This window comes from Microcaecilia unicolor, chromosome 9 (assembly GCF_901765095.1).
Source record: "Microcaecilia unicolor chromosome 9, aMicUni1.1, whole genome shotgun sequence".
In the NCBI taxonomy this organism is placed as follows: domain Eukaryota; kingdom Metazoa; phylum Chordata; class Amphibia; order Gymnophiona; family Siphonopidae; genus Microcaecilia; species Microcaecilia unicolor.
The window spans coordinates 205,018,435-205,162,613 of NC_044039.1; the positions used below are offsets into that span (position 1 = coordinate 205,018,435).

At 45.9% G+C, this 144,179-nt stretch overlaps 1 protein-coding gene across 2 annotated transcripts; it reads left to right on the plus strand.

Annotated features, from left to right (window-relative positions):
• The first annotated feature begins 20,229 nt into the window (after positions 1–20,229).
• Positions 20,230–106,812, plus strand: PRIMA1 (proline rich membrane anchor 1). 2 transcript variants are annotated; one of them, XR_003943379.1, is made up of 6 exons: positions 20,230–21,048; positions 21,673–21,790; positions 39,596–39,734; positions 56,908–57,034; positions 98,834–100,030; positions 105,259–106,812. XR_003943379.1 is itself a non-coding variant. In XM_030214906.1 (5 exons), the coding sequence occupies exons 1-5, from the start codon at positions 21,041–21,043 to the stop codon at positions 105,284–105,286; spliced, it is 420 nt and encodes a 139-aa protein (XP_030070766.1). In that variant the 5' UTR covers positions 20,230–21,040; the 3' UTR covers positions 105,287–106,812. The 2 variants fall into 2 exon arrangements, 1 of the variants encoding a protein (XP_030070766.1); XM_030214906.1 differs by lacking the exon at positions 98,834–100,030.
• Positions 106,813–144,179: the final 37,367 nt, after the last annotated feature.

Here is a 144,179-nt window from a genome sequence, read left to right on the forward strand (position 1 = left end):
GTGGCCAAGCTAGGTCACAAGTGCCTGGCAGAAACCCAAATCATGGCAACATGCCATGTAGAACCCCAAAGAATAGCAAGGTTCCAGAATCCTAAAGAGTGACAAGATTCCATGCACAATCTCAAAGAGTAGCAACATTCCATGTAGAACCCCAAAGAATAGCAAGGTTCCAGAATCCTAAAGAGTGACAAGATTCCAGGCACAATCTCAAAGAGTAGCAACATTCCATACTACAAATCCCAGGGCAAGCAGTTGCTTCTCATGTCTGTCTCAATAGCAGACTATGGACTTTTTCTCCAGGAACTTGTCCAATCCCTTTTTAAACCCAGATATGCTAACCGCTGTTACCACATCCTCCGGCAAAGAGTTCCAGAGCTTAACTATTCATTGAGTTAAAAAATATTTCCTCCTATTTGTTTTAAAAGTATTTCCTTGTAACTTTCTCGAGTGTCCTCTAGTCTTTGTACTTTTGGAACATTTAAAAAATCGATTTACTTCTACTCGTTCTACATCACTCAGGGTTTTTTTTGCAACCACATTGGTCTGCTCCCTCCTTTGGTTTTGTTTCCACTCACCTCCACCCTCCATTTTAAGGGTATCTTCTTCAGAGGCAAATGTCTCCTATTAAGTTAGTTTTACATTTACTGGGCCATATATTATAAATGGCGCCACAAATATTGGAGCCAAAAACCCCACACTTAGCAGTAATCTATAAAACATTGCCTACAGAATACGTGGAGGGGCATTTTTGAATGGGGATGTCCATCTCAAAGGGCGCCCATCTCTGAGGACGTCCCCACGAAGGGGCGGGGCATCCCATATTATCAAAACAAGATGGGCGTCCATCTTTCGTTTCAATAATATGTTCGGGGACACCCAAATCTCAACATTTAGGTTGACCTAAGAGATGGTCGACCTTAGAGATGGATGACCTCGGTTTTCGCCGATAATGGAAACCGAGGACCCCCATCTCAAAAATGACCAAATACAAGCCCTTTGGTCGTGGGTGCAGCCAGCATTCATAGTGCACTGGTCTCCCTCACATGCCAGGACACCAACCGAGCACCCTAGGGGGCACTGCAGTGGACTTCACAAATTGCTCCCAGGTGCACAGCTCCCTTACCTTCAGTGCTGAGCCCCCCAAGTCCCCCCCAAAACCCACTCCCCATAAGGGGTGAAGGGGGCACCTACATGTGGGTACAGTGGGTTTCTGGTGGGTTTTGGAGGGCTCCCATTTACCACCACAAGTGTAAGGTAGGTGGGGATGGGCCTGGGTCCGCCTACCTGAAGTGCACTTCACCCACTAAAAACTGCTCCAGGGACCTGCATACTGCTGTGATGGAGCTGGGTATGACATTTGAGGCTGGCATAGAGGCTGGAAAAATATGTTTTTTAATTTTTTTGGGTGGGAGGGGGTTGATGACCACTGGGGGAATAAGGGGAGGTTATCCCCCATTCCCTCCGGTGGTCATCTGGTCAGTTCGGGCACCTTTTCGAGGCTTGGTCGTGAAATAAATTGGACCAAGTAAAGTCGGCCAAATGCTCATCAGGGACGCCCTTCTTTTTTCCATTATCGGCCGAGGAAGCCCATCTCTTAACCACGCCCCCGTCCTGCCTTTTGTACACTGCCGACACCCCCCCGTGAACTTTGGTCGTCCCCGCAACGGAAAGCAGTTGAGGACGCCCAAAATTGGCTTTCGATTATGCTGATTTGGGCGACCCTGAGAAAAGGACGCCCATCTCCCGATTTGTGTCAGAAGATGGGCATCCTTCTCTTTCGATTATGCCGCTGATAGTGGCTATTCTGCGACTAAAATTTAGGCACAGCCATATGTAACAACTAAAACCTGGTGTGAATGCCCACATCTTTTTTTAAAGGCGTGGATCAGGCATATTCTGTAACAGTACGAGTAATTGTTCAAGAATGCCCATGACCTGCCCATGCCCCTCCCATGGCCATGCCTCCTTTTCTGATCCACAAATTAGAATTTCCATGGACCACTTTACAGAATATGCTTAGAAAGTTGTTTGTTATTGATCAATATTCAGAATGCGAAGGACTCTCTTACTCCGATTGTGTGGAGTACGAAGAATTGCACTGTGCGGGGACAGATTTCCATTTTTGTGCATCAAGCTTTGTAGCTGTCTTTTCTACAGTCATATAGGACTAACCTTATTGAACCCTGACGCAGGCGCTGTGTGCCGAAACACGGCCCATGCTGGGTCATTAAAGAAAGATTGGTGTTCAAGTTATATGACTAAAGGATCTGTGTCCAAATTTTGAAGGCGCCTAGTGCTTTTTCTTGGCCACTTGGACTTTGTTCTGTACTTTGGACCCTCTCTGTGTTGAATTGCTTGTTATTGGACAATTATCGGCCAAGCTTGTTAACGTGGTAACATAGTAAGTGACGGCAGATAAGACCTGAAGAGTTCATCCAGTCTGCCCAACAGTCACACTCATTATCAATTCATGATTAAATCAACAATGAATGTGATATTGCGTACTTTATCATGAGTCTTTCTTTGGCTCTTCTGAGACACAGACTGTAGAAGTCCGCCCGGCTCTATCCTTATGTTAACCTACTGGAGTTTCCGTCAAAGCCCACTCCAGCCTATCCAAATCTGTCTTGTCATTTGCGGGACCCAGACCATAAAAGCACTGTCCTCAGTTCTAGCAAAGTTGCCATTGAAGCCCTTTCCAGCTTATTCTAAACTGGACTGCCATATACAGACCAGTGGCGTACCAAGGGGGTGGGGGTGGGGGCGGTCCGCCCCGGGTGCACGCCGCTGTGGGGGGGTGCCACATGTCTGTCGGCAACGCTCATTCCCTGCTCCCTCTGCCCTGGAACGGGTTACTTCCTGTTCCGGGGCAGAGGGAGCAGGGAATGAGCGTTGCCAACAGATGCGTGCCCCCCCCCCCCCAGCAAGTAAAGATGCACCCGGGGGGTGTCCGTTTTTTCTCCAGGGGGGGTCGCGCTGCACCCGGGGGGGGGGGGGTGCGCATCAGCGATCTGCCCCGGGTGTCAGTCACCCTAGGAACACCACTGATACAGACATAGACGTACAAAGTCTGCCTGGCACCGGCCTTAGCGGAGTAGCCTTCCAAGCATCACTCACACATCCACCCCTGCAACCATTTAAGGTTAGTTTTTTTTTGTTAAACAATTTGCACGAACAACTTTAGTTGTCGTTTATAGAATCTGGCGGACCATGACAATAATGAACTTCATGCCTGGGATTTGCGGAATAGGATCTCAATCTCTCAAATTTATTGGCAAAACTTGCCGTAATACTTGCATTGTGCCAATGAGAGCTTCCTTCTGGAGTTCATAAGATGTAACATGGATAGGCAACTTATCCAGCTGTGCTTGGAAATGGCTTTTAATCAGACAAGTGGCACCCCATGCAATGGGAAATACTTTGCATTTTTCCACCACATTTTCTTGGTCTCCAACTGTATTTCTTCATACTTGAGAATCTTTTCTCTCTCCACATGATTTACAGAATAATCACTTAAAACAGACACTTCTATTACCAGTGTCATTTTCATTTTTCTCTCATTCACCACTATGTCCAGTTTCCTCCCATCTCGCCTCTTAACAATCAGAATGGGAATATCCTCCTAGGTGGTCACAATCTTTTCATTCGCCACAGTTCTCTTATAGTAATGATCCTAGTGCTTTTATGCTACAGCAATATTGTAGTGTTGAGAGATATGTAACCTTCTTCTGCCTTTTAGTATTGATTTTTCTCCCAACAGAAAGTTACAGCAATCCCAGAGATGAGTAGCCATTTTCTGCTTTTCTCTAGAGAATCTACATTTGTCTGTTTTACCAGTTTTTTTTCCCCAAAACTTGCTGTAAACCATCTCATCCATAATCTATCATCCTGTGATTCAACTATCAATCTCTCATCCTTAGGTTTCAGTTTACCTCTCCTTAACAATTCATATGTCAGGTCTTGATTGATATATACTTAAATACATAAGTAATGCCACACTGGGAAAAGACCAAGGGTCCATCGAGCCCAGCATCCTGTCCATGACAGCAGCCAATCCAGGCCAAGGGCACCTGGCAAGCTTCCCAAACGTACAAACATTCTATACATGTTATTCCTGGAATTGTGGATTTTTCCCAAGTCCATTTAGTAGCGGTTTATGGACTTGTCCTTTAGGAAACCGTCTAACCCCCTTTTAAACTCTGCCAAGCTAACCGCCTTCACCACGTTCTCCGGCAACGAATTCCAGAGTTTAATTACGCGTTGGGTGAAGAAAAGTTTTCTCTGATTTGTTTTAAATTTACTACACTGTAGTTTCATCACATGCCCCCTAGTCCTAGTATTTTTGGAAAGCGTGAACAGACACTTCACATCCACCTGTTCCACTCCACTCAATATTTTATATACCTCTATCATGTCTCCCCTCAGCCGTCTCTTCTCCAAGCTGAAAAGCCCTAGAGTAGCATTTTGTATTTGTGCATTTGCTATTTGTTTTTCTTTACTTGCTGACTACATTCTTTCAAGAGTTTTATTTTCTCTTGTTTTGCAAATTCGGATCCTTCCTTCTCTATGTACTGATGGATTCTCACTCATTCCTTCTTTGGCTCTAGGAATTCACTGATTCTTATAGATTATCTCATGGGCATGCAGAAGTTTTCTTATTTGTGTATCCTATATTTTAAGATCTTTATGAGGACAATCTACAATGTCAAAGCAGTATACATGCTAATTAATGGTTTGCAGCTTATTCTGCATTGTTAAAGCATTTTTTAATATTGATTTTAATTTCTTATAATATTTACTGATCTTTTCAGTAATTTTATCCTGGATTGTTACCCCTTCTTCTAGGCCTAGATATTTATATATACTTTTTTGTTCAAAGTCATTTGTGCCACGGTCATCAGTTAAAGAAATATTTATAGTTTTGTTCAATTTTCCTCTGAGGAAGGTTGCCTTAGCACATTTGTCCAGGCCAAAATTTCCCTGATGTCGCCTGAAAACAGTTTTATTACATGAAGTTGTTCTGCTAAGTGTTCATCGCTGGAATTAAGAGCTTCGAGAAATTTGCAGACAGTAGATGTAATGCTACCTTGGGATCGTTATCATCTGTACCTTCCCGGCCTGTGTATAATTTTTCCAATATGCATTAGCCTGAATCTTGCGTGAGGATATGGTGAGAATTAACATTGCGGGTTTGTCTGATTTAGAAAGATTCATGATGGTGGAAGAGACTTGACAAATGCTAACAATTTAATATCCCATAGAACTGCAGCTGCTAAAGATATTTTTTCTATGTGTGGTTTGAAAACCGACAGGGTACGAGATGTGGCTTTTGATTATACAGTGACAAATGTCTTACAGACAGGTTCTTTCAATTGGTCTACTTCTGCCTGTGTGATATTGAAGAATGCAGACCTTTTTAACCTTCTCTCTGCCTTGTAGCGCCTGCCATTTCTGAGCTGTCACTGTTACTGCCAATAAGGTAGATATTCAGACACTTCATTTCAGGAATTAGGTGACTAACTCTTCATAAATGAAAATTTCCTCCTGCCCTGGCTAAAGGCCTAAATTTAGCTGTACAGAAAGTGAGCAACGGCAGAGCTGGGTTAGTTGGCAGTAAATAAGTCAAACTCTCAGCTTTGATTCCCAGGGCTAGGTGTCTAACTAAGGTCCCTAGATGAAGGTGAATAAATATCAGGCCATATTTAGGTGCCTTGATTTTAGGCACCTATTTTCAGCTCATGAATTTGGGGCTTAAATTTAGGTGCTTAGCTTCTGTTTTTAATGTTGGCCTTGTTGAAGTGAACATTAAGCTGTGCGGTAGGAGTATAGTTTGAAATATCTAACCTAGATGTTTTCAGATTATAGCTGTGTTCGGCAGTGCTATTCATTTCATTTTCTTGATTAGATATACTGTCAATCGCCTGAAGGCAGCTAGGCAATGGTGCCACCCAATATACTCATATCACTTAATTCGACATTTCAAATTATACCTGCTATGCTTTAATGAATTCTTTTTATTTTGGACATCATCTAGTTTGTCCCCCCCTTTTTTGTCATCTTCGCAGTGTGTATCAATGACATCTACCCCACCTGCCTGTCTTCAAACTTTTCACTGTGCGTAACCCTCAAGGGGTTGGCCATTTCCACATATATTCCCTTCATCTATTGAAAAATACTTTGAGGGGCATAATGGAACAGAAACGCCTATCTCCATGGGCGTTTATCTCCGAGAACGGGTCCGTGAAGGGGCGGGGCGGATCGTATTTTTTAAAAGAAAAAGACGCCCATGTTTTATTCGTCAAGGTGTGAGCTGGGCGTTTTTGCTTTTCAGCGATAATGGAATATGAAATCGCCCAGCTCAAAAACGAATAAATCCAAGGCATTTGTTCGTGGGAGGGGCCAGGATTCATAGTGCACTGGTCCCCCTCACATGGCAGGACACCAACCGGGCACCCTAGGGGGCACTTTTACAAAAACCAAATAAAAGGTAAAAGAGCTCCCAGGTGCATAGCACCCTTCCCTTGGGTGTTGAGCCCCCCAAATCCCCCTCAAAACCCACTGCCCACAAGTCTACATCATTACTATAGCCCTAAGAGGTGAAGGGGGGCACCTACATGTGGGTACAGTGGGTTTGGGGGGGTTGGACGACTAGTAGCATTAAGCAGCACAATTGTAACAGGTAGGGGGGGGGATGGGCCTGGGTCCACCTGCCTGACGTCCACTGCACCCCCTAACAACTGCTCCAGGGACCTGCATACTGCTGCTTGGGAGGAGGGTATGACATTTGAGGGTGAAAGTAAAAAGTTGTGAAACATCATTTGTTGTGGTGGGAGGGGGTTAGTGACCACTGGGGGAGTCAGGGGAGGTCATCCCCGACTCCCTCTGGGGGTCATCTGGTCATTTAGGGCACTTTTGGGGGCCTTATTCGTCAAAAAACAGGGTCCAGGAAAAGTGTCCTAAATTCTAGCTCAAAACTGTTCCATTATCGGCGAAGGGCGCCCATCTCTGTTCGCCCGATAACCACGCCCCAGTTCCGCCTTCGACACGCCTTCGATACGCCCCCGTCAACTTTGTCCGCATCCGCGACGGAGTGCAGTTGAAAGCGTCCAAAGTTCGGCTTTCGATTATACCGCTTTATTTGTTTTTGTGAGAAGAACGCCCATCTCCCGATTTAGGTCGGAACTTGGGCGTTATTCTCGTTCGATTATAAGCTGGTTTGTCTTTCAAGCATGTGGCTGTTCCTCACATCTGCTTCCCCCTTTCTGCCATGACCTTAGATAGAGAGGCAGAGCGTAACAGAACCCCTCTCCCCCCCCCACCCAGAATAACAATGGGTGCCGCCCTAGAGATCTCCAGGTCCCTGGGCCTTGCATTGAAGAACAGTACCCTGAAGCTTGGCATTCCAAAAAGCCAGCTGTGGATTACTTCCCCCCCCCCCCCCCCCCGAAGTATGCAATAGTCAGTCTGGCAGTATGAAGGCAGTGCGCTCTCCACCGCTTATGTGTATTGGTCACATTCTTGTCCTCCCACTTCCCCCCAAACACAAATGAGGAATAAGAACACATGAAACATTCAGAATTTCTTCCCGAAATATTTGCACCCTGTCACAGCCCCATCACACATGGGACTAGGGGGCATGCGATGAAACTACAGTGTAGTAAATTTAAAACAAATCGGAGAAACTTTTTCTTCACCCAACGCATAAACTCTGGAATTCGTTGCCGGAGAACGTGGTGAAGGCGATTAGCTTGGCAGAGTTTAAAAGGGGGTTAGACGGTTTCCTAAAGAACAAGTCCATAAACCGCTATTAAATGGACTTGGGAAAAATCCACAATTCCAGGAATAACATGTATAGAATGTTTGTATGTTTGGGAAGCTCGCCAGGTGCCCTTGGCCTGGATTGGCCGCTGTCGTGGACAGGATGCTGGGCTCAATGGACCCTTGGTCTTTTTTCCCAATGTGGCATTACTTATGTACTTATGTATATAATTGCCTCACTGCTGGCATTTTAAGTTCTCAAACTGTGTGCTTATTTTAAGACCTCTTGGAATGACTGGCGAGCATACCCAAGCCCCGCCAGCTGAAGCGATTCACTGCCCAAGCTCCGAGCTTCACGCCGCTTGAGGAAGTCAGCAGCATGCTTCAGCTAACAATGACACTCCCGCACTATACTGCATAAAACCACTGAGAAGGTGGCGACGTTCTTATCCATATTTGCTGGTGAAAAATGGATGAATTTACCCCCGAGAATCTGGCCAGAACAGTGGTTTCCAAACTGTTTGGGTTCATGGCACCCTTAGAGGCCCTTTTACAAAGCAGAGGTAGAGATACTGCTACATTGTCGCATGCCAATACGGCACTACTGCTGGCTCACTGCGGGAGCCGGTGGTATTACCACCACCACTGCATTCCATTTCCGACGTGCTGGAAATTATTTTTTATTTTTTCCACCGGGAGCTTATCTGGCAGTAATTGAGTTAGCGCAAAAGCCCCTACTGCCTCCTAAAGGTAAGGGCTCTCCCAGGAAATGTCCGCAAAGGCAAGCAGGGGCGTAGCCAGACCTTGACAAGAGGGGGGCCAGCGCCCAAGGTAGGGGGGCACATTTTGGCCTGCCTCCCTGCTGCCGCCCTCCCGCCACCACCTCTGCCTCCCCACTGTCACTGGAAGGTACCAACCCTGGCTCCCCGCCGCCGTTGAAAGGTACCTTGGCTGGCGGGGGTCCCCAACCCCCACCAGCTAAAGTGTCTGTCCCGCGCTGGTCTTACATTGCTGGCGCCCTGTCCTGCCTTCAGTGTTGTGCACGCGTGCTGAAAAACAGGACAGGGCGCCAGCAATGTAAGACCAACAGAATACAAAATCAACAATATCCTTGTATCTAGTAACATAAAATATTACTACAAGAACCAACTTGCAAAAATGACATATATATAATATTTTTTGAGAACCCTCAGATATAACCCACTATTCAATGCAGACAGTCAAGCGGCTAGTCGGTGGTATAGCACTTCTTTCATCGGGTTACTCTTAAAACTTTTTTTGGGAGGGTATTTTTTGTGTGTAATTCGCACACCATCACCCAAGTGCTATAAATGTCATTTAACCACTTTGCAATAATAAATAAATAAAAAATTATATATATGTAATTTTTGCAAGTTGTGACACTGTGAGATATTCAGTATATATTCTTGGTGGCTACAGTCCTGGTTCTTGTAGTAGCAATGTAAGACCAGCACGGGACAGATGCCTTAGCTGGTAGGGGCTGGGGACCCCCGCCAGCCAAACCGGACCCAGTTTGAGGGGGCCCAGGCCCCATGCCCCCCTCCGTGGCAACACCACTGATGGCAAGTATATATTTATCACACAGCCATTTCCTTTTCTCATAGCCAAATCCATGCACCGAGGACACTGCAGGGCCCCTTTTCCTGCCGCATAGTCAAAGGGCCCCTTAGTGTTAAGGAATTTTTTCACAGCACCCCAAGGCCACATTTTGGGACCCGCTGTCTCGGGTCCTCTCCCTCGGTTCCCTGTCCTCTGCAGGGCCGTGGAATCCTACCTTTGCTGGCGGGAATGCCCAAGCTCAGCCAGCTGAAGCGATTTTAAGCAGGTCAGAGGGAAGCCAGAGCCAAGAAAACGTTGCAAATGAATTCAGTGAACCCACAGATTTTTGGGGAGTTGCTTGAACTGATTTGTAACCTTCTTAATAAAAAAAAAAAAAGAGAGAGAAGTTTGCATTTTTCTAATCCTGCCTTAGCTGGGGAAAAAAAGCTAAAATAAAACTAATGAAATTACTCTTGAATTGAGTCCTTGACAATGTGCCCAAGAATGACATTAGAAATCCAGAGAATGTTAAATACTTGATTTCAAACTCTGATTTCCCAGAAAGTGGCAGCCTTTGTCTTCAGCTAAAAGCACATTTCAGTATTTCAGGCCAGAAGGTCCTCCGGAGCTCTTGAGTGCTCATCAGTGACAAGATAAATCTAATCTTGGACTTTAATGGTAATGGTATGCCTGGTGAAAATCTCATAATGGAAATAAAACTACCATTCCTATTATTAACCAACCTGCTCTTACACAGATACCTTTACCTTGAAATATATGGTTTTTTTGAGGACGACATTGCTTGTAATTCACCAGTTCAGTTGGAGAATTGAAAGAACAGAAAAAGTAATATTCCAATAATCCATTCCTTTCAAAAGTGTTAACTGGGTACTTTATTATAATATGGTTTGGGATGCTAATGGATGAAAATGGCAGTGTGATTCTTTAATTTTATTTATTATTTATTTGTTACATTTGTATTCCACATTTTCCCACCTATTTGCAGGCTCAATGTGGCTTACATCTTACCGTAAGGCGATTGCCTAGACCGGTATGAAAACAAATACAATTTGACGTTAGGGTTGAGTAAAGTTAGTATTTTCAGGTGCCTAGGGATTGAAGATAGGAAGTAATATGTGAAGGGGCATAATCGAACGGAAACGTCTATCTCCATGGGCGTTTATCTCCGACAACGGGTCTGTGAAGGGGCGGACCGAACTGTATTTTCGAAAAACATGGACGTTTATCTTTTTTTGAGCTGGGCGGTTTTGTTTTTCAGTGATAATGGAAAATGAAAGCGCCCAGCTCAAAAACAAATAAATCCAAGGCATTTGTTCGTGGGAGGGGCCAGGATTCGTAGTGCACTGGTCCCCCTCACATGCCAGGACACCAACCAGGCACCCTAGGGGGCACTTTTACAAAAACAAAAAAAAAAGGTAAAAGAGCTCCCAGGTGCATAGCACCCTTCCCTTGTGTGTTGAGCCCCCCAAATCCCCCTCAAAACCCACTGCCCACAAGTCTACACCATTACTATAGCCCTAAGGGGTGAAGGGGGGCACCAACATGTGGGTACAGTGGGTTTGGGGGGGGTTGGACGACTAAGCATTAAGCAGCACAATTGTAACAGGTAGGGGGGGATGGGCCTGGGTCCACCTGCCTGAAGTCCACTGCACCCCCTAATAACTGCTCCAGGGACCTGCATACTGCTGCCAGGGAGGTGGGTATGACATTTGAGGGTGAAAATAAAAAGTTGTGAAACATCATTTTTTGTGGTGGGAGGGGGTTAGTGACCACTGGGGGAGTCAGGGGAGGTCATCCCCGATTCCCTCTGGTGGTAATCTGGTCATTTAGGGCACTTTTTGGGGCCTTATTCGTGGAAAAACAGGGTCCAGGAAAAGTGCCCTAAATTCTCGCTACAAACGCATATTTTTTTTCCATTATCGGCGAAAGGTGCCCATCTCTGATCGGCCGATAACCACGCCCCAGTTCCACCTTCGACACGCCCCCATCAACTTTGTCCGCATCCGCGACGGAGTGCAGTTGAAAACGTCCAAATTCGGCTTTCGATTATACCGCTTTATTCGTTTTTGTGAGATAAACGTCTATCTCCCGATTTGGGTCACAATATAGGCGTTTTTCTATTTCGATTATAAGCAGGATAGTGTCCAATACAGTCTATGGTTTGCTGTGTTGCAGATTGGAGGCATCTAGGTTAGGTCGGTGGGGAATGCTTTTCTGAATAAGTAGGTCTTTAATGATCTCTTGACGTTTAGATGGTCGTAGATTGATTTCACAGTCTTTAGCAGTGCATTCCACAATTGTGTGCCTATGTAGGAGAAGTTGGATGCATAGGTTAATTTGTATCCGAGTCCTTTGCAGCTCGGGTAGTGGAGATTCAAGTAGGTACATGATGCTCTGGTTCTGTTCCTGGTTGGGAGATCAATCAGGTCGACCATATATCCTGGGACTTCACCATAGTTTCTATGTTCTATGATGTTTTTAATTCCCCACCCCCAGTCCCTTTCTTCACCTGATTTCCCTCCGTCTGTGTGATTGACTTTACTTTCCTATTAAACAATGGAGTTCCTTTCCTTTTCCTGAATGTTTTGTAGTGTGTACACCACTCTGCTTTCCACAGCCAAGTCAGAGCAGTATATCAAGAATAAATTAACTATAAGCTCCTCAGGAGGATACTCTGATGGCATATGCATGTGACAGGAGAAATCTTTAAGGAGATGAAGTTTAGGAATGATTTTATCACAAGAGATGTATGTGTGAAGGTCAAATTGGCAGCTATTTATTTTATATCTGAGGTCCTTTTCACCTTTTTCTCCATTTCTCATTTAAGCAGCGTACCTACTTGTAAACCCGCTTGTATTTTTGTTGTTGACTCTATTTTATATAGACATAGGACTAGATTCAGAAAACAGCACTCAAAATTCCACTCCCCAAAAATCAGCGCTAACTGGAATTAGATAACAAGAGCATAAGAACATCCATGAAGCCCAGCATCCTGTCTCCGACAGTGGCCAATCCAGGCCTCAAGAACCCGGCAACCCCCTCCCCCCTCAAAATTTTGTTTTTTAAAATAATGTTCAATGGATTTTTCCTTCAGGAATCTGTCCAAACCCCCCTTAAACTCCGTAAGGCCAGCCGCTGCCACCACATTCTCCGGCAACGAGTTCTAGAGTCCAACTACACACTGAGTAAAGAAAAACTTTCTCCTATTTGTTTTAAATCTACCATATTCTAGCTTCATCTTGTGTCCCCTGGTTTTGTTGTTGTTTGAAAGTGTAAACAAACGCTTCACATCTGTCCACTCTACTCCGCTCATTATCTTGTAGACTTCTATCATACCACCCCTCAGCCGCCTTTTCTCCAAGCTGAAGAGCCCTAACCTTCTCAGTCTTTCCATGCCTAACTGTTAGGCGTGAGAAATACGCCTGCTGAAAGCCGGTATAAATGCTGATGCCTAACTTAGGTGTGGATTGACCTAATTCTATAATTCCGCGTGCAACTTTTTCCCCCTGGCCACGCCTCCTTTTCAGATTACATGCTATAAAAGTTATAGATTCAAAATGTCGATGGTACTTGCTAACAACCTAAAGTTAAATTTTTAAATAAGCAAGTGAACCTCTCTTTTTCAATTCCTAATTTAAGTTTGGAGGGAAAAGACTTCAGATGCTCAACATGCTCTGTTGAATTCAAATTAACAGTGAATGGTTGATTGCTGTGTATCCACTATTACAGAAATTTCTTCCCGATGTGGATATTGCATGAACTCCTCATGAGTCAAAAAAACCTCCAGGGTTTATTAATCTTGAACATGTATGTATAATATTTATATTTTCTCTCTACTATGAAGAGGAAATGTATTAGTAACATAGTAGATGACGGCAGAAAAAGACCTACACGGTCCATCCAGTCTGCCCAACAAGATAAACTCATATGTGCTACTTTTTGTGTATACCTTACCTTGATTTGTATCTGCCATTTTCAGGGCACAGACCGTAGAAGTCTTGCCCAGCACTAGCCCCGCCTCCCAACCACCAGTCCCGCCTCCCACCACCGGCTCTGGCACAGACCGTATAAGTCTGCCCAGCACTAGCCCCGCCTCCCAACCACCAGCCCCGCCACCCAATCTCGGCTAATGTTGAGAATGTTGAGCATCTGAAGTCTTTTCCCTCCAAACTTAAATTAGGAATTGAAAAAGAGAGGTTCACTTGCTTATTTAAGAATTTAACTTTAGGTTGTTAGCAAGTACCATCGACATTTTGAATCTATAACTTTTATAGCATGTAATCTGAAAAGAGGGCGCGGCCAGGGGACATGTATTAATTCTTAATGCTGAGCCATGATATAACCGGCGGCACGTATCTGGGCTGTAGCGATGACTGCGGGTGGGAGCGCTCTACAGAATGCTTCTGTTTCGCTTCAAGCTTCTTCAGTTGCAAGCGGAGCTTTATAGAATAGCGTGCAGTAAGATGCACGCGCAACTACCAATCAAAGCCGACTAACTGCAAAAACTGAAGGGCCCTTTTGCGAAGTGGCAGTAAGCCCGACATGGGCTTATCGCATCGCTAATCTGCAGCTACCAGCCCCTGAATGTTAGTGTCCAATTATTGCCAGTTAAGGGCATGTTAATCAATGTGGCCCATCTTGGGCAGATGCTCGAAATTCAGCGTGGAACGTTCGGCACAATACAGAGAATCCAGGGGATATTGTACCGACAATGGACTGGATTCTATAAATCACGGCCAGAAAAATGAGCGCCAGAAAAGATTCATGCTTAGCGCCGATTGCTGTGCCCAGATTTTATGCTCCAGACTTACGCCTACTGGAACCTGGTCTAAATGCTGGCGCTGAACTTGGGCACGCCGACCCACTCTTCTGTAACTGCAGGTGCAACTTTTTGGAACACCCCTGACACTCCCATGCCCTTCCCATGGCCACACCCTCTTTTGAGATACACGCTATGGGATTTAGGCACACTGCCTTATAGAATAGCCAGATGTATGCTCAAATTCTAATGGGTGCCAATTAACTTCAATAATTGGTTGCTTGCACCCAGGGGCATAGCCAGATGGCCAATTTAGGGTGGACCTGAGCCCAAGGTGGGTGGGCATGGAATTTGCCCCCCCTCCCCCCGTTCCCCTCCAGTTTGCTCCTCTCTCCACCACTCCCTGCCCACAAACCCCAAATATTAACTACGTGAGCTGGCGGGGATCCCCAAACCCTGCCAGCTGAAGATTTCCTCCTCCTCCACGAGCAGCCAGCAACTTGCCTCAAACTGATGCTGTTGCCGGCAGCCTGTGCATGCTCAGTACTATTGCATGTGTGAAAACTGAGCATGTGCAGAAGGCCGGTCTCAGCTTCAGTTCAAGGCAAGTGCAGCTGGCTGACATTCGGAAGAGCGCTGGCTGCCCAAGGAGAGAAAATCTTCAGCTGGCAATGTTTGGGGATCCCCACCAGCCACAGCAAGAGTGTCATAATTTTGGGTGGGCCTGAGTCCAAAGTGGGTGGGCCCCGGCCCACCTGTGGCTAAGCCACTGCTTGCACCCAGTTATTGACAGTTCTGAGCTTGTTATTCAATTCATTTGCATGGGCAACTCAGGAGTTTGGGCAAGCAAATCTGGGTGCCATGTATGTATAAATCATGACTCCATACAACACCACTGAGGGTAACAGTGCACCAGATGTAGACTACTAATCTCAGCTAGTGTGGATCTACTGTAAATCATAGATATTTCACTTCAGTTGAATATAAGAGAGGAAAAAGGCCTCCGAAGTCTGTGTTTCCTGATAGCACCTGCAGACAGTCTTCAATCATTGGCCAAAAAAAACCTCATCCTCCCCACCTATGTCATGAATACATTTTTATTGATTATTCTTAATTTTTCAACCATTACAATTTCATAGCACACTTATCTCAACAGAATCCTGCTCTTCCATTCCCGATGGGGCCCTGTTTCACTTTAAAGCTTCGTCAGGGGTAGCGTATCTGTGAATTCTTTTTCTATATCCAAACTCTTTTCAGTTCATGCAGCGTACCGTGACTCCACCCAGATTCTGCCCCAAATCTGCCCCCAAATACATCTGCACATGGTCACATAAAAGCAATATACCTTCTTCACAACATCCCCTAATTCTAGAAACTCGTGCACCCAATTTTATGCTTAGCTTACAAATAAAAGTTATAGGATACTGTCAGTTGCATGATTATTCTATACATATAAAGCAGACACGTGTTTGTTTGTCCGTGTCCGAACTTCTCTGGCCCCCCCAAGGAGCTACAGTCAACAAATCCAGAATGCAGACTATACACACCGTCGCCGAGCTCATTGTGTAGTTTGAAGCGATTCGGTTCACGGGGGCACTCAGGGGAGGGGTAGCAACACCTCCATCCATTAAATGAATAGGCTGCAGGTCGGAAAGTTCTTTCTTGCTGTTGTTTGGGACAGGTGAGGGCTTAGAGACTTCTGGGGAGAAACACGGACAGCAGCTGTGCGGTTGCCCATCTCTCATTCTCTAATACCCTCTTCCCTAACAATTTCAGTACAAGGGAGGTTCAGAGACTGCTGGGAACAGGGTACAGCACTGCGTAACCCTAGTAGCGCTCTAGAAATGTTAAGTAGTAGTAGTAGTAGTAGAGAGAAAGTTCTGAAATCTCCACTCACAGGACAAATCCCTCTGCTCAGCACCTTCTCCACCACCGCCAACTCCAGGCTCCGCCCTTTCTGCCTCGCCTTACCCTATGCTTGGAATAAACTCCCTGAGCCCATACGTCAAGCCCCTTCCCTGCCCACCTTCAAATCCTTGCTCAAAGCCCACCTCTTCAATGTCGCCTTCGGCACCTAACCATCATACCTCTTCTCAGAAAATCTAGACTGCCCAGCTTGACATTTCGTCCTTTAGATTGTAAGCTCCTTCGAGCAGGGACTGTCCTTCTTTGTTAATTGTACAGCGCTGCGTAACCCTAGTAGCACTTTAGAAATGTTAAGTAGTAGTAGTAGTTAAGTATTGGGGTCAGACTGGGAAATGTGTGTGTGTGTGTGAATTCACTACTCCGCCAGGGGAACGCTCCTCAAAAAGGGCGGGAAACTGAATTTCAATATGCCCTTGAAAAGAGGTTGTGTTTTGACAGGAAAACTGTGAAAGCCAACCAGCAGGCATTTGCTAGAGTGCAAGAAACAACTAATCAAGAAATTCAGCCTAAACAAATTGACTGGAAAAAGAAAAGTGCTAGGTAGGGATCCAGTCTCCACATTTTCTGATTTAAGGGAGTATTAAACTCAATGTCAATGTCACCCTTTCTCACACACCCCTCAGCAAAACACCCCACTGACAGTCACCCATTCTCACATACCCTTCAGCAAGGCAACCCCAATCACACACCCCAGAATAGCACCCCCCCACTCACACTCACCCTCAGTACCACACCCCCACTCATACTCACCCTCAGTACCACACCCCCACTCACACCCATTCTCATACACCCCAGAGTAGCACACCTCCACGCACACTCACCCCTCAGCAGTACACCATCACTCACACACCACAGAATAGCAGCCCCCCCCCACTCACGTTCATCCGTTCTCATACACCACTCAGCAAAACACTCACACTCACCCATTCTCACACACCTCTCGGCAGAAACTCCCCCACTGAAACCCTCTTCACCAGTACAGCCCCATTCACACTCATTCATTCTCACACTCACCCCTCACACCTTGCTTGCTTTTCTCAGTTACAAAGTACTAACCTATCACTGAGCAACACCAGTGGGACAGCTAGTTCATTTAATAATCAGATGCTAATTGACATTAAAGAATTATTGGCCATAATCGGTATTAATTGGTGCTAATTGTCACAAATCAGCAGTTATATGCATGCATAACTGCCCTACATTGGTATCCTATAAACTGTGCATGAAATATTCAGAGCACATGGATTTGGGAGGGGAATGGGTGGGTTATGGGTATGCCCATAAGTTGCACACATACTGCCTGATATTCAGCATTATATATCTGGCCAGGAATGGGTCTTGGCCTGTTAAGTAGTGCTTAACAGGCTATCCTCAAATATTCAGCGAGAGATAGTCAGTTAATATTCGTGGACAGTGCTTAGCGGATAACCAGCTATATTGTGTGATATAGCCAGCTATCCACTAATATTCAGCACATTGCCAGCTAAGCTTGGTGGCCAAATTGGGCCTCCGAAATAGCAGGCCTGTCTTTGACTGGTTTCAACTTAACCAGCCAGCACTGAATATTGACGGCCGGTTCCACGTTAGGAGTCACGGACCAAGAAAGGGATCTAGGTGTCGTCGTTGATGATATGTTGAAACCTTCTGCTCAGTGTGCTGCTGTGGCTAAGAAAGCAAATAGAATGTTAGGTATTATTAGGAAAGGAATGGAAAACAAAAATGAGGATGTTATAATGCCTTTGTATCACTCTCCATAAGGCGACTGCACCTCGAATATTGTGTTCAATTCTGGTCGCCGCATCTCAAAAAAGATATAGTGGAATTAGAAAAGGTGCAGAGAAGGGCGACGAAAATGATAAAGGGGTTGGGACGACTTCCTTATGAGGAAAGGCTAAAGCGGCTAGGGCTCTTCAGCTTGGAGAAAAGGCGGCTGAGGGGAGATATGATAGAGGTCTATAAAATAATGAGTGGAGCTGAACAGGTAGATGTGAAGCGTCTGTTTCCAAAAATATTAGGACTAGGGGGCATGCGATGAAGCTACAATGTAGTAAATTTAAAATAAATCAGAGAAAATATTTCTTCACTCAACGTGTAATTAAACTCTGGAATTCGTTGCCAGAGAATGTGGTAAAGGCGGTTAGCTTAGCGGAGTTCAAAAAAAGGTTTGGACAGCTTCCGAAAGGAAAAGTCCATAGACCGTTATTAAATGGACTGGGGAAAATCCACTATTTCTGGGATAAACAGTATAAAATGTTATGTACATTTTTGGGATCTTGCCAGGTATTTGTGACCTGGATTGGCCACTGTTGGAAACAGGATGCTGGGCTCGATGGACCTTTGGTCTTTCCCAGTACGGCAATACTTATGTAAGATGCGCACCTAAGCACTCTTCGATAAAGTGTCTTCTAGAATTGCACTTAGCACTGAGTTTTTTGCGTGCCAGTTACTGAGTTCTGCCCTTAGCGTGTAAATGCAAGGGCCCGTGCACAGGGGGAGGTGCATGGATGGGGTATGGGTGGGTCCTACATTTATGCGTTAATTTACAGAACTGTAAGTTATGCACTAAAGTGCTGCATTTATGCATTTATACCTGCTATTGACATGTTGAAAGCGGCACACTTAAATGTTGCTATATAAATGCCAACTTACGTTCAAATCTGGGCTCCCACCCAGATGCTGTTACAGTATTATTGCTTAGTGCACTGCATTCTGGCACCTGCGTGCCCCGGTTCTGTACACTGTGCATTTATTTCACTTATTTTTTTGTAATGGCATTTTTACCCCACATTTTCCAGAGGCGTCTGGTTCAATGTGGCTTACAAAGAGGGACGGTAACAACATTAACATGCATTGCCGGTGTGTTTATTTTTATAAAGGCACATGTTACCTTGGCAAAATATCACCAACTAACTAGCTCTCTCAAAACAATATTGTTGTGCACGCACTGCCTTTGCAAAATAAGCATAAATAGACACATTTTTGATATTTTATTTAGGCACCCTGTTATTAAATTCCCTTTTAATAATTATAGTGACTTTATTGCATCTGCAGTTCAGTATCAATACCTAAGTTTATGCAAATAACATATTCCTGGTAAACATTTTAAAAGGCAAGGGAGACTTGATAATTGTTATCTTTCTTGCCCACATCTTGCATATAAGCCAGTTAGATACACGAACCACCTACATTTTTCAGTCTGCAAGGTGAATGCATTGAAATAAACACTGTTTCTGAAGACCTTTTGACTCCTGGAAGTGCCATCAGAAGTACATAAGTATTGACAGACCGAAGGTCCATCAAGCCCAGGATCCTGTTTCCAACAGTGGCCAATCCAGGTCACAAGTACCTGGCAGAAACCCAAATAATAGCAACATTCCATGTAGAACCCCAAAGAGTAGCAAGATTCTAGAATTCTAAAGAATAACAAGATTCCATACAGAGGTGTATAGGAACATTCCATTTAGAACCCTAAAGAGTAGCAAGATTCCATTCAGAATCCTAAGTACATAAGTATTGCCATACTGGGACAGACCAAAGGTCCATCAAGCCCAGCATCCTGTTTCCAACAGTGGCCAATCCAGGCCACAAATATCAGGCAACATCCCAAAAAAGTACAGTGCATTTTATGCTGCTTATCCTAGAAATACTGTCAAAAACCTGCAGCTCGGCTCTACTAACTCCGTAAAAATAGCAGTGGATTTTCCCCAAGTCCATTTTAATAATGGTCTATGGACTTTTCCTTTAGGTAGCAGTCCAGACCTTTTTTAAACCCCGCTAAGCTAACCGCTTTTGCAACGAATTCCATCTTCCTTACCCTACTCCACTAGACTGCTCCTGTTAGGTTGGTAGGGGCTGGTGTTTCTCCACTCCCCGTGGTTGACTCTTGCAGGTACATTTTAAAACAGGATTACACTAGAAACCGTTTTCATGCTTAAGTTATTATTGAGTGACAAATCTCAAGGCAAGGGTAAACAATCCCTGAAGTCAACTCCCGAAGAATAAACAAACGAGTGAAATGTTCCGGGGGGGGGGGGGGGGGGGGGGGGGGGGGGGGGGGGACCTGGTCACCCTCTTGTTTTTTTCGTTAGGGATTTTTCAACTATCGTATGCATTCGTGTGGGAGCTCAGGAGCTGTTTTCTGCAGAACCAATTGACCTCAGAGCTGGAGCAGCATCAAAGCCGGCTGCTGCAGAGGGAACCTGTGGCAGCCCGGGAGGGCCAGCGAGGCTGGGTGCCACCGAAGGACCTCGGGGCTGCCCACGAGCCTCGAGGGGGAAGGAGCCAGCGGCGAGAGTGGCGGTGCTCGGCTTCGATCTCGCGACTGTGTCGCGCCAGGGCACCTGTGGCGATCCGTTCGCTTGCTGGAGAGGGAAGCGGCCGGGGGGTGGCGCGGCGCATCCCCTCCACCCCCCGGGCACGGGAGGAAGGTTGAGGGCGCAGCGCTGGCACGTGATCCGGGGCGGCGGCGGCGGTGGCGGCTCCGGGGGCTGCTCTCTGCCAAGTTGGCGGAGCTCGGGATCAGCTCCAGTGGGAAGAGCACCGATCCCGCCTCACGATTCCGCCTTCACCGCTGGACCACTGACAGCTGGATTTGCTTTTCCTTACGTTTTGCAAGTAGATTGATTGTGACTTTGATCCCAGAATATTTTCTCTCTTTGGATTTTTTGTCCCCTTTTTCACTTGATTCTGAGCTGTTAAAATATATTTTTATTGGGTGTCTGGTTTTTCATCTCGCATGGTCTTTGGCTCAGAGTTATGCACTTTTTAAATTCGCTGTTTTCTCGATCACACGCTGATCGCTTCGGGTCGCAGCAGAATCCCTGAGGGCATTCAGATCAACTTGGCAGAGAGAGATTTGTTACACCAGAGACAAGAAGCTTTGGATCAGCAGCAGGAAAAGTTTTCCGTCTGAGGCAAGGTGAAAACTGGCAAATATTTGCTTCCTGGATCTAAAACTTCGAGATCTATACAACATGTGAGGAAAACCAGCAACTTCGCAAAACCAAAATTGATCCCATGAAAGGGTAAGAAATCCCACGTCTTCATTTGCTAAAACGGTGGCAAACAGGGGTCAGAGGAAGTTTTGGAGCCCTCTGAGTCACCTTTGGGGTGGGGATGGGGATGATCTAGATCACAGGCCTATAAGAATGGGACCCCAGAGACTTTTAAATGTGATTGTGGGGTGCTAAATCCAACACAAACAACTCCTACCTGGACACAAGGAAGAGGTTTGCACAGTGTCCAGGGTAAGAAATCCCATTTCCTCCTTTGCTAAACGGTGGGAAGCAGAGGTCAGAGGAAATTTTGGAGCCCTATAAGGCTCCTTTGCGGGTGGGGCTGGGGATGATCCAGATCACAGGGGAACCCAGATACTTTTCAATATAATTGGGGTGCAAAATCCAACACAAACAACTACCTGGACCCAAGGAAGAGGTTTACTCAGTATTGGGGGTGCTGAGCACCCACAGAGCTGGCTCCTATGTCGGACCCCCCCTCCCAAAGCCAGCGGCCCCGCTGCACTGCCCACACATTTGCTGAAGAGGGAGAGCTGGGCTCTCGTGTGCTGAAGTTGGTAGCACGTTGGGAAGGAGTGAATGTGAGTGTGAGTGCGTGCTGCTGCTGCTGTCACTTTCTCTTTCGTCGCACAGGTCTGCGAGAACAGCCCGAGGAGTAATGCTGATCAGGGCACTGCTGCTGCTCCCCCGCTCTCCCCGGCCTTCCCTTCTGCTTCACTGGGCACTGCTCCCCCTCTGGGCTCTTACTCAGGTAAGCGCTGCTTCTCTGAGTTTTGGATTACCCTCCCCTCCTCCCCCACCCTAGACAGAGAAAGGGGTGGTGGGGGGGAAGCCCTGGTACATGTGGCCCCAACAGTGCGATTTATTACATCCTCGCTCTCATACTGCACCTTAACAGAGGAAAGAGGTGGGAGGCGACAGGTGAGGCATCCCGGGCTTGGTGCGTTCAGGGACTGTAAGGGACATTCAGTAAGTGGGGCTTCTGTACACAGAAAAGGAAATACGGTACATCCAGAACCATGCTAAAGAGCGTATCAGCTTTCCCTACACTTGCCAACACCTATGAACTTAATATACTATCACAGGCGTTTGGAAGTCTAGTTGAGGTGATACACGTGTGTATATATATATATATACACATACACGCATGTATATAATATAATATAATATAATATAATATAATATAATATAATATAATATAATATAATATAATATAATATACCCTTACATTTGGAATAGCGATACCAGTTATTTTTCCAAGGAAAAAAATACTGATTTTTTTTTTGTCTAAGAAGGTAAGGGCTCAACATCATTTTTAGTCTCAAAGGTTTATCCAAGGCAGTTTATCACCGGTAGCACCCTCTGTGAAATGTTTCATGGGGCAACTTTATGCAAACAACTTGCAAATCGCAATCCATGCTGCGGTATTGAGAAAGGAAAGTGTTGCTACTGAGAGATTTCCAAATGTAATTACCCTAAGCGATGTTCTGCATAAACAAATCACTGAAACAGAACTCAGGTGAAGATATGATTTACCCTCTACCATACAGCAGCAGCAGGAAATGAGAATTCACACAGAAAAAAAGCTGAATCAGCTTAGCCCACAGATCAGACCCTAATATCTTGTGATTGGCGGATTTAATTATGGGGGGGGGGGGAGCTACCTTATATAATTAGATCAATGGCAGTAGCAGAGAAAGGCATGGACTGATACATTTTTCAAATATTTAGTTTTCTAGTAATAAAATGTACTTTGGAAATAATAAGCATGAATAGTCAAGATGCTGTTTCAGAAAATTTCAATTGCGATCAATTAGACTGCCCCAATTTGTCTGCCCCTACTTGACTGACTGTGCATTTGTCCTTTAGATTGTAAGCTCTTTGAGCAGGGACTGTCCTTCTATGTTAAATTGTACAGCGCTGCGTAACCCTAGTAGCGCTTTAGAAATGTTAAATAGTAGTAACTGTCCAACAGTAAGTTAGAAGGAAAAGGAATTCTTCTGCAAGGTTTGCTTCAGAAGTGAATTTTTATTCTAAGAATATCACTTTATATAAAAAAAAAATAATCGGAGTACTAATTGGGAGCTAGGGGAGTGTGAATGTGTTAATATTTCATCTCTCGGCAAAAGATTGATGAGTGGACGTCGATGGTTGCAATGACCTAGAATGTCAATCTTGAAATGAGGATCCACAATTAGAATCTCTTCATGCTTAAACAAAGGTAATTAATGTACATGCAAAGAAACAGACTCTTGTCAGATCAATTAAATTAGGCGTTGATTAACATATACAGGGGTGATAAATCTAGAAATTGGTGCCCACACTGGGTGCCTGGATGCAGTGTGGCTTATACAAATTCTATAACAGCATCTAGACACCCAGATTTGGTTATACAATTCTAAGCAAACAGGCACATAGTGGAATTGGAAAAGGTGCAGAGAAGGGCGACAAAGATGATACAGGGGATGGGACGGCTTCTCTATCAGGATAGGCTGAAGAGGCTGGGGCTCTTCAGCTTGGAGAAAAGGCGGCTGAGGGGAGATATGATAGAGGTCTATAAGATAACGAGTGGAATGGAACGGGTCGATGTGGAGCGTCTGTTTACGCGTTCCAAAAATACTAGGATAAGGGGGCATGCGATGAAGCTGCAGTGTGGTAAATTTAAAACGAATTGGAGGAAATCTTTCTTCACTCAACGCGTAGTTAAACTCTGGAATTCGCTGCCGGAAAAGGTGGTTAAGGCAGTTAACTTAGCGGACTTCAAAAAAGGGTTGGACGGCTTCCTGGAGGAAAAAGCCATAGAATGTTATTGAATGGACGAGGGGATAATACAGTATTTCTAGGATGGGCGGGACAAATTGCTTGTTCTTTTGGCCGCTGTCGGTGACAGGGTGCTGGGCTCGATGGACCCTTGGTCTGTCCCAGCATGGCGATGCTTATATGTACTTATAAGGTACGCATGCCCAGTTATGATAGGTTAGAGGCTGGTGTGAACAGGTGCGTGCAAATGCGATAAGTGAAATGTACATGTTAATTGGTTGCTCAGTTTTGTCAGAAACCAAAACTGAAACTGCCCCCCCCCCACTTGACCAAAATATCCTCCTGGTGGTGGCAGTGGCCCCCTCGCTCTCTGCCCCCCATCCCACCCAACCACCCATAGACCCACCCTCCCTCCCTGGGCCTATGTTGGGAAGCCCTAGTGGTCTAGTGGCTTCTTCAGGGGCAAGGATGATCCCCACTCATTCCCACCCCATGCTGCTGCTCCCCGTCGCAGTGGCTGCCAAGACTTCCAGACTGCTGCAGGTGGTTCCGGCAGCCATTGTGCGATTGGAACCAGCATGGGCAGGGATGAGAGGGGAACGTGTGCTGCCCCTGAAAAGGCCACTAGACCACCGGGGCTTCCTAAGGTAGGGGTGGTCGGGCAGGATGGGGGGAGGAGAGTGATTGTGGGGGTGAGGAAGTTTCGGTTTCGTTCTGCTTCCGGTGCTGAATCTGGTTGGCCTTTACTATAAGGTGCATGCATCAGTGTGAGGCGTGGTCATGTCGCAGCCAGGATCTGCCCACGTGTACACCACCTCCTTGCAGATGGGTATGATGCCACTTTTGTGCCCTTATAGATTATTGCTTAGGGCAAGTGTGTGCGTAAGTGGCAATTAAGATGCCGTGCATGTGGCACCTAACCTCTGGCACAATTATAAAATTGCCCTTAATGCCTGTATGTGTTTTATTTTTGTATACGTAACGGCTGAAAAATAAGCATTGAAATGTATAAACACCTAAGCTATATCTCTGTAGTTAATTAGGTGTTCTTCCAGGGTATAAAACATGTATTTACTAGCAGTTAAGCCCGTTAAAATGGGCGAGATTTCCAGCTACCCTCCTCGCCGCCGCTCCCTCCCCCCTCCGTGCCGGGCCACCCCCGCACTGACCCGACAGCACCTCTCACCTCCGTGTGAAAGCACTGCAGGCAGCAGCAGCTCACTCTGCTGCTGCCTGCAGCACTTCCACACGGAGGTGAGAGGCGCTGTCAGGTCAGTGCAGGGGGCCCGATACGGAGGAGGGTGGGAGTGGGGGATGGGGGGGAGGGTGGAGGTTGTTGCGCGCGATGTTCATTTCCAGGCGGCAGCGTCCGACAGTGACTCCGACTCCGTTTCCCTCTCTCTTCCTCCCTCTGACATCATCATGTCTTGACGCGAGGGTGGGACAGAGAGGGAAGTCTCTACTGCGCATTTGCAGGTGTGTTGGTCACTTGCCGTTTATATGTTTGATTTATTTATTCCAGTCTTAAACCATCAATGTTTATTGGTGGTTTTGCTGCACAGGCACTATTTCAACATGGGATAGGAGGCAACGTCCTTCTGTGGATTAGGAAGTAGTTATTGGATAGAAAACAGAGGGTAGGGTTAAATGGCTATTTTTCTCAATGGAGGAGGGTGAATAGTGGAGTGCCACAGGGATCTCTGTACCGGGACCGGTGCTATTTAACCTATTTAGAAATCATCTGGAAAACAGAATGACAAGTGAGGTGATTAAATTTGCAAGTGCCACAAAACCATTCAAAGTTGTCAAATCATGTGCAGACTGTGAAAAATTACAGGGAGACCTTAGGAAACTGGAAGACTGGGGCATCCGAATGGCAGATGAAATTTAATGTGGACAAATGCAAAGCGAAGCACATTGGGAAGAATAATCCGAATCATAGTTACCTGATGCTAAGGTCCACCTTAGGAGTCAGCGCTCAAGAAAAAGATCTAGGTATCATCGTGGACAGTATGCGGAAATCGGCGGCCAAAAAAGCAAACAGGATGTTAGGAATAATTAGGAAAGGGATGCAAAATAAGACTAAAAATATTGTAACACCTCTGTATCTCTCCATGGGGCGACCTCACTGTGTTCAATTCTGGTCGCCATGTCTCAGAAAAGATATAACGGAATTAGAAAAGGTTCAAAGAAGAGCAACCAAAACGGTAAAGGGGATGGAGTTCCTCTTGTATGAGGAATGAGGAAAGGCTAAAAGGTTAGGGCTCTTCAGCTTGGAAAAGAGACGGCTGAGAGGGGATATATGACTGAGGTCTATAAAATCCTGAGTAGTGTAGAACAGGTAGAAACCATTCAAAGTTGTCAAATCATGTGCAGATTGTGAAAAATTACAGGGAGACCTTAGGAAACTGGAAGACCGGGGCATCCGAATGGCAGATGAAATTTAATGTGGACCAATGCAAAGCGAAGCACATTGGGAAGAATAATCCGAATCATAGTTACCTGATGCTAAGGTCCACCTTAGCAGTCAGCGCTTAAGAAAAAGATCTAGGTATCATCGTGGACAGTATGTGGAAATCGGCGGCCAAAAAAGCAAACAGGATGTTATGAATAATTAGGAAAGGGATGCAAAATAAGACTAAAAATATTGTAACACCTCTGTATCTCTCCATGGTGCGACCTCACCTTGCATATTTTATACAATTCTGGCCGCCATATCTCAAAAAAGATATAGCGGAATTAGAAAAGGTTCAAAGAAGAGCAACCAAAATGGTAAAAGGGATGGAACTCCTCTCGTATGAGGAAAGGCTAAAGAGGTTAGGGCTCTTCAGCTTGGAAAAGAGTCGGCTGAGAGGGGATATATGACTGAGGTCTATAAAATCCTGAGTAGTGTAGAACAGGTAGAAGTGAATCGATTTTTGACTTTTTCAGAAAGTACAAAGACCAGGGGTCACTCAATGAAATGACATGGAAATACTTTTAAAACAAATAGGAGGAAATATTTGTTCACTTAAAGAATAGTTAAGCTCTGGAACTTGCTGCCAGAGGATGTAGTAACAGTGGTTAGAGTATCTGGATTTAAAAAAGGTTTGGACAAGTTCCTGGAGGAAAAGTCCATGGTCTGTTACTGAGATGGACATGGGGGAAGCCACTGCTTGCCTCGGGATTGGTAGCATGGAATGGTGCTACTGTTTGGGTTTCTGCCAGGTACTTGTGACCTGGATTGGCCACTATTGGAAGCATGATACTGGGCTAGATGGACCGTTGGTCTAACCCAGTATGGCTGTTCTTATGTTATGTTCTTAGTATGTACATTTGAGCCACTTACGAAAAAGACACAAACACTGAATGCGGGATACAAGATAAGCCAAAGGAAGGCTGACAGAGCACTAGGGGAATTGGTGTTTTCCTGGTGTTTATCCAACAGAAACCTATTTCAATTGTTTTTTGTACGCATAATAGTGTTTTATTGGAGTTTATTGATTAAAACCTAAAATCAGAAGACCACATTTTAAGTCAGAATTAAAACAAACACAAAATTCAACTACCTTGCAAATCCATACTGTAAATCAAGGGCGTCGCTGCTATGGGGCCACGGGGGCCTGGGCCCCCGTAGATTTGGCCCTGGACCCCCCTACTGATGACCCTTTCGACCGCCCGCCCGCCTGCCCGCTCGCTCGCCGTCGCTGTTGCCGTCGCCTACCTGTGCTGGCGGGGACCCCATCCCCCGCCAGCCGAAGTCTTCTTCTTTCCTTTCAGGTTTCTGAATCTGACGTTCTGCATGTACAACGTGCAGGACGTCAGACTCAGAAACAGAACGAAGCCTTGCGCCGGAAGAAGAGGACCTCGGCTGGCGGGGGTTGCGGTCCCCCACCAGCAAAGGTAGCCCACGGTGACGGCAGCGGCAGGGGAGGGTTGGCGGCGGGACAGGGGGTCGAGAGGGTCGTCGGCAGGGGGGGTCCATGGCCAAATCTACGGGGGCCCAGGCCCCCATGGCCCCACGTAGCTATGCTACTGCCGCACGCTAATTGATTAGTGCAGGATTGGCAAGAGCTCTTACGGCCTACAAAATAGGAACCAGTAAGTACTTGCGTGTGAATATTTTTAAATAGCCATTAATAGGGAAAAAGGAAAAAAATCAGCCATTTTCCAGCTGAAGTAAAAACCCGTGTAAGGGTGCAGCTTAGTTAAAGGACCCGTTCATTTCTAAGAAGTTGTAGCCTGTTGATTCTGTCTCATCTGCCTTGTGGCCTAGAGTCCCACATTTCTTTCATTGGCACCTCGTTTGTTCCTGATCTCCTTTCACCTTACCTCTGCTCTTGAGGAGCGAACTGTTTGCCTTTTAAATCTGGTTGTTCTCGGGAAGTGCGATAGAGAAGGTCAGTCTTTTGTAGGCTAGCGGGGTAGGTGTTGAACGGAAAGTTGATCTCGCTGTTAGGTAGAGGGAATGAAGAACTTTAATTGATTTTAATTTGTAATTCTCTGCCATCCTGGGTACATGGGCAGACACGGTTCCCTATTTAATTGAATGCTCAGCCCCTCTTAACCATATCTTGCCAACCAAAGTCTATAATACTCTAAACCGCTATCGATGGCCAATGGGAAGGATGGTAGAGAACCAGTGGATCAGACAGTTAGAGAAGGAGTGATAGCATAACATGCATGTAGTTAAGCATGCACTTTTCACAGTATGGACCAGAGTATCTGAATGGACCATAGGAATCGATATTCAATATAATGTAACAGGCCAGAAATGGCTCCTGGCTGATTAAATTGCCTGGAGCTAACCGGTCATTTTTAGCAGTACTTAACTGGTTAGTACCGCTGAAAATAACCGATTAGTTCCAGACTCAAAACCGGCTATTTGGGGGGGGGGGGTCAGGCTAAAGCGGCTAGGGCTCGTCAGCTTGGAGAAAAGGTGGCTGTGGAGAGCCACATTGAGCCTGCAAATAGGTGGGAAAATGTGGGGTACAAATGTAACAAATAAAATAAATAAGATAGAGGTCTATAAAATAATGAGTGGAGTGGAACAGGTAGACGTGAAGCGTCTGTTCACGCTTTCCAAAAATACTAGGACTAGGGGGCATGCGATGAAGCTACAATGTAGTAAATTTAAAACGAATCGGAGAAAATGTTTCTTCACTCAACGTGTAATTAAACTCTGGAATTCGTTGCCAGAGAATGTGGTAAAGGCGGTTACCTTAGCGGAGTTTTAAAAAAGGTTTGGACGGCTTCCTAAAGGAAAAGTCCATAGACCGTTATTAAATGGACTTGGGGAAAATCCACTTTTTCTGGGATAAGAAGTATAAAATGTTTTGTACTTTTTTGGGATCTTACCAGGTATTTGTGATCTGGATTGGCTACTGTTGGAAACAGGATGCTGGGCTTGATGGACCTTTGGCCTTTCCCAGTATGGCAATACTTATGCACTTATGTACTTGACTGGTTAAATGCTGATATTCAGAACTTAGCCGGCCAAGGTAATCACATAAATAGGACTGCATAAAAGTCAGTGCTATGTTTATGCAATGCTCATAGCCAGTTAAAAGCTCAATATTGCACAACCAGCTGTGCTGTAGCCGGTTCCGGAACCGCGGAAATTCAGTGCCGTTGCCTGACATGGGCCAGCATTGAATTTCTGGGCTTAGTGCCGGTGGTGGTTAGCAAAACGCTAATTGCCCCTGGCTGAATATCAGGTCCATATAGGCTTATTATTCTAAACGTTTACACGTTAGGCCCTGTTTTATAGAATTACCCCCAGATTCTATATAGCGTGATTTGCGTGCACAAATCCGGTCATATTCTGGATTTGCGTGTGCAACTTAATTGGTTAACGAGACAATCAGTTTTGATAATTGCCAATTAACAAGAAATTATTGGCACTAATTGGCTTTAATTAGAATTTTCGCGCACAACTGTCTAAGCATATTCTGTAATGTGATGAGTATAAATTCTAAGATGCAGAGTTGACAAGGGGGCATGGCCGTGGGTTTGGAATGGGTGGGTCATGGGTGTTTCTAAAATCTATGCACGCTGTTATAGAATACACCCGGTTCTCACCTAATGTAGGCATCAATATTTATACCAAGTTTTACTTGGCATAACTGCCCACGACTAAATTTAGTCGTGCGGATGGGTGCTCTGCATATTCTATAAACCATGCAGAAATTTAGGCATATTTTAAAAAGTATCCCTAAATTTAGGGATACTTTATAGAATACGCCTATGCATATTTTTTTTTCAGTGTCAATTTTGTAGGTGTGATATGTAGAATCTAGCCCATAGTGACTTCTACTGCTATAAGTTATCTGTATAAGTAGGGACAAAACCCACTTATGCAGTCAGCACCTGCCATAGACGTCATAAATACTTTTGAATATTGAACTTTATGGAAAGGCATGGTATTAAGAGAAATAGGAGGAACTGTGGACTTTAGATCTTTGCAAATAGAACCCTGTTGACCAAATAACACAGGTGATATTTACATCAGCTATGCAAATGTAAGTTTCTTCTGGTGAATCACTGACCACCTCATGTTGTTCCTGGTTATTGGTTAATGTATATTATTTCATCTATGTGTGTGCTTAGTAATGCTGTGGAGATTTTTTTGTAAAGTTAATTTTATTTTTAATCTCACTTGTGAGAAGAGCTTGGAAAGTTCCTGCTGTTAGGCCTATGTGTCTCTTATAAGAAATTACTAAGTGCCGTGATTTCTACAGTGAGCATGTGTTGTGTGGACTTGCCATGCAGGATTGGGGACGCTGAAGGTTTTTCATGCTGGTTTTCCACTTTCCCTCCTCCTTGTTCTGCTCCGATTAAGAGATGTTTGTTTGGATCACTGAATTGCTTTTCTGTGCCTTCACTCCCGATAGCTTTGGGCTCCAGAAAAGGGACTTCTTGGGAGGTCAGAGGTGTGGCCAGACTTCAAAGTTTGGGTGGGCCTACCACCAAAATGGGTGGGCACTGTCCTATTAGTACATAAGTAATACCATACTGGGAAAAGACCAAAGGTCCATCGAGCCCAGCATCCTGGCCCCGACAGCGGCCAATCCAGGTCAAGGGCACCTGGCAAGCTACCCTAACCATAGACCACCATTCCCCTTACTTCCCCTCCCTTCCCCTTCCCCCAAATATTAAATATCTGAGCTGGCGGGAATCCCCAAGCCTTATCAGTTGAAAACATCTGCAAAGGTCTACTGAACTCCCTCCAAAGTAACTCAGTCGGCATCAGCTGTAGCGAACCACCTCCGATGCCGGCACCTGGCGCATGCTCAGTTTTTGCAAATTCCCCAGAACTAGTGAGGTGCACTGGAGGAAGTTCAGGGCATCTTTGTAGATGTCTTTGGCTGGCGGGGCTTGAGGATCTGCTCCAGCCTCCAGCTGCAACAAAAGTGGGCAGACCTGAACTCAAAGTGAGTGGGCCCAGGCCTGCCTGCATCTACACCATGGGTGGGGTAGTCAAAATATAACAGGGTATGTATAAATAGGTACCCAGAGGACGCCTGGTAGGAGCCTGTTCTGTAAAAGAATGTAAATATCTAATTTCCTTCATAGAATACTGGCGTAACAGCAGAAATACATGGGGTAAATATGCAGCCGGCAGTGATCAGAGTTTTTATGTCCGCCGCTGGCTAATTTCGCAGATATTCTATGCTGGGCCATGTCCAACTGGTGTGGGGTGGCCCAAGGCAATCTGCCACTTAAGGCAGGGATGAAATGGCGCTCTGGCCCCCCAGCATTACACCTCACCCCACCAACTTCTTCCCGCCCCCCAGCTGCAGTCTAGCATCTCTCCCCCTCCCCAAGCCTACCTTCTTTTTTTTTGTTGTTGTTTTCAAAAGAATTGGACATTGGTTTGTATGATAAGTTTTATGGGGCAATGTCCTAGCTTTACTCTACACCCATTTTTAGGGGAGGGGAAGGGGATTTGTATTTTTGGATTTAATACCGTTTGAAGGAGCATATATATGTGTTAGGGGATGAGGAGGTGACTGTGGGTCAATGGGAACTGAAGGGAGCAACCTCTTCCACTTCCCTCCTTTTGATGTGGCCTGCTGGCACTGAATCCTTCACTACTGTACTCCAGTGGCGTAGCTAGGGGGGCTGCCACCTGGGGCGGGGCGGTTCGCCGTTGCACCCCCCCTCCCCCGGGTGCAGCCCGATGACATACCCCCCCCCTCGGCGCATCGACACCTCCCCCTGACCCAGTGCCCACCCTCTTCCGTCCAACCAGCTCCCTACCTTTAAAAAAATATCGGAATCCGAAGCGAGGCGCAGCGCCTCACGCCTGCACGTAAAAGAAATGTGCACCGTCTCATCGGGCCTTCTCTCGCTCTGTCTGTCCCGCCCTTGCGGACATAGGAAGTTGCGTCAGCGGAGGGCAGGACAGACGGAGCGAGGGAAGGCCCGATGAGACGGTGCACATTTCTTTTACGTGCAGGCGCAAGGCGCTGCGCCTCGCTTCAGATTCCGATATTTTTTTAAAGGTAGGGAGCTGGTTGGAGGGAGGAGTGTGGGCACTGGGTCGGGGGGGGGGTGTCGATGCGCCGAGGGGGGGAGCTGGCAGTGAGCACCCCCCCCCCCCGAGCTGACACCCGGGGTGGACCGCCCCCCCCCCCCCCCCCCCCTTGCTACGCCGGTGCTGTACTCACCACAGTTATTTATTGATGTGTCAGAGGCCTGAGCACCAGCAAATGATGAGGTTTTCTCCTCCCAAAAGTTGGCAACCCTGTTGCTCTGTGTGGAGTCCTGAAGGATAGGTCCTGCAGAAATAAAGCCCTCTACGTGTCAGGTAAATCTCATGCTGTTGTGCATCGATGTACTGAATGCTGTTGTGAGCACCCAGGTCACGAAAGCTTTGCAGGGGTTGACTATTTTGCATTGCCATCTCAGGAGCCAGTGCTACACTGTTCTGGATCAGTGATCTACTCATCAGTGGAAGAGAAGACAGAGTAGATACATGAAAAAGGTGATGGTGTGGGGGTGTCTTTGTATTGTTTTATTGTTACACATTTTATGTATTTTTATGTTGATGTTTGCATTTTTTTAGTGCGTTTCATACACTGCTTTGGGCAATTGTTTCAGTCAGGCGTGGAGAATAGCATCAAAGTTAATTTTAACAAATACATGTGTACTTTAGTCTAATGGTTGGAGCACCAAGTTTTAAATGCGGCTTTTCGCACTGATCTCCTTGCGACCTTGGGCAAGTCACTTAACCCTCCATTGCCTCAGAAACTCAAGACTGTTCCCTCTAAGCTGAGCAGGAGTCCTCCACGTACAGTCCTGCCAGCGGGTGGTGCTGTTTCACTATCACATTTTCAATAGTGAGGGAAAGGCAAGCTCTATAGGACTCCGGGGAACCTGCCTTTCTCTAGAGAGTGAAAATACAATAATGAAGCAGCACCCCCTACTGGCAGCAATGCAGTTGGAGGGCTCCCACTCAGCTAGTGTGCTTGTCTGACATTGCTGTCTGGATGTCTCAACGCCACCTGAAATTAAATATGACCAAAACCAAGCTTCTCATTTGCCCCCCAAAACCCACCTCCCCACTCCCCCCTTTTTCTATTTCTGTTCATGGCTCTCTCATTCTCCCTGTCTCCTCAGCTCGAAACCTTGGGGTCATCTTTGACTCTTCTCACTCCTTCTCTGCTCATATCCAGCAGATCGCCAAGACCTGTTGTTTCTTTCTTTACAACATCCGTAAAATCCGCCCCTTTCTTTCCGAGCACTCTACCAAAACCCTCATCCACACCCTTGTCACCTCTCGTTTAGACTACTGCAATCTGCTTCTTGCTGACCTCCCACTTAGTCACCTCTCCCCCCTCCAGTCGGTTCAAAACTCTGCTGCCCGTCTCGTTTTCCGCCAGGGTCGCTTTACTCATACTACCCCTCTCTTCAAGTCGCTTCACTGGCTCCCTATCTGTTTTCGCATCCTGTTCAAACTTCTTCTACTAACCTATAAATGTACTCACTCTGCTGCTCCCCAGTATCTCTCCACACTCGTCCTTCCCTACACCCCTTCCTGTGAACTCCGTTCCCTGGATAAATCCTTCTTATCTGTTCCCTTCTCCACTACTGCCAACTCCAGACTTCGCTCCTTCTGTCTTGCTGCGCCCTAAGCCTGGAATAGACTTCCTGAGCCCCTACGTCTTGCCCCATCCTTGACCATCTTTAAATCTAGATTGAAAGCCCACCTCTTTAACATTGCTTTCGACTCGTAACCACTTGTATCCACTCGCCTCCACCTACCCTCCTCTCCTCTTTCCTCTACACATTTATTGATTTGTTTGCTTTATTTTTTGTCTACTAGATTGTAAGCTCTTTGAGCAGGGACTGTTTTTCTTCTATGTTTGTGCAGCGCTGCGTACGCCTTGTAGCGCCATAGAAATGCTAAGTAGTAGTAGTAGTAGTAGCAGTTACAGGATAGCGCCTAAGTATATCTGCATGCAACTGCACAGGGGGCATTTCCATGGGAGGGGCAGGAGCATTCTGGAAAACTGCACGCAGTATTACAGAATACCGCGCGTGCAGGACGTCAGAAACAGAACGAAGCCTTGCGCGGGAAGAAGAGGACCTCGGCTGGCAGGAATTGGGGTCCCCCGCCAGCAAAGGTAGGCGACGATGATGGCAGTGGCAGGGGAGGGTTGACGGCGGGAAGGGGGGTCATCAAAGTTCACGGCGGCGGCACGCGGGGGGGGGGCTAAAATGTGCCTCCTCACCTCGGGCTCTGGACCCCCACTCCCGCCGAAGTCTGGCTACACCCCTGGTAGAGACATTAGAAATTTCCCTTTCTTCCGTCTTTAACAGTGCTTTCCTTTTTCTTGTAACGTATTGCTAGATGCAGAACAAATTGACCTTGCGATTGTGAGAGTAGCCAAAGCTGACCTTCCCTTGCACTATGTTATCAGACTACAGCAGTAGGGGAACTTGTTTTTGACATTGTTTCTGAGTAATAGGAAGCTCCAGATCTAATACTTTTCAAATTAATGAGCTGCCAGAGCCTTGGTAAGAGCTTTGGTATTTATTTACAGTTTAATTTCTGCCTTGTGTGTGGTTTTTTTATCCCCCGCTTCCCATCACCAGAGACACGGGTTTTACTGACAGTGTCGGGATGAGGATTCAAGAGCAGCTGCTGTTTTTCATCATTAAGAAGTCAGATTCCACAGCTTGTTTCTGCTCTGTTAGATCCCAGAAGTGGGGAAGTCTACAGAGGATATATTATGGGGTCAATATTCAAAGCGATGATTTAAATGGCCAGAAATGGCTCCTGGTCAGTTGAATTTGCTTATCTGGGGTAACTGGGCATTTTCTGTGGCCCTTACCTTACCTGCCTATCACCATTTGGACTGAAACTAACTATCTGCAGTTTTGGAAATCTCAATATTTTTGGTTCTTTTCTAGGTATTTATGAGTAAAATTCGTTATATGATTTGTTCCTGTATGTAGGATCAGTGGCGTAGCTACGTGGGGCCTGGGCCCCCGTAGATTTGGCCCTGCACCCCCCTGATGACAACCCTCTCGACCCCGCCTCCCGCCACCAACCCTCCATCGCCGTCGCCTGCCTTTGCTGGCGGGGGACCCCAACCCCAGCCACCCGAGGTCCTCTTCTTCCCACAAAAGGCTTCCTTCTGTTTCTGATGCCCTGCACATACAACATGCAGTACGTCAGAAACAGAAAGAAGCCTTTTGCGGGAAGAAGAGGACCTCAGCTGGCAGGGGTTGGGGTCCTCCGCCAGCAAAGGTAGGCGACGGGAGGGGGTTCGAGAGGGTCGTCTGCAGGGGGGAGCAAAGTTGTTTGTGGTGGCGGCAGCGGGGTTGGCAATGGCGGAGGGGGTGGGGCGGTGACGCCGGGGGGGGGGGGGGGGCTAAAATGTGCCCCCTCACCTCGGGCTGTGGACCCCCCTCCTGCCGAAGTCTGGCTACGCCCCTGTGTAGGATAGTTACATTTCTTAATGGGATTTTTTTTGGTTTTTTTTCTTGATGAAAACCATTCTGAGTCTTTCTGGACTGCTGTGGTGTATAAGAACTTATATGTTATGGTTAGTGCCTAAGCCAAAACTGGCATTCTGGGGGCAGAGTTGGTTATGTGCCAATATTCAGCCCTTGCCCGGCTAAGGGGCCCTTTAAATAGGCTGCGTAGGTGCCTACGCATGCCCAACACGTGCCAATTCGGAACTACCACCTGGCTATCGCGTGGCCTGGGCAGTTATTTCATTTTGTATGCGCATCCAGTAGGTGCGCCGGAAATTTTCCGGAGTGTGGCACTAACCGGGCAGTAACCAGCATTGTATGCGCACTGACTATTACCGCCAGGTTAATGCGTGGGACCTTACGGCTAAGTCAGTGGGTGGTGGAAAGGTCTCAGGGGCCAAAATGGACATGCGCCAATTTTCATTTGGCCGCATGCCCATTTTCAGCCAAAGAAATAAGGCCTTTTTTGCAGGTGCGCTGAAAACACGAACCTGCGCATGTCTAATACATGCATCTACACCAGCGCAGGCCACGTTTCCGTGCGCCTTAGTAAAAGGGCCCCTAAGATAACTTCATAAAGAGGACTGCATGACACCTAGCAGCAGCGCAATAAGGGCGGTGCGGTGGGGGCGGTCCACCCCGGATGCATGCCTCTGGAGGGGTGCAGAGAGCAGCCGCACGCCTGTCGGCTCTGCTGTTTCCCTGCTCCCTCTGCCCCGGAACAGAGGGAGCAGGGAGCCAGCGGAGCTGAGAGCCGCGTGGGGGGAGGGGGGTTGATGCGCTGGGAGGGGGTGTCATTGCACCGGGGGGGGGGGGGGGTTGTCGTGCGCATCGGCGATCCACCCCGGGTGGCAGCTGACCTAGGAACGTCACTGAGACCCAGTCCTATTTTTATGGGCAACAGCGTATTTAGGGTAGGTGAGTTATGGCGTATGCAACTCCTGTCAGACCCGCCCCCACCCCTACCCACCTCACCTTAAAACCCTCTCAGCTTTTGTCTTCACCCGGGCAGCGGTAGCGGCACTCATAAGCTGCCTGAGGCCTGATCCTGGACTTCCTCCCTGAATGACCCACCCTAGAGGAAGCCCCAGTGCAAGCTGCAGGCAGTCTGAGTGCCACTGCCTGGGTGAAGACTAAAGCTGAGAGGATTTTAAAGTGTCGTGGGGTGGGGGGAGGCGGGGGGGGGGGGGGGTCAAGGGAGACGCACCCCCTCTAAAACGTTCCTGGCTTCGCTACTGTTTATGGGGTTCATTGTAGTCGGGTGAGTGCTGAATATCATAGTTAACCGACTATGTACTGTACCCAGCGTATAAATCCATCTCTGTTCCTTAAAATTGAGTAACTGATTAACATTACCCCCTCACCTCCCAACTGAGCTTGCTCCAAGACACACCAACGAATATCACCAGGGGTGTTCCCTTTAGCTTTCCAATATGCTACCATCGGAGCTTACTTATTGCTGCAACTAAGGCGGGATTTATGCTCTGTCGGATAAGATCCCTGAAAGTAAAAATACTTCCCATTGAGTTTCTAATGCAATTGGCTAAACTAGTTATTAAGAAAAATTATTTTTACTTTCAGAGGTCTTATTTTGAACAACATCGTGGGTGGCCAAGGGTGCTTCTCTAGCTCCCCCGGTAGTGAATTTAGTAGTAGGAAAACATTGGTCTGGATATGTGTTGGAAGCGATTTCTTGATGGCATATTCTTCAACTGGGAGGGTGGAAATGATTTATTACGGGATTTTATGGGATGGTTGAATTCATTGACTTCTAGTTTGCAAGTTACTATAACGTTTAGCCATATTAGATTGGATTTTCTTGATGTCTGAATGTACAGAGCCCCAGATGCTTCAGGGTGTGGACCTAGAAGTAACAGAACCACTAATTAAAATGTATAATATATTACTTCAAAGTATTTCTTATATTTTATTGGTAGCAAAGTCTACCTGAACGCTGAATGGCATCCACTACCCAGACTTTGCTACCAATAAAATCTAAGAAACATTTTAATTAGTGGTTCTGTTACTTGTAGGTCCGCACCCTGAATCAGCTGGGGCTTAATACTTAGTGAAACATGGTCCATGTAGGCATCGGATCTGGATATCGTGTATAAGCTAACTTGATTTTAATATTTAATTTTAAAAAGTTGATACTAAAGAACTTAGCCAAAATGATAAAATATTCAGTTATAATTAAAAAAGAGTTGTAACCGATGAGGAGGCAGGCAAGTCTTGAGTAGATTGCTCATGCGAAAAGAGTCACTGCTGAGATCTTGGATACTGTGTGCTGTACGAGTGTTGATTAATTGGCACTAAGTTGAAGTTGGGTACACAACTGCCTATGTGCTACAACCCTTACTAGGCAGACTAGATCGGTTATTTTAGTCTGTATCTGCTTTACTGGTCTGTTAACCTAGAGGAAGAAAAGGAAACAAGAGTTCAAACTAATGGGGGCACCAAGAACACATGAACAGTGTCAGACGGGGGTCAAAGTGTTCAAACGTATCTGGCAGAAATATGAGTGACAATGGATGAAGGGTCATTGTTGGGGAGAGATTGTGTTTCCAGGGTAGATAGATGAGGGACACAGAGATTTTGTGGGAATAATTTAATAAAACCTTTACATATATATATAGATATAGATAGATAGATAAAAAAATATATATAATAGGCACACCATGTGTAGGTGCTCATTGGGGTGCACTTTGGGTGGAGTAGGGTTGTAATTGTAATGTACATTGCATATTTAAAGAATACATGTACACATTTACTTCCTGGGAGCAGGACTTAGATGTGTGCGTTGGGGCTGGATCTGGGAGCCCATTTCATAAAGGCACATAGAGTTGAGGAGTTGAGGGGTGGCCTAGTGGTTGATGCAGCGGGCTTTGATCTTAACAACCTGTATTCAAGTCCTGCTGCAGCTCCTTATGAATCTTGGACATGTCACTTAACACTCCATTGCTTCAGGTACAAAAACTCACACTGTGAGCTGTCTAGGGACAGAGAAAGTGCCTGAATATAATGTGTACAACACTGGGTACATCTAGTAGTACTATACAAATAATTAGTAGCAATGAAAAAGGCACCTTTTTGCACTTCTCAAATAGGAATAAAATCAGGTTCTATGAGGTCAATTTCCATGTAAGAATCTAGGATGAAAATGACGTTTTCCAAATTGTTCTTCTTCAACGTGTTTCAAAATCTCTGTTCTTCTGCATCCTGTGGTTCTGTTTCCCACACTGGGTCCTAAACTAGAGAACAAGGTTACAGGTTCTTGAGGTGCATTTGCTTCTCTTTTATGCCCACGCCGAATCCTGTCAGAAAGCAGCGTATGGAGCACGGAACAGACTAATGCACACCCACGGTTAACGTGTTTTCTGTACAGTGGCCTGCAGCGAACGCCCTCCTTTATGTATGGGCTATGTTTGAATTTGGACTCCGTTCAGATTTGCATTATCAGCCCTGCCGCCCCATTACGAGGATTCACACACTCGAAGAAGTAGTATTGGTCAACCAGATGAATTAGTCCTTGGCCTTCTCCGCCAATACATTCCCTACTACAGGGGACATCAAATCCAGTCCTCGAGGCTCACAACCCAGTATGAGATCTGTTTGCATTCAGTGCTTCCATTGCATGCAAATAGATCGCATACATATTCGTTATGGAACTCCTGAAAACCAGGCTGTGTTGTGGACCTCGAGGACTGGATTTGAGGATCTCCGCCCTACTGTATGGGAGAGTCATGCTGATGAAAATGGCTTGAATTGGGTCCATTCTGCTTAGTGAGTTGCAGGTTCTTGGCGAATAATTCATTGCTCTTTACAGATCACTCAGGGTGAGCTCCAGAATTCATGTTCCAGGTCCACAACGGAGAAAGGACGTGGCGGTTGCCAACAGGTGTGCTGTCGACCCCCTCCTCCGTTACCACCTCCTCCACCTCCTCCACTGCCCCCCAGACCCAAAGGTAAGCTTGATATTTCTAATGGGTTTTCTTGTGAATGTGTTGGAAAGTTAAGAGGTTTGCTGGAGCTTGGGAAAGTCAATGTTCTTTTTCATTGCAGCATGAGAAATACCATTAAATGTTCCCCATGGGAGTGTTCTCTCAGGTTAGAATGAACCATAAGCCACACAAACGTAATTATTTTTTCCATTTTCCCCGAATTCTGTAATAATCGCCAAACATTGCGTGTGCAAATTTGGGCACATGTAATTTAATTGAATAACGAGCTAATTAGCACTGTTAATTGGCTCCTTAACAATCAATTATTGGCACTTATTAGATTTAGTTAAAATATACATGCATAAATTTAAGCACGGGATCCGCCCCTAAACGTTACGCCAGTGGTTCCCAAACCCGGTCCTGGAGGCATCCCAGCCAGACAGGTTTTCAGGAGATCCACAATGAATATTCATGAGAGAGATTTGCATGCAGTGGGTATCCTGAAAACCTGACTGGCTGGGGTGCCTCCAGGACCGGATTTGGGAACCACTGCGTTACACGCAAGTTCAAAATGGGGGCATGGAAACGGGAGGGCCATGGGTGGAATGGGGGCGTTCCTAAAATTTACATGGGTAGTTATAGAATAATGGGGAGACGTGCAAAGATTTGCACCATGTTTCAGTTGGTGCAAATGACCGAATTCTCTGCCGTAAGCACTATTCTGTAAACTGTTCCTAATTTTAAACTCTGTTTGTAGGATAAGCCTTGGTTTGGCACCGATTTTTTTGGGGGGGTCATATATAGAATTCACCCCTTTATGTCTATGAAAAAATGATTGCACTTTGTCCATTTACAAAACTATTCCTGGGACAAGAAGTTTATTTACAAAACTGTACAACAGAGTAGGATCTAGTTTAACAAACCAAGCATAGGGCCCCATTTACAAAGCTGCGGTAAAAGGGGCCCCTGCGGTAATGTGGAGGGGCATAATTGAACAAAAACGTCTATCTCCATGGGCATTTATCTCCGAGAACGGGTCCGTGAAGGGGCGGACCGAACCGTATTTTCGAAAAAAAATAGACGTCCATGTTTTATTCGACAATTTGTGAGCTGGGCGTTTTGTTTTTCAGCGATAATGGAAAATGAAAGCGCCCAGCTCAAAAACGAATAAATCCAAGGCATTTGTTCGTGGGAGGGGCCAGGATTCGTAGTGCACTGGTCCCCCTCACATGCCAGGACACCAACCGGGCACCCTAGGGGGCACTTTTACAAAAACAAAAAAAAAGGTAAAAGAGCTCCCAGGTGCATAGCACCCTTCCCTTGTGTGTTGAGCCCCCCAAATCCCCCTCAAAACCCACTGCCCACAAGTCTACACCATTACTATAGCCCTAAGGGGTGAAGGGGGGCACCTACATGTGGGTACAGTGGGTTTGGGGGGGTTGGACGACTAAGCATTAAGCAGCACAATTGTAACAGGTAGGGGGGGGGATGGGCCTGGGTCCACCTGCCTGAAGTCCACTGCACCCCCTAACAACTGCTCCAGGGACCTGCATACTGCTGCCAGGGAGGTGGGTATGACATTTGATGGTGAAAATAAAAAGTTGTGAAACATCATGTTTTGTGGTGGGAGGGGGTTAGTGACCACTAGGGGAGGTTATCCCCGATTCCCTCTGGTGGTAATCTGGTCATTTAGGGCACTTTTTGGGGCCTTATTCGTGAAAAAACAGGGTCCAGGAAAAGTGCTCTAAATTCTAGCTACAAACGCATACTTTTTTTTTCATTATCGGCGAAAGGCGCCCATCTCTCCTCGGCCAATAACCACGCCCCAGTTCCACCTTCGCCACGCCTCCACCACGCCCCCGTCAACTTTGTATGCTTCCGCGATGGAGTGCAGTTGAAAACGTCCAAAATCGGCTTTCCATTATACCGATTTATTCGTTTTTGTGAGATAAACGCCTATCTCCCGATTTAGGTCGCAATATAGGCGTTTTTGTCTTTCGATTATAAGCTGGATAGTAACATAGTAGATGATGGCAGAAAAAGTCCTGCCCAACAAGATAAACTCATATGTGCTACTTTTTGTGTATACCTTACCTTGATTTGTATCTGCCATTTTCAGGGCACAGACCGTAGAAGTCTGCCCAGCACTAGCCCCGCCTCTCAACCACTAGCCCTGCCTCCCACCACCTGCTCTGCCACCCAATCTCGGCTAAGCTTCTGAGGATCCATTCCTTCCGAACAGGATCCCTTTGTGTTTATCCCACGCATTTTTGAATTCCGTTACCGTTTTCATCTCCACCACCTCCCGCGGGAGGACATTCCAAGCATCCACCACTCCCTGAAAAAATACTTCCTGAAGGTAGCATCAGAATGTGGATTTGTCACTCGCCGATGCCCCCTTTTACCACAACAGGTACATTTTTTAAAAAACAGGAAATGGATGTGCAGTAAGTGAGCCGCATGCTGTGCAGTCATTTTCCAGGGGAGCCCTTACTGCCACCTATCGTAAGCCCTCGGTGCTAAAAACATAAAAGTATCATATAGACACAAGATGGCGGTGCGAGCGGTTGTATGCGTCTGAGCTCCTGAATCCCTTGAGTGTGTTTGAGTTGGCAGTGTTTTCCCCCGGATTTTTTCATGTGGAAAAGGAAAGGGAAAACCAGGGTGAATACCTCCTCGAACCCTGGTGGAAGTCCCGCTGTCTGACAGACGACCCTCGAGATTTTTGGCGTTCAGATGCTAGAAGCATGGACGCCTGCTTCGATTGGATCATTGCAGGGATATCACAGCATAGAGGCGGCCTCACTTAGTCCGCCTGTGAGTACAGCGCCTCTGCGACCTGGAAGCAGTTTTGACATGGCAAGGGAGCAGCGACTTGAATCGCCCGATGTGGAATTGATTTCTGAAGCAGCTGGAGGAGGTCGACTCCAGGAGTGACAACATCATGGAGTTTGAGAGTGAATAACCCCATACTTTCTCTTAACCTGGGAGCTGCTTCAATTGGAAATGGAGGAATTAAGAAACCAGCTGTAGTAACATTGGAAGCCCTGTGGTCTGCCATTCAAGGTGTAAACTCTTCCCTTCTTAAGGTAATTAATGTATATAAGGAAGAAATATCAGATTTGAAACAATCTCAACAAGTTCTGACTGGGAAAATTCAAACACAAGAGGAAAAATTTGAATTATTAGAAGGAGAACTACAAAAATTTCAAAGTTTAACAGGTATTGTTGGTAAGGAGAGGAATGTTATGGCCAAGAAGCTGGAATACCTAGATAACCAGGGGAGGAGGAATAATTTAAGATTTCTAAACTTTCCAAAATCACCTTTGATTCCTGCTATTGATATGTTGAAAAAATACTTTGGAGAAGTGTTAAGAATTCCGAGTGATGGATTTCCACCTATTGTTAGAGCCTATTATATATTTGGAATTAGAAACCCAACCTTGGAACCTCATCCTGATTTAAACTTAACCGAGTTCCTGGAAAGTTCTTTGGAGGTAATAACAGAACAAACAACTCTCTTGATTACGTTTGCATTGGAACCGGACAGAAACAATATTTTCCGACTGTATTTTAAACATATGAATGCAACTTTCCTTGGAGACGAGATTCAAATATTTCCTGACTTAAATAAAGATACACAAAAACGAAGACGCGAGTTCATGGGTTTAAAACCAAGAATACTCGCTCTAGGGGGTCTATACAGGGCTGTGCCAACACGGTAAGTGAGGTAAGCATGGCAGGAGAGGATGGTGCCCTGCCGCACCATGCTTACCTCGCCCTTTTCTCCCCAGATCCTTTTCCTTTTTTTTTTGTTTAAATTTACCTCTGTCCGGCGGCAGCGTAGCGTTAGTGAGGAGGCGGCACTCCCCCGCCCCGACGTCTCAGTCTTCCCTTCGCTCAGTTCCGCCTTCTTCTGACATCAGAAATGACATCAGAAGAAGGCGGGACACTGAGCGAAAGGAAGACTGACATGTCGGGGCGGGGGAGTGCCGCCTCCTCACTAACGCTACGCTGCCGCCGGACAGAGGTAAATTTAAACAAAAAAAAAGGAAAAGGATCTGGGGAGAAGAGGGCGGGTAGTGTAGCGATTGTTTTCGGGGGGGGGGGGGCGGTGCCAACTGCAGGGGGGCGCCGGAGACCCTAGGCACGGCCCTGGGTCTATATGTATTAAAATACCCATGCAGATGTTTGGTATCTTTAAATTCAATAAATTATGTATTTTTTTGACCCGAGGAAAATGCAGGATTTTATAAAAATTAAAGAAGAGGGAGGGGGGATCTACCCAGAATGTTCAAACAGGTTAATATATGCCTTGTCCCGTGCCTAGCCCAGTCTCTCGGCGGTCCTGAGACAGGTTATTATATTATTAACCTGGGTTATAAATAACTAGGTCTCATTGCATAAAATGGTAACTGTGCTAAATAGCACCAGTTGTGGTAAAATAACCCATCCTAATGGTAGCCCACATTGATAATTTCCCCCCCTAAACATTGTAATACGTGGAGGGGCATAATCGAACGCAAACACCCATGTGTAAGAATGTCCATCTCCGAGAACGGGTCCGTGAAGGGGTGGGCTGAATCGTATTTTCGAAAAAGAAGTTCTGTAACGTGGCTAACACACGAAAGGGATCTAAAATGGACTTACAAAAATGGCCACTACCTTGTGGACTACTGGAAACAAAACAGGGCACACTCTGACCCAGTAAGCAGAGGGAAAAGCACCATGGGAGAAGAGCCTACCAACTACCAACTCAAGCTAGTGAAATCATGGAGCCCAATACCCTACACCCACCACAATGCAATGCTGATGTGACCCTGCAGTGCACCCGAGAGCCACATCTGACCCAGGGAAAGGCTGTGAGAGGATCGAACACATTCTGCTGTCATGGAGGTGGGTACGGAATTTGAGGGTGGCATAGAGGCTGGGAAATAAGGTTTTTGCAAGTGGTTTTTTTTGGTGGGAGGGGGTTATTGACCACTGGGGGAGTCAGGGGAGGTGATTCCCGATTCCCTCCGGTGGTCATCTGGTCATTTAGGGCACATTTTTGGGACCTGTTCGTGAGAAAAAAGGGTCCAAAAAAAGTGTCCTAAATTCTCGCTAACAACGCCTTTTTTTTCCATTATTGGCCGAGCATGCCCATCTCTGCTTGGCCGATAACCACGCCCCAGTCCCGCCTTCACCATGCCTCCGACACGCCCAGTCAACTTTATTCGTTCCCGCGACGGAGTGCAGTTGAAGACGACCAAAATCGGCTTTTGATTATACCCATTTGGCCGCCCACGGGAAACAGACGCCCATCTCCCGAACATGGGCGTTTTTCTCCTTTTGAAAATAAGCAGGACAGTCACCAAAGCAATCCAACTTTTCTACTAAATGCCAAAAAATTATATATTAGTAAACGATAGTAACAACAACTGGATAGTTGATAATATCTGAAATACCATCAGTGTAAATAAGTGATGTTACTAGATCGAGAAGTCCACTATCAGCGGCATAACCGAAAGAGGACGCCCATCTTCTGACACAAATCGGGAGATGGGCGTCCTTCTCTCAGGGTCGCCCAAATCGGCATAATGGAAAGCCGATTTTGGGCATCCTCAACTGCTTTCCGTCGCGGGGACGACCAAAGCTCACGGGGGCGTGTCGGCAATGTACCGAAGGTGGGACGGGGACGTGGTTAAGAGATGGGCGTCTTCGGCCGATAATGGAAAAAAGAAGGGCGTCCCTGACGAGCATTTGGTCGACTTTACTTGGTCCAATTTTTTTCACGACCAAGCCTCGAAAAGGTGTCCGAACTGACCAGATGACCACCGGAGGGAATCGGGGATGACCTCCCCTTAATTCCCCAGTGGTCACCAACCCCCTCCCACTCCAAAAAAAATGTAAAAACATTTTTCCCAGCCTCAAATGTCATACCCATCTCCATCACAGAAGTTTGCAGGTCCCTGGAGCAGTTTTTAGTGGGTGCAGTGCACTTCAGGCAGGCAGACCCAGGCCCATCCCCCCCTACCTGTTACACTTGTGGTGGTAAACTCAACATTTAATTAAATTCTGAAATTAGTTGCCAGAGAATGTGATAAAAGCAGTTAGCTTAGCAAGGTTTAAAAAAGGTTTGGAAAATTTCCTAAAAGTCCATGAGCCATTATTAAGATGGACTTGAGAAAATCCATTGCTTATTTCTAGGATAAGCGGCATAAAACCTGTTTTACTGTTCTGAAATCTTGTCAGGACTCTTTCATATTAGATTTTGTTTTACATTTTATTTTAAAATTTATATGCCACGCTATCTAGAGATTCTAGGGGATCACAGTATAAAACATACATGATGGACCTCGTGGACCTGCCACCAAGAAATGCTAAACGATCTTCCCGCACTTTTCTGAACCTACACTTCCCCAGCTGCAAAGGATTAAAATACAAACCAGCTTTTCTTACATGAGTACGCAGATGAGGAATGCACTACCAACTCACTTAAAAACGATAAACGAACTAAATAACTTCCGAAAAGCTCTGAAAACCTATCTCTTTAACAAGGCCTACCACGAGAACCCATAATTAACTACAACACAACACCTAAACACCTTCTATTCAGACTGTCTTACTTTACAACTCCTTGACCAGATCCTCTTGCTCTCTCTAATTTCTTTGTAACACCAATTGTAATATTGACCCTGTTATGACGATGCCATAGCAGACCTTTGTAAGCCACATTGAGCCTGCAAATAGGTGGGAAAATGTGGGATACAACTGCAATAAATAAATAAATAAAATACATAATACTTAATACATACAAATGTAAATGAAAAACAATAAAATGGGACAACAAATTTAAGTCTTATGAGCCAAAAGATGCTCAATTATCACATATAAGAGAGCTCTAAGAACCTTATGGTGAAGAAAATGCCTTTTTATCTAGATGTCAATAGTTCTTTCCTGTGTCATAGCCACAGGTGGGCCTGGGCCCACCCACTTTGGGCTTAGGCCCACCCAAAATTCTTGTGCACTTGTTATTGGCTGGTGGGGATCCCCAAGCCCCACCAGCTGCCGGGGTCTTCCAGCAGCAAGAACAGCTCCCTTTCCTACTTGCTCCAGCCGATGGCACTGGCTACACACAGCTGTCGTGCGGACATGTCTGAAAACCGAGCGTGAGCAAACGTGTGGGGTAGTGGCAGCGCGTGGACAGTGCCACCAATTGGAGCAGGAAGGCAAGGGAGCTGCTGTTGCTGTCGGAGGATCCCTGAAGCTGGTGGGGTTTGGGGATCCTCACCACCACAGGTATTTGACTTGGTACCGGGGCGGCGGTTTATGGAGACTGCAGTACATGTGACCACCCAGTTTGCTACGCCTCTGGTTCTTTCTGGAGAGATACAACTTGTTCTGTTTTCCATAACCTGGGGTGCCTGGTTGGTGTCCTGGCATGTGAGGGGGACCAGTGCGCTGCGAATTCTGGCTCCTCCCGCGACCAAAGAGCTTGGATTTGGACGTTTTTGAGATAGATGTCTTTGGTTTCCATTATCGCCGAAAACCGAGGATGACCATCTCTAGGGTCGACCTAAATGTCAAGATTTGGGCGTCCCCGACCGCATTGTCGAAACGAAAGATGGACGTCCATCTTGTTTCGATGGTACGCGTTGTCCCGCCCCTTCGTGGCACTGTCCTTAGAGTTGGGCGCCCTTGGAGATGGTAGTCCCCGTTTGAAAATGCCCCTCCACATAACCTTTCCTCTCTTCGATCCCCATTGTGCCTGAACCTTAATCGACCACAACATTACCATGTATTTGTTTCTCTTCCGGACTTGGCGAACACCTTTACAGTACTATGTAAGCCTGCAAATAGGTGGGAAAATGTGGGATACAAATGTAACAAATAAATCAATAATTCAAAGGGCAGTGCATTCCAGAGTTGTGGACCTGGCTACTTGAAAAGTACTGCATCTGAGGAAATGTAAACTTACCGCACAGAATGACAGCATCTCTAAGATTTTCTCAGCTGATTGCAATGATCGAGCAGGGCGATGCATTTTCAAGGTTGATGCTATGATAGGTGGAGATATGCTGATAATACAATATCTCAATGATAAAAGCAGACAACCTTAGCTAATTGCTTTGTAGGTCATTTCTTGGCGTTTGTCTCTCTCCTTTGCTGACGGGACATAAAACCTGTTAGTGAAACGGAGACTAATGATTGAATGTTTGCAGTTTCCAGTACTGATGACTTTCCTCTTCAGTGACAGAAAAGTTATTTTTGGAGTGTAAATAAAGATATTTGATCTTTCTTCAGAAAGGTATTTTAAGCTTGTTGACGAAAAGAGAATATAAGGCTGACATGCCTTCCAAAGTTAAACGTGCTCAAATATAATTCTATACTTTTGCAAATGGAGAAAAATGCTATCGATTAGGTACGGAGTAAGTACAATTCACACTTCCTTTGCTTTTGCTAATTAACAGCAAATAATTTTCTGTCTTTGTTTTTTTTTTTAACGTATTAGGAAAGTCGTTCTTACGTCTTTCCCAGTTTCATTTCCGTTGTCTCTGTGTATCTTTTTGTTTATTGAAAATGTTAAACCAAATCTGTGCAAGGTAGATTTCAATTTACAACAGGTTATGTTTCCATGTAGCATGTGTGATTCCTGTAGTTGAATGTATTTTGGAACTTCTAATGGCTTGTAATTTTTTAAAGAGAGAGGAAGCTTTCGTAATCTGTGACCTGAGATAGCAGCAGCAGCAGCCAGAATAGGACTTGTTGATTGCTCGCAGGGACAGCTGTTCACAGCTGCATAACCTTGGTGAATGTCTGCCCCAATCTCTGGGTCTAATAATATAATCAAGCCAGTGTTGAGCTAGCGTCAGTGACATCATTGCATGGAACTACACATCGGCCTATAATGGGGGTTCCTTGTTCCTCACGAAGACAGCTTTTTCTTTATCATAAGCCGGCATTTGTATTTAGCTGGCAATAAGCCCCCTTTACCAAAGAAAGGTTGTGTTGAAAAGGGGAAAAAAGGAGGAGGTTGCAGAAATGCCACTGTAGTCGATGGCTGTTCTGTCACACAGATTCTTTAGAGTCCTGAATAACATAAGCAGCTGTGACATCCTGACCCACCGTGACAATCACGCTTGCCCGGTACCCTCTCCCTCTCCCACTTTCCTTCCAAAGTGCTTCCTGGATAGCTATACCAGATTGGGTAAACCGTACAGAGTACGCACATCTTGGCCACACACCCAAGACGTGCCCATGCTCCGGCCACATTTATGCACCCCTGACAGTTGTGCTCTAACCCGCTAAGTCTATAAAAGTCACCAAACATTGTGTGCACAAATTTGGGCATGTGCGAGGAGTGGCCTAGTGGTTAGAGCACTGCACTTGCAATCCAGAGGTGGCTGGTTCAAATCCTGCTCTTGCTCCTTGTGATCTTGGGCAAGTCACTTAACCCTCCATTGCCTCAGGTACAAACTTAGATTGTGAGCCCTCCTGGGACAGAGAAATATCCACTGTACCTGAATGTAACTCACCTTGAGCTACTACTGAAAAAGGTGTGAGCAAAATCTAAATAAATATTTGAGATTCTGTTGCTACTATTTGAGATTCTACATGGAATGTTGCTATTCCACTAGCAACATTCCATGTAGAAGCCTGCCCTTGCAGATCAGCAATGTGGCTGTGCAGGCTTCTGTTTCTGTGAGTCTGACGTATGTGCAGGACGTCAGACTCACAGAAACAGAAGCCTGCACGGTTGATCTGCAAGGGCAGGCTTCTACATGGAATGTTGCTAGTGTAGTGGAGTAGCTTAGTGGTTAGAGCACCAGTCTTGCAATCCAGAGGTAGCCAGTTCAAATCCCACTGCTGCTCCTTGTGATCTTGGGCAAGTCACTTAACCCTCCATTGCCTCAGGTACAAACTTAGATTGTGAGCCCTCCTGGGACAGAGAAATATCCAGAGTACCGTCCTGAATGTAACTCACCTTGAGCTACTACTGAAAAAAAGTGTGAGCAAAATGGAAATAAAATAATTTAGTTGAATAATGAGCCAATTAGTGCCAATAATAGGCTTTTAAACAAGCAATTATTGGTTCTGAAAATGGTCTAAAAAGATAGATGCAACTTCTAGTGAATGGCCATTTTCAACTGTGTTCGCCACTTGATATTTGGATGCTTTCAGCAAAACATCCAAAATCGGATTTAGACGTCGTATCAAAAATGCTCCTCATAACCTACATCTGTGATGTAGCCACAGGGGTCCTTGAGGGCCTGGCTCCCCCACCCCACACTTTGGGCTGGGACCACCTCCAGAACTTCAGCACCCCTTTAAGCTCCACCAGCCAAGGAAATACAGTTCCCGAGCCGCTCCCCTCCTCCTTGCTCTGCTTCTTTAATGCAGAAATTGGCGGAGTGCCTCCAGCCACCGACACCAGGACACAAGAGCTGAGCATGCTTGCGGAGTCCTGGAGTTGGCTGCTCAAGGCACACCACATAGTAACATAGTAACATAGTAGATGACGGCAGAAAAAGACCTGCACGGTCCATCCAGTCTGCCCAACAAGATAACTCATGTGTGCTACTTTTTGTATACACCCTACTTTGATTTGTACCTATGCTCTTCAGGGCACAGACCGTATAAGTCTGCCCAGCACTATCCCCGCCTCCCAACCACCGGCTCTGGCACAGACCGTATAAGTCTGCCCAGCACTATCCCCGCCTCCCACCACCGGCTCTGGCACAGACCGTATAAGTCTGCCCAGCACTATCCCCGCCTCCCAGCACCGGCTCTGGCACAGACCGTATAAGTCTGCCCAGCACTATCCCCGCCTCCCAACCTCCAGCCCCGCCTCCCACTACCGGCTCTGCTATCCAATCTCGGTTAAGCTCCTGAGGATCCATTCCATCTGAACAGGATTCCTTTATGTTACCACCGACTTCTATATTAAAGAAGCAGAGCAAGGAAGAGGGGAGTGGCTCAGAAACTGTATTTCTTTGGCTGATGGGGCTTCGGCATCCCCACCAGCAAAGATATGTTTAGCACGTGCACCACCCCTGGGTGCCCCCAAAATTGGAGGGCTGGCTATGCCCCTGATATATCTCAGAGGGAAGGCAGGTCTGATAGCAAGTAACTGAGACAGAACAAAACAGCAAAGGAGATTCCAGGAGCAATCTAATTTGCTCCTCCAACATTCCAATGTGTCTCACTGGGATCGTAACCACCTGCTGATGTCACTCCTCCAACGTTCTCCGTCCCCCCCTCCCTCCCAGTTCCATGGGACCCTGGAACTGGGAGGGAGGGATGGAGGGACAGAGGGAGGGGGGACCCTGGAAATGGGAGGGACACTGGAACTCGGAGGGGGGAGGGAGGGAGGGGGGCCTGGAACTCGGAGGGAGGTGGAGGGGGCAGGGGAGAGATGCTGCACATGGATGGATGGAGGGGCCAGGGCACAGAGGACGTTGCCTGCATATGGATGAATGCAGGGGAGGGAGGGGACCCTGAAACTCGGAGGGAGGCAGGGAGGGGATGACCCTGGAACTCGGAGGGAGGGAGGGGGACAACAACCCTGGAACTCGGAGGGAGGGAGGGACGACCCTGGAACTCGGAGGGCGGGAAGGAGGGGGGACCCTGGAACTGGGAGGGAGGGGGGCCCTGGCACACACTCTCATGCTCACACACACACACTCTCTCTCACAGACACACTCGCACCCAGTCTCACTCTCTGTCACACACACACACACACTCGCACATTCACTCTCTCTCTCTCAAACACACTCTTTCAAACATACACACTCCGAGGAAAACCTTGCTAGCGCCCATTTCATTTGTGTCAGAAACGGGCCTTTTTTACTAGTAGATAAACAGTTGTAAACAAAGCTGCACAGGAACAAAAGAAGTAAAAGAAAAGGGTATTTCGTGGGCAGAGCTCAAAGTGTCCGCATGCATGGCAAACAAGCACACTATTCAATATTCTTCCCAAAAGGACTCCTGATATACATTGGAGATGATGATACATAAATGGGGACCAGCAATAGACAGACCTTATGAAGGTTTTTCCAAAGAAAAGGGAAATCTTTGGAGGCACAGTGAACGTTTGTGATTGATGAATAGTTACGTGTATGTGGTACATTTCTGCAATATTTATAAGCATTTATCTTCTGAAAACACTTGAAAGCATCCAATTTCTCAACAAGATATTATGTAATATGGAGGCATATTTCCCAGGAATGCATAGAGAAGGTGTTTAGTTTTAGGTACAGAAGATTGGCAAGATTGAAATTCTTCCTCAACATGTAAAGCACTATATCATCACGTTATTTTTCTTTCCGATGGTGCTTTCCTCTGGGCCCCATGCACCTCCAACACCCTCGGTGAACCTTATCAGGGAGACACAGCAGAGCACTGGATTCCCTGATAAGCTCTACAGTGTTTTGGAACATTGCTGGGGAGGAGAGACGACCTCTCCAGATATCTTTCAAAGCTTGGGTTATGAAGGAACTGACTTTAAGAATTCCTTTTCCTTCTGGAGGGTATGCTGCTCACAAGGAGCCCTACTGCAGCACGTTAAGGGACTATTCTGTAACTGGGTGTCAAAGTTATTTTTTCATTTAGTGAATAGTTAAGCTCTGGAACTTGTTGCCGGAGGATGTGGTAACAGTGGTTAGCATATCTGGGTTTAAAAGATTTGGACAAGTTCCTGAAGGAAAAGTCCATAGCCTGTTATTGAGATAGACATGGGGAAGCCACTGCTTGCCCCGGGATTGGTAGCCTGGAATGTTGCTAGTCTTTGGGATTCCAGAATGTTGCTACTCTTTGGATTCCAGAATGTTGCTACTCTTTGGGTTCCAGAATGTTGCTACTCTTTGGGTTTCTGCCAGGTATTTGTGACCTGGATTGGTCACTGTTGAAAGCAGGATACTGGGCTAGATGGACCACTGGTCTGACCCAGTATGGCTATTCTTATGTTCTTATGTAGATGCACTGTGCTGCGCATCTGGGTGCCAAATTTTCATTATAGAATGCTAGCTTAACTCGGCATCTATACACCTACAATTAGTCCTGCCCACTTATACCATGTTAATAGCAAGTGTGAACGGGCACACCTGAATGCAACACATTAATGTATAACTTACGGTCTTCTGTAAGTGGGAGCCCCACCTGTGCCCCTCCTATGCTACGCCTACGTGTACATCTTTCATTTACATGCTAAGAGAATTGTGGAATCCGAAATATTCAGCCGGCGGTGGGCTGCGCTTTTGCTGTCCACCACCGGCGTTAAACTCAAATATTCAGTGCCAGGCCGTTTTCAGCAACTGGCATTGAATATCCAGGGTTTTTTCTAAAAGCTGCTTAAAAAGTTAACCAGTTAAAGTTGTATTCAGTGCTAACCGGTTAACATTTTAGTGGTTAAAGGAAAAGGGAAATGTGACTTGATATACCACCTTTCTGAGGTTTTTGCAACTACATTCAAAGCAGTTTACATATATTCAGATACTTATTTTGTACCAGGGGCAATGGAGGGTTAAGTGACTTGCCCAGAGTCACAAGGAGCTGCAGTGGGAATTGAACTCAGTTCCTCAGGATCAAAGTCTAGTGCACTAACCACTAGGCTACTCCTACCAATAGGCTATTTATGCAGCCTATTTTAACTGGTGAACATAGCCGATTAAGCACTGAATACCCGCACCTAACCTGCTATGTTGCTCAATATAGCCGGTTAGTAGCTAGCAGCTAACTAGAGATAACCGGTTATTTCCTGCTGAATATCCGCAATTAGGCACCAATGTGCTATTTAATCTGGCTGGCTGGTTAAATAGCTGTGAATATTGGGCATTTATGCACGTATAAGTGCTTGAACTGTATAATTTTAGAATACAAGTGGCACTTACATATTGTTGCTAATATCATAGAATGAGGTGCTTAAGGTCCAGAGTTGAGAAAGAGAGAGGAGGTGACCACCCTCTGGTTTGCCTTTGTAAGCAACAGCCATATTTGTGATGCACTGGGAGGAGCTAAAGTACCATATAAGGAAAAAAATCCTTATATGGTACTTTGGTAGGGTGCCAACATTTTGCAGTGGTCAAGCCCAGAGTCAGAAGAGAGTAGGCCTCCCTCCTGCCTCCAACTACACAAGGTATGTGGAGGGGGTCAAGGTGTGGGGGGGGGGGGGGGTGCATATGTCATTACTGGATATATGCACAAAAACTGTGCCTACCACACAACTCTTATGGGAATGTGTCAGGGAATGCTTGGACCCCTTTACTGACCGATACATATAATTTGCATGCTGTTAGGGTTGAGCATTGGTAGGTAATTCCAACGCACTGGAGTTCTGTTCATTGGGATCTGGAAGACTGAATGAAGGGAAGAACAGGACTTCTATAACACCACGTGCATTTTAAGGGAATGCCCATGACCTAACCATCAAGATGCAAACCGCTTTGATTGTGCCACAGAAAGGCGCTACATCACGTCCCATTACCCTCACCCCTTACCCTTCAATATGTCCCCTTTTTAAGTCCACACAGAAACACTTAGGCACTATTCCATAACAGGGTGCGTAAGTGTACGAATCTGCTGTTTTGGGGCTGATTTGGTGCTTTGCTTCTTTTATAATGTTTTTCAGGACAGAAATAGGGCATAATGTTAGGCGCCGTGTATCGAATTCCCTAGCTAGTGGGTAAATACAAGGGGGTAAAAATGTGGGCAGGGCATGCGTAGGGCATAAGTGGGGCTCTTTCTTACACATATGGGGTCCTTTACTAAGCAGTGGTAAAAGTGGCCTGCGGTAGTGTGTTTTTGGTGCGCACTGGGCCATTTGTTTAGTGCGATTGGGAAAAAAGGCATTTCTCAATGGGGCAGTAAAGGGCCGTGCGCTAAAACTAAAAGTAACATGTGGCTGTTTGCTGCCTGAGCCCTGACCACCACCCATTGATCTAGCAGTAAGGGCTCACATGCTACTCGCGCAGTAATCATGCAGCATGCGCCAATGTGGTCGCAATGCCAATTACCACCGGAAATGTGTGTCCCCCACGCGGTAGAAAATAGAAAAATATTTTTTACCATGGGAAACAGCGCGCACCAACTTTAAAATTATTGAAGGGCGCCCACGCTACTCCTACGATAGGTGCCCATTTGGCGCACTCTACCTGCACGTTAGCCCTGCCACTGCTTAATAAACAGACCCCATAGACTACCATAAATTGTACTCTAAATTTCTGCATTGAGGTACTCACATTTACACCTGCCGTTGACATGGTGAACGTGTGTACAACCAGGGGCGTAGCCAGACTTCGGCGGGAGGGGGTCCAGAGCCCGAGGTGAGGGGGCACATTTTAGCCCCCCCCTCGGTGCCGCCGACCCCCCCACACCATTGCTGACATCCCCCTGCCATTGCCACCACCACCACCAACAACAACAACTGTCACCCCCCCTCTGTCGACGACCCTCTCAACCCCCCCTCCCGCCGCCAACCCTCCGTCGCCTACCTTTGCTGGTTGGGGTCCCCCGCCAGCAAAGGTAGCAGACAGCGACGGCGGGTTGATGGCGGGTTGGCGGCAGGAGGCGGGGTCGAGAGGGTCGTCGGCAGGGGGTCCAGGGCCAAATCGACGGGGGCCCAGGCTCCCGTGGCCCCACGTAGCTATGCCCCTGTGTACAACTAAATGCATAGATGTTGATTTATGCCACGATTCTTTAACTGAATCTGGGTGCCCACTGCCATGATAGAATTTGCACTCAGCATGCTGCATCTAAGACATACTTAAGAATAACTCACCCTATTCATATAATGTGGGGACCAAAAAGTTATCAATGTTCATCTATGTCCCAAACATTTCATATCAGATGTAAAATATGGACAACTCAACAATTTTTTCTTTTTATTGGGAAAATCAGATTAGCTGCATATCACAACCATATGAATAGTCTTATTCTTTCGCTCAGGCGAAATGGTGTGTAGCAAATCCTCATATATCTCCCATCAATCCATATTTTTTTATATACAAAATTTTGTTCTTAAAGATTGTGCATATATATATATTTCACTCCCAAAGGCTGTGTAAGTATGCCCAGAGCATCACATATAGTTTTTACAATCCTTCACTTATCTGTGAAACGGCAATCTAGCAGTAACAGGGAACCCCCGCCGACATGGCCAGGTTTCGCATAGCGCTTTTTCAAGGAAGAGGCTCTCTGTAACAAAAGACCATATATATATTCTTATTAACACAACCCCCAACAAATTTCTCAATATTAATATAACAAATTATTTAAATATCTGTCCATACCTTAACATCCTGCTTTACTCCTGTATACCAAAAGATGGCCGCGGCATTTCAGCGCGAACCCTGCCCTTACATACGCTACAGCTGATCGCAAAACGCTCTCTCTGATTGGATCCTAACTCCCAACTAAACCACCAATCACATATCAGCTCATACAATTACATCATTGACCACCAGTCAATCTCTGAATTCAGCCCGGTCGGGGCTAAAGCATTTAACCTAAAAATCCATTGTTGCTCTTTAAAATTTAAGAGCTGAGCAATATTACCACCCTCCCATCCCATCTAAGACATAAGCATCACCACACTGGGACAGACCAAAAGTCCATCTAGCCCAGCACCTTGTCTCCTACAGTGGCCAATCCAGATCACAATCACCCGACAAGTTCCACTGGGCAAAGCATTTTGTACTGCTTGTCCCAGGAATAGTGAATTTTTCCCTACGTTCCTTTAATAACATTCTATGGCCTTTTCCTTCAGGAAGCCGTCCAAACCTTTCTTAAACTCTGCTAAGCTAACCGCCTTAACCACATTCTCCGGCAACGAATTCCAGAGTTGAATTACGCGCTGAGTAAAGAAAAATGTTCCCTTATTTGTTTTAAACTTACTGCACTCCAGCTTCATCGCATGCCCCCTTGTCCTAGTATTTTTGGAAAGCGTAAACAGACGCTCCATATCTATCTTTTCCACTCTAAGTGCCTAACTTGTGCCATGCTAGATAGATAGATAGATAGATAGATAGAAAGAACCTAATAGCTCTAGATAGATGGATATGGAAGCTCCCAGTAAGTATATAGAGCTGGCTAATCTCTTGCTGCATTGTGAAGTTCCTCTGAGGAATGATGAACCAGCATGTTGTGTTCTGATAACCTGGCAAATTAACAAGGCGATTACTGTGTTGATTTGATTTTGCCTTTTTTTCTTTTTGCACAGTTCTCCAACCTCTTTGCCCCACTGAAGACACCCGGTGGCAAGACTTGGTGATCATCATCGCAGTGTGCTGCGCTTCATTGGGATTCCTCTTTGTGCTTGTCATCATCTGTTACAAAGCAATAAAAAGGTAGGTCTGAGTTTATTGTTATTTTAAATCTTACGCTTTCATAATTGTTACTCTTGTCCTGCACAGAGCTATTAATCTACTGGTCAGGGTTGCTCAGAGACAAACTCAGGCCAAGGGCAAACAATCTTCAGGACCCTTCTGCCCCTCCCCCCAAGCAGCGAATGAGAAAGAGTGCTCTGACAGCCACTGGTCCTTCTTCCTGTCGCGTCCCGCCTCCTGTGAAGTAATTTCCTGTTTCCGCACAGGCAGGATGCAGCAGGAGATGGACCTGTGACCAGCAGAGCAGTCTCTTTCAATCGCCAGTGCTGGACCCGGGGAATCTGCCCCCCCAGTGGCATTCCTAGGGGGGCTGACACCCCCGGATGCAACGCGGACCCCCCCCCAGCGAAAGGACTCCCCCCGCGAAAGGACCCCCCCCCGCGAAGGACCCCTCCCCCGGTTGTACGCCGCTGGGGGGGGGGTGCCGCGCGCGCCTGTCCTCCGTTGTTCCATGCTTTTTCTCTGCCCCGGAACAGGAAGTAACCTGTTCCGGGGCAGAGAAGAAGCATGGAACAACAGAGGACAGGCGCGCGTGGCACCCCCCCCAGCAGCGTGCACCCGGGGCGGACCACACCCACCGCCCCCCCCTAGGAACGCCACTGCCCGCCCTCAGCAGCCCTGCTACTGGTACTGATGCATGGGACCATCTAAATGAGAAACGGGCAGATACTGCTCTGTGGTTTCCTTAACTTGTATACCATTAATATTAATGTTTTCAGCTTTCTTTGATATACCACTAAAGAGAGCAGGTCTGTTTATGATAAAGATAAATTACAGGGAGGACAAGTAGACAATATTTATTTATTTGTTACATTTGTATCCCACATTTTCGCACCTATTTGCAGGCTCAATGTGGCTTACATAGTACCGTGATGGCGGTTGCCATTTCCGGGTAACAGAATTACAAATGGTAATGTGTTAAGTTGCATACATACATGTAACATAACATACATGAACAGATCATGGTATAGATATATATCATGTGCATATTTATGTTAAGGAAGAATAAATTATGGAAATACATGAACGTTCCTGAGTACGAAATTGGGTTGTATCATTCTTTAGGTCATCGACTATGGAGAGGCCATATTCGACATAGAGATTGAAGTGGTTATGCTCATTCATTAGTGGTAAGGAGGTTGATCAGTCAAGTGATAAGATTTCAATTATGTCTATGTCGTAGTTCCGTCATGGCAATCGCCATTCCAGAGTGAAAGATACAATTGGTATTACATAAAGGCATGTAAGGGATAAGTCCATAAGATCAAAACGAAGGCTGACTAGAAAAGAACACTTGGTGGGTAATAGTAAGGATTTTAAATGGAATATGTTAGGAGATTGGGAGCCAAAGCGAGAACTTGCGGTCGGAGTTATCTTGTAAGACACGGATGGGCAGTTAAACAGGTGCAGAAAGATGGAAGTGTAAGATGATTAGATGAAACTGGTGGACCAAACACGTCAATGTGGTCGAAAGTTAGAGTTGCAAAATAGATTTACTAATTATGACTAATTATCAGCCGAAACTGTCAGTAATTCAGGTGGCGGGGCAGAAAGAGTATATAAAGTGACAGCTTGACCATTACAGAGAAGATGTCCAGAATCTGAGTGTCACGTTTGATGCACGGTCTGACTCTTCCTGTGAGGAAACAATGCCTTGCTTGCCATTTCTAATGAACTTGTACTGTTTGCTTGGGTGAGTATGGAATAAAGACAGCTTCTTTCTCATAATCAAATCTTTCTTGTGATTGTGTTTTGTGACTTATTAAGAGCAAGTGCACTGCTCTGGGGAATTAGGGAGTCTGGATAGACAAGGGAAAAATGCACTTCAGCAGCCTTGGGCGGATTGGTCATACCTAGTCTTCTGTAGCTGGACTACGGAACTGGGAGTGACTAATTCACCCAGAAATATATTCACAAGTTTCAGTAATCCGTGCAAAGGCACTCGGGAGTGCAACAGGAATATGCTGTAGCTTAGTCTCGGAGGGCCCGTGGCTGAATACCTCAAGCTCACAGTTCACCTCTGAGCTCGGAGACAATTAAACTAACCTCCTCTCCAAAGTTCTAAACTATGGAGAGGAAAGGAAACTAAAATGATTTTTACCACAATAGATAGATAGAGAAAGAGTGTGCACGCCTGTGTATGTGTGAGTCAGTGGCAGGGGCGTAGCCAGACACCCAATTTTGGGTGGGCCTGGGCCCAAGATGGGTGGACAGAAGAACTCCACCTTGTCCTACAAGTGATTTGGTGTCTCCATCTCTCACCTGCGTGCCATATGGTTCTCAAACATACCCCCTCCCCTGCATACTTTTAAATAGCAGATTTTCACAAATATCGGCTGTGAACACAGCCCCATAGACTTCCATCTGATGCAACTTCCTGTTTCCACATAGGAGGGAATACATCAGAGGAAAGGCTGTGTGGGTTAGTGTGAGCACTATGTATCAGTTGCTGCTCGCTGCAGGTGAAGATCTGCTATTTAAAAAGTATGCAAGAGGGACAGTTGTTGGGAGGTTTTGGCTGGTGGGGCTTGGGGATCCCTGCCAGCCACATCATAGGTATGCTGCTCCTAGGTGGGCCTGAGCCCAAAGTGGGTGGGCCTGGGCCCACCCGGGCCCACCCTTGGCTACGCCACTGGTCAGTGGTGTAGCTAAGGGGGGCCACAGGGGCCTGGGCCTCCTCAAACTGGCTCCGGGGCCCCCAGTTTGGCTGGCAGGGGTCCCCAACCCCCGCCAGCTAAGGCGTCTGTCCCGCGCTGGTCTTACATTGCTGGCGCCCTGTCCTGTTTTTCAGCACCATGCACGCTTGTTTCAGCATGGGACAAATGGTTTAGCTGGTGGGGGTTGGGGACCCTCACCAGTCAAGGTACCTTCCAGCAGTGGCGACAAGCGGCGGCGGGGAGTGGTGGCTGGGGAGGGGGGAGCAGCAGCGGCAGTGGGGAGGCAGAAGTGGCTGGGACCAGAGGTGGCGGCGGAAGGGCGGCAGGCCAAAATGTGCCCCCCCACCTTGGGCTCTCGCCCCCCTCCCATCGAGGTCTGTCTACGCCCCTGGTGTGAATGTTTGTGTATGGGAAGCAATAGATGCCAACCTCTGGGTCAGAGCTTAAAATTCTGTTCCACAAGGCATTCCAAGGCCACCGAGAGGAGTGGGGGGGGGGGGGAATTCCCTGGGCCTCCAAGGGGGGCCCAGCGCCGGGGTCTCTCTCTGCTGCTTCTGACGGGACCTGAGTGATTGCGTCCCGACAGGAGCAGAAGAGAGAAAACCCCCAGTGCCGGGCCCCCCTTGGAGGCTGAGGAGGACCCGGAGGAGCAGCAGATACAGCACGCAGAAGAGATCTTCATCACAGTCGACTGCCGCATTGCCTTCCAAGCGGCTGCGCGTGCATGCGCGACCTGAGATAAAAAGCAGCATCAGGGGCAGGCCACGTGGCAGAACTGTGAAGAAGAGCAGTGCTGGAGTGGAGGAGAAGACTCTTCTGCTGGCAGGACCTTGGGATCCCCGTCAGCCAAGGTATTTCCAGTTGCACCGGGTGGTAGCGATCCTTGGGGGGGTGGGCCCAGCGGCGGTGGCCCTGCCCCGGGTCCAGCTTGGTCTCTCGGCAGCCCTGAGGCATTCAAGGAGATTTACAGATAAAGCCCTGTCTTGTGCTGGACGAATGACTGTGCAGGACAATCAGGTTGCAGGATTTTGTAAACCCCAAGCGGCAGAGTGATTATTCTGGCATTTCCTGGAAATGAAACACAGTTGAGGAAGAAGGAGAAACGCTACTAAAATAATATGATCCAGTAGATTTGTTTTCATAGAGAGCCATAACTAAAATGTCTTTGTTATTTATTTATTTACTTATTTAATTTATTTATTTACTGCAGTTGATTCCTGAGGGTTTTGGAGTTTTATTGTAGGTTGTCAGTAAATCCCCAGCTGAATCAAGTTTCCAGCATAGCTAAGCTGAGAACTTGCCATTTCAGTTAAACTGGAGGGAATGTCACATCTATGATGAATGTAACGGTCTTTCGTTTGGAAAGGTAAAAATACCATCAAATCAAGGACATCACTTTTACATTTCTCACTGTATTGCTGGACTCCGTTCTCACTCATTGGTCAAAACACCCCCCTTTTTTCTTTAGGCAAAAAGTGACTCAATGTGATTTTAAAAAATGTTATAATTTCCCCCCCCCCCCCCCCCCCCCCCCCCCAATTTTTTAAACTATTAGATCCTTCCATATATCATTCAATTTAACAGGATCCAAAATGAGCACTTTTTCTTAATAATCTTTTTCAAAAATCCCAACAGGGCCACCTTTTCACCCATCAGGGGAAGTTATAATGTGCTCAAATCTGGAATAGATGTATGATCCACGCTTATCACACTGAGTCACTTTCTGCACAATAAAAAGGTAAGTTTTTTTTTTTAACCAGTGAGTGAGAACGGAGTAAAATAGTTGAACAAACAGTAAGAAATTTAAAAGTGTTGTCTTGATTTCTGAAGTTCCCCTCCCCCTCCATATTAGTTAACTTATACTTTCTTTGTGGTTGTATGTCTTTGGTTTTGAAAGTGTGGTCACAGTGAGACGCTTACTTTAGTTTCTCCAGTTGTTACAGACAGCGTTCAATGTCTTGAGTTCGAAGATCTTTGTAGTGATCATAAAGGTTCAGCTTGTTTAATACGGTTCCGTTTGACAGAACATTCCATATAGATTTTCAAACGACAAGAGAACACATACATAGTGTAAAGACTCCTGACGCAAGCCGGTTGGGCCGAAACACAGCTGTGTCGAGTCATGTCACCTTTCAATAAAATTTTGAGTTTTATCTTTTTGTGTGTCGTCTTGAGTTTTTTTTTTACTTTTTTTTTTTACTCTTTTTGTTTTTAATTTTTTACGTTTTAGTTTTATCATTTTCTTATTTTTTATTTTATTGTTTGTTTTCCCTCCCCTTTTTTGGGGTCATCTTCGCTGTTTTGTGTTGTTTGGTTTTGAAAGGACATAGGGCCGGTCTTAGGCAGGGGCGACAGGAGCGGTCGCACAGGGCCCAGTGCCTCCAGGGGCCCGGCGGTGCTCCCTCCCGCTCCCCGCCATTGTTGCGTACTAACTCCTTGCCTCCCCTCCCCCGAGCCGCAGGGTGCCCTCCCGGCACCTACCGGAACCCACCCTGGTGGTCTAGTGGAGTCTTTGGGGCAGGAAAGATCCTCAGTCTTTCCTGCCTGCCGCTGGCACTGAACCCTTCCTTGCCACATCGCTCTTTAAAAATGGCTGCCGAGACTTCCAGTGGCGGCCTCGCATTTTAAAGAAAATGCGGCAGCTAGAGGGTCAGTGCTGGCAATGGGCAGGAAAGACTAGAGATCTTTCCTGCCCCAAAGACTCCACTAGAACACCAGGGTGGCTTCAGGTAGGTGCCAGAAGGGCATCCTGCAGCTCGGGGGAGCGGGGAGGAGGTCTGGAATAGGTAGGTGGGTTGGGAGGAGAGCATACTGTTAAAAAAAAATCAAGGTAATATCTGTTTGGAGGGGATGGTTAAAAGGACACCCTAGTAATATTATATTCGTGCAGAGATTTTTTTTTTCTCCTGGTAAAGCGCCACTAAACAGATGTCATGTTATGAGAATTAGGTGCTCAACATTCAGAGTTTCTATCTATCTATTTATTTACTTGTTTATGGCATTTTATCCCACATTAAACATAAATTACATTGAAAAAAGATGATATGTGGGAACTTCCTATTTTGCTTTGTGGAATGCAGTGGTATATTATTTCACAGAGAAGGTATTGATTAATGAGGGAAGGGTTTCCTTCGTGCAAAACTGTCCAGAGTCAGTCTAAATGTGCCAGCAAAGTCTAGCTCAGCACACTATTAGCAGCCAAATTCATACAAAGTTAATTATGTTCAGGGGAAAATAAATCTGTTGGCTCAGGCTGTTTGCTATGTGAATATTCAGTCACTGTTTCATTATTGCTACCAAGTATTACATATTAAAGGAATTCATTTTAATTCATTTATCTAGTCCTTACATGCACATGGTTTTGCTTTTTAAACCCCAAGTTTTCCTAAGTAGCATTTTACATATTTACATTTGTTTTTCTGTACAAGTTTTGCTTGATTTGTCTTTATTTGAAATTAAAAAAAAATGTTTAAAAACACAAGGGGCAGGGCTAGGTGGGACGGGGGGCTCCACCGAACTGCTCTGCACAGGGCCCCACAATTGCTAAGACTGGCCCTGAAATGATGTGCACAACCAGCCACTGCTGCAGGCCTGAAGGAAATTATAGTGCTCTTAAGCAGGGGCAGCAGTACCTGCTCTTGTTGTATGACAAACCAATGTCTGCACACTAACAGATAATCATCCAATAATTTCAGTAATGGGCAGAGAGAGAAACCTGTTTTCACTGCAGTGGCGTAGCCAAGGGTGGGCCTGGGTGGGCCCAGGCCCACCTAATAGCAGCACACCTATGAAGTGTCTGGCAGGGATTCCCAAGTCCCACGAGCTGAAAATTCCTGTCCTTCCTGTATACCAGCCTTCCCTCTGATGTATTTCCGCCTATGCGGAAACAGGAAGTTGCATCAGAGGGAAGGCTGTGGAACCAACATGAGCAGTGTGCATTATTTTCTGCTTGCTGCCAGTGAAAATCTGCTTTTTAAAAGGTATGGGGGAGAGGGGGGGATGTTTGAGAGACCATCCAGCTTATAATCGAACGAGAATAACGCCCAAGTTCCGACCTAAATCGGGAGATGGGCGTTCTTCTCACAAAAACAAATAAAGCGGTATAATCGAAAGCCGAACTTTGGACGCTTTCAACTGCACTCCGTCGCGGGTGCGGACAAAGTTGACGGGGGCGTGTCGGAGGCGTGGTGAAGGCGGAACTGGGGCGTGGTTATCGGGCGAACAGAGATGGGCGCCCTTCGCCGATAATGGAACAGTTTTGAGCTAGAATTTAGGACACTTTTCCTGGACCCTGTTTTTTCACGAATAAGGCCCCCAAAAGTGCCCTAAATGACCAGATGACCCCCAGAGGGAGTCGGGGATGACCTCCCCTGACTCCCCCAGTGGTCACTAACCCCCTCCCACCACAACAAATGATGTTTCACAACTTTTTACTTTCACCCTCAAATGTCATACCCTCCTCCCAAGCAGCAGTATGCAGGTCCCTGGAGCAGTTGTTAGGGGGTGCAGTGGACGTCAGGCAGGTGGACCCAGGCCCATCCCCCCCCTACCTGTTACAATTGTGCTGCTTAATGCTACTAGTCGTCCAACCCCCCCAAACCCACTGTACCCACATGTAGGTGCCACCCTTCACCTCTTAGGGCTATAGTAATGGTGTAGACTTGTGGGCAGTGGGTTTTGAGGGGGATTTGGGGGGCTCAACACCCAAGGGAAGGGTGCTATGCACCTGGGAGCTCTTTTACCTGTTTTTTTGGTTTTGTAAAAGTGCCCCCTAGGGTGCCCGGTTGGTGTCCTGGCATGTGAGGGGGACCAGTGCACTATGAATCCTGGCCCCTCCCACGAATAAATGTCTTGGATTTATTCGTTTTTGAGCTGGGCGATTTCATTTTCCATTATCGCTGAAAAGCAAAAACGCCCAGCTCACACCTTGACGAATAAAACATGGGCGTCTTTTTCTTTTAAAAAATACGATCCGCCCCGCCCCTTCACGGACCCGTTCTCGGAGATAAACGCCCATGGAGATAGGCGTTTCTGTTCGATTATGCCCCTCCATATGGCATGCAGGCAAGAGAGGGAGAGACCAAATCACTTGTGGGACAGGGAGGAGTTCTTATGCCCACCCATCTTGGACCCAGGCCCACCCAAAATCGGGTGTCTAGCTACGCCCCTGTTTCACCGTGGCACAATCAACAATCCAGATCCAAGTCCCTGACTGAGGAGATCTGTCTTCAAAGGCAGCCAGAATTTTTTTCTTTCCTGTTGTTTCCCTTGTCACTTCTGCAAATGTTTGCTTTATTTGTTTTCATTTGGCCATTTTTTTCATCATGGGAACAATGTCGTTGAGTGTACACTCTTTTGAAAGAGGGTGCACCATGTTCCAGAAAGGTGCATTCTTTCTGAAAGTGTGTGCACAGTGAGGGGAATTCTATAAATGGCGCTTAAAAATTGAGACATCCAAAGTATTAACTTATCAATAAATGGAGAAAAAGGACCTGAGCCATGGCTCTAGTGAATTCTTACCAATTCAAAATCTCACAAAAGCATACCATCAATTCCATTACATAGCTTCCCACTATTCCTGAACCTATGGGATAGTTGTGTCCATCAACCAGCAGGTGGAGCTAGAGGGTCTATCCTCTACCTTGTGCTTACTTCAGCTTAAAATGGTGTACTGTGGGACATACTGAGGTGTCCTGCAGTAATTTTGAAATCTGCATTCATAACTGCATGTTAAAAAATATTTTTACATTTTTCTGGGCGTGGGTGTTTGGGGTGGAGATGGGCGTCCTTCTCCCAGGGTCGCTCAAATCAGCATAATCAAAAGCCGATTTTGGCCATCCCCAACTGTTTTCTGTTGCGGGGATGACCAAAGTTCCCGGGGGCGTGTCGGAGGCGTAGCGATGGCGGGACTTGGGCGTGCCTAACACATGGGCATCCTTGATCCATAATCGAAAAAAGAAGGGCGTCCTTGACGAGCACTTGGACAACTTTACTTGGTAATTTTTTTGTTACGACCAAACCACGAAAAGGTGCCCGAACTGACCAGATGACCACTGGAGGGAATCGGGGATGACCTCCCCTTACTCCCCCAGTGGCCACCAACCCCCTCCCACCCTCAAAAAAATTCTTTAAAAATATTTTTTGCCAGCCTCAAATGTATACTCAGGTCCATCGCAGCAGTATGCAGGTCCCTGGAGCAGTTTTAGTGGGTGCAGTGCACTTCAGGCAGGTGGACCCAGGCCCACCCCCCCCCCCTACCTGTTGCACTTGTGGTGGTAAATGTGAGACTTCCAAAACCCACCAGAAACCCACTGTATCCACATCTAGGTGTCCCCCTTCACCCATAAGGGCTATGGTAGTGGTGTACAGTTGTGGGGAGTGGGGGTTGGGGGGGTTGGGGGGCTCAGCACACAAGGTAAGGGAGCTATGCACCTGGGAGCAATTTGTGAAGTCCACTGCAGTGCCCCCTAGGGTGCCCGGTTGATGTCCTGGCATATGAGGGGGACCAGTGCACTACGAATGCTGGCTCCTCCCACGACCAAATGGCTTGGATTTGGTCGTTTCTGAGATGGGCGTCCTGGGTTTCCATTATCGCCGAAAATCAGAAACGACCAAGTCTAAGGACAACCAATTTGAGGGCACACTAAGGCCATTTTTTACTGCAGCTTAGTAAAAGGACCCCAGATTAATAAACCTGACCATTCTAATTTGAAAAGAGTTCTGTATTTTAAAACTTTGATTTGAAGCTTTGTTAATTTTTTATTTTGCCATGCAATTGAAAAATGATAGTTGAGTGATATTAACAGCACAAGCTGTGAGTTAGGCTGTGTTTCTTCTACAGGTATTTTGGCTGGGAGGCAGCTCTAGCAGTAATAACAGACCAGTTCTTGGCCTGTTTCTGGCTAAAATCAAATGTGAGGTGTGAGCCATGAACTGTGGATGACCCTTCTTGGCCTTTTAGCTGAGACTGAAAACGTCTGGGGGATATGGAAACATTACAATTAGAGCCAAAACAAGATGATTAAACTTCCCCAGTTGAAAGAACCTCTGTGGTATAAGGCCAGTATATTGCCCGTTAAGCCACTTTTAGAGATATTAAAAAATCCTGGAAGCCTGGTTACTTGGGTGCCTAAAATTTGGCACTTGGCATCTAAATAGTAAAGTAAAATAGCAAAAAAAGTAAAAAAAAAAAAAAATAAAGAAGAAGAAGAAGCAAAAATATAAACTAAAAAAAGAGATTAAAACAAGGGAAAAAAGGAGACACCGACCGCATATACATTTCGTGTTTTAAATTTCCTCAGGTTGTACAGCCCCCACACTCAGGTTGTGCTGAGTTATTCAGGTAAGAGTTATCCAAATACGTTTTCTTCTCCCCAGCCCAGTGGCGTAGCCACAGGTGGGCTTGGGTGGGCCAGGGCCCACCCATTTATGGCTCAGGCCCACCCAACAGTAACACATGTTTAGTGGTAACTGGTGGGAATCCCAAGCTCCGCCAGCTGAAGATTTTCCCCTGATGGTAACGAAAACGCTACTCTCCACGACACCTGCGCATGCTCAGTTTTCAGTGCATGCCTGCTGCCAAGGTGGAAAGAAGCGTTTTCCCACCAGCTGAGATCATTTTTGGGGGAGGGGAGGGGGGGAGAACACTTGGTGCCCACCCAATTCTTGCCTAGGCTTACCCAAAATTTATTGTCTGGCTACTCCCCTGCCCCAGACCATTTAAAATCCTTTCTAGATTCAAAGCAAGTGAAACCAAAAGAATAAGATTGGGGGGGGGGGGGGGGGTAGCATTAAGCCTTGTTTTGTATGATTATATGATAAACAAAAATCTTCTCTAATACGTACGAGCCCCTCTCCCCCGTTAGTGGTCTGAGGAAGCAAACTATATTTTGATGTTAAGGGAAGTAATTCTTATAAATTTTCTCTTTTTGATGTTATGGGAAGTAGCCCTTATATTTCCATTTTATGCTTGTTACTATCGCTGTATTGCCTTGACAATGTATACTGAAACTTGTCATTTATTTTTTGAAAATTATAAATAAATTAAAAAAAAGAGTTATCCTTATGCTCAAAGGCAGGGTTAGACGTGGGACCATCCAAAACCTCATGTGCTAAGCATTGAAATTCAGACACTCTGGATAATTTATCTGTTTACTAGTAAAAACGGCCCATTTTTTGTTTGTAAGGAAACGGGCGCTAGCAAGGTTTTCCTCCCCCCCTCGCTTTCTCCCTGTGTCCCCCTCCAAATCCCACAGCCCCCTTTCCTCCCCTCCGATTTCCATGCCTTCCTCCCTCCCTCTGTCACTGTCCTTCACTGTGTCCTCCCTCCGAGTTCCAGTCCCCCTTCCCTCCATCCCCCAACGTGCTCGTCGCCCCCCCTCCAAAATCGCCAACCCCCCTGTCCCCCTTTCTTACCTGTGTCCCGGCGTCAGCATTGAAGAGCGAGCAGGCTCAGCGAGTCTGCTGCCTTCAGTTCTCTTCGCTCTGAGCTCTGGCTCTGGTCCCGCCCTCATTTCCTGTTTCCGCAAGGGCGGGACCAGAGTCAGAGCTCAGAGCGAAGAGAACGGAAGGCAGCAGACTCGCTGAGCCTGCTCACTCTTCAATGCTTCCAGGCCAGTGATGTCAGTTTTATCTACTGCACGATGCAGACCACCGCCGGCGGAAGCCACGGTTCCAGGCAGCTTCAGAACGTTGGAGGTGAGAATTATTATATAGGAAGAGAGAGAGCACAATAGTAGGCCTAATTCCAGTAAGTGCCAGTGCTAGTTTCATAAACATACATTCAGTATGTAAACGAATAGCGCCACTGAACATGTGAATAATGTGCCAGCACTGACACTTTACCTAATCTGGCAGCCCAGGATTTCTGTCTATTAGCTATTCATTGAGATTTATTAACCGCCCTTATGAAGAGAGTCACCCAAGAGAGTTATAGCAGGTAGAGCTCAGTGGCATAGCTAAGGGTGGGCCAAGGTGGGCACAGGCCCACGCGTTCGTGGCTCAGGCCCACCCAACAGCAGCACCACACTGCTCTCTCCCCTCTTTCCACGGCATCTGTGAACCCCATCCTTCTCCGCTATACCACACAGGCATCTTCGGTGCCTGCAGTAATTATTCTTGCTTCCATCTGCCGTGTCCCATCAGACAGGAAAGAGGAAATGACGTCAGTGAGGGCGGGACACAGGCACACGGCAGATGGAAGCCTGCAGGGCTGGAGCAAGCAGTGAGAGTGAACCGCTGCAGGTGCCGAGGATGCCTGTGGTACACCAGGGAAGGACGAGGTTCAGAGACAGAAACAGATGCCAGGACGCCACGGAGAAGAGGAGGGGAGATGCGGGGTAGGTGAAAAAATATCTGTATTTAAAAAAAAATATCTCAGAAATAAAATGGGCCCTGCTGCAGATGAGTCGAGCTAAGCTTTAATAAAAGACCCCGTCAGTGGGGTAAACTTGGAGATGGCAAATTGAACCCTAATAAAAGTACCAGAAATATAAACATTTAACAGCACTTCAGAACAATCATATAACAGAAATATGATAAATGTCAGTATAATACAAACAATACCATAATAGACAGCATGGAAAAACATCCAAATAGCATAGCTATAATATGATGTCAGCATAATACAAATCAAACGCCTAATAAGCACGCATTAGAACATTTGAATAACTTAGATATGATGCAAATACCGTTCCTACAATACAATGAGACATCTTACTGTGTAGCCAGGGGCCAAGTGCCGATATATAGAGAGGGACAAGATGGGTAGTACAGAGTCAACTGAGACAAGTAGATGAGTGGCTAAACTGAAGACAAATTATGAGTACAGTTGAATAAGATACATGGAAGTGGTCTAAGTTACAGGGTGTGTGGTAAGCTAGTCCAGGTGCGGAGTGAGTGGATAGTCAGTCCACATGCATTTAAAGCTGGGAGAAGAGCTGGGCTTTCACCTACTTTCTGAAGTAGAGGTAGCTTTCGAGTTAGTCGTAGCCTCTCTGGGAGTAGATTCCAGAGTGTGGGGGCTACACCTGAGAATGCTTGTTGGTGGGTATAATGTTGTGCAATTTCTTTTGATGATCTTATAGATAATGCTGCTCCCTGGGAGGATCTTAGTGGTCTCAAAGGTGTGTAGTGGGCTAACTTTTTCTTTAAGTACTGTGGTTCACTTTGTCTGAGGACCTTGAATATCAAACAGAGAGTTTTGAATTTAGCCCTGTAAAGTACTGGTAGCCATAGGCGCCAACTCCATGGGTGCTGTGGGTGCTCGAGCACCCACAATATTTCACCCACTGGAAGTTCGTTCCCTCCCTCCCTGCGAGTTCCAGGGTCATCATCCCTCCCTTCCTCCCTCCCTCCCTTCGAGTTCCAGGCCCCTCCCTCCGAATTTAAAAGTCATCTTGACTTACCTCGTCGGGGTTACGACGGCCAGCAGCAGTGGTAAAAAGTGTGTAGGCTCGGCCCTTAGTTCAGTTTTCCCTTCTCTCTCTCTCAGCTCTGGTCCCGCCCTTATTTCCTGTTTCTGCTTTTTACCACTGCTGCCGGCCGCTGTAACCCCGACGAGGTAAGTCAAGATGGCTTTTAAAATTCGGAGGGAGGGGCCTGGATCTCGAAGGGAGGGAGGGAGGAAGGGAGGAACGACGACCCTGGAACTGGGAGGGAGGGAGGACCCTGGAACACTCGTCCTTCCCTACACCCCTTCCCGTGCACTCCGCTCCATGGATAAATCCTTCTTATCTGTTCCCTTCTCCACTACTGCCAACTCCAGACTTCGCGCCTTCTGTCTCGCTGCACCCTACGCCTGGAATAAACTTCCTGAGCCCCTACGTCTTGCCCCATCCTTGGCCACCTTTAAATCTAGACTGAAAGCCCACCTCTTTAACATTGCTTTTGACTCGTAACCACTTGTAACCACTCGCCTCCACCTACCCGCCTCTCCTCCTTCCTGTACACATTAATTGATTTGATTTGATTACTTTATTTTTTGTCTATTAGATTGTAAGCTCTTTGAGCAGGGACTGTCTTTCTTCTATGTTTGTGCAGCGCTGCGTACGCCTTGTAGCGCTATAGAAATGCTAAATAGTAGTAGTAGTAGTAGTAGTAGAGGGAGGGAGGGGGGACCCTGTGGAACTCGGGGGGGGGGACCCTGGAACTGGGAGGGAGGGAGGGGGACCATGGAACTCAGAGGGAGGGGGGACCCTGTGGAACTTGGAGGGAGGGGGGACCCTGTGGAACTCGGAGGGAGGGAGGGGGGCCTGGAACTCGAACGGAGGTGGAGGTGGACGAGGGAGGGGGGACAGGGGAGAGGGGACGTGGGAGAGGGAGGGAGGAGGGACTGCACTACCTGTAAAAAAAAAATTTCAGCACCCCCAATCATTTTGAAAAGTTGGCTCCTATGCTGGTAGCCAGTGTAGTTTTTGCAGGAAGGATAAGATGTGGTGAACTCATGGAATAGCCTCCAGGTGGAGATGACAGATACAAAACAGTAGCGGAGTTTGAAAATGAACGGGATAAGCACAGAAGATCCATAGTGAAGAGGAAGGGTGGAAGAAAAAGGCGGGGGCCTACAGCATTGTACCATGAGTGAAGTTGGACAGACTAGATAATTTTGCTGGTTTGCTCCTTTCATGTTCTGTAATAGTGGTAAAAACAGTATTGGAATGTTCCGGTATTACAGACAGCCCATCTTTTATTACATTAATAGTGGTGCGATGGGGAGAGATGATAACGTCAAAAGAAAAGACAGATAAGAATCACAAATGATAGGTTCTTCAGGCAATAGATTAGCCAGGTTGACATCATCAGGCTACTATGCTCCCCAAATCAGCTAGGTTGATTTTGGCAAGTTGCTGTTGGCCAGTACTGTCCAGTAAGACCAGGGGTTGTCTAGGCAACAACCTCAATAGATCTGGTAGTTTAGATTATTGTGAAGTTGGGATATAAGACTGGATGTTAGATTAGATATGGGATCTTGCACGCTCACCTATGTAGGAAGGTAGAAAACTGAAGAGACAGGAAACAAAAACTGACTGGGTAAGGCCCGATAGCCTCGCACTCCTCTGATCGCCAACAGCGATATATCCTTGCAGTGCAGGCAAAAGTAACTGGACAGAGTAGATGGGCCAGTTGACCGTTTTCTATTGTGTTCCACTGAGGGGTCCTTTTACTAGGGCACGCTGGAAAATTGCCTGCGCTGCTGTAGGTGCGTGTTTGGATGCGCGCAGATCCATTTTTCAGTGCTCCTGCAATCAAGGCCTTTTATTTTGGCCAAAAATGAACGTGCGGCAAAATAAAAATTGAGGTGTGTCTATTTTGGGCCTGAGACCTTACCGCCACCCATTGACTTAGCGGTAAGGTCTCACATGTTAACCAGATAGTAATCATCAACGCACATACACTGCTAATTACCGCCCGGTTAGCGCCACGCGGTAGAAAATAACAAATATTTTCTGCTGCGTGTAACGGACGCGCATAAAAAATGGAATTAGCGCCCGGGGCAGGCAGTAGCCAGGTGGTAGTTCCAAATTGATGTGAATTGGATGCGTTTAGGTGCCCTACATGCCTTAATAAAAGGGCTCCCAAGTTATTTTGGATGCTGTCTAGCTGATATACAGCCAGGAGCAGTTAGTGTTTTCAGGTCTGCCGCTGTCTGTATTCCTGGATATTCAATGCCGGACCATGTCTGGGCACAGGCATTAAAAATCCGGTTGGATGTTGCTGGCTAAAATTTATGCGGTTAAGTGCAATATTCAGCCCTTAACCGCATAAAGATAGGACTGTTGAATATTAGCACTTCACTGCATAAGGGCCAGCTTCACCCCTGAAGCAGGGGCGTAGCTACATGGGGGCATGGCCCCCGTAGATTTGGCCCTGGCCCCCCCTGCTGTTGACCCTCTCGACCCCCCTCCCACTGCCAACCCGCCATCGCTGTCGGGTACCTTTGCAGTCGGGGGACCCCAACCCTCGCCAGCCGAGGTCCTCTTCTCCGGCGCGGCTGCGTTGCTGATCTACAAGGCTTCATTCTGTTTCTGTGAGTCTGCCCATCCTCCCCATCAAAAACCCTCACCCCTGGCTGGCACCACGACTTAGCTCAGTAGAGAGGAAAAGGACCGAATATTTCTGGAGAACCAAGTGTCCTGTCCTTGAACTGGTCCCTTTGCAGCATTGGGTTGGTTCTGCCCATCTTCTGGCTGAATCTCTGAGTTGTTATGCCAGCCTTCTGTGAAAAGTTTCACTGCGCTTTGCTGTCTTTCAAAACAGTCAGTACTACAGTTATGGAACTGTAATAAAAGTTTATAGCATTGCAGTAAAACTTATGATGTTAGCAGTGCAGTTAAAGTAAGCAAAAAAATTCAAATTCAATTAACTCAATGAGTGAGAACGAATGGCCTGAGCCGCCTGGGGATTAATATTCAATTAACATCAATCAACTGTGAACATTTTAGAAGGCTTAAAAATGATACTTGTATGCGGTGAGGAACCAGCCGGCTGCAGCTTGCAGCGTTACATTCACTTACTTCCCATCCCCATCTCTCCCTTCCTCTGGACGAAAGTTTGTTCCACAGATCTCTAGTAGCGCTCTAGAAATGTTAAGTAGTAGTAGTAGTAGATCTCCCTCCATGGAAATGAAAAAAAACCCCAACATATTTATGCAAGTGTCCCTCTCTTGTCGGTCTACCACAAAGCTGTTGACTAACCAGGGGCGTAGCTATGTGGGGCCACGGCGGGCCTGGGCCCCCTTAGATTTGGCCCTGGACCCCCCTGCCGACGACCCTCTCAACCCCCCACTCCCGCCGCCAACCTGCCGTTGCCGTCTGCTACCTTTGCTGGCGGGGGACTCCAACCCCCGCTAGCTGAGGTCCTCTTCTTCCTTCGTTCTGTTTCTGAGTCTGACGTCCTGCACGTACAACGTGCAGGACGTCAGACTCACAGAAACAGAACGAAGCCTTGCGCCACAAGAAGAGGACCTCGGCTGGTGGGGATTGGGTCCCCCGCCAGCAAAGGTAGGCGATGGCGGCGGTGAGGGAGGGTTGGCGATGGGAGGGGGGGTCGAGAGGGTCGTCGGCGGGGGGGGGGGTCAAAGTTGTTGGTGGTGGTGGTGGCGGCGGGGGGGGGGGGGGGTCAGCGGTGCCGGGGGCCAGCTAAAATGTGCCCCCTCACCTCAGGCTCTGGACCCCCCTCCCGCCGAAATCTGGCTACGCCCCTGTGATTAACGCTTTTGGAGTTTATAAAAAAGTATGTAAAATAAAATGCATTACAATAGGCCAGCTTCTATAAATCACAATCAAAAATGGGCACCAGAACAGATCGATGCTAAGTGTGATTCGATAAAGAGTACATGTTCTTTATAGAATCGTGCTTACTCCTGATTCCTGTGCCAGACTTATGGCTGCTGAAACCAGGTGTAAATGCCAGTGCCCAAGTTAGATGAACTGACCCCAAATTGCTTTAACTACACATGCGACTTTTTGAAACACCTCTGACACGCCCAAGGCCACACCTCCTTTTGAGACGTGCATTCTGGGAGTTAGGGGCACTTCCTTATAGAGCAGCATGCAGCCAGTTGCACACTCAAGAGCCCTTTTATGAAACAGTGGTAAGCCCCGCAAGCGCCCTGGGAAGTACTGCCGGGCAGTGGCGTTCCTTGGGGGGGGGCGGTGGGTGCGGTCCATCCCGGGTGCACGCCGCGCGCGCCTGTCCTCCGTTGTTCCATGCTTCTTCTCTGCCCTGGAACAGGTTACTTCCTGTTCCGTGGCAGAGAAGAAGCATGGAACAACGGAGAACAGGCGCGCGCGCGGCACCTCCCCCCCGGCGGCGTGCACCCGGCGGGGGGGGGGGTCCTTCGCGGGGGTGTCCTTTCGCCGGGGGGGGGGCGCTGCACCCGGGGGGCGGGGTGCATCGGCGATCCGCCCCGGGTGCCAGCCCCCTAGGAACGCCACTACTGCCGGGCTACTGCAGCAGCCCGGCGGTAGTTCCTACTCCCAGCATACGCCGTTTCTGGCGCTGCAAAAATATTTCAATTTTTGTAGCATCGGTATGTACCCGGCAGTAATCGGGCAGTGCCAGGATTGCCCAGTTACCGCCGGGTTGGCACGAGCCCTTAATGGGTGGCAGTAAGTGCTCCCCCCGAAATGGCCGCATGGCAAGTGGTTCACTTGCTGCACTGCTGTTTCTTTAAGAAAAGGGAAACCTGCCTTTTACTTGCTGCGGTAAAAGCACATATCGACGCCAGTACAGGCCCCCTTTTGCCACAGCTTCGAAAAAGGACCCCTCAAATTCTAATGGGTGCCAATTAACTTCAATAATTGGTTGTTAGCAGGGCTTTTTTTAAGGGGGTACTTGGGGGTACTGAGTACTGGCACCTTTTCTATTGTCTGCTAAAATTGACCCATGGTCCCCAAGTTTTAATGAAAGAGCTCAGGCTCTACACACCAATTCTGCCTTGTCATAGATTCTGTGACTGGTTGCAGGGGGCCTGGCCATTGTGGGGTGGATCCAGGGGTGTGCTGGTAAATTTTTAACAACAGGCTCTTTCTCTGGACGTAGCCAGCTCTGCAGTTCGAAGGGCCAGGGGTGGGTGGGGTGGGGTGGGGAGAGCAACACTTGCCTCTCTCTCCTCCCTCCCTTCATGGGGGCACACTAGGCATACCTTTGCTGGCAGCCAATAAATGGACTGCCACCACTCCCAACATCTTGCTCTGAGCAGCATGCTGAAACTTCTCACACATGCTGGAGAAGTCCCAGCCTGCTGCTCAGTGCTGGAAACAAGGAGTGGGGAGCAGCAGCAGTCTATTTACTTGGCTGGCAGGGCTCAGCATCCCCACCAGCAAAGTAAAAGAGAATTCAGCAGGGGGCCCAAGCCCACGTTTTGGGAGCCAGTTGTTAAAATAGCCATGGAGGGCCCTACTTTAACAACCGGCTCCCAAAATTCTTAAAAACTTAACAACCGGCTCTTGCGAGCCTGTGAGAGCCTGCTCCAGCACACCACTGGGTGGATCCCTCAGTGATCACCCCACCCCTGAAGGGTGGCCTGGCATTTGAATACCGGCATCTTTTTCGCTAGAAAAAACACACTGGTTGTTAGCATCCAGTTATTGAGGGTTAACAGACTGTTAGCCAATACGTTTGTGTATACAAATCTGGATGCCCTATATAGAATGCGGAGGAAAGAGTGTTCGTATCACTAGACAAAACAAAAGCCAACCAAGATGACCCTTTACACCTTTACATTTTCCTGTGCTATTCCTCCTCTCTCTCTTCCTGTGGTATTCTTAATTCTTTAACGAAGCCTTCATTTTCTTCTTGCACAATTCTGTCATGTTTCTGTCTATTGCCCGTGATCCCTTTTGTTCTCTTGGCCTTTCACTCTTTTAACTCATGCTGTCTGTTTGGGGGTTCCTCTTCCAGAACTATGCATCCATCCCTTGATTTTCAGCCTCCTTTCTACTCTGTCTCTCTTTTCTTCCCTCTCCTTCTTTGTCACCTTCTCTTCTGTTCTTAGCATTAAGGTTTCTATTCTGAAGCAGTAAAAATTGAAGCTGGCACACAGTCTACATAAGTCAAACGCAGTAAGGGGTCCTTTTACTAAGTTATAGGAAAAAGGGCCCTGCGGTAGCGTTAGGGGTTGTTTTTTCCATACGCTAGGGCCCTTTTTTACCGCATCAGGTAAAAAGCCCCTCCCCAAAAAATGGCCATGCGGCAAGATGACCCTTATCGTATGGCCAGACTGCGGCAACACTTACCGCCACCCATTGAGGTGGCAGTAAGGGCTCCCGTGGTAACCCAGCAGTATTTGGGCAGCGCTCAGTAATATACGATTACCGCCGGGTTAGCGCCACACTAGAAAAATGTGACGCGCGTTTGAGCCAGAACTACCACCGGTGGCCACATTGGTCCAGCGGTAGTTCCATCTTAGCATGCGGTAAGGCCACGTTGGGCTCCTCTACAACTACTTACTACTACCCACCTCCCCGCTCCCCCCGTTTTCTATTTCTGTTGATGGCTCTCTCATTCTCCCTGTCTCCTCAGCTCGAAACCTTGGGGTCATCTTTGACTCTTCTCTCTCCTTCTCTGCTCATATCCAGCAGACCGCCAAGACCTGTCGTTTCTTTCTTTACAACATCCGTAAAATCCGCCCCTTTCTTTCCGAGCACTCTACCAAAACCCTCATCCACACCCTTGTCACCTCTCGTTTAGACTACTGCAATCTGCTTCTTGCTGGCCTCCCACTTAGTCACCTCTCCCCTCTCCAGTCGGTTCAAAACTCTGCTGCCCGTCTCATCTTCCGCCAGGGTCGCTTTACTCATACTACCCCTCTCCTCAAGACCCTTCACTGGCTCCCTATCCGTTTTCGCATCCTGTTCAAACTTCTTCTACTAACCTATAAATGTATTCACTCTGCTGCTCCCCAGTATCTCTCCACACTCGTCCTTCCCTACACCCCTTCCCGTGCACTCCGCTCCATGGATAAATCCTACTTATCTGTTCCCTTCTCCACTACTGCCAACTCCAGACTTCGCGCCTTCTGTCTCGCTGCACCCTACGCCTGGAATAAACTTCCTGAGCCCCTAGGTCTTGCCCCATCCTTGGCCACCTTTAAATCTAGACTGAAAACCCACCTCTTTAACATTGCTTTTGACTCGTAACCAGTTGTAACCACTCGCCTCCACCTACCCTCCTCTCTTCCTTCCCGTTCACATTAATTGATTTGATTTGCTTACTTTATTTATTTTTTGTCTATTAGATTGTAAGCTCTTTGAGCAGGGACTGTCTTTCTTCTATGTTTGTACAGCGCTGCGTATGCCTTGTATAGAAATGCTAAATAGTAGTAGTAGTAGTAGTAGTACTTATCATTTCTATAGAGCTACTAGACATACGCAGCGCTGTACACTTGAACATGAAGAGACAGTCCCTGCTCGACAGAGCTTACAATCTAATTAGGACAGACAAACAGGACAAACAAGAGATAAGGGAATATTACTACTACTACTACTACTACTACTACTACTTAACATTTCTAAAGCGCTACTAGGGTTACGTAGCGCTGTACAATTTAACATAGAAGGACAGTCCCTGCTCAACGAGCTTACAATCTAAAAGACAAGTGTACAGACAAAGTGGGGAAGTCTAGATTTCCAAAAGGTTAGGTGCCGAAGGCAGCATTGAAGAGGTGAGCTTTGAGCAAAGATTTGAAGATGGGTAGGGAGGGGGCTTGGCGTAGGGGTTCAGGAAGTTTGTTCCAGGCATAGGAAGGGTTCTATGCACCTGTATCTTTCTGAACGAAGAAGTAAAAATTCAAAGTATCCACTAGTGTTTCGTCTTCTGCTTTTGTAATTCTCTCCTAGTCAGGATCAACATCCAAAACTACTGATTAACAGAAAATCTAGATATGCGTAGCTTCATAAAACCTGACAGTTGTTTATAATATTCCTTTAGCTTTATATTCCCGTTGCTGAGTGTTTCCAAATATTTTTGCCTGAGCTATGGAGACCGTAAAAAAAGCCTTCAGGCTATTAATATAAACAAGGGATTACAAAACCTTGTCATGCTTCCAGTACAGTGGAAATCCCATCTGTATTTCAAAGACACAAAAAGAGCCCGTGCCAAAAACCAGATGACATCTGGAGAGAAAGGATAATTGTTCCATTGATATATAACATGGGAAGACAAAGCACAGCCTTGAGGCTTAAAGCTTGAGTTTATGTTAAGAAAAACCATGTAGAGTGGTCGACCCAATAATAGCTTTACTCAAAGGGAAGTCCAGAAAAGAAGGTCTCTGAAACCTCAGGATGCCCTTTGTCTCTAAACAAGGAAGAGAAGTCTAAAAAGGAACATGGAAATTGTATTATAAATATCTGTAATATATTCTATGAACTGTTTGTCCTTCTTAATAGATCTTAGTTCATTGGTTGCTTTGAAAACATATTTTTCATGGACAGTTTTTGAAACTGAAGTACAGTGAAACCTCGGTTTTCGTTGACTTCGGATTTCGTCGTTTTCGGTTTTCGTCGAATTTATTCACGAAGAATTTGTCTCGGTTTTCGTTGGTTGCTTTAGATTTCGTCGGCGTGCCCACGCTGCTAATTTTGCGTTCCCCTGCGGCGTTCTTCTGGGGCGTTGTTTCTCGTTGTGTGATCACTGCCAGCTCTCAGACAACAGATTGCAAATAAGAATTTCCCCCCTTCCAAACAATAATGTCTGCAACTCTCTCTCCCTCTTCCAAACGCCAAGAAGAGTCTTCAGAAAGGTAAATGCGACGTTAAATGTTCATTTATTCTATACATTTGCCTTTTTTATTCATGTAAAAGTCAAAATTTCTCATTGCCTCGGGTTTCGTCGGTTTCGGTTTTCGCCGATTATTTTCGGACGGATTATCGATGAAAACCGAGGTTTCACTGTATTGGTAAATGCTGTTTAGAGTTCTCATGGACTTAACTCTGGGGCCCTTTTACTAAGCCGCAACAAAAAGTGGCCTGCGGCAGTGCGAGCGCGTCTTTTGTGCGTGCGCCGGGCCACTTTTTACCGTGTCCTGGAAAAAGAGCCTTTTTTAAGAGGCCGGAAAGTGGACGTGCGGCAAAATAAAAACCAGTATGCGTCCATTTTCGACCTTACCACCACCTGTTGACTTAGCGGTAAGGTCTCACGCGGTACCCGGGTGGTAGGCATGCAGCACACACGCACTGCTGTCTACCACTGGGTAAGCACCACATGGTAGAAAATAGGAAATATTTCCTACCTTGTCTTTTCGGGAATGGAATAAATACAACATCATTCACAGAAGAAAGTATTTGTGAATGACTTGAAATACTGACCGTGTGCAAAGCGATAGAGCTGGATAAGATCCATCCCAGGATATTGAAGGAACTTAGACAGTTCTAGCGGGTCCTTTTAAAGATTTGTTTAGCCCTTGGAGACAGGAGAGGTTCGACGGGACTGGAGAAAAGCAGATGTGGTCCCTCTTCAGAACAATGAGAGAGAAAAAGTGGGATTCCATAAGCTGGTAAACCTCACTTTGTTGATGAGAAAAGTAATGGAGGCTTTGCTGAAGGAAAGGATAATGAACTTCATGGAATCCAATGGGTTACAGGATCCAAAGCAAAACTGTGTCAAATGAATCAGATTTATTTCTTTGGGTGATTGGAGAATTGGATCAAGGATACACACTAGATGTAGGTTACATGAATTTCAGCAAAGCCTTTAACATAGGAGGTTCTTGAATAAACTTCCCAGTCCTTTATCGCTGAAAGACGTCCTAATTTTGCTCCCACCTTAGTCCCACCAAAACACCCCCCTTGCTATTTGTAGGAACTGTAGTGTAAAACGTCCAAATTCTGCCTTTTGAAAATCATAATTTAGATGGATATTTTTGGGTGGCAATTTTGAGATTTCATCTGTTTTAAAAATGAGCACCATACCGCGTGTTTTACAGGTGAACGGAATCTCGGTGGGGCACACCTTTACTTGTGTAACCTATAGAATACGAGGGGGTCGATATTCAAAACGATTTAATCGGGCTGATAAATCACTTGTTCAGGGCTCTCCATTCATATTTAGCGACTCTTAACCCATTAGTGCTGCTGAATATCACCGCAGACCATTAAATTAAGAGCCAGCTATTTTGTGGGTGCTCCGGAAGCAGGGACAGAGTCGGCACTTATGCGGTTAAGTGTCAATATTTAGCACTTAACCGCCTAAGTTTAGCAGTCAGATTGGACTGCATAACAGGGGCGTAGCCAGACTTCGGCGGGAAGGGGGTCCAGAGCCCGAGGTAAGGGGGCACATTTTAGCCGCTGACCCCCCTCCCCGCCGCCACCACCAACTTTGACGACCCCTACCGACGACCCTCTCGACCCCCCCTCGCGCTGCCAGCCCTCCCCCACCGCCACTGTCGCCGTGGGCTACCTTTGCTGGCGGGGGACCCCAATCCCCGCCAGCTGAGGTTGTCTTCTTCCCGCGAAGTCTTCGTTCTGTTTCTGACGTCCTGCATGTTGTACGTGCAGGACGTCAGACTCACAGAACCAGAACGAAGCCTTGCAAGATGGCTTACACGTACAACGTGCAGGACGTCAGAAACAGAATGAAGCCCTCGCGGGAAGAAGAGGACCTCGGCTGGTGGGGATTGGGGTCCCCCGCCAGCAAAGGTAGGTGACGGCGGCAGCGGGGGAGGGTTGGCGGGGGTGGGGGGATCTAGAGGGTCGTCGGCAGGGGGTCCAGGGCCAAATCTATGGGGGCCCAGGCCCCCGTGGTCCCATGTAGCTATGCCACTGCTGCAGAAAAGTCAGCCCTGTCTTTATGCGGTTGGTGCTTAGGGACTTAAGTACTGAATATCTCACTTAACTGCATAAAACCAGATCTTCAGTGCTGGCACCCAGACATGGCCTGTCATTGAACATTTGGGGAGAATGCCACAAAAAAGCTCACCGCCACCAGCAGAATATCGACCCCTAAAAGTTGTAGGTTAAATTCTATATATAGCACCTGAAAAATCCACGTGGAATAAATTTCCGCCTAAGCGTATTCTATAAGCTGCGCCTAGATTTAAGTGCAGTATAAAGAATACACTTAGTTGATATCCCAGTGCCTAGAACTACGCGCATCCATTTACGCCAAGGGAAACGTGACATAAATGCCAGCTTGTAGATTTAAGTGCAGAGGGGTGTATTCTTTAATGGTACAGGTAATTTTTGGAATACCCATGCAATACCCATTTCCCCACCCATAACCATGCCCATTTTTGGCTCTGCGCATTAGAATTTAGATGCTGTGTGTTACAGAATACACTTAGCAAGTTATGCATGTAAATTCTAATTATAGCCAATTATCGCTCGCTATTGCTTGTTAAGTGCTGTTTAAAACGCTGATTGGCTTGTTAAGCCAATTTGTTATAGAATACGTGTGGATTTTGGCGCAGAATGCTAGGCGCAATATATAGAATCTGAGGGTATGTGCGTATCACAGGCATGTAGGTGCACACATTTATTCAAACTCTGTGGTTGGCGTAAGTGGTCACAGTTTTCTATAAAGGAAAGTTGGCGCCTATTCTCTGTTATTGAACATACGTCTATCAAGTGCCCTCTAGGCACCTACATATAGGCAATACAATTATACAATTACCCCCAAAGTGAGACGGATGAGGGGAGATATGATTGATGTCTACAACATCCTGAGTGGCATAGAATGAGTAGAAGTAAATTGATTTTTTACTCGTTCCAAAAGTACGAAGACTAGGGGACATTTGAGGAAGTTACATGGAAATACTTTTAAAACAAACAGGAGGAAATATTTTTTTTTCACTGAACAAATAGTTAAGCTCTGGAACTCTTTCCCGGAGGATGCAGTAACAGCAGTTAGCGAACCTGCGTTTAAAAAAGATTTGGACAGATTCCTGGAGGAAAAGTCCATAGTCTGCTATTGAGACAGACATGGGAAGTAATTGCTTGCCCTGGGATTTGTAGTATGGAATGTTGCTACTCTGAGATTCTGCATGGAATCTTGTCACTCCTTAGGATTCCAGAATCTTGCTATTCTTTGGAGTTCTACATGGAATGTTGCTACTCTTTGAGATTCTGCATGGAATCTTGTTACTCTTTAGGATTCCAGAACCTTGCTATTCTTTGGGGTTCTATATGGAATGTTGCCACGATTTGGGTTTCTGCCAGGTACTTGTGACCTGGCTGGGCCACTGTTTGGAAAACAGGATACTGGGCTAGATGGACCATTGCTCTGACCCAGTATGGCTACTCTTATGTTCTTCTGTCAATGTTGAGGGAGCATCATCTGGCTAAAAGTGCTCATCAGCTCCCCTTTCACCTCAACAGCATCATACTCTTGATATTAATTCCTCAATTTAGTACAATTTTAAGTGTAACAGTCTATGTGCAGCAAGTTAGAAAGAGCGCAAAGGATGAAATTTGGGAATTTATTTGCAAAAACAAACCCAAACAAACCTCAAAATGCCAAAATGTCATGGTTTGTTCATGTTTTGGGCATTTTGAACATTTTCGTTAGCACAGGTCTCATTTGCACTTTAGTATTAAGAGGTCCAGGAGTGAAGCAGAACACCAAGGGCAGGCCAGGAAGCTTGTGTCACTTACTGCAGTCAGCTCTGAGGTCATGAAAAGTACATTCAGACAGAATCTGAACATTGCTGCTTTAGACTCAGACCGCTGCTATGCTGAGTCAGGGTTAGTGGGTGATTAAAATTAATGTGCTACATGTTTGTGTGGGTGTTTCCTCAGTATCTTACTGACCTTTTCCTCCCCCTTCCCCCTCCCAGCCTTCCACAGTAGATCTATGCTCTGTCTGCTGCTCTTCCAAATCTGTTTGGTTGGATAAGGGAAGAGAGTGCTGAATAAATGTTTTCAGCAGCTCTGCCTTTCTTTTTTCAGTTGCTTTTCCTTTAGGGTTCTCTCAACTCAGTCCTTGGGACACACCTAGGCAGCCAGGTTTTCAGGATGTCCACAGTAAACTGGCCTGAGATGCAGTACAGCAAACTTTTCCCTTCCTGTTTCAAATACTCTGAAAATTCTTGGAGTCACCATTGATCGAAATCTCACACTCGAAAACCATGTGAAGAATACAACTAAGAAGATGTTCCACTCCATGTGGCAACTCGAAAGAGTAAAACCTTTCTTCCCCAGAGCCATTTTTCGGAACTTAGTACAGTCAATGGTACAAAGCCACCTGGATTACTGTAACGCCCACTACGCAGGATGTAAAGAACAGACCATCAAGAAACTTCAAACAGCCCAAAACACCGCAGCCAGACTCATATTTGGAAAAACAAAATATGAAAGTGCAAAACCCCTAAGAGAGAAATTATACTGGCTCCCACTCAAAGAACGTATCGCGTTCAAGATCTGTACGATTGTTCATAAAATCATTCACGGAGATGCCCCGACCTGCATGCTAAATCTTGTGGACCTCCCACCCAGAAACGCTAAAAGATCTGCCCGTACATTTCTTAATCTACACTTCCCCAGCTGTAAAGGATTAAAATACAAACTAACACATGCGACCAGCTTTGCCTACATGAGCACGCAGCTGTGGAATGCACTACCAACTAACTTGAAAACAATTAACGAAATAAATAACTTTCGCAAATCCCTGAAAACCTATCTCTTCAACAAAGCCTACCGTCAGAACCCATTGCTTAACTATAATACAACACCATCTCACCCTGATGCCGAATATCTTCGTTCTGTAATTGTCTGCTTAGTTCTTTTTTGTCATTCTTGATCTCTTTGTAACACCAACTGTATACTATACCCTGTAATGTCGATGCCATAACAGGACTCTGTAAGCCACATTGAGCCTGCAAATAGGTGGGAAAATGTGGGATACAAGTGCAATAAATCAATAAACAAATAAGTACCTCCATTCTATGCAAAGTCTATCACGTGCCTATTCATTGTGGATATGTTGAAAAAACGGACTGGTTAGATGTGTCCTGAGGACTGGGTTGTGAATCCCGGTTTCATAGGGTGATATTGAGAATTTTGTAGGGTTACCAGAGGGCTCCAGGTCATCAGAAGAAGCAGACTGAGCCCGTCCTGGTTTTACTTTCATGGAGTGTAATGGGCATACAATCAGGACTTCGCGCCTTCGGTCTCGCTGCACCCTACGCCTGGAATAAACTTCCTGAGCCCCTACGTCTTGCCCCATCCTTGGCCACCTTTAAATCTAGACTGAAAGCCCACCTCTTTAACATTGCTTTTGACTTGTAACCACTTGCCTCCACCTACCCTCCTCTCCTCTTTCCTGTACATATTAATTGATTTGATTACTTTATTTTTTGTCTATTAGATTGTAAGCTCTTTGAGCAGGGACTGTCTTTCTTCTATGTTTGTGCAGCGCTGCGTATGCCTTGTAGCGCTATAGAAGTGATAAATAGTAATAGTAGTAGTCTCTTGTAACCAGAGCTAATATTGTGATGTCATAATGCCTCAGGCCACCAATAAGAGCCAACCTCATCAGTGATGTCACAATGGCTTGATTGTCCTATACTTGGCTCACTTTTATTACATAGCTCTTTGAGCAGGGACTGTCTTTCTTCTATGTTTGTGCAGCACTCAGTATGCTTTGTAGCGCTATAGAAATGCTAAATAGTAGTAGTAGTAGTAGTAGACTGGCTGAGCCTGCTTCGGATGACCTGGAGCCCTCTGGTAACCCTACAAAATTCTCAATATCACCCTATGAAGTAACACTGTTGGGCAGTGTAGTGCTGCAAACATGCCACTGCAAGACTATTAGCGTAATATGAGCAAGTGGATGTCACGGGAAGGAATGTGCCGCGAAGAGAGTGCAGAGTCACCACATGTCACTATAGGGACAACTTTAGAAAGGATGCCACCTTGACAAGCTAGACATTGCCCCCAACTCCCACCCCACACCTGCTTTAAATTTTCTTCTATTTACTAAGCATAATGACATGTTAATATCTTGCTACAAATTCCCTTAAAAAGAAAACCTCTTGGAATATTTGAAATGTGCTCATAAATTTTCAGAGGGGCTGTCGCAGACACGTCGGCCTGAAAGCATCCCAAAGCAACTAATCATCACGCATTATTCAGTATTTTACTTTCTGTGTCATATCGTGCTAGATATAACAAAGTGTATTAAAATCCCTTAACTTCTGAGCCAGCTTGATTGGGTCCCGTCACGGACCATGTGTTACGAGCTTGCTGTTTGAAGAAACCCAACATGAATACTCCAAAATGGCTGCAGGCACCCCTAATTCTTCTCTTAAAACTCAAAAAAACAGACACCCCGGCAAATTAGGGGTGCCTGCAGCCGTTTTGGAGTATTCGAGTTGGGTTTCTTCAAACGGCAAGCTCGTAACACATGGTCCGTAACGGGACCCAATCAAGCTGGCTCAGAAGTTAAGGGATTTTAATACACTTTGTTATATCTAGCACAATATGATACAGAAAGTAAAATACTGAATAATGCGTGATTATTAGTTGCTTTGGGATGCTTTCAGGCGGACGTGTCTGCGACAGCCCCTCTGAAGATGTATGAGCACATTTCAAATATTCCAAGAGGTTTTCTTTTTAAGGGAATTTGTAGCAAGACATTAACATCTCATACCATGGGAATTATGCTTAGTATGTGATTTGGATTTTCCAATAATTATATATCACTCCTATTGTTTGGTGATGAAATTTTCTTCTAGACAAAACAGAGTGAGTAAAGGGAACAATCTCAGTGCTGCTTATGGACTTTCTGCTCCATAGCTTCTATCAGTATGTCAGCTTGCTCAGAATTTATAAGATAACGCTGTGGGCCAAAGACAGAACATTTAACCGATAAGGAAAAATCCAATTAATTTGATCAACAGCAGATGCTTGAGGCACTACATGCTGCCAGTGATGCATGCTGAAAACCTATTTTTCCGAAGCAAGCCCTGTGAGAAGTCATGGCTACCCCTGCATGCATATGAATGTACACCAAAGTGCCTCTGAATAGCCAGGCAGACGTAATCAAGAGCAGAGAGGATCATCCAGTTGATCTTTCTTTCCCCTCATCTACTGTGCAGTTAATTTGCTTCCTCCATAAAGAACAATTTCCAATTGACCAGTGTGCTAATACACTTCAAATGCTTATATTATTGTTCAAAAACACAAAATAAAGGAAGAAAAGATATAGTGGAATTAGAAAAGGTACAGAGAAGGGCGATGGAAATGATAAAGGGGATGGGACGACTTCCCTATGAGGAAAGGGCTCTTCAGCTTGGAGAAAAGACGGCTGAGCGGAGATATGATAGAGGCCTATAAAATAATGAGTGGAGTGGAACGGGTAGACGTGAATCGTTTGTTTACTCCAAAAATACTAGGACTAGGGGGTATGTGATGAACCTACAAAGTAGTAAATTTAATACGCATTGGAGAAAATCTTTCTTCACTCACTCTGGAATTCGTTGCCAGAGAATGTGGTAAAGGCGGTTAGCTTAGCGGGGTTTTAAAAAGGTCTGGCCGGCTTCCTAAAGGAAAAGTCCATAGACCATTATTAAATTGACTTGTGGAAAATCCACTGCTTATTTCTGGGATAAGCAGCATAAAATGTATTGAACTTTTTCGGGATCTTGCCAGGTACTTGTGACCTGGATTGGAAACAGGATGCTGGGCTTGATGGACCTTTGGTCTGTCCCAGTGTGGCAATACTTATGTACTTATATGTACTTATGACCTCAAAAGCCCAATGTGCTCAGTGACAGTGCACAGACACTTTAGAACTAAACGGGCAACTGCTTCATCATAGGTCAGAAAACCCCCTTTCTTCTTAATTATGTTGTATTTTCACTTTCATCTTTTCAGTTTTTCATTTAAAATAATAAACAGCACGTAAGGCACTTAACTCAATTCCATCGCTCCCGACAGGGACCCGTTTCGCCTTCCGGCTTTGTCAAGGGAGTTTCAACATCCAACGTGCCAGCATGCCATTTGTCATTCTTCTGCTCTTTGGGCTTTTGAGGTCTTTTCCTCCTTTATTTTATTTAATTTTTATTTATTTTGAACAATAATATAAGCACTTGAAGTGTATTAGCACACTATTCAATTGGAAGTAGTTCTTTTCGTGTTGTGCGACAGCCCTCCATAAAGTAGCCATTTCTTTACAGAGGAAATCAAAATGTAGACTGAAGGTTCAAACATGGGATCAGAAGGTGAGATTTGTCATAAACCTTTACTGTATCAGGGGCGTAGCCAGACAGCAGATTTTGGGTGGGCCTAGGCAAGAAGTGAGTGGGCACCAAATGTTCTCTCCCCCACCCCCACATCAAAAAAATATCTCACCTGTTGGGAAAATGCTTCTCTCCAGTCTCCACCTTGGTCGTCTGCAGCAGGCGTGCGCTGAAAACTGAGCATGCGAAGGTGCCAGTATTGTGGAGAGCAGCATTTTCATTACCATGTGCTACTGTTGGATGGGCCTGAGCCCTAAGTGGGTGGGCCGTGTGGCTACGCCACTGTACTGTATCCTCATGCAACAAGCGAATGAACCTTGTCTTGCTCAAACAAGCGCATTCAGCTCCCGGTGGCCACGTTGTACAGAGAAAGAGGAGCTACTTAAAGCATCCAAGAAAGCAGGAAGCAATACTAAAACAAATTAACCAAAAAGGTTATTTTAAAGTGTTTTAAGTGGCCCCTGTGTTGCATCACTTATGAATCACTTGGTGTTTTTAGTGATAATAATTACCATTAACAGCTTTGAAATTCAAGGATGCAGAAGAGTAAAGAAGTAGCCTAATGGTTAGAGGAACAGGATGTGAGCTAGGGCAGCTTGATTCAAATCCTGCTGGGCTCCTTGCGACCTTGTGCAAGTCAGTTTACCCACCATCGCTTCAGGTACAAACTTAGATTGTGAGCCCAGTATAGACGGGGAAAATACGTACTGTACCTGGATGTAACACAACTTGGAAAAGCGTGACGTAAATGCTTAATAAATAAATAAAGAGGGATCTGTAGCAGTGGGAGAATAGCAGTCTGAAGAAGACATTTATGGGCCCCCTGCTCCTAGTCTGAACTTCATAATAAAATAATGCAATGTAGGATGGGCCAAGATGTCTGCCAGTGCTGGCGGGACCTCAGATTCTGTGTTTTGGAGGGCACTATGAAAGGCCCAGCTAATTGGGATCTGGGGGATTTTTGCCACTGTTGGTAGAATGAGTCGTTAGAGCCCAGGGGGCTCAAGGTTCTGACAAGCAGCAGGGAGCTGACTTTCATCATGATTGGATAGACCATGAACCAAGGGCAGACTGAGGGTGGTCTGAGCCCCCCATGCTCCCACTGCCCCGGTCCTACCTGAGGGGTCCTGATAGTCTGGTGGCCTCTACGGGGGGGTGGGGGGGATGTTCTTTCCTGCCCGCTGCGCTGCAGCTATTCCCATGCTAGCTTCATGAACCAGGGGAGGGGCATCACAGCACCCCATCCCAACCCTCTAGGTTTGGACTTAAGGGGATAACGGCGAAGAAAATGCCTAATGAGTACTGGGGCTCGCATGTTGACAGCAGGTTCCCATGTGTTATCTTTTGGTCCATACCGTTTCTAGGCCAGGAGATAGTGTAGTCTCCCCTTGATTCTCTTAGCATCCAATTGAACTCAGGGTCTGTGGCGAGTGCCAGTTTAGGTGGTGGAGGGTCTGTAGCTGCTGCTATCAGTAACACTACAGGTTTTAGCAGGGAGACGTGGAAGGTGGTGTGAATGCGCACGGTGAGGGAAGACATAACTGATAAGTAACTGGACCCAGCTGAGCCTGGGTTCGAACTTCTGAGAGGGCACCTTGAGCTGAAGGTGTCTGGTGCTCAATCACACCTTCTTCCCAGGGTGAAATGTGGGAGCTGGCTGTCGCTTGTGATCAGCCTGCTTCTTGTAGCTGGTTGAAATTTGCATGAGTGGTCACTGAATCTGGTGCCAGATTTCCCGGATATCTTCAGCCACTTGATGGACCGCGGGTGTGAAGGAGGAAAGGTGGACCAGTATTGGAATCTGTGGATGTTGCCCATATATCACATAGAAGGGAGAAGTACTGGTTGCTGTACTAACGTAGTTGTTATAGGAGAACTCGGCCCAAGGAAGTAGAGGTGTCCAGTCATCTTGGCCCTTATTAATGTAGGAGGAAGCTCTTTAGTGTCTTGTTTACCGTCTCTGTCTGGGCGTTAGACTGAGGGTGATAGGTTGAGGAGAATTCCAACTGGATGCCGAAGTTCTTACATAGTTTCTGCCAGAAGTAAGAGGTGAACTGAATTCCACGATCACTGACTATGCATTGCAACAGTCCATGGAGATGAAAAATCTCCTTCACAAAGAGCTGGGCCAAGGAAGCAGCTGATGGAAGAGAGTTCAGGGGAACAAAGGGTGCCATCTTAGAGAAGTGATCTACTGCTACCCAGATATTGGAATACCCATGAGAAGGTGGAAGATTGGTGACAAAAACCAAGGCAATATCTGACCATGGTTGCTCAGGAACCAGAAAAGGCAAGAGCAAGCCCCACTGGTGCTCATTTCTGGCACAGTTGATACATGAGTTGATGTATTCTTACACTTTACATTTGGTCGTGGGAGGAGCCAGCATTTTGCAATGGTCCCCTTCACATGCCAGGACACCAACCGGGCACCCTAGGGGGCACTGCAGTGGACTTCAAAAATAGCTCCCAGGTACATAGCTCCCTTACCTTGGGTGCTGAGCCCCCCCCCCAAATCCTCCCCAAAACCCACTCCCCACAACTGTACACCACTACCATAGCCCTTATGGGTGAAGGGGGCACCTACATATGGGTATAGTGGGTTTGGGGGAGGTTTGGAGGGCTTAACATTTACCACCATAAGTGTAACAGGTAGGGGGGGTGGGCCTGGGTCCACCTGCCTGAAGTGCACTGCACCCACTAAATACTGCTCCAGGGACCTGCATACTGCTGTCAAGGAGCTAGGTATGACATTTCAGGCTGGCAAAAAATGTTTGGTTTTTTTTGGGTGAGAGGGGGTTGGTGAACACTGGGGGAATAAGGGGAGGTCATCCCCGATTCCCTCCGGCGGTCATTTGGTCATTTGGGGCACCTTTTTGAAGCTTGGTCCTGAAAAAAAAGGAACCAAGTGAAGCCGGTGAAATGCTCGTCAAGGCCGGCTTTCTTTTTTCCATTATCAGGAGAAGCCGACCATCTCAAATCACGCCCCCATCCCGCCTTCGCTACCCTACCGAAACGCCCCCTTGAAGTTTGGCTGGCTCCGCGACGGAAAGCAATTGGTGCCATCTAAAATCGGCTTTCGATTATACCGATTTGGCCGGGTTCAGGAGATGGCCAGCCATCTCCCGATTTGTGTCGGAAGATGGCCGGCGATCTCCTTCGAAAATGAGCTGGTAAATCACTTTGAATATCGACTCCTTACATTTTAAACTGATCCTGCTTTTTAAAGTTTTACTAGTTTAGTTTTTCCCCCCTCTTTTTTGCTAACCTTTCTTTTTTTTTTTGTGCGTATGTTTGCTGTTTGTCTTTTTGTGTTGGGGATTTCACCAAATAAAGATTTATTTATTGGGATTTATTAACTGCCTTTATGAAGAGATTCACCCAAGGCAGTGTACAGTAGATACAGTTTAACATCAAACTTACAATTTTGTTAACAGAATAACAATAGTAAAATGAACAGGTATAGAGATAGAATGAACGAGGAAAACTTGAAAGCAGCAAATTGAGACCTAATAATAGAACTATCATGAAACAGGATCAAAAATATACACATTTAACAGCACTGAAATTCAAATAACAGAGATATAATATGATGTAAGCATAATAGTGATGAAATCTCTAATAAGCCCACAATTAGAACATTCAAATAACGTTGCTATGATACGACTGCTTTTCTATAATACAGCTTACCGTATAGCCGAGGGGCCAAATGCAGATATATATAGATAGGAACAAGATGCGTTGTAAAGAGTCAGTTGGGATAAATAAATGGGTGGCTAAACTAAAGGGAAGTATTTTGTACAGTTAATCAAAATAAAAGGAACTGGTCTAAATTATAGTGTTTGTAGTAAGCTAGTCCAGGTGCTGAATGGGTGTATAATCAGTCACCCTATGTATTAAAGACTTGGGAGAAGAGACAGACTTTGGTGGAAGCATACTTAACTGGATCAAGGTCTTCCTAGCTACAAGAACCTACCAAGTAAAATCAAACTCTAGCATTTCAACACCGTAGAAAGCAGACTGTGGAGTTCCACAAGGATCACCGCTATCACCAATCCTCTTCAACCTAATGATGACCCCCACTAGCCAAATCCTTATCCACCCTAGGCCTTAACCCATTCATATATGCAGACGATGTCATAATATACATTCCGTACAAATCCAAACTGACTGAAATCACCAACGAAATCAAACTCAGCTTAAACATCATGAACTCATGGGCAAATGCATTTCAACTAAAACTCAACAAAGAAAAAACGCACTGTCTCATCCTCTCATCACAACACAGCGCGGACAACCCCACAACTATCAACATCCCAGACTACACCCTTCCTATCTCAGACAGCCTGAAAATCCTTGGAGTTACAATAGACCATAACTTAATGCTAGAGAGCCAAGTGGCATCCACAACAAAGAAAATGTTCCACTCAATGTGGAAACACAAATGACTGAAACAATTCTTCCTATGTGATACATTTCGCAACCTGGTACAATCAATGGTACTCAGCCACCTAGATTACTGCAACGGAATTTACGTGGGATGCAAGGAACAGACTTTAAAGAAGCTTCAGACCGCTCAGAACATGGCGGCTAGGCTTATATTTGGAAAAATGCGATATGAAAGCGCAAAACCCCTCCTCGAAAAACTACACTGGCTCCCAATTAAAGAACGCATTGCCTTCAAAATCTGCACCATAGTTCACAAAATAATATACGGAGAAGCCCCTGGTTATATGACAGACCTAATCAACTTACCAACTAGAAACACCTCAAAATCAACATGAACATATCTGAATCTGCATTACCCAAGCTGCAAAGGCCTCAAATACAAATCAACTTACGCATCCAGCTTTTCCTACATAAGCACACAACTCTGAAACGCATTACCAAAAGCCTTGAAAACGACGCATAACCACCTAAACTTCCGGAAATCACTAAAAACTAACCTATTCAAAAAGGCATACCCTGCCGATCCAACCTAAATGCCTGATCTCTGCGACACAACAAAATTAAAGTACATAATGGACATAACTCATTTCCTCCACTGCAAGCTTCCCTAAACGTGACTTTGCCACAGGAACTCTATCCTCCCACAATATCACTTTGTAGTGTTCTCACCGGAGCCGCCAAATGCCTTCCGGTACTATGTAAGCCACATTGAGCCTACAAATATGCGGGAAAAACGTGGGATACAAATGCAACAAATAAATATGTCGCCCCTCTAGGAATAAATTCCAGAGTGTAGGAGCTACTCCCGAGAAGGCTCGCTGGCGGGTATCACATTGTAAATTTTTTTTTGATGAGGGGACAGATAGTGATGATCCTTGAGAGGATCAAAGGTGTTTAAAGGGCTAACTTATTCTTTAAGTATTCTGGCGCATTTTGTCTGAGGGTTTTGAAAATCAAACATAGAGTTTTAAATTTAGCCCTGTAAGATACTGGTAGGCAGTGTAGTTTCTGCAGGAAGGGTGTGATGTGATGTCAACATGGTATGGACCACTGTGGTCAGACTCGTGTTTTAAATATATAGAGAGAGAATTCGTAGCTGCCATAGGTGATAGAAACAATTTTTAAAGGTTGTTTAAGATCAGAATGAGTGATGAGTCTAGCAGTATCCCAAGATTCCTGACCTGTGATTTTAGGGGGAGTTCATACTTCCCAAAAGATACTTTGAAGTCAGGTATTTCTGCACTTGTGTTATGTACCCAAATAATCTGGGGGTTTTTTTTTTGCTTGGATTCAGGCAGTGTTTGTTATTATTTGCCCATTCCTGAGTTGCGGTTAGGCAGGCAGACAGTTTACACAGAGCTGTGGGTAGCTCTGGTTCAGTGGCCGTGAGTAGCTGCACATCATCAGCATGGATGTAGACTTTTGTGTCCATCGACCGAAGAAGCTCAGCCAGAGGCTTGAGGTAGATATTAAATAAAATGGGAGACAGTATGGATCCTTGTGGCACTCCACAGTCCAGTGCCCAAGGTGATGTATTTGTTATCAACCGACTGACGAACACCTTTACGGTACTATGTAACCCACATTGAGCCTGCAAATAGGTGGGAAAATGTGGGGTACAAATGTAACAAATCCTACATAATAAAAGGCACCTCCAACATTCTGAAGCTGACTGCATGGCTGAGGCATTCCTGCTCTCTGTATCCATCTCCTGAATTGACATCACATACTTCCGGGTTCATCACAAGCAGAAGTGACCAACCACACGAGGTTTCTTGGCTTCAGAATGTTGGAGGTGCATTCTATTAAATAGGATTGGTCAGTTCCTTGAAGCACAGCCAGAGCTCAGCGTCCTGCACAGTAATGCTCAGACACCAGAGAGAGAGAGGGGGGGGGGGGGGGGCTGACACCAGAGAGAGGGAGGAGGTAGCTCTGTCACACACACACACTCTCTCTCTCTCTCTCACAGTCAATGTCTTTCTCACTCTCACACACTGTCTCTCACACACTCTATGTCTCACACTGTATCACATTCACTCTCTATGTGTCACACTGTATCACATTCACTCTCTATGTGTCACACAGTCACTCACACACTCTCTTAGTCTCATACACTCAGTCTCACAGAGAGTCTGTGTCTCACACACACTCTCTCTCGCACACACTGTATCTGTGTGAAACACACTCTCTCTCTCACACTGTGTCTCACATACACACTTGCATACACTCTCATTCTCACACACACACTCTCTCTCTCTCAGACACACTCGCACCCAGACTCACTCTCTCTCTCTCTCTCTCACACACACACACACACACACACACACTCGCACATTCACTCTCTCTCACACAGTCACTCTCACACACACTCTCTCAAACATACACACTCCGAGGAAAACCTTGCTAGTGCCTGTTTCATTTGTGTCAGAAACAGGCCTTTTTTACTAGTAAATAAATAATGTGCTGTTGCTGAAAAGAACTGGTTGTTGTCTGTCTGACAAATAGGATTTAAACCATGTTAGTACTGTGCCACTGACACCTGTTTCTGCCAATCTTGTAAGCGTGATATTATGATCCACAGTGTCGAAGATGGCCGAGAAATCCAGCAACACTAGTATCAAGGCAGATCCCCTGTCACGATTTCTGTGCAGATCATCAAGAAAGGACAGAAGAAGTGTCTCTGTTCCGTACCCAGATCTGAAGCCAGATTGACATGGGTCTAGTCAATTACTTTCAATTAGCCAGTTGTCGAGTTGACGGCAGACTGTCCTTTCTATAAGTTTTGCCAGGAAAAGAATGTTAGAGACTGGTCACTAGTTTTCGAGCTTGTCCTGGTCGATTAAGCACTTTTCCAGTAGGGGGCGCACCACCGCTCTTTTTAGTGTTGTTGGCTGCTGACATTTACGAAAAAGGCACTGCTGACTGGACTTGCTTTTGGAGTGGAGTGGAGGAAAGTGTACTTTTGCAGCTCATGCAGCAATGGGGCAGCCGCCTTTCTGTCCCCCACCGGTGCCCATCCTTTTCTCAGAGGTGACTCCAATTGAACGGCCTCACACCTCACTCATGGAACAACTATTCCAAGATTATGACTACTTCATGAATCTAAGAAGCAAAATCATGAGGGAAGGCATGCCATAAGAAACTGTCATACAGCTAATAGGTTTTCAGAGGCTGACTTATGATGGAAGGCCTCAGTTAGATTAGTCTTAGACTGCAGGCTTAGAAACTATTCCCTGCTCATCTCCCACAACACACTCAACAGTCATTAGAGATGTACAATGCTAATTGTTAATTTAAGACTCAACGATTTCAGTTCTAGAAGTTATTATGAGTAATTTATGTGTTCTGTGTCTTTGTGGCTCCTAGGAATAAAGTTTACATATTTGTATTTGATGTTTTAATAAAAGCTGAGGCCGTACATATCAAACATAAGTTATCACGGTAAACTTGCTTGCCAAGATCGCCTTCAAAATTTTGTTATGGTGTGTGGGGCTGAAAGGAGGGAAAGGAGGAGGAGGAGGAGGAGGAATACCGTATGACTATATATGTTATGAAAGAATATACACAGGGCCAGCCTAGTAGCCAGTGGTGGGCACCACCATGCAAAATATAAACAGGATGGAATCGGTCCAGAAGGTGGCTACTAAAATGGTTAGTGGTCTTCTTCATAAGGTTTATGGGGACAGACTTAAAGATCTCAGTATGTGTACTTTGGAAGAAAGGTGGGTGAGGGGAGATATGATAGAGAGGATTAAATACTTCCATGGCATTAATGCCTGCAAGAGACTCTTTTACTTGAACGTTTAATGTGAGCAAGTGCAAGGTGATGCATGTGGGAAAAAAGAACCCGAATTATAGCTACGTCATGCAAGGTTCCACGTTAGGAGTTACGGACCAAGAAAGGGATCTGGGTGTCGTCGTCGATAACACGCTGAAACCTTCTGCTCAGTGTGCTGCTGCGGCTAGGAAAGCGAATAGAATGTTGGGTATTATTAGGAAAGGTATGGAAAACAGGTGTGAGGATGTTATAATGCCGTTGTATCGCTCCATGGTGCGACTGCACCTTGAGTATTGTGCTCAATTCTGGTCGCCGCATCTCAAGAAAGATATAGTAGAATTGGAAAAGGTGCAGCGAAGGGCGACTAAAATGATAGCGGGGATGGGACGACTTCCCTATGAAGAAAGACTAAGGAGGCTAGGGCTATTCAGCTTGGAGAAGAGACGGCTGAGGGGAGACATGATAGAGGTATATAAAATAATGAGTGGAGTGGAATAGGTGGATGTGAAGCGTCTGTTCACGCTTTCCAAAAATACTAGGACTAGGGGGCATGCGATTAAACTACAGTGTAGTAAATTTAAAACAAATCGGAGAAAATGTTTCTTCACCCAACGTGTAATTAAACTCTGGAATTCATTGCCGGAAAATGTGGTGAAGGCGGTTAGCTTAGCAGAGTTTAAAAAGGGGTTGGACGGTTTCGCAGACTTGGAAAAATCCAAAATCCCAGGAATAACATGTATAGAATGTTTGTACGTTTGGGAAGCTTGCCAGGTGCCCTTGGCCTGGATTGGCCGCTGTCGTGGACAAGATGCTGGGCTCGATGGACCCTTGGTCTTTTCCCAGTATGGCATTACTTATGTACTTATGTACTTATGAACGGAAGTTCTAGAATGAGTGGGCATAGGATGAAGGCAAAAGATGATAGACTCAGAAATAACCTGAGGAAATACTTCTTCACGGAAAAGGTGGTGAATGTGCGGAACAGCCTCTCGGTGGAGGTGGGGGAGACAGTCTATCAGAATTCAAGAAAGTTTGGGACAAGTACGTAGGATTTCTAAGGAAGAGGAAGGGATAGAAGATGGCATGTATAGGCAGACGGATAGACAATATGGTCTGTTCCATTCCTAAGTCAGACCTTTGGTTCCTTGGGTTGGCCAGGGCTGTGGAAGCAATGTTCACAGCCATGGGGCAGAGCGGGAGAGGGCGATCCAAGTCATTTCTTCAAAGGTTCAACAGGCCGTAGAGCCCAGTTGTTTGCTCCATGATTTTCTTCTACTACTGTATGAATGTTATGTCTGTCCTATCTTTATTATGGCGATCTTTTCTATTGTAATTATTATTTTATGATCACATACAGTCAGATGATATTAAAAATTTTTAAATAAATGATAACCTGAAGGTAGCAGCATATTTCATACAATGTTTCAGCTAGGAAAAATTCATCCTGAAGGTACTTAATGAGAACACTGTGTTAGTTATCGCCTTGACAGTATGATGAGAACCCACTGGACCGATTGAATAAATAATAGACAGGAAAAAAGAACCACAGACCTAAATTTGACCTTAATTTATCTTTCCTGCTGTTTATCCCTACCACCCCACAAAGTGTGTGCTTTCAAACAGTCATAGATTTAGTAATACAGGGATTAAGTGATCATCACTGGATATGGGTTGTTGCTAGGGTTACCATATGTCTGGATTTACCCGGACATGTCCTCTTTTTCAGGACATGTCCGGGCAACCGGGCGGGTTTTGCCAATCTGCCCGTTTGTCCGGATTCTGGACAAACGGGCAGGCTGGTGGGCGGGTCATAGAATGACCCGCCCACCAGCCTGCCCGTTTGTCCAGAAATCCAGACAAACGGGCAGATTGCTAGCCTCCCCTCCCCTTACTTACTATTGCCCTGGTGGTCTAGTGACCTCTTCCGCCTTTGGGGCAGGAAAGAGCCCCCTCTTTCCTGCCCGGAGCGCTGCCCTGCATGCTTCCTTCCTGTTGCTGACCTCGGTGCCGATTCAAAATAGCCGCCGAGAGTTGAAGTGACCTCACGAGACTTCCACTCTCGGCGGCCATTTTGAATCGGCGCCGAAGATCAGCAACAGGAAGGATGCATGCAGGGCAGAGGGGGCTCTTTCCTGCCACGAAGAGGTCACTAGACCACCAGGGCAGTAGTAAGGTAAGGGGAGGGGGGTGACGGGGAGGGGGGGTGAAGGGGTGTGTGACAGGAGGGAGGGGAAAATGTGACAGGGGGTGGAGCGTGGGCATGACAGGGAGTGGGGTGGGGTGTGACAGGGAGTGGGGTGGGGTGTGACAGGGAGTGGGGTGGGGTGTGGGTGTGACGGGGCGGGGTGGGGTGTGTGGTGGGCGGGGCATGTGTCCTCCTTTTTGGGGGACAAAATATGGTAACCCTAGTTGTGGCAAGTAGTCCTGCTGCTTTCTATAGCTGATGCCTAGAAGGTTTATTGATGGCTATTAGTGGTGGTTCAGTTTGCTGGGGATTGCTGCAAGGGTGTATAATTAAAAAAATAATAATTATGATGATGATTATTGCCAGGGCCAAGCCAGTGCAAGGGTATTAGGTGTCCTAAGTGAACTTTCAGCCTTACCCCTCCCTCCCCTCAATTAACCTTCAGGCCCCTAATCTGTCCCTATGCAGTATATCATGCTTTTAAATATTCATGAGGGCAGTTTCCCCAAAGTCATTTACCTGGGTAAATGGGCTGCTTGAAAATGACTGATCTTTCCTGCAGGTAAAAGTCGCCCTGATGGGTCTTTTAATTTTTTTGGGCTGTCGGAATCTATTGTTTTGCTTTGACTGGAGTTTTTCTTCGCTGCTGCAAGAAACTGCTACCTTAGGTGACCGCCTAGCTGTGCCCATTGGTTGGTCTGGCCCTGATTATTGCTCTCTCTGCACCCAGGAACACATTCCTTCAATCCAATTAAAAGGAAAAAGCAAACCTGTTTGTGCTTTTAGCAAGAGTGAGGAAGGCTATTTTCAGACTAATTTACCTGGATAAATGACTTTGAAAGTTGTCCACTGTTCACCTGAAGTGTTCTTTTGCATGATAAATGGAGATACAACCATCCCAAGATAGCAAAAGATGGCGTGGGTTAATATAGGAGTCCCTCCCAGGAATGCTCCTAGTAACTTCTGAAATGCCCTTAATTCTCTGTTCTCCTTTTCTGTTTCCCACTGTCCATCCAAGGAAACCACTACACAAGGAAGAGAACGGAACGAGTCGGGCTGACTGTGCCGTGATGTCCCAGAACAACATACCGCTGGATGTTAACAATGCAGTGGTATGATCTTTGAAGCCTGAAAGTAACGGGAGACATGAAACTTTTCAAAGGACACCAAATACGCTGTGCGAAAAGAAAAATGAAAAAGAGCCTTGTGGTTGGACTTTCTTAAGAGAAGGAAGGTACATGGTGCTTCAGTCCGTTGGATTGTCAAGTAGACAATAGTCACAGCACTGCTTGGAGAAAAGGCCTCAGAAAGACGCAACCGCCATGCATAGCATCTCTTAGTAAAAGCATCAGCATCAAAGTGGCCTGTCTGCTTGCTTTGACTAATTATCTGCAAAGAACGGCTTGGGTAGGATTTCCTGCCGTGAAGAGAAAGTGTTTAAGAAGCAGTGACTCACTGGTTTCATCTTTAGAGCATTGGAGACCTCACCTGCTTGCATCTGTCTCTGCCCTGTTCCCACACTGTATGATAGCAGCTTTGGATTATTATCATTAAAGGAAGACTTTTTGATGAAGCAACCACAAGAAAAACCCTGCATGCCCTTGTCAATGAATCCAGGAAATTCACCTGCAGTCTCACGACTATGCAATTTACAGTAGCTGAAGACATTGTACAGGAAAAGGATAAAGTAGAACCGTTAAGGATCGATATTAAAGACTATTTTTAAAGGGTGCTTTGAATATGATTACTTCACAGTCAGCCTCTTTCTCTGTGGTTTACTGTTTGGGCTTTGAGTTTCCATTCTTTGTAACATTGTGCGTCTTCACCACACTTGGAGCAAAATGTAATTCTACTTCTAGAAAGAACTTGCTGTAGACTTTTGAGGGAATACATACGCTCGGTGATGTTCAGTGAATGAGCAGGATTAAAAGTCCAACCTTTCTTGTGTACCTGAGCAATGCAGACTCAACTGCAGTGCAAGCCGCTGCAGGTGAATCTCTCCTGATAGGTGAACAAAGCATAAACGAGTGTCCATGTCATAGGTCAGAATTGCCCTCTCCAGAGAAGAGACCACCAACTCTGGCAACCTTTGTGTGTAATTCACGCTGTCTTGTATTTCTCAGCTGTGAGTGTTCCACTAGAAACTATACTGGATCCGTTTATCCTCACTTTGGATTTTCAAATTAGGTTTTGACGGTCACTGTTTTATGCACAGGTATTCTTAGTCCTTTAATGTAGAATGTGTTGTGTTGTGTTTGCATTTCAGTCATTCTGTTGGTCTAAGCAAGGAGGTTTTATGACAGGAGGTGGTAGGAGCTTATCTGGCCTATTATCTGGCCTGAAGCAAGTGGGCGGAACTTGCTGCCATATTGGTTTGTCCAAAACAATAGCAAACTTGTGAAGTGTATGTTGTTTTGCATTCTCGCCGTTAGGAGAAGATTGGGGAGGGGGGACGTAAGGGGAGTTGGGGGGGTGGGTTTGGGGAGTTTTTCAGGGGTCTGTGAAGGGGGAGAGTTATATTCAACATGTTTTTCACATTGCTGTAGAGATTGCTTTGTTATTTGCAGTGCCGTATTGTGGATTTCAGTGCTGCGTTATACGCCTTTATTTTTGCTTATAATGACAGTCAAATTCTTTATTGTCATCATAAGCAAGTGAGCTGCTGCCCACACCGCCGCTATCACCGAGCTGGGCAGGGCCACTTTGGGGGGTGGTGGTGACCAATGAGCTGGACTTGGCTGTACAAGCTGCTGCTCAGATGCCCAGTCCAGCTCACCAGTTGCTGCCGCCCCCGAGTGCCTGCATCCCCCTGCATCCTGGCCTAGCTTGGTGACAGCAGTGGTGTGGGCAGAACACTCCCCATGTTCTGAAGCTCCCGCGGCTATAACAGAGATAAATTAACGAGCACAGTGACAACACGGACACTGCATCTGATAGTTTGTTTCGGACAAACCAAGATGGCGGCTACTGGGGGAACCGGCTTCAACTTTTTGATGTCATGCTGCCTCCTGTCATTACACCTCCTTGGGTCTAAGTGTATGACTCATTGAGAAACATTCTGGAAGGAAATGGAATACTTCCTTGCTGTGGCTTTCCTTATCACTTTATAACTATCGGAAAACTCAAAGGTCATATGCTTGGGTGATGCCAGCAACCTAAATTGTACTTTCAGTGATCCCACGTTGACGTTGTCAGTATTCTGTTAGCTGGATGGTTTCAGGTTTATATGGGAAAATGAAGTGAAAAATGTTTAGGATGGGTATGTTTACCTCTGCCTTTCCTTGATCAACATACTACTTGTGTATCATTGCTGAGAATCCCATGCATCACTTTTTCAGGTCATAGTTCAGTTTGTAGGTCATAGCTGTGTGCTGGGCTAACTCAATACTGTTGACTGTTGAAGGAGGAAGGGCACTTCTTAAAAACTAGTGACAGTCTAACAGAGAAATACCACCCGCAACTAGCTGGTCAACCTTTATTTCTGCAAAGTCTAAGAGCATCACATAGTTTAGTAACTGAAGAGTCGGCCCTGCCTCAATTTTACCTAATGTTTTATATTGACTTATGGCAAGGATTGCACAGGGAATATGGTGTAGCTAAGAGGTATGTTTACTAAAATGCAGTAAGTTTTTGCGCTTACCATACCGTCACCACAAAAGTGACAGTGTGGTAGATGCAGAGGGCATGCCCAGCATCAGCACTGCATCTAAAATCTAGGACAAACACTTACCACATGGGCAGAGTATCAAACATATAAATGGCAAGTGACCGACTCACCTGCAAATGCGCAGTAGAGACTTCCCTCTCTGTCCCGCCCTCGCGTCAAGACGGGATGACGTCAGAGGGCGGAACAGAGAAGGAAACCGAGTCGGACTGTTGGACACGGCCGCTTGGAAACGAACATCGCGCGCACCAACCTCCACCCTCCCCCCCATCCCCGCCGCCGCTCCCGCCCCCTCTGTATCGGGCCCCCTGCACTGACCTGACAGTGCCTCTCACCTCCGTGTGGAAGCGCTGCAGGCAGCAGCAGAGTGATCTGCTGCTGCCTGCAGCGCTTTCACACGGAGGTGTCAGGCGCTGTCAGGTCAGTGCAGGGGGCCCGGCACGGAGGGGGGAGGGAGCGGCGGCGAGGAGGGTTGCTGTAAATCTCGCCCGTTTTAACGGGCTTAACGGCTAGTTATCTATATTAACAGACAGCACCAGCACTATCTTTCAATTCATGTAACATGGTGTCGGCCCAAATTTTATAAGTCAGGATATTGAGTGGCAGCACAACCCAATCCCTTCTCAAAGTCAAGGGTCTCCAATCTACCCCCCCCCCCCACATCCCCTCCCCATTCCAACCTCCTCTCAAAGCTCCCCTAAGCATCAGACCTTCCCCTTTAAAGGCCCCTCCAGTGGCCTTCCAAAAGCAACCTCCTACTCCCCTAACCTCCCCAGACTTACCTGGAGGGTCTGCCTACAAGTGCACTGGTCCAAGATGTGAGCAGTCTCCCTCTGCCCTGTTTCAGCACTGCCCTGGGTTCAAAATGGGGCTGATGACCCTAGCAGTCCTACCCATATAAAGGGCTAATCTCTCTAATAAATGAGCTGTGACCGACGTGCTGCGCATGCGTCACTTCACAGGTCTCTTCTGACGTGCCGTGCACGCGCTGTTCTGCGCATGCGTCACTACACCCACTATGCCGCCGCTACCACCCCTCCAACCCCACGAGGTCGACGCCGCAAGCGCTGCACCCTCCAACACCCTCCCCAAGGGTCGCATCTGCTGGAGCACCTACCTCCACCCCCCTCCACGACATCGCCGCTGCCGCACCCCTCCATGAAGGGCCCAATTGCTACGCTGCCGCTCCCACGCCTACACCCCCATGAGGTCACTGCAAAACCCTCCACGGCGCTGCACCCGACCCCCTCTGTGCCAGGCCCCCTGCACTGACATGACAGCGTCTCTCGCCTACATGTTAAAGCGCTGCAGATCGATGCGATGTCACTGCAGGGGGCCCGGCACGGAGGAAGGAGGGAGCGGCAGAGAACAAAACAGGAAACCACAAGAAACAACAAAGGACATGGAGACCACTACGCCACCACGCAAACGTCGCTGCACCGGACCCAAACTAAGCGGTCTCAGCCGCACACGCTACCGCTTCAGATGTAAAAGTTTTAGTTAAAGAGACATTAGAACAAGGTAAATTAATTGAAGGATCTAATGCTGTTTACACAAAGAACATAGTATATGAAAGTGTACTATAGACATCAACTCACATTACGTTCATCAACTTTTAAATTACATTTCAGAAATAAAAACTCTTGCCCGTTTTAATGGGCTTAATGGCTTGTCCTTCCATTTAAGGAGAATCCGGGGGAGAGAAGGACGAATGTACCGCTGTAGTTTCTTCCCATTTCGTCATTCAAATTGCACTAAAGGCCACCGCACCTCCCTTACCATACCCATTTTTTTTTCAGCTAAGTAGTTTAGTTCAGTTATTTTTTTGTGCACAATTTGTGAATTAGTTTTTGGAACATAGTAACATAGTAACATAGTAGATGACGGCAGAAAAAGACCTGCACGGTCCATCCAGTCTGCCCAACAAGACAACTCATGTGTGCTACCTTTGTGTATATAAGTCTGCCCAGCACTAGCCCCGCCTCCCAACCACCGGCTCTGGCATAGACCGTATAAGTCTGCCCCGCACTATCCCCGCCTCCCAACCTCCAGCCCCGCCTCCCACTACCGGCTCTGCTATCCAATCTCGGTTAAGCTCCTGAGGATCCTTTCCTTCTGAACAGGATTCCTTTATGTTTATCCCACGCATGTTTGAATTCCGTTACCGTTTTCCTCTCCACCACCTCCCGCGGGAGGGCATTCCAAGCATCCACTACTCTCTCCGTGAAGAAATACTTCCTGACATTTTTCTTGAGTCTGCCCCCCTTCAATCTCATTTCATGTCCTCTCGTTCTACCGCCTTCGTATCGAACTTCTCGTATTCTAATTTTTTCCTGTTTCCTCTTTAGCTGCTCTCGCACTGCTGCAATAAAGTTTGGTTAGTGAGTATGCTGGGGTTTTTAAGGACTGTTGTTTTTCTCCACCTATGAAGTGTGTTTGTAGGGGGTGCAGTGCATTTTGTCTAGCAAAAAAGGTGCCGGTACTCAAATGCCAGGCCACCCTTCAGGGGTGGAGTGATCATTGAGGGACTCACCCTACAATAGCCAGGACTCCTGCTTCCAGTCATAGAATCTATGACAAGGCAAAATTTGTATGTGGAACCTGATCTCTTTCATTAAAATACGAGAACCACGGGTCAAGTTTAGCAGACAATGGAAAAGGTGCCGGTACTCAGTACCCCCAAGTACCCCCTCAAAAAAAGCCCTGAGGGGGTGGAGCTTTTTTTTCCACTGTCCATTTTTCACCAGCTGATTTGATGTGATAAGTTAATTCGTTCCTGGAACTTTGAGGTTTCATTGTCAAAATCTGCTATGTGGTAAGTTTGTGAGCAGTACGGGACTCATTGTTAAGATTTAGGCAAATATCTTTATTATTGATTATACTTTGCAAAATCATCTGAAATACATAGGGCACAACTGTATTTATTATTTTTTAAAATTTGTTATTAAGATTTATTTAATTGTCTCATCATGCAATGCTGAATTCAGGGGTATCCCCAAGGGAATCCTGCTCCCCATCTCCCCTTACCCTTAAGGAATTAAGTCAATAAGATATACATTCATAATTTAATTCTCTAGCTTTTTAGTACCTTTTTGAATAGTCACTTTTTTATTCTCCATCCCCTTCTCCTCCCCTCCAATTTGGATTTCCCTTCTCCTCAGGGGGAACGATGACAAAATTTCAGAATCAGGCAATGATCATATTGGGGGATTTTAAATAAGCACGAAAGGAAGTGGAAAAGAAACCAACTTCAAGAGATCAGGTTAGTTAGTTTGCGTGAGACACCAATTTATGTGCTCCACTGTCAATCAGTATACGACTGTGCACTCACTGATCGACCCCTGAGGAAGGCTTTTGTAAAAGCCGAAACACGGCCCGTGTAGGGTCAGAATAAAGTTTGTGTTTTGGAGCATCTTATCCTGGTATTTTGTGTGATCTCTTGAAGTTGGTTTCTTTTCCACTTCCTTTCGTGCTGTTGAACTTTTGTGGAAATTGTGAACCCCACTTGGTTTTGCGGATTTTAAATAAGATCATTAGCAAAACTGCAAGTAGTACTGATAAAAAAATATACTGTATTTTAAAGTATCTGAGATTTTCCAGGTGTCCTCTTTTCCTTTACTTATTACGAAGGGAACATGGTATCTTTGATATAGAGAGAACCATGCTAAGCACTTTTTTAAGGATATGAACTGTAAATGTCAATTTTATGGGCAATGAGTAGCTTCTGTAAGTCACTGTATGCTTTATCTTCCTTGTGTTCACTTTTTCATCATCTGCAGGCAAAGTAGAGTTCAACAGTCGGACTGAGGACCTTCTACAATTTGCTTTGCAGGAGAGCCTTTTTTTTTTCGAAACCAGAAGAACTGCCATTTCAGAATAGGTAGAAGATGCTCTTACCTTACTTTTTGAGGCTTGGCAGCCTCTCGACAGCTCTATCAAACTGTGCCAAAATAAACAACTTTTCTGAAGCCTACACCACTGATTATTGACTGGTAATGAGTTTGAATCCCCAGAACAAAAAGGACAAATGAATGAAATGTCTTTTGAAGAAGCTTCTTCGGGCTTCATGGGGTTTGATGACTTGGCCAGAGTACCACAGAGGGCACTGATCTTTGGTTATTGCCTACCCTCGACGCAGAAGAAGTAAGCAGCGTTGTTCAACAACAGGAATGCCGTTGTCCTCATTGTTTGAGGTGTTCCCGAGGCTGGAATTTAGTTGTGAGAAGAACAATGCATGTAGTTATTACAATCCAAACTATGCATGTGGTTTCAGATGGAAAACATCACACCCACAGAAAGCAGGCACGCATTTCTGCGAGTCATTTCTCATTAGGCAATAAGGTTCTCCTTGGGTTTTGGAAGACCATAGCCAGACTGACCCCTCATAGTTAAACGATGGCATAAAGACTATTCAGCCCATCAGGTCTGCCCAGTTTCTCAGATTTTCTACTACTTTGAGTAGATAAGCATCTGAAGTCCTCCCCACAAACCAACACCAGTTCCTCTCCCCCTCTCATAATCCTCTTCCTACCACTGTTCTCCATATTGGAGAATCTATTTGTATGCCGGCCTCCACCACCTCTGCTAAGAGGCCGTGTCACACCTTATGATCTTCCTGTTCAATTCCCACCACAACACCAATACTTAATCCAACATCCAGGCATTCTCTCGTGTTTTATTATCCAAGTTCCGTAATAATTCGCACTACCATGAAAAAGAGTGAGGCTGCTGCGCAAAACAGCTGGTCTCTCCATACCCACCAGTGTTTGGGTTTTGACCCTGGTTGCTCCATGCAGCATACCCCAGCCTTCCTGAAAGCCCTGTGCAGGTGGTCCACTGCCCTTAGGGTTATAAATAGGACCTATGTAACCAGCTGATACACATTAGATAAAGCTAGTAGGAGAATATTCAAATCATAGCAGATAAAAGTCTAACTTGTGCCACTAAAGAATAAAACTAATCAAGGGACTTGTGGAGCATTCGGCATTTGTTGAAACACACACACATCCACATATGGAAAGAGATTATTATTATGCGTTTGAGGCCTTATTTACTAAAGATGAACATGGCAAAGGATCCAGATGAATGCCAGTGAAGATGAGGTTCAAAATCTTTATTGAGTTGTATAGTCAAAATACTTGAGATGACCATCTGTTTATCTGCTGTGGATCCTTTGCCTCTTTTTCTCTGGACATATTTACTTAAGTGCAGTAAGGGTTTTGCAGTTAGCATGTGCCAGTTGCCAAAATTAATGCATATTAATTCCAAAGCCTCTGCATTACCTGTTGGAGGCATTCCTAGCATCTTCCCATACACTTATTGCAGAGATAATATACTCACCGGGGGGGGGGGGGGGGGGGGGGGGGGGGAGGGAGAATTCAGTAAAGGTCACCCAAAATTATGTGCCAGGATGATGTGAACTAAGGGCCAGGTTCTATATAAGGCACCTAAAAAATCCATGCAGTAAACATTTCTACCTAAGCTTATTCTATAAGTGGTATCTAGATTTAAGCGCGGTACATAGAATGCACTTAGTTGATATCACAACGCCCAGGGCTGCCGAGAGACTGGGCCAGGCCCGGAACCCCGGCCCTGCCGCCCTCACTGCCCCACCGGCCCCGAGGTTGCCCGTCGCTGCTCCCCCTCCACCCCCCCCGAGGTCGCCGCAGCCACTGCTCCCCCCTCCACCCCCCCCGAGATCGCCGCAGCCACTGCCCCCCTCCACCCCCCCTGAGGTCGCCGCCGCCGCCGTTCCCCCCCTCTGTCCGCCATCGGGCCAGGCCCACTGCATTGAAATCGCAGTCTCACCTCCATAAAAGCAGCGCTGCAGGCAGCAGAACACCTCCCTTCGGCCCTCCTTCCCTCCTTGTGTCCCGCTCTCGCAGAAGTTACATCAGACGAGGGCGGGACACAGGGAGGGAAGGAGGGCCGAAGGGAGACGTTCTGCCTGCAGTGCTGCTTTCACAGAGGTGAGACTGCGATTTCAATGCAGGGGGCAGATGGCTGATGACGGAGGGCGGGTGGGACTGCGTCGCCGGGCCCCCCTTGGAGGCCCGGGCCCGGGACATTTTGTCCCCCCTGCCCCCCCTCTCGGCGGTTATGACAACACCTAAAACTACACGTGGCCATTTACACCAATCAAGATGTGGCCTAAATCCCTTCATGTAGGTTTATGCACACTGGGCCACATTCTATAACAATGTGCGTAAATTTGGGAACACCCATTTTCCCGCCCTTAGCCGCACCCCTTTTGAACTGCGCGCATTACAATTTAGGAGTTGTATACATAAATTCTAATTATTGCCAATTAGTGCTTGTTAAGAGCTGTTAAAAATGCAGATCGGCTTGTTAAGCCAATAAAGTTGCATGCATTGTTATAGAATATGCCTGCATTTCAGCATGGATCTCTAGGCACCCTATATAGAATCCAGGGGTAAGCGTGAACTTGATAAAGGCAATTCTACATGGAACTGTCTTTATAGAATACTAGCTTAGAGCACAATTTTGAGCCTAACTTTGTGTGCGAGCCCTTAAACTAGCCAAAGGCTTTAGGCATGGAAATGCGAGTATTCTAGAACTGCTTGCCTAAATCCTGGGAACACCCCTGACCTGCCCATTCCCCTCCCCTTGCCACACCCTCTTTGGAGTTGCCCGTGAGATAGACTAGGCATACAGGCTATGGAATGGGGACGTAGGGCAGATCCACGCATAAATACTACTACTACTACTTATTATTTCTAAAGCGCTACTAGACGTACGCAGCGCTGTACACTTGAACATGAAGAGACAGTCCCTGCTCGACAGAGCTTACAATCTAATTAGGACAGACAAACAAGAGATAAGGGAATATTGAAGTGAGGATGATAAAATAAGGGTTCTGAACAAGTGAGTAAGGGTTAGGAGTTAAAAGCAGCATCAAAAAGGTGGGCTTTTAGCTTAGATTTGAAGACGGCCGGAGATGGAGCTTGACATACCAGCTCGGGAAGTCTATTCCAGGCATAAGGTGCAGCAAGATAAAAGGAACGGAGTCTGGAGTTAGTGGTGGAGGAGAAGGGTGCAGATAAGAGAGATTTATCCAGTGAATGGAGTTCCCGGGGAGGGATGTAGGGAGAGATGAGAGTGGATGCCATTACCATCACCCTAATGAGGTGGCTTAACTGCATCCATGTTATCAGTTAACATGCTGTAAGTAGCTGTGCATTAACTGTAAGTGCAGTCCCTACCTTTTCCCCCCTCGTTCCATGTTTTCAGAATTTCAGAATTAATGCATGCTAACTGCAAAGCCATTAGGCTAGCTGTTAACACGGACTCACACTAATTCCTATATTAAATGCTTAGGCTTAGCACACTTTAGTAAATAAGGCCCTTGATAAGTTTACAGTTTTATTCGTCTTTGCTATTTTGTCTGTATCGACTGCTCTGTTGTTTTCTTACCAACTCAGAAATTTATGATCAAGAAGTTAAGCAGGAAACCAAAAGAGTAAAGGATGATGCGATGACTTCTACTCAAGGAGTTACAAAACAAACCAGTCTTTTTATTGGCAAGAAGACTGGCTTGTTTTGCACCTCCTCGAGTGGGCGTCATTGCGTTGTCCTCCCCTCTTTCGGTTTCCTTTTTGGATTTCCGTAGGGGTTGTTTTCCTGTTTTTCCCTTTGGACCAAGACATAAACTGTGTTAGGAAGGCAATCGAAATCCACATTTTCATCCACGAGAAAACTAATTACATGCGATGCCTTCTTTTCTGGCTTTCTCCTACTCGAATTTAACACGCTTTTGACAACACAGGCTTGTTGCTGGAATCACATTTCTAACGTAGTCGAGAAACGAAAGATCGACGTTCTGTCTCTCTTCTTTGGAAGCCGCAAAACCAAGACTGAATGGCAGAGCGATACGTCAGCTTTAAGACCGGTACCAACATATATTAACAATATTCCCTGCATCCGTACAAACTGATTTATCTGTGAGGATATTGTGTGAAAAATAGTGCATGAATGTAAATAGCCTTAAAATCTGCCTTAGTGACTGTGTGCCAGATGTACAGAGGAAAACAAACATGGTTTATAGAAAATCCATCCAGCGATTAAATGACTGCAGAAAACAAATGACAGAAATCAATGTTGTCATGCTTCTCAAAAAAGCCATTAGTATCGAAGAGGATTGCACAAAGATATCTTCTGTACCAAAAACCCTCTTGTTACATAGAGATAACGTGCAGTACCTGCTTTAAGAAAAAAAAACCACAATTTTTTTTATTAAAATAAAAATATACTTTAAAATCCTGGGTGTCAAGTTGTTTTGAGTTAAAACGTTTTGTGTGTGTTTTTAAAGCATCAGGTAGTATGCACAACCAGACAACGGTAAATAGGTCAATTCTATCTTTACTGGCAGCCAGTAACCCCCACATCCTATATAATAATTCTCACCTCCAACGTTCTATGCTTGGGACCGTGGCTCCCTGGCTGCAAGTGGTCTGCGAGGCAGACACGCATGGACGTCACTGACGTCAACACAGCTGATTCCAAGGCAAGGGGAGGAGTACCTACTGCGCCCCCCCTGCGCTATGGCCCCCTCGAAACCCGCCCCCTCCCGCGAACCTGTCGATCCGTCCCCCCGGAACGCCGAAAACCGCACCCCCCCTCCCGCCGCTGTTGTGCACTACCTTCGGGTGGGTTCCTCAATCATCTTCTTAGAAAGTTTAACTCCGTGCGTCTGCGCACGGAGTTAAACTTTCTAAGAAGATGATTGAAGAACCTACGGGAAGGGAAGGTAGCACAACAACGGCGGCGGCGGTGGCGGCAGTTTTCGGCGTTCCGGGGGGGGGATTGACAGGTTCGCGGGAGGGGGTGGGTTCGAGGGGGTCGTAGCACGGGGGGAATTGCCTGCCTAAGGCCCATTTCCTTGCCTACAGAAACGGGCCTTTTTTACTAGTTCTATATAATGCACTAAAAATTTAGTGTGCAAACGTTTTAATTGGATAATGAGCCAATTAGCGCCGATAATTGAGAGTTTAAATATTGTTGCTAATTGGAATTAATTAAAATTTGCACGCGGGTCCAAAGCGGAGGTGTGGCCATGGGTGGATCGGGGGTGTTCCTTTAATTTACCCAGTTGGTGTAAATGGTCAAGCCTAACTATAGTCAGGGTTCCCGGCGCTAAGCGCGATTCTATAAACCACCTAACTTTTAAATGCTGTTTATAGAATAGTGCTTAGGGCTATTTTTCTTGCATCAGGTGCCATTTATAGAATTTAATCCTAAATGTACAGGGTCATTATCCACACATATTAAAAAGCAATATGGATAGTGCCAGGGTGAAAATGTGTCTAGCTGCCTGGCTTTACCAGGAAAGTGAAGGGGTGGCACCCATAAATGAGCTATATATTTCTATAGAGATAGGGCCCAATATTCAAAAATGATTTAACCAGCCAGAAGAAGCTCCTGCCTGGTTAAATTGCACTGAGCAGGTCGGGAGGGAAAATAAGTAGTATCAAGTATACATTACTACTACTACTTCTACTATTTAGCATTTCTATAGCGCTACAAGGCGTATGCAGTGCTGCACAAACATAGAAGAAAGACAGTCCCTGCTCAAAGAGCTTACAATCTAATAGACAAAAAAAAAATAAAGTAAGCAAATCAAATCAATTAATGTGAACGGGAAGGAAGAGAGGAGGGTAAGTGGAGGCGAGTGGTTACAAGTGGTTACGAGTCAAAAGCAATGTTAAAGAGGTGGGCTTTCAGTCTAGATTTAAAGGTGGCCAAGGATGGGGCAAGACGTAGGGGCTCAGGAAGTTTATTCCAGGCGTAGGGTGCAGCGAGACAGAAGGCGCGAAGTCTGGAGTTGGCAGTAGTGGAGAAGGGAACAGATAAGAAGGATTTATCCATGGAGCGGAGTGCACGGGAAGGGGTGTAGGGAAGGACGAGTGTGGAGAGATACTGGGGAGCAACAGAGTGAGTACATTTATAGGTTAGTAGAAGAAGTTTGAACAGGATGCGAAAACGGATAGGGAGCCAGTGAAGGGTCTTGAGGAGAGGGGTAGTATGAGTAAAGCGACCCTGGCGGAAGATGAGACGGGCAGCAGAGTTTTGAACCGACTGGAGGAGGGAGAGGTGACTAAGTGGAGGCCAGCAAGTATACATATGCAGTATCACATCATACCTTATGCTATGAGTTTATCTTGTTGGACAGAATAGATGGACCATACAGGTCTTTATCTGCCCTCATCTACTATGTTATCTGTTATCCAGATAGTGTGCTGAATATCCTCTTTGACTGCTGCGGTTCTTTCTGGGCTGTGCAGGGCAGCTCAGAGGTGGAGTCAGGATGGTCCCAGAGGTTATCTGAGTACTGGTAATATTCAGTCCTGATGGCCACATAGAGGGGCATTCTCGAACGGGGACGCCCATCTCTAAGGGTGCCCATCTCTGAGGACGTCCCCGGGAAGGGCGGGGCATCCCATATTATCGAAACAAGATGGGCATCCATCTTTTGATAATACGGTCGGGGACGCCTGTGATGGATGGTTTAAGAATTGCTTTTCAGTTTTAACTTTGATCGATTATACCCTTTTTTTAAGATCTTCTGTCTTTGACCAAAAGTAACTTTTTCCCTGTACATACAAAAACAGGTTGGAATGTCTCAAATAAGGTACATACAAAAAACAGATTGGAATGTTTTGAGAGTCAGTCTGTGCAGGAGGGAGGTAGGGTACGCTCGAAGTTCAGGAGATAAGCCACCTGGCCAGTGATTTGTTTACCCGAACCAAGAGCGTGTGACTGCACCCTCCAGTACATTCCTGTAAATTTCAATGGCTCTGAAAAGCAAGCTTTAGCTTAATAAAAAGTGCCCCCCTTTGCAGTGGAACTTTGAGGTTCATCTGTGGACAGATGTGTCGTGCAGAAGGTGTGTTCCTGGTCAAGGAAACTGATTAATACACTCTCCATTTGAATAAAGAGTTTCATTTACCCAATACGAATCTAAAAAGAATCTGTAGTATTTTATTCGGTGAACAGTCTGTGGTGATCGAGTGAGCAGCCTGCAATACAGACACAATACAATGTCCAAATCTCAACATTTAGGTCGACCTAAGAGATGGTCGACCTAAATGTTGAGATGGTCGACCTTAGAGATGGACGACCTCAGTTTTCGCCGATAATGGAAACTGAGGACGCCCATCTCAAAAATGACCAAATGCAAGCCCTTTGGTCGTGGGAGGAGCCAGAATTTGTAGTGCACTGGGCCCCCTCACATGCCAGGACACCAACCGGGCACCCTAGGGGGCACTGCAGTGGAATTCACAAATTGCTTCCAGGTGCATAGCTCCCTTACCTTTGGTGCTGAGCCCCCCAACCCCTCCCCCCCAAACCCACTCCCAACAACTGTACACCACTACCATAGCCCTAAGGGGTGAAGGGGGGTACCTACAGGTGGATACAGTGGGTTTCGGGTGGGTTTTGGAGGGCTCACATTTACCACCACAAGTGTAACAGGAAGGAGGGGATAGGCCTGAGTCCGCCTGCCTGAAGTGTACTGCACCAACTAAAAACTGCTCCAGGGACCTGCATACTGCTGTGATGGAGCTGGGTATGACATTAGAGGCTGGAAAAAATGTTTTTTAATTTTTTGGGGGGTGGGTGACCACTGGGGGAGTAAGGGGAGGTCATCCCCCATTCCCTCCGGTGGTCATCTGATCAGTTCGGGCTTGGTCGTGAAAAAAATTGGACCAAGTAAAGTTGGCCAAATACTCGTTAGGAATGCCCTTCTTTTTCCCATTATCGGCCGAGGACGCCCATCTCTTAACCACGCCCCCGTCCTGCCTTCGGTACACTGCCAACACACTCCCATGAACTTTGGTCGTCCCCGCGATGGAAAGCAGTTGAGGACGCCCAAAATCGGTTTTCGATTATGCCGATTTGGGCGACCCTGAGAGAAGGACACCCATCTCCCGATTTGTGTCGGAAGATGGGCGTCCTTCTCTTTCGATTATGCCACTGATAGGCAACCAAGTAGAAGTGCTTAAATTGTAGTCCAACGTTTGCTTGCTTTGCTATTGGTTTTGCACTAAATATTGTCCGTTTCTGGGTACCAACATTGTCCCGGATAGTCAATGCCGGTGGCTCAAGATTAAGGAGCCCTTTTACTAAGGCGCGTAGGCCCCTATGCACGTCCAATGCATGTCAGATTAGAACTACCACCCGGCTACGTGCCCCAGGCAGTAATTCTATTTTTGGCACGCATGCAAAACACGCAGCAGAAAAGAATTTCTATTTCCTATCATGTGGCTCTAACCAAGACGGTAATTGGCAGTGTATGGGCGCTGACAATTACCACCCGGTTAACGCTTGAGACCTTGCCACTAAGTCCATGTGTGGCAGTAAGGTCTCAGGTCAAAAATGGATGCATGCTGGTTTTCATTTTGCCGCAGGTTCATTTTCGGCCACAAAAAAAGGCCTTTTCTTGCAGGCGCGCTGAAAAATGGACCTGTGCATGTCCAAAACATGCGCCTGCAGCAGTGCAGGCCATTTTTCGGTGCGCCTTAGCAAAAGGGCCCCTAAATATCCAGGTTTACGTTAGCCAGCAACAGTTGGTATTTTTTTAAAGAAACACTCACGACTAGGGCTATACCGAACAGCATATTGTACTATTCGGCCAAATACAAATAACGAAATATTATTTGGCCAAATATGAACAATGGGCATTGAGCTTTAACATAACAAATAACAAATGAAGCCACGTGAAATCAGAGAGCAAGTGTTTTCCAGTAGGATTTAGCACAGTGGAGCCCCAGATTATTTGTATTCAAATTTAAATCACTATTCGGCCAAATACGAATAATGTATTTGGGGCCGAATCAAATCAAGTAACGAATATTCGGTTCAGCCCGACTCACCACTGCCAGCTCAGAATTGACCTAATAATTTATGAGTCTTATATTCAAAGGGATTTAAGTGGGCAGGAGGAGATTCTATTTACGGTGTCTAAAAAATTGGCGCTCAAACCAGTGCCGACTAAGGGTATTCTATAATCAGCACCTAGACTTAGGCGCCAATCATAGAATATGCCTAGTTGATATTTCAGCAATGCTATCTGCGCGCATCCATTTACATCAACGAAAACCTGGTGTAAATCTCAGCGTGTAGACTTAGGCACACTGGGCCATATTTATTTATTTAACACATTTATATTCCACATTATCCCACTTAGTTGCAGGCTCAATGTGGCTTACACAATATCGTAGAGGTAGGCTCCGGTTCAATAATACAAATACATAGTACAGTAGTAAGCATGTAACAGACATCAGTATAAAGCAACAAAGAAATAAAAAGGGGGTGGTGATAGAAGTCTAGTACGGTCCATATTTTGCTGTGTCGCAGGAAGTAGAAAGTTAGTTTGGGTCATGGGGGTAGGCCTTCTTAAACAAGTTGGTTTTCAGTAGTTTCCTGAAGTTAAGATAGTTATGGATAGATCTCACGGTTTTGGGCAGAGCGTTCCACAGTTGTGTACTTATGTAAGAAAAGCTGGATGCATAAGTTGATTTGTATCTAAGTCCATTGCAGTCTGGATAATGCAGATTTAAATAAGTTCGGGATAGGCTGGTACTGTTTCTGGGTGGTAATTTTATGAGGTCCAACATGTAACCAGGAACTTCACCATAAATAATCCTGTGGACAAGAGTGCAAACCTTAAAGGCAATACGTTCCTTGGTGGGAAGCCAATGCAGTTTTTCTATAACTAGGTGCCTACATTTTGGAACGCCCATGAAACGCCCATTTCTCTGCTCATAACCATGCCCCTTTCCCTCTCCATGCATTAGAGAAGTTTGGTACATATCGTTACAGAATACACTTAGCGAGTTGTGCGCCTAAATTCTAATCAGTGCCAATTAGTGCTCATCATTTTTTTATTTTTGTTACATTTGTACCCTGCGCTTTCCCACTCATGGCAGGCTCAATGCGGCAGGCAATGGAGGGTTAAGTGACTTGCCCAGAGTCACAAGGAGCTGCCTGTGCCAGGAATCGAACTCAGTTCCTCAGTTCCCCAGGACCAAAGTCCACCACCCTAACCACTAGGCCACTCCTCCACATCATTGTTTGTTAAGTACTGTTATCAGCGCTCATTAGCTTGTTAAGCCAATCAAGTTACGCACAGTGTTATAGAATCTGCACTGATTTGGGTGCCTAAATCTAAGTGCAGTATACAGAATCTAGGGGTTAACAAGGCAGTGCCACTGAATATTGGCTCTAACTAGCCATTCCCTATCCGACTAGAATGGGGCAGTCCAAGAGCAGAGTTTGAGTAGAGTGACAGCTTAGGTGGTTAGTGGTGACATTCAATCTGCTAACCAGCTAAGTATGGCCCTCATGATCAAAAGCCCTGCGCTGTTCCGAACAGCGCCCTAAAAATAGTGCCGGGACAGCGCAGGGCTTTTCTGCATCGATGATCAAAGATAATGCATGCAAATCTAAGCAGCGCTATTATCTTTGATTATCATGTTTAAAGTGCGGGAGAATTGTGCCGAGCATGCGCTCAGCACAATCCTCCCACACTTGTTTGACAGGTCTGGGCTGTCAAAAGTCCAAACCTGTCAAACAGCCTGCCCCGAGGCCCCCCCAAACCCCCAGAAAACGTCGTGGCCGCTGGCCAAACCCTCTCCCACCCTCCCACCCACCGATGGGGGGGGGGGGCTGGAGGATCGGTGGGTCTCCAGCCCCCGAAACCCCCAGAAATCATTGATTGGCCGCCTCCGGCCAAAGGATCTTCTACTGTGATCCATCGACGAGGGGGGGGGTGGGGGCTGGAGGTCCGGTGGACCTCCAGCCCACCCCAAATCCTCCCCCCAGCGTTGTCCTTTGATTCCCTGGTGGTCCGTGGTGTGCTGTGACATCGTGCCGGCCCCCTCCCGGCCCCCTACCTTTTGCTGGAGGAGGGACGCAGCCTGCCTGCCTCCCTCCTCTTCCAGTCAGTCGAGGCCCAAAATGGCGGCGCCCAGCCCCGCCAATTGCATCCTGGGATGCGCTGGGCGGGGCTACAGACCATGTAAGGGAATCGCTCCCTTACATGGTCTGTAGCCCCGCCCAGTGCATCCCAGGATGCAGTGGGCAGTGCTGGGCGCCGCCATTTTGGGCGTCAACAGACTGGAAGTGGAGGGAGGCAGGCAAGCTGCGTCCCTCCTCCAACAAAAGGTAGGGGGGCCGGGAGGGGGCCGGCACGACGTCACAGCACACCACGGACCACCAGGGAATCGAAGGACAATGCTGGGGAGAGGATTTGGGGTGGGCTGGAGGTCCACCGGACCTCCAGCCCCCACCCCCCCCCCCTCGTCGATGGATCACAGTAGGAGATCCTTTGGCCGGAGGCAGCCAATCAACGATTTCTGGGGGTTTCAGGGGCTGGAGACCCACCGGATCTCCAGCCCTCCGTGAACATGGGGGGGGGGATCGTCGGGGGGACCGGAGGTCCACCGGACCTCCAACCCCCCGTTCGCGTTTGCCTTGGGGGGGGGAGGGGGGCCTGCCAGCATGCAACTGCATGCTGTACAGGGCTCACCATTCCTCCCCAATGATCCGCAAAATCTAACGCCAGCTCGGAGCTGGCAATGATTTTGCTGCGGCCAGCGACCCAATCTTTGGCGCGCTGGTCACTGATCATTGGGGATGAATGCGTTAAGCGCCAATTAGCATGCATTTGCAAGCTAATTGCGCTAGAAGCCCTGTTTAGCATACATTTGCATGCTACTTGCGCTGAGAGCCCTAGAGTGCGCTATTTCAGGCGCTCGAGGGCTCTGATCATGGATCGGCTGCAAACTCTGGCACTAGTATGGCGTTAACAGCCTCTAGCGCTAGAGTTTGCTTTTGATCATGAGGCCCTATGTGAATAAAGGTAAGGCAGCATAGAGGCTGTTCGAATTTTATCCACTGAGATAACGGGGCATTGATCTGAATATCAGCCGGTGCCTGGTTAACTTCCGAGTGACTATAGATACCTGGATATTTAATTATTTATTTATTAATTTATAGTGTTTATATCCCACAATTTCCCACCCGTGGGCAGGCTCAATGTGGCTTCCAACAGTCTGTAAAAACATACATCAATTCAGCAAACAAACAATCAATTTCATAGAAGTCAAAGAGAGAAAGGGTAACAGCAAAGAAGGGAAAAGGAGAAAGAGCAGTGGTGATCAATATGTCGCTTTGACAGGTACAGTTCAGAAGTAAGAGATGTTAGGCGGGATTTGAGCGTAAGCTTTTCCAAATAGAAAGGTCTTGAGGCGTTTTTTGAAGGTCGGGTGATCAGGAGTAAGTTTTACCAATTTAGGCAGACCATTCCACAAATGAGTGCTAATATAAGGGAAGGTGGATGCGTAGGTGGTCTTATATTTGAGGCCACAATATACTGGGTAATGGTTTAGCTGATCTGTGAGAATTCCTAGGTGGCAAGTTGATAAGGGTGTCCATATAAGCTGGGGGCTTCACCGTAGACGATTTTATGCACCCGAGTGCAAATTTTAAAAGGGATCCGGTCCTTAACAGGAAGCCAGTGCAGTTTCACACGCAATGGTCTTGAACTTTCGAATCTTGATTTACCATAAATAAGCCTTGCAGCTGTATTCTGGGCAGTTTGTAGCTTTCTTAGAAGCATATCTTTGCACCCTGCATATATTCCTTTGCAGTAATCAAGGTGGCTTATGACTAGTGATTGAACTAATTTGCGAAATACTTCTCAAGGAAAATAAGGTTTTATACGTTTTATTTTCCAAAGGGAGAAGAATATTTGTCTGGTTGTAGAGGTCGTTTGTTGTTCCAGTGTTAAGTTTCTATTTAATGCCAGAAGTTGGACATGCCCCTTGGATACAGGTCATTGGGTACTTTCTCTTTGGTTGTCCAGGAGAAGGGCTAGATGTAAACCCAGCTCAGATCACGAGAGAAGAATGAGAAGCTGGGCCCTAAAAATCAGCGCTGAAAAAAAATATGCCTAGGTGTATTCTATAAACTACGCCTAAAGTTAGGCATGGTTTCTAGAATACGCCTAGGGCCTGTCCACATGACTAAATCTAGTTGCGGGAATTTACACCAAGTAAAACTTGCTGTAAATACCGGCGACTAACTTAGGCGCAGAGCAGATGTTTTCTATAATATTGTGCATAATTTTTAGACATGCCCACAAACCACCCGTGGCCACACCCCCTCTTTGGCTACATGCATCACTTTACAGAATACTTAGTAAGTTGTGCATGTAAATTCTACTACTACTACTACTACTATTTAGCATTTCTATAGCGCTACAAGGCATACGCAGCGCTGTACAAACATAGAAGAAAGACAGTCCCTGCTCAAAGAGCTTACAATCTAATAGACAAAAAATAAATAAAGTAAGCAAATCAAATCAATTAATGTGAACGGGAAGGAAGAGAGGAGGGGGTAGGTGGAGGCGAGTGGTTACAAGTGGTTACGAGTCAAAAGCAATGTCAAAGAGGTGGGTTTTCAGTCTAGATTTAAAGGTGGCCAAGGATGGGGCAAGACGTAGGGGCTCAGGAAGTTTATTCCAGGCGTAGGGTGCAGCGAGACAGAAGGCGCGAAGTCTGGAGTTGGCAGTAGTGGAGAAGGGAACAGATAAGAAGGATTTATCCATGGAGCGGAGTGCACGGGAAGGGGTGTAGGGAAGGACGAGTGTGGAGAGATACTGGGGAGCAGCAGAGTGAGTACATTTATAGGTTAGTAGAAGAAGTTTGAACAGGATGCGAAAACGGATAGGGAGCCAGTGAAGGGTCTTGAGGAGAGGGGTAGTATGAGTAAAGCGACCCTGGCGGAAGATGAGACGGGCAGCAGAGTTTTGAACTGACTGGAGAGGGGAGAGGTGACTAAGTGGGAGGCCAGCAAGAAGCAGATTGCAGTAGTCTAAACGAGAGGTGACAAGGGTGTGGATGAGGGTTTTGGTAGAGTGCTCGGAAAGAAAGGGGCGGATTTTACGGATGTTGTAAAGAAAGAAACGACAGGTCTTGGCGGTCTGCTGGATATGAGCAGAGAAGGAGAGAGAAGAGTCAAAGATGACCCCAAGGTTTCGAGCTGAGGAGACAGGGAGAATGAGAGAGCCATCAACAGAAATAGAAAATGGGGGGAGCGGGGAGGTGGGTTTGGGGGGGAAAATGAGAAGCTCGGTTTTGGTCATATTTAATTTCAGGTGGCGTTGAGACATCCAGGCAGCAATGTCAGACAAGCACGCTGAAACCCATTAGTATCAATAATTGCTTGTTAAGTGGCAATTATCAACCCTGATTGGCTTTTAAGGTAATGGAGTTGCACGCGCAATACAGAATATGACCAGCACTCCACACGCAACTCAAGTCGGACTATATAGAATCTGAGAGATAGTGTTGATGTTGCTGTGAGATCTCCTCATACTGATTTAAATGCTCGTTATATATATATATATATATATATATATTTAATCTCTTTCCATAGCATCTTGGTAACTTTGGAGTTGGTTTTCTAAATATGCTTCATGGTTATTAAAAACCATATAAGTTGGCCTCCAGGCCTGGTTAAACCCTTTTGAATATAGGGCCCATTAAGTTTTAATGTAAAAGTTACAACAATGTATATTTATTTTTTATTCTGATTGCTAACAATTCTATCAAAATGACTATGAAACACAGACCTGCGAAAAGGACAGTGCAATCAGCTTTCAAAAATCCAGGCACACTATCCCTGGTCTGCTAACATTGCAGATGGGAAAGTTCTTGGCACATAAAAAGTCTCTGAGTGCTGGAATAAGGTTTCTCTAATGAGTCTTGAAATTCACTGCTGGTTCAGCCTTTGCAAATAATTATTATGGCAGAGAATTTAAGCTATATCTCATTTTATTTTTTCTTATCTTCCTTGGTTTCTTTTTTTTTGGGGGGGGGGAGGGCTGGGGGAGAGCACCAAGTTGTCATTTATGGATTTCTGGATATAATCAACTCCAAAACCAGTTGGACATGCTTGATGGAATTGCTGGGGGGTACCAGTCATTGCTTCTTTCTGGGAGGACAGGATGTTACTCAAGATTGCATTCCTCCTATCCTACTGCAAATTTCATATTCAAAACGTTCCCACCAACCCCCTCTCCTCGTTCTACAGTATTTCATTATTTACTCAATGTTTTGCCCACCCTCCCGACTATGCCCAGAACGGGTTACAAAATTACATTATTACAGCCAGACTCATATTTGGAAAAACGAAATACGAAAGTGCCAAGCCCTTACGAGAAAAACTACATTGGCTCCCAATCAAAGAGAGAATTGCGTTCAAAATCTGCACCCTGGTTCATAAAATTATTCACGGCAAGGCCCCAGTCTACATGGCAGACCTTATAGACTTACCAACCAAGAACACAATAAGGTCAGCACGCACATACCTAAATCTCCAGTACCCTAGCTGCAAAAGGACTAAAATATAAATCAACATATGCGTCCAGCTTCTCTTATATAAGCACGCAACTATGGAATGCACTTCCAAACATCATGAAAACAACGCACGACCTAACAAACTTCTGGAAATCATTAAAAACCAACCTGTTCAAAAAGGCATACCAGAATGATCCAACCTGAACACCTGAACCCTGCAACACAATCGAAACTCCTACCAGAACTGGACAAAACTTCACTCTCTCTCCTTGAATACTTAATTTACTCTGTCAATTATGAACTTTAACGCAAGACCACTCTGTATTTCTGCTACCAGAATTGGCGATCGCCATCACGATACTATGTAAGCCACATTGAGCCTGCAAATAGGTGGGAAAATGGGGGATACAAATGCAACAAATAAAATAAATAAAAATAATAATTTTTAAGAACAGGGTGCCAACATTTACATGCCAGTCGGGTGCAGAAATGTGCAGAATACATACATTGTTTCATAAGGAACGTATACTACAAACATCTGGCCCAATACTGAAAGTCCAATTAACTGAACAACAGCAATTGTCAACGTGTTATGCAACTAGGGCTGCTGAAAACCATTTCAGACTGATCTACCACTATCTGTATAGCGCCAGGGCAGAGCGAGGGTGGACCCTGGGTGTTGTATATAATGATCCAGATAGTAGTGAGGCTTACCATTCTTAAAGCATATTACACACCACTTGCCATTCAGATTGCAATGCTAAATATACCTGTTTTGAGGTAAATTTCACAAATGGCGCCAGAATGATACACGCTAAGCTTGAATTCTATAACAGCACTTCTACACATGCAATCACCATTATAGAATAAGTCTGCACTTTGGGCTAGATTCTATATATCACACCTAAAAAATCCGCGCCGAAAATAATATGCCTAGGTATATTCTATAAAGTATGCCTAAATTTAGGTGCAGTTTATAGAATATGCCTAGCACCCATCGACGCAACTAAATGTAGTCACGGGCAGTTATGCCAAGTAAAACTTAGCGTGAATGCTGACACCTAAATTAGGCACGGACCAGGTATTTTCTGTAACAATTCACATAGTTTTTTGAAACGCCCATGAGCAGCCAATTCCATGCCCATGGTCATGCTTCCTTTTCAATTCTGTGACTTAGAATTTTAGAGCATCACATTATAGAATGCGCTCAGTTGTGCACGTAAATTCTAATTAATGCCAATTAGTGTCAATAATTGCTTGTTAATTGGCAATTATTAGCATTGATTGGCTTGTTAGCTAATTAAAGGCATTTCAGAAGCTCCTGTAGAACACCGTCGGTTTTTCTGATCGACGGCGTTCTACAGGAACCTCTGAAATTTCTTTGGTGGGGAGTTGTATACCAATTTAAGAATTTGTACTTACTGAACACCTGAACTCTGCAACACAATCGAAACTCCTACCAGAACTGGACAAAACTTAACTCTCTCTCCTTGAATACTTAATTTACTCTGTCAATTATTAACTTTAACGCAAGACCACTCTGTATTTCTGTTACCGGAATTGGCGATCGCCATCACGATACTATCCACCTTATAATTGAAAGAGAAAAACGCCTAGATTTCGACCCAAATCGGGAGATAGACGTTTATCTCACAAACGTGTATCTTGATATTAAACTTGGACCCCTGAGGCAGGTGTTGTTTATGCCGAAACAAGGCCCGTGTCAGGTCTGATAAAGGACTTCTGTTGTCTCAGTCTTGAAGGCCCAGTTGTGCTTTTTCTTTGTTTGTCCAATACAGAATATGACAGGCTTTGCATGTGCAACTTAAGTCACGCTCTATAGATTGCGGGGGTTTGTGTCTAACTTTAGGCGTGAGAATTTACACCTGCTCAAAGGTGTACTGGCAGTTGAGCGTGTAAATGACGGTATTCTATGACCTTACACCTAATTGCTTGGCACACCCCTGACCTGCCCATGCCCCTCCCAGGTCAACGTTCCCTTTGGAGTGGTGCACCATAGAAATTAGGCGCTCGGTTTATAGAATAGGGGAGTAAATCAGTTTAAACCCTCGATTCTATAAAAGTCACCAAAAAATGCACATGCAAATTTAAGTAAATTCCCAGTTTGCGCACGCATGTTACTAGAATAATGAGCCAATTAGTGCCAATAATTGTTTTTTTTAAAAAGCAATCATTGGCACTAATTCGATTTAATTGGGACTAACGTGTGTAAATTTAGGTTCAAGAGCCATGCATAGAATTTATGCATGGTCCAAAAAAGGGGGCATGGAATTGGGAGGGTCATGGGCATTTTGGCGGCAGAATGGGGCTGTGGTTTTGAGTTACATGCGTAATTACAGACTACGAGTGCTCCGTGCTTAAATTTAGGTGTGCGCATTTGCACCATGTTTTTATGGTGCAAATGGAGGTGCCTAAATTTATGCATGACCTCTCCATATAAGCATTTTTATTCTATAAATCATGCTGACCTTTAGGCATGGCTTATAGAATACCATTTAAGTGGGTATTTTAGACTTTTGGCCCCATATAGAGAATCTGGGCCATAACTACAAATTATTGCCAATTAGTGTTTTGTTAAGGACAATTATTGATACTCAAGTACCAATCTAGCTCTAATTAGCAAATTAACTTACCCACGTAACTGACCCTATTGTGAAACCATGCTCCCAATTGCATTCCTACCTTTGGGTCCCATTTATAGAATTTGGGGGATTATGTTTAATCTCCACAGCTGTGCTTAATAAAATGTTGAATATAGCCGTTAAATATTGATCCAGTCCATAATTACATGCCCGCTTACCCATAAACCTGTAAGTTCTATGCATTGTTAGCCTCTATGCACTAAGCAGTGTGATGCCACGAACTGAAATAGTGTGTACACACAAAACTGAGCACACACAGCCCTCTAGCTGCAGAATTATATACAAAGGAAGTCAGGTAATTGAAGCTACTGGTCAGTGCTCAGGGCAGAAGTGAGAGACCACAGGGACCCCAGGACAGGAGGTGAGAGAAGACACTTCCAAGATAGGAAAAACTAAAAGCTCATGCCTCTGATACCTGCCAACGAGGAGGAGAACTGGCCTCAGAGGTACTTTGGCCAGTCCTGGTACCCCTCATCCGATAACAGCAGAGAAGGCATCGCCTACAGCAGTAGCTCACTCCTCAGAATACATCCACCTGTCAGTTTTCACAATGCCCACAATGAATATGTATGAGATTAATTTGTATACAATGGAGGCAGCGCATTCAAAAAAACCCGTCTCATGTATATTCATGGTGGATAGCATAAGAATCTGACTGACTGGGTCAGCCTCGAGGACAGAGTTGAGAAACACTGCTATACAGTGTGCTGTTCTGACCTGGTGATTACTGCAGTGAGCCGAGAAGTAGGAAAGACAGAGTTCAATTCCTGCTTCTCCGCTGGTGCTCCTTGTGGCACTGGGCAAGAACTTTCACTTCCCATCACCTCAGGTACCGTGACCCATAGAGACCTCTGAATGACAGCTGGCTATCCTCTCTATCCCTACAGCTGTCTCTGCTACCTGACACTGTCTCTGTGCTCCTGAATCTCACATCTTGACAGCAGAGTCATCATGATTACAAACCTGCCTCTGCTGGATAGTGTCCCTGTGGTCTCTAAACTGTACATATTTTCAGCACCACTACCTATATGGATAGCGCTGTTGAATGTACAAATTAAGCTAAAGGCTAGTCCCAGTGTTTAATTTAGGGGGACAGTTATCAACATGGGCTAGTGATAATATGGGTTATTTTACAAACATAGTAACATAGTAGATGACGGCAGAAAAAGACCTGCACGGTCCACCCAGTCTGCCCAACAAGATAAACTCACATGTGCCATTTTTTTGTGTATACCTTACCTTGATTTGTACCTGTCTTTTTCAGGGCACAGACCATATAAGTCTGCCCAGCACTATCCCCGCCTCCCAACCACCAGCCTCGGGCCCGAGGTGAGGGGGCACATTTTAGCCCCTCGCCATTGCCGACACCCCCCGCCATTGCCGACACCCCCACCACCAACAACAACAACAACTTTTACCCCCCCCCGCCGACAACCCTCTCGACCCCCCTCCCACTACCAACCCGCCATCGCTGTCACCTAAATTTGCTGGTGGGGGACCCTAACCCCCGCCAGCCGAGGTTCTCTTCTTCCGGCGCAAGGCTTCGTCCTGTTTCTGTGAGTCTGACGTCCTACATGTACAATGGGCAGGACATCAGAAACAGTCTTTAACCCCCCTCATTCTATTACTTGGCATCTAGGGGGCGATATTCAAAGCAATTTAGCAGGCCGCTGACTGGATAAATCACTTGGTCGGGGCTAGCCGCTAATATGCAGCGGCACTTAACCAGTTTGCGCTGAATACAAAGCCGGCTATCTTGGGGGTGTTCCTTGGGCAGGGTCGGCCACTTAAGTTCTGATATGCAGCACTTAAGTGACTAGGGCAGAGTTTCCCAAACTGTGCGCTGCGGCACCCTGGCGCACCACATCGAACTTCCAGGGGTGCCGCGGCAAATCTTGGCCTCCATCCCGCTGCCCACGATCCAGCATCGCTCTCTACTTTCCCCTCCTGTAGGTCTGGAATCTGCTGCTTCCTGCTTCATCCCCCGCTGCCATCTGCAATTCATACAGGCACTGCGGGGACTTCCCTCTGCCGCGCCCGGCCCTTGCAACAGGAAGTTGCATCAGAGAGGGCAGGATATGGCAGACTGGGAAGGCCCTGGAGTGCCTGCCTGTGTGAATCGTGGCTGGCCCGAAAATGTAAGCTGCAAGCACTGCAGTGGTGGCAGGGGAAGGAGAAGGAAGCGGCAGTGATCCTGGACCTGCAGGAAGGGAAGGTAGCGAGCGATGCTGGATTTGGGGAAGGTAGAGGTGTGGTGGATTTATGGGAGGAGAGGGGCTGCAGGGAATGGTGTGCTGGACTTTCTGGGAAGAGGGGGCTGTAGGGAAAGGGAGACTCATGTGGTCAGGGGGGACTGCAGAGACCCATGTGGCCAGGGGGGGTGCAGAGACCATGTGGCTGGGGGTTGCAGAGACCCATGTGACTGGGTTGGGTGCCATGAAAAATTGCTCGGACAGTAAGAGTGCCGTGAACCGAAAAAGTTTGGGAACCCCTGGGCTAGGGTTAGTGCATAAATGGAATTGCATAAATGTCTGTTCTTTTTATGTGGTAACCCACGGTCACTTAAGTTATGAATATTGACTTAAGTGGTTATGTGTTAGCTGGCTTCAAAATAACCGGATATTCAAAACTGAAGCCTGCACAGGTCCTGATTTTGAATATCCAGGAATAGGGTCGTCAGGAGTGGGCAACGGTTGAATTTTGACCCCTAAATTTAAAGGTCATTTGTGTGTGTACATTTATAGAATAGTAGTGTACATGCTAGGTAAACGCTCGGTGTGTAAATACAAGGGATCTTTCAAAGGGGAGGAGACTATGGACTTTTCCTCCGGGAACTTGTCCAAATCTTTTTTTAAACCTAGATACGCTCACTGCTGTTACCACATCCTCCAGAAGGGTTCCAGAGCTTAGCTATTCTTTGAGTGAAAAAATATTTCCTCCTATTTGTTTTAAACGTATTTCCATGTAATTCCAAGAGTGAAAGTCGATTCACTTTTACACGTTCTACACCACTCAGGATTTTATAGGTCTCAATCATATCCCCCTTCAGCCGTCTCTTTTCCAAGCTGAAGACCCCTAACCTCTATAGCCTTTCCTCATATGGGAAGTGTTCCATCCTCTTTATCACTTTGATCGCTCTTCGTTGAAGCTTTTCTAATTCTACTATCAGGCTTATTTGCGAAAGAGAAGGGCATCCATCTTTCAACACAAATCGGAAGATGGGCATCCTTCTCCCAGGGTCGCCCAAATCGGCATAATCGAAAGCCGATTTGGGGCGTCCCCAACTGCTTTTCAATCCCAGGAACGACCAAAGTTCTCGGAGGCATGTCGGAAGCGTAGCGAGGGCTGAACTGGAGCGTGCTTAACACATGGACGTCCTTGGCCAATAATGGAAAAAAGAAGGGCCTTCCTGAAGAACACTTGGCTCCATTTTTTCTTGCGACCAAGCCTCAAAAAGGTGCCCGAACTGATCAAATGACCACCGGAGGAATTGGGGATTACCTCCCCTTACTCCCCCAGTGGTCACTAACCCCCTCCCACCCTAAAAAAGAAACTGTAAAAATATTTGTTGCCAGCCTCTATGCCAGCCTCAAATATCATACCCAGCTCCATGACAGCAGTAAGCAGGTCCCTGGAGCAGTTTTAGTGGGTACTGCAGTGCACTTCAGGCAGGCGGACCCAGGCCCATCCCCCCCCCCACCTGTTACACTTCTGGTGGTAAATGTGAGCCCTCCAAAACCCACCACAAACCCACTGTACCCACATCTAGGGCTGTAGTAGTGTTGTACAGTTGTGGGGAGTAGGTTTTGGGGGGCTCAGCACACAAGGTAAGGGAGCTATGTACCTGGGAGCTTTTTCTGAAGTCCACTGCAGTGCCCGCTAGGGTGCCCGGTTGGTGTCCTGGCATATGAAGGGGACCCGTGCACTACGAATGCTGGCTCCTTCCATGACCAAAATGGCTTGCATTTGGTCGTTTCTGAGATGGGCATCCTCGGTTTCCATTATCGCCGAAAACTGGGGACGACCATCTCTAAGGTCGACCTAAATGTTGAGATTTGGGCGTCCCCGAGCATATTATCGAAACGAAAGATGGACACCCATCTTGTTTCGATAATACGTGTTTTCCCACCCCTTCCCAGGGACGTCCTGCGAGGACGCCCTCAGGAAAACGTTTGCCTGCCTTTAAAGTGTTTGGTTAAATAAAAAATTATAACAAAAAATTATAACAAAAAGTATATTTCCACATTTAGTGTGAGCACAACGCAATGAAAATGATCAGTGGATGGGGGTTTTGTCTAAGATTATATTAGCCACGCAAAGGACATCACTTATACGGTGATTGCAATATATATTGAAACCCGGTGGCATTATGAGACTTTCCCCTTACACCGTATGCATGAGAGTGAACCACTTGCTTAATTTTCTCTTTGCTTTATCAGCAATATTCAGTGCCTGAACCCGCATAGCTAACCCTGGTTGTCCCATGGGGTCAATGGGGGCAGGAGCGAAGCCCACTCACCCCCACCCCTTGCAGCTACCCTCTCTTTCCTGCTCCCATCAACTCCACTTCGCACACCAAGGATATCAGGTAGGCCCGGGGGTGGGGGTTTACATAGACCTTAGGTAGGCTAGAGGTTGGAGGGTGTTCTGAATGGTGGCGGACTAGGGGGAGGGGGAGGAAAGGAGAAGGGATACTTCAGGGACCAGGAGAGGAATCAGGGGACTTTTTAAAGAAAAAAGAATTATGTGGGTCCTGGACAATATTCAGCCAGGACCTGCATAAATGTCTTAGGCAGGACCCAACTGAATATCAGCTGGGACTGCATAAGCCTTAGCAGCCAGCATCGGGCAAATTAGCCCCAGATATTCAGCACTCAGCACTGAAAATCCAGGGCTAATTTAGTCAACCATGACCACCGCTGGCTGAATATAGACCGGCTAGCTTATAGAATTGCCATTTTAATGTTGGTCTCGACGGTGTCCTTTTTCCATGATGTTGCTGTATTCAACCTCTGATATAGTCTTCCAGTCTGTAATGAAATTCGAGTTGGGTACAATATATGAATGAACTGTAACAGCGTTGTGACTACGAGATGACCGTACACAATATTCAAGTGATTGTTTACAGACTAGGTGGCACTTTTTTATCTGCATCATAAAAAATAAAACAATTTTTAAAACGGTGTGGTGAATTGGGAAGATATAACAAGCAGTTTGAAAGTTCTGCTTGGGTAGGAAAAGGTAATGCAAAAATCACCTAATTTTATCTGCGGTCACTAGATGAATTTAATATTCATGTGATTCATAGGAGCCAACTTTTCAAAATTATTGGGGGTGCTAATCCCAATGGAAATGACCCCTCCCTGGACACATACAAGGAATTCTCTCAATACTGGGGGTGCTCAAGCACCCACAGCACCCACAGAGTCGGCTCCAATGATGTGATTGATGAGCTTTGAAGTTATACCTAGTTGGTACCATTTGATGCATGCTGGTGGATGTTTCCTGATGAATGTTCCCTTCTATTGTATGTGATTCAGTCTATGCTCTGGTAGAGGTTTTTAGAGTTTGTGAATTACAGGACAGCATTTTGCCACTGTTATACTTTGATCCCATACAGCTTCAAAACAATTTACTTTCCTTAAGCCGAAAAAGAACAGAATAACATCATAAATAATTATAACACTAACTTCTGCATGAGCAACCTGTCAACAGTAAGCATGCTAGATAAATGCAAAATTGAGGCACAGACAGAGATTCAAAACAGGTCTGGAAGCTCTAATTTTCTACATGCTCAAAAGCGTTTACAATAGGACATCGTTAGACAAAAATCTTCTTTTATTTCAAAGTTTGCCCCATCACATCACATTGAACGCTGTATAAGGCAAAGAATATTTACTGTGTACCAAACTGGCTTGAAACAACGTGCTCATCTCTCGGAGAAATGAATGAGCTGAGAAACCAAAAGAAGCCGGATCACCCATCCTTACCATTCCAGTCTGTTGCTGTTTCCCAGATTTAGTGGGTTCTGCAGAAAATGTTCTCTGTTTGGGGAAACCAACCTCACCAAAGTCAGCTCTCATTCATTCTCAGTTGTCAATTTTCCTTCAAGTGGTTTATAATTCATGGAGAAGAATCCCACATGAAGAGACTCATTTGCAGGCTCAATTACATAGGGGCGTTGGCCCAGTCCAGTAAAGAACAAATACAGAGTGGTGTGTATTAGGATAAGGTTCATGTGACACATTTGGGAATCGTAGGATAAGGTTCATGTGTTACAGATACATTTGGGAATCGTAGAGAGTTAGAGTTATGTCCATCTCCCCACCCCCCAATTAAAAAAAATGTTTTTTAAATGTTTCTACTGGGCCACCTGCCCCCTATACCTGAAAAGGCAAGAGTGATACTCACTTGCTGTGGCCTCCGGTGCAGTACGTCCACATAAGGGAAAAAGTCTGGTGGAAGCTGGTCATGGGAGAAGAGCTACTTCACAGCCATGGGAAATTTTTCTTTTTAAAATTGGGGAGGGGGGAAAATTGGAACCCATGCAGACTGCTAGCACCTTTTTTTCCTATTAAAATGCTTCCCTGCCATAGTCCCCCTCCCCCCGCAACAACCCCACATACCTGGGCCAGTGGGGGTCTCCCAATCCCGCCAGAAGCCTTCCTGTAGAGATATTCAGTGCCCTGCTTTCCTGCCCTGGTGTGCATTCGCGGTTTTAGTGAAATTGAGCATGTGCGCGAAGGAGGGGGAAGCAGGGTAGGCAGCATGGCGGTGAATATTGTCACAGCTTCTGCCAGTGGGGCTTGGGGATAGCTGCTAGCCAACTCAGCAGACATTGGGGAGGTAAATCCAAATTGCGGAGCCCCCCCCCCCCCCCCCCCCCGTCACTGGTACGCTGTAAAGCTTTTGAGTGCATAACCCGAAGACATGTCTCCAAAACTGATATTAACAGAACATCAAACATAAGAACTACCCTGATGGCAGCCTCCTCCCTGGCCTGCACCTGTAATCTGTGGTGCTTAGCAAAGGTTGATAAGGAGAATACAGTGGCTACCTGGAGAACGGTTCTCTCTGAACCAAAGGAAGTCTGCATCTTCATTAAATGAATCACAGGGCCTGGTGAACTTAACAAATAGATTGAGATTGGCTGGGTGAAAGGCATACAGAAGGATAATATGGCAGCTGACTCTCCCTTATTAACAAGAGGAAAAGTATACTAGTCTTCCTGCACAAATTAGTTTTCCTTGAAATAAACTATGTTCCCTTTGATATCCTACTTTTGAGGTCTGTCTGCTGGCGCCAGAGATGTTGGTTAAGTATGTCATAAAAATTACAATCCTGTCTCCATCTGCTATAGCAGGGTGACATTAACCCATCTGGGCTAAAGTAGGATAAGGAAGAAATATTTTTAGCTTACAGAACAAATCTGAATAATATGCTGAATTTTGATCAGTGTGTGTGGCCTTTTCTTTAAGGCTTGGGCTCTGTGCCGCCTGGTCCTCTTTGATCCTTTTCGTGCTGCTGGAATGGTTCTCCGGCTCAGAGCCAGAATAGTAAAGGGCAACAGCCAGAAGGAGAACACGGTGGTGCGAGCGGAAGGTGCAGAGCCGGGCCATTACTGCGCTAAGCAAAGGCATGCTCAAAATCCCCCCCCCCCCCAACTTAGAAATAGACATTCTTTAATGTTATGTCACAAGTATGACAAATAAAACACAGGTTCCAAGGATGAGGTATAATAATGTTTTTATTTTGTATTTTTCCTCGCAGGTAAGTGGTTTCCTCCTTGATAAGTCTGCCAGCTGTTAGGACATCCTGGCTGCAGGCTCCTGGATTCTCTGTAGTGTTCCTGGCTTCCTCTCCGTGCTGTTCCTCCAGGTTTCTCACCAGTGGCGTAGCCAGACTGCCAATTTTGGATGGGCCTGAACCTAAAGTGGGTGGGCACAAATTTTTCTCTCTATCCCCCTTCCCCAGCAAAATGTAGTCACACTAATCAGATGCATTTGTCACATAGGGGTAAAGTGCTGCTTTTCAGTGCATCAGGTTTCAGAAAATTTATTTAAAAGCCTAACACCCTTTTCAATGAGCTTTCAGAGGCCAAAACCTCCTGCCTCAGGTCAGCATAACGCTGTTATGGTATCCTCTCCTGACCTAAGGAAGGAAGTATTGGTCTCTGAAACTTTATTAACACAGGTACCACATTACTTTATCCTAAATTAAAATAAAATTATTTTCTTTACCTTTGTTGTATGGCCATTTACTTAAGGAGGTTAAAAAAATTGTCTTTCTCTGAAGATCATGTATGCAGTAGACTTCTTTTTAGGGGAGAAAGGTTTTCTCTCTTTACTTAACGTAATTTCCTCCATCCTCTGTTAACTGTATTGGAATCTCCAGGTGGTGGACTTCAGCCAATATAATTACTTTTTACATTTTTTTTACTTTAGGAAGAATTTGATTTCTTTCTTAACATTTTTTAATTGGCTTTGCTGTGCAAGTGTATTTCTTGGTTTGTAAGTAATAATTTGATAAACACATAATTAAAATAGTAATAATAATTCCTACAAATCCTGTACTGAAGAGGTTAAATTAGGAAGCATTATTCTGCAAAGCTTTCTCATTACCTTTACAGTATCTCTGCTCTTAAGTAAAATGTAGAGACTTTTCTGCAGTCAGAATTCAAGACGCCTCCTTATCAGCACTTAAAAATAATAATCATGTATCCAGTGGATCTGACTACTCCTTAAAATCAATCAGAGACTAATTATTGTCTTCTAGATAAGGTTATCTTCATTCAGTCCGCAATTCTGTTCTGCTCATTTGATCAAGTTCACTTATGTGACATAGGCTTGCTTCCGTTTTCTTTATTTACGGTTCTTATTTTCCAAAAAGCATCCTTTGTCAGGGGACTATGTCAATGGATAAACTTCAGTCTTCTGCTGTTCAGTCTAACTTCAATCTCTGCTAGACTGAGGCTGATAGAGGTATGAGACTAAGCCTGTTTGAATAACAAATCTGTGTAATTCAGCAGTGTCTCCCTTCTGCTTTATTAGAGACTGAATCACTATTTTGGCTCTGGAAATAGAAGGTTGTCCAGGACAAGAAAACAGTGATGTACAAGGCAGGGTGTGATAGATTCGAAGATCAGAGCCTAGATCAGCACTTCCCAGACTGATCCAGGGAGCCCAGGGCCAGTTGGGTTTGGGGATATCTACATGAATGGGAAACCCAAACTGTTCAAATTGATCTCATGCAAATTCATTGTTGACAGATTTGAGAAGCCTTGGTAGAAGCCTTGGGTGTAGCCAGACCTCGGGGGGGTCCAGAGCCTGAGGTGGAGGGCACATTTTAGCCTGCCTCCCCCAGCCGCTGACCCTTTCCCACTACCGCCGCCAGGTACCTTTGCCCCTGTGGCCCCACCTAGCTATGCCCCTGGTCTAGATACCAGTATTTAATACACACTGCTTAAAAGGACTTAGGGACTGATATTCAGCAGCAATTATCCGTGACTATGCAGACAATGCTGGGGCTGTCCACCAGCACCGATATTCAGTCTCTAGCCAGATAAATATCCAAATAAAGTTAGGACAGGAACAACACTGTCCTACCTTTACCCAGATCGAGGACTATCAGGAGAGCACCACCTGTCAGTGGAGAGTCAACGCTGGCCACTTTCTAGATCCTGGTGCTGGATATCTGGATTTAATAGAGCTACAGTGGCCACATTAAAAAAAAAATTACTGATTGCCCCACCTGAATTTTCAGCCCATGAATTTTTTGTGCTTACGGTCTTGTGAGTTCCATCAAATCAGTGAAAGGGGGAAGAAACAATGGGTCACTAAGAGGAATTCTATAAATGATGCTTAAAGTTGTGTACACGAGTTCAGACGTGTGCCCAATTTGTGAACCTCTTAGCACAATAATTGGGTGCTATCAATCCATTATTGGCCCTAATTGGCAACAGCTTGGATTTCCGTGTGAATCTTGGCTAAGTGCTATGCCGCAAATCCTTTAAGGGTCCTTTTACGAAGCTGCGGCAAAATTGGGTCTGTGCTGGCGTTGGCACGCATTTTTGATGCGCGCCGAGGCCCCCTTTTACCTCAGCAGGTAAAAGGCAGGTCTTTTTTTTTTCAAGAAATGGCCGTGCGGCAAGTTAAACACTTGCCGCACGGCCATTTCGGGGGGAGCACTTACCGTTACCCATTGATTGTAGGCATATTATTTCATACACTACCATTTTTAAGGGATCAAAACGAACCAAACATGCTAATGAATGTACAACCCTACAGACCAATAAAGCCTATGACAAACTGATTCATCAAAATGCAAACTTACCAGGCTAGAAGGATCACGAAGGGTCCCTTTTACTAAGATGCACTAAGACATGAGCTTAGCGCATTTTAATGTGGGATTTTCCCAAGTGCTATGTCCATTTCTAATGTGTCCCTAAAACACGTTCTACGCTAATTGTTTTTGTATTAGCACATGAAACCTGCAAAAATATTAACAGCACTGTTATCACCTCCTATTTCAGAGGTGCTAAGTGGATAACATTTCCATGCCTATTCTTCACCCACGACAACCCCCCCCCCCCCCCACACACACACACACACAAAAAATAGCATACACTGACAGGCAAATTACCACAAAACACTTTCATGTGTTTCGCGGTAAGCCTTTTCTCATGGTGCAATATAAAGCGATCTTTTACCGCACCTTGATTTCCAGTGGGATTCAGCAACTTGCAGTATTTATTAGGATTTGTTTATCGTCTTTTTGAAGAAATTCACTCAAGGCGGTGTACAGTAAGAATAGGTCAAACATGAGCAATAGGCAATTACAGCAGTAAAAATATTCAAATAACAATACAAAGTATGGCATAGCATACTACTTACAATTTCAACACAATACGTAATAGAACATTTTAATAGACAGTGTAGGGTAGATGCAAAGATGGAACTTATAGATAGGTAAGAGAGTAAGAGGAGTTAGAAAGTAAGGTGACTAATTTAAAGAAAGTTGCACGTGAGGTCATAGAGATGGTTTGAAAAGAATAATGCTGCTTGCACACACCCACTAGTCACTTCTGCTCCCTGGGTCAACTGGGGCTGAGGAAGTCACAGAGGCAGCCCACAGAGATCTGGGAGGGAGGGAGGGAGGGAGTCATGGTCATCATTCAAGGACAACAGTTAGTGGCTCCATTCAGAGCTCATGACTACAGGGTTCCAGAGTTCTAGGTACGATTGAGGTGGTGGTGGTGGTGGTGGGGGGGGGGGGGGGTTTGGGATAAGAGGCAGCAGTATGAAATATGGGGAAAAAATTCCCTGGCTAATTGTGAATGAAGACTCAAGGTGCCAGAATCCCAAATACCAACACTGCTGCCAACCAAACTGGAAGAAACAGGAGCAAGAAGAACATATCACATTAAAAAAAATAATGAGGCCGATATTCAGTTCGCAGGAGGCAGCCCACCTAAGTGCCACAACTGGTGCTGGCTCCAGAAATTCAATGCCAGGCCGTTTCATGTGACCAACATCCATAGTTTTTTTTGGCCATCTCAAACTTAACCGGTTGTCAATATTCAGCGCTGGCCAGTTAAGTTTATAGCAGCCAAAGATAGAATGCTATTTAGGCAATCCGATTTGGCCACTAAACTTAGCCAGTCAGCGTGTGATATAGCCGGCTATCTTTTTGGTGCTAACCTGCAATATTCAGTGGAGCTAGCTGGTTATCTAATGCTGAATATTAGCAGTTAGGCGCCAAAACACTATTTAACTGGCCAGCGGCCATTTCTGGCCGGTTAAATAGTGCTGAATAACTGGAATGCTACTACTTTAAGGCCAGAATTTACCAAAGGATTCTTTTCTCCTGGATACAAAATGGGGAAAAAACCCATAGGACCCTGTTTACTAAGTCGTGCTAGCATTTTTAGCATGTGCTAAAAATCAGGTCACGCTAACCATGCAGACACCCATAGGAATATTATGGGCACCTACAAGGTTAAAACGTGATACTTTTAGCACATGCTAAAAACGCTGGTATGCCTTTATAAACAGGGCCCTTAATGATTCAGGCTGTAATATAGCATTTATCAAGCCCTTGGTATCTATTCATGTTTAAGAAGTTTTGATAAGCGTGAAGTTTATACATTATCAAAATTCTTCCTTCTATTTCTAATGCCATGTCAAGGCATTTTAGTGCTAGATCCATAAATATAACAAGCCAGAATGTCTGGTAGAATATCATCAGACAACTGTTACGGATAATTCGACCTCTCCTGCTAGAAATATGAAGTGGCATGACAGATTGTTAATTAAGATTTAAGGTTACATTCTCCCAGTCAGCTCAGTAATAACTAAACATTCGTTCTCAGTGACAGCAAGGTGGATTGCATTTTCCAGTGGGATAAACCGGGCCGCTGTTGGATGTAATGTTCTGCACGACTTCCCTGCAAAACTCAGAAGGTAAATAGAAACTGATATGTGAAGGAGCAGGGCAGTTCAGCCACACCAGCCAGCAACTCCAAACAGTTCTCTTTAACAAGAGACTTTCGGAGGTGCAGGAAAAGGCATTGTTTCAGTAACAGTGAATCAGCCTTCAAACCATAAATAAATTCAACACTGGAATATGCAGTGCTCACATTTGGTTTACTCTGGAAGGTAGTGGATCAATTCTTTGTTTTAACATTTCAGGCCTACTGATTAGTTAACTTTTGATGGCCTAACTCAGGGGGGAAGTTATCAAGGTGCAGTAAAAGGTGATCTTTTACCCTACATTGATTTCCCATGGGATTCAGCAAACTGCGGTATCTCAGTCCTGCAGGTTCCTGAATCCTGTTTTAAAAGAATGATGATGCTTGCAAGCCACTGAACAAGCAGCATTACTCCAGTGGCCCATGAACATTTGGGCCACAAAACCACCACGGCATGATGCTCCCAGGTCAGCAGAGCAGGGTCTGCCCATAGGTTAGAGCCCTCCCAAAAGCCATACAGGCCCCCCCAACTAGGGTTGCCATATGGCTCCAGAAAAAGGACACATTGATGCAGTCCGGGTTTTGCTTCCATTGAAAGCAATGGAAGTAAAACCCAGACTGGCTCAATCTGTCCTCCTTTTTCTGGAGCCATATGGTAACCCTACCCCCAACTGAAGCCCCCTTCCCACTTTCCACTCCCAAAATGTCCAACCCCCAACTCCCCCTCCTCCACCCCACCCCCCCACTTCCTAGATAGTCCTTGACGCCCTCAAGGGGCTATCTTTTCACCATTGGTGGTCCAAGGGGTCTTCAGGCAGGAGTGATGCTCAATCGCTCCTGCTCAGTCCAGCGCTGTTTACAAATTGGCACCTCTAGTGGTAGCCTCATGCAATTACCACTAGGGATCATGTTTCCTTATAAGGAAAGCAAAGCCACCATGAACAACCTCATATTAAAATCTTTAAAAAAATAAAATAAATGCATTAATGTTTTACCCAGCACAAAATATATTACCAGCACCTCATTTTGCATAATCCAGTGCTAACTTCTTATACTCTGACAACCATTGAAAGTAAGTCTAATTATAATAATCCTGTAACATTCCTTCTCCAATCGGCATAATAAACTGCACACATAGACATGTAAAAAGATACATATGAAGGGGTAGAGCCCCTTAAGCCTGCCCTTTCAGTGCTAATCCTTAGGAACCGGCATCTCTTTAAGCCTCAGCTGGATGATGCCACCAGTTAGGCTGCTGACTTCTCCCACAACTACCGGATATTCCTCTGACTATAATATAACAGTCTACACTGATGAAAAAAGTTTGAGTCAATGAAGTGCAGAGACCATAGCCGCCAAGAGGGGGGGGGGGGGGGGGGGGGACAAAATTCTCTGGGCCCGAGCCTCCAAGGGGGGCCCAGAGCCACAGTCCCACCCGCCCTCCGTCGTCGACCGTCGGCCACCGGGCTGGGCCCCCTGCATTGAAATCACAGCGCCTCTCAGGTAAGTTTTAACTGGAAAACCCAGCCGTACAAAATCTTGCCAGTCAAATTCTGACTGACTACATTGGATTAATTTTCAACTGAGCATCCAACTGGCTAGATTCAAGTGAAAATGTTGCTAAAGAATAAGGAACATAATTATCAATTTGACCTACCATTAAGACATGTTATTTTAACACAGGTCTCATATGCAATGAGACCTGGTTATTAATACCTGGGGTTAGAAGTAAAATAACATGTCTTAATGGTAGCCCACATTGATAAACTCCCCCTTAATTAAAGAAAAAGAAAATGTCTCTGGAAATCATAATCACTGCAAAAAGTAATAAAAGGGAGCCAAGTATAGGACAATCAAGCCATTGTGACATCACTGATGAGGTTGGCTCTTAGGCATTGGTGGAATGAGGCATTATGACATCACTATATCAGCTCTGGTTACCACTGACTGAAACTCTTCACACTAAGGGTGGAAGTTATCAACATGGGTTACCGTTAAGACATTTTAGTTTACCACTAACTCATGCTATTTTAACACAGGTCCTGTTTTATGCAATTAGACCTAGTTACTAATAACTGGGGTTAACAGTAAAATAGCACATCTTAATCGTAGCCCATGTTGGCAACTTTCCCCTTTACTGTTTAAAACTTTCTCCATCTTCTCTCGGCACCTAGAAACACCTCCTATGTCTGTGGGTAAAAACCCAGGCCACGTTGAATATTCTTTGATTCATGGATAGGTTGGGCTATAATCAAAGCCCCTCTTCCCACTGATAAAATGCTATTTTACCCTTAGAGAGGGCTTTAGTTTTCACCTGCTATATTAAGCTGACTGTAAAACAAGAAAGCCATTAGGATTCAGAGCTTATCTGTACCAAATTTAAAAACCGTGATGGAGCCAAGGTTTTTGTCTTCACTGAATTTGTAAACTAGACTCTACATAACTTTACCTCCAGGGTGAATCCATTTTCTTACCAACTGCTGGTGTTTGTTCCTCATCGCAACATTTCCCATCAAGATGTGTGCGTTTCCAAAAAATTATTTTTCCTGCCGTGGGATATTTTCAAGCAGTTTCCTGGAATGAATCTAATCAACCTGCTGAAGCAAGCTGAATTATTAGAAGTGTGAGACTGATTGAAACTGGTGAGTCCCCACACTTGACCCTGTTGTGAGATGATGTCCTGAATATCTAACCGCGGAGCAATCTGAACAACGCTCTATGAATCACATCCAAGTAGTTTTCAAGTGCTTTCAGTATGGAATGGATTAAGACAGAATCCAGCAAAGCGAAGCATGTGAAAATGGCTCAGTTTGTGCTGACAGGGTAGCCTAGTAATTAGTGCAGTGGGCTTTGATCCTGGGGAAATGGGTTCAATTCCTACTGCAGTTCTGGACAAGTCACTTATTCCTCCACTACCCCAGGTAAAAAAATAAGTACCTGTATATAATATGTAAACTGCTTTGATTATAATCACAGAAAGGCTGTGTATCAAGTCCCATCCCTTTCTCAAACTATTCACGTGGGGACAAAGTGTATGAGTTCTTTTTGCTTATGGACTTTGCAAAAGTTTGCATGTGCTTTAGCTTTGAAACTTGCCAAGGACAAAGTATCCCCAGACATTTGCACTTTTTTTTCTGCAGGTACTGGTTTCATGGAAAATTGCATGTATGAATTCAGGGACAGCCCAAAGGTTTCTGACATCCAAGGCGAACCTTCACCTGAGTACCCCCACCCCCACCCCAAGACAACTCAAGGTCCACCCCCATCCATGTTCACACCTCCCCTTGCCTCCCTTACCCCTCCATAGTCCAGCATTTCTCTTTCTCTAATTCCCCAATCCTCCACCCAATGCTATCTTCTCCTTCCCTACTCCCCTCTCCCCATGCTGTCTAGCATTACCCTCCTTCCCTACCCTTATCCCTATGGTGGGGTGTTCAGGATCTTTCTCTTTCTCTACTCCCTCCACACACTCACCCTCCCCCTGTGGTGACCCCAGTATCTCTTTCATTCCTGACCCTCCTTCCTGCCCTGAAGTGTTCAATGACTTCCAATCCCTTCCTTACCCCCTCCAGGGTGGCAGTGACATGGAAGTCAACATGCATACACAACATTCATCCAAGTGTGGGACCTTGACCGTTCATGTATACTCAAGGTCTGCTGGGTCTTGACATTTCTGAAACAGGAAGTTTGGAGGTAGCAAGACACAGTGGGCCTTGAGCATGGGTTGACACTTAAGGCCTCGTGCTAACCACAGTGTCTTCCATAGGCATGATGATGGCCTTGTAGATTCCACTCCCTAATTTCTCTGACTCTAGATGTCAGCCTCGTCTGCCTAGGGGTAAGAATAGTCCTACATATATTCAAAAATGCAGTCTTTCCAACCCTAAACACATCATGAGACACACTGAGAAAGGCTAACTGTCATACTACTGGTTTAATTCATAAATTGCAGTCTACACAAAGGAAATGATGTTACAATTGTCCTCAGGAAGGGTCATTTCTAAAGCCATTTCCAAAGGAAAAGGACTGCTTTATCTAAAGAAATGGATTTTTATAAAAGAGCTCACTCTCTGCATTCCCATGGAAAGGTGGTGGTGGTGGTGGTGATGGGGTGGGGGGTTGCATATAGTTTTTAATAAAATCTAAATTATGCATGTATGTTAACCCATAAAAATGTATGCACACGAAACACCAAAAAGTAGGCACAAGTCCAGATCATCCATGGTGTTCTCCTGCCTGGAACGCACTCCAGCAACTTGGCACTGATTTACAGCAGGCTGGGATATGCATGTGCTTACTGTTCCCATCTCCCCCTCACTAGAATGAGGACAAAATTCCTCGTAAAAACATAAGAGTAGCCATACTGGGTCAGACCAATGGTCCATCTAGCCCAGTATCCTGCTTCCAATAGTGGCCAAGCCAGGTCACAAGTACCTGGAAGAAGCCAAATTTATTAGCAACATTCCATGCTACCAATCCCAGGGCAAGCAGCTGCCTCCCCATGTCTGTCTCAATAGAAAACTATGGACTTTTCCTCCAAGAACTTGTCCAAAAGTTTTTTAAACCCAGATATGCTAACTGCTGTTACTACATCCTCCAGGAAAGAGTTCCAGAACTTAACTATTCGTTGAGTGAAAAAATATTTTGTCCTATTTGTTTTAAAGGTATTTCCGTGTACATTCTTTGAGTGTTCCCTAGTCCTTGTACTTTTGGAACAAGTAAAAAAAATCAATTTACTTCTACTCGTTCTACACCACACAGGATTTTGTAGAGCTCAATCATATCTCCCATCATCCGTCTCTTTTCCAAACTGAAGAGCCCTAACTTCTTTAGCCTTTCCTCATATGAGAAGAGTTCCATCTCCACCATCAATTTGGTCGCTCTTCTTTGAAACTTTTCTAATTCCGCTATATCTTTTTTGAGATACAGTGACCAAAACTGAATGCAATTCTCAAGGTGCAGTCGCACCATGGAGTGATACAGAGGCATGATAGTATTTTTGGTCTTATTCACCATCCCTTGCATAATTCTTGCTGTCTCTCTCATATCGCTATCCAGAAAGTGAGTGGCACTGAATACAGATGCAGAGAAAGCTGCACTATTGGAAACTGGATAATGAGTGGCACTCAACATGCGTGCAGACAAAGTTGCGCTATTAGTATCTGGATAATAAGTGGCAATGAATATACATGAAGAGACAGCTGCGCTATTGGTATCTAGATGATGAGTGGCAACTGAATTTGCATGTAGAGAGAACTGCGCTATTGGTATCTGGATAACGAGTGGCACTGAATATATATGTAGACTAGTTTATTGAGTTAGATTATTCTTCTATATATCGTCTGCTTATGTACATCCCCCGCAGGTACAGCGGGACAATTTGTATTTTTAATTTTTAATTTATTCAAAAATAATTTTCAGTCAGTCTATCCTTGGCGGAATAAGCTCAGTGGAAACTGTTCTTAAAGTGAGCCCCTTCGATTTGCAACCCTGAGACTGCGCTTTGAAAGCCTATTGTGTAAACAGCTTCTGGGTGTTCCGATTCCTTATAGCGTACTAGTGTAAGCCAATGGCGTGCCTCACATTTACTTTTGTGCAGTGTGATCAAGAGAGGGGGCTCATGCCCCTACTTGGGTCTCCAACCTTTAGGGAGCTCCATCCACCAGTTGTATGAGTTAGAGACTAATCAAACTTCTAGCCCTGCCCCCTCTCCAGTATACCAAACACCGAGGCTAAACTCTTACTTCTTATCATTTCTATAGCGAAACTAGATGTACACAGCACTGTACGCTTGAACATGACGAGACGATCCCTGCTCAACAGAGCTTACAATCTAATCGGGACAGACAAACAGGACAAATAAGGGATAAGGGAATTATTTAAGGTGGGAATGATAAAACAGATATGGCAGGGGCACAGCCAGACAGCAGATTTTGGGTGGGCCTAGGCAAGAAGTGAGTGGGCACCAAATGTTCTCTCCCCCACCCCCACATCAAAAAAATATCTCAGCTGGTGGGAAAATGCTTCTCTCCAGTCTCCACCTTGGTAGTCTGCAGCAGGCATGCGCTGAAAACTGAGCATGCGAAGGTGCCAGTATTGTGGAGAGCAGCATTTTCATTACCATGTGCTACTGTTGGATGGGCCTGAGCCCTAAGTGGGTGGGCCCCGGCCCACCCAGGCCCACCTGTGGCTATGCCACTGAGATATGGGTACTAAACTATTGTAAGCCACACTGAGCCCGCAAAAAGGTGGGAAAATGTGGGATACAAATGCAATAAATAAATAAATAAATAAACAAGTGAATAGGGGTTAGGAGTTAAAAGCAGCACCAAAAAGGTGGGCTTTTAGCCTAGATTTGAAGACGGTCAGAGATGGAGCTTGACTACCAGCTCAGGATGTCTATTCCAGGCATATGGTGCAGCAAGATAAAAGGAACAGAGTCTGGAGTTAGCAGTGGAGGAGAAAGGTGCAGATAAGAGAGATTTACCTGTTGAATGGAGTTCCCAGAGAGGAGTGTAGGGAGAGATAAGAGTGGAGAGGTTCTGGGCAGCTGTAGAGTGAATGCACTTGTAAGTCAATAAGAGGAGTTTGAATTGTATGTAGAAACGGATAGGGAGCCAATGAAGTGACTTGAGGAGAGGGCTAATATGAGCATAGCAGATAAACAAAAAGAAAAAAATATATATAAATCCCATCACTTCCCAAATGAGTTCATGGTAAATCCCCAGGTCTAGGTCCAGTCTCCATCTGTATTTTCCTTTCAGTATATGGGAGCTTCCCCTCCCCCGTGCACTGGTATAGGATTTGCACTCAAAGCTAGAAGGTGGGTTACACAAGACAAAGGAGGAATTTCAACAAACTTTGAAGCCGCATCTCAACAGTCCCAAAGCCTACTTTCCAACCCTTCCCTGAGCAATATTCCTACCACCTTTGATTTCAGGGCTTTTGGGATATACCTCATAGAGTTTCAGTTACACAGCAGATCTGAACAGTGAATTTTATGTCCCTTTTTCCCTTTGGGATAGCAACCTTCCAAAATAATAAACCCTTTTTCCATATGGGCCTCAAGGCAACCTTTCCCTCTTCCAGGCTTCTCTGCCCCTGGGGACCGTCCCTTCGCCCTTTTTCCAGGCTTCTCTAGCTTAAAACAGGGAGCGCCTCTGCTCTCTCCTCTTGCTTTTCTCTCTTTCAGCTTGCACTGCTGACTACTCAGCCCCTCCCTAAGGCTGCCTCAGCATCTCTGCTCTTGAGTTCAAGGGTCTAGTGCTTTCTGGGTCATGTAGTTCACCCAGAAGCAAATCTCTATTTCACCTTTTTAAAAGCCACATTTTACTAAGCCACGGTAAAAAATGGCCTGCAGTAGTTTAGAGGCATGTATTGGGCACGCACCGGGACAGTTTTTACCACATCTACAGAAAAAGGGTTTTCTTTTTAATGGGATGGGAAAAGGGCCTGCAGTAAAAATGAAACCAGCACACATCCAAATCCGACCTGAGCCCTTAACACCATTACTACTACTACTAAACATTTCTAGAGCGCTACTAGGGTTACGCAGCGCTGTACAGTTTAACAAAGAAGGACAGTCCCTGCTCAAAGGAGCTTACAACCTAAAGGACGAAATGTCAAGTTGGGGTAGTCTAGATTTCCTGAATAGAGGTGTAGTGGTTAGGTGCCAAAGGCGACATTGAAGAGGTGGGCTTTGAGCAAGGATTTGAAGATGGGCAGGGAGGGGGCCTGGCGTATGGGCTCAGGGAGTTTATTCCAAGCATGGGGTGAGGCGAGGCAGAAAGGGCAGAGCCTGGAGCTGGCGGTGGTGGAGAAGGGTACTGAGAGGAGTGATTTGTCTTGAGAGCGGAGGTTACGGGTAGGAACGTAAGGGGAGATGAGGGTAGAGAGGTAAGGAGGGGCCCTTAACACCACCCATTGATCTAGCGGTAAAGGCTCATGCGCCACACGCGCGGTGACTGTTTGGCATGCGCCAAGTGCCAGTTACCGCCAGAACCAGAGTGCGTAGGAGGAAATAAATAAATAATTCATCCAGGCATTATGGGCGCGTGCCAGATCTGAAATTACCACCAGGAGGGTGCGCTGGCCTGGCGGTGGCCTCATTCTGGCATGTGCTGCATGCGCGTAGAGCCTACCATGACTTGGTAAAAGGACCCCTAAGGTAGGTAATATTTCAATAT

Bases quoted from the DNA above. Each gene is read 5' to 3' on its own strand.
- PRIMA1 (XM_030214906.1), top strand. The intron at 39,735-56,907 runs GTAAGCTTGATA...CTTTTTGCACAG, and splicing joins ACTGCCCCCCAGACCCAAAG to TTCTCCAACCTCTTTGCCCC. The intron at 57,035-105,258 runs GTAGGTCTGAGT...CATCATCTGCAG, and splicing joins TGTTACAAAGCAATAAAAAG to GCAAAGTAGAGTTCAACAGT.